The 140,724-nt window shown below is 40.2% G+C and overlaps 3 protein-coding genes and 1 pseudogene across 4 annotated transcripts; 1 reads left to right on the top strand and 3 right to left on the bottom strand.

The window, feature by feature from the left end:
- The first annotated feature begins 11,013 nt into the window (after window positions 1-11,013).
- Window positions 11,014-11,327, top strand: LOC308516211 (enhancer of rudimentary homolog; annotated as a pseudogene). Its single transcript has one exon. The product of its transcript is annotated as an enhancer of rudimentary homolog (transcript).
- An 11,596-nt stretch (window positions 11,328-22,923) lies between these two features.
- LOC308516688 (proline-rich protein 14-like) lies at window positions 22,924-29,423 on the bottom strand (the record flags this gene model as incomplete). Its single annotated transcript, XM_081087742.1, has 2 exons — window positions 22,924-23,758; window positions 29,304-29,423. The coding sequence occupies 2 exons, from the start codon at window positions 29,421-29,423 to the stop codon at window positions 23,048-23,050; spliced, it is 831 nt and encodes a 276-aa protein (XP_080943868.1). The 3' UTR covers window positions 22,924-23,047.
- A 1,339-nt stretch (window positions 29,424-30,762) lies between these two features.
- On the bottom strand, window positions 30,763-39,666 carry VCPKMT (valosin containing protein lysine methyltransferase). Its single transcript, XM_081094892.1, has 7 exons — window positions 39,392-39,666; window positions 39,187-39,297; window positions 38,945-39,017; window positions 37,992-38,111; window positions 35,963-36,067; window positions 32,008-32,262; window positions 30,763-31,767 (listed from the first exon to the last, which is right to left on the bottom strand). The coding sequence occupies exons 1-6, from the start codon at window positions 39,655-39,657 to the stop codon at window positions 32,248-32,250; spliced, it is 690 nt and encodes a 229-aa protein (XP_080951018.1). The 5' UTR covers window positions 39,658-39,666; the 3' UTR covers window positions 30,763-31,767; window positions 32,008-32,247.
- Window positions 39,667-40,304: 638 nt separating this feature from the next.
- Window positions 40,305-139,851, bottom strand: SOS2 (SOS Ras/Rho guanine nucleotide exchange factor 2). Its single transcript, XM_081094880.1, has 23 exons — window positions 139,646-139,851; window positions 110,212-110,337; window positions 106,956-107,087; window positions 105,777-105,941; window positions 101,365-101,568; window positions 95,630-95,773; window positions 92,664-92,774; window positions 87,052-87,150; window positions 75,729-75,856; window positions 74,585-75,240; window positions 74,131-74,212; window positions 71,997-72,119; window positions 66,956-67,059; window positions 64,921-65,143; window positions 60,565-60,684; window positions 60,256-60,418; window positions 56,115-56,232; window positions 54,948-55,120; window positions 50,424-50,540; window positions 47,735-47,996; window positions 47,168-47,209; window positions 43,129-43,238; window positions 40,305-42,005 (listed from the first exon to the last, which is right to left on the bottom strand). Exons 1-23 carry the CDS (start codon window positions 139,730-139,732, stop codon window positions 41,496-41,498), a joined length of 3,999 nt encoding a protein of 1,332 aa, XP_080951006.1. The 5' UTR covers window positions 139,733-139,851; the 3' UTR covers window positions 40,305-41,495.
- Window positions 139,852-140,724: the final 873 nt, after the last annotated feature.

Below are 140,724 nucleotides of genomic sequence, written 5' to 3'. Positions count from 1 at the left end.
TTATGGAGGCTGTTCTGCGTGGCCAGGATTTCTCAGCTGAGAGCCTTGAGCTTGACCTCACCAATGTCAGGGGCTCCAGGAGGGAGCCTCACGATCATCCTCCCCCAATACTGCATCTTCCAGGTGAGGAAACTGAACCCCAAAGAAAGTAACCACTTCTATTTGCTCTGGGAGTAGATGGCCTCCTTAGAATCCAGATTCTGTCTTCTTCACTCACTCCTAGGCCCTCACCCAGGCCTGGCTGCAAGTGTTGGGCCTCTAGCTCCCTCCCTCCCGGCTTCTCCTGGTCTGGCTGCCAGGGAGGGAGAAGGGCCTTTAAGCCACTGGCTTTGGATTTGATTGCATATTAAAAGCATCTGAGGAGTTTGAAAAACTGACACTCAGCTTCTGCTTTAATATGTATGAGTTGCAGCCTAGCTGTGGGGTCTTCAGAAACTCCCCAGGCAATCCTAATGGGCAGCCCTGTGTGAGGACCGGGGCACTGAGCTCTCGCTGTTTTCATGTGTGGGGGTGTGCAGAACTAGCTTCTGAGAAAGGAACGCCCGTGTCAAAATACGATGCTGCTGCTGAGCAGCTCTGTGCCACAAGCTGACAAAGGGAGTGTTGACAGTGAAGGGAGACTATGGTCCTAAGGACGGATGGGCCTGGGAACCGCCAAGTGACCCAGCGGACTGCCAGGCCCTCTTGCCAAGACTCCTCAACTTGAACGGTGTGTTAATTTCCTAGGGCTGCCCTAACAAATTACAGCAAACTTAATAACTTGAAACAACAAAAAGTGGCTCCTTAGGGAGGACAGAAGTCCCAAATCAAGGCTCTTGACAGGGCTGGCTCCTCTGGACGTTGAGGGAGAATCTGTCCCAGGCTTCTCTCCGGGCTTCTAGGGGCTGCTGGCAACCCTTGGCGTTCCTCAGCTTGTCTTCACACGGCGCCCACCTGCCTGTCTTCACAGGGCCTCCCCTCTGTGCCTGCAAGTCCCTATCCTTTCTCTACAAGGACATCAGTTATTGGACTCTGAGCCCACCCTAAACCCAGGAAGGTCTCATCTAAAGACCCTTCACTTAATCACATCTGCCAAGATTCTGTTTCCAAATAGGGTCACGTCCGCAGGTCCTTGGAATTAGGACTTGGCCTGTTTCAGGGGGAGCCACAATTCAAGCCACTACAGATGGGAAACAGGGTTCACTTTCTTACTGCTGCCCTCCCGAATGCTGCTCCTGAGCCGAGGAAACAGCTGACATAAATCCGTTCCCTAAGGACAAAGGGGATGGGCCTGGAACACAGCACTGAGCTCACCGTCAGAGTTCCATGTTAAACACGGTGCTCTCACGGCTCACTTAAACTCTGCCAGGAAACTGGTAGTTCTAGCTACTGCTCAAAGGGGGAAACTGAGGTGCAGGAGGCTACAGGACTGCCAAGCTCATAGAACTAGCAAGGGAGAGACCTCCCGCTCTAACCATGCTGCCCTTCTGCTGGGATCAGCTACTGTAAGGAGCCATGACTCAACCCCACTCTCTCCAAGGAAGTGGGCAGCTGGGAGACCCTTACCTGAGACCAGGGGTCTAATCAAGATCCAGCATCATGCCTGGCCAGCGTGGCTCCTGGTTGAATGTCGACCTATGATCCAGGAGGTCATGGTTTGATTCCTGGTCAGGACACATGCCTGGGTTGTGGGCTCAATCCCAGAGTGGGGTGTGCAGGAGGCAGCTGATCAGTGATTCTTTCTCATCATTTCTATCTCTCCCTCTCCCTTCTTTTCTGAAATCCATAAAAATATGTATTTTTTTAAAAAGATCCAGCATCATGCCAGCCAGTTTCTCACCAGTAGCTCACGGGCATGCTCTGGTCACTTCTTCCTCAGGTTCCTGTGACTTCCTTCAATGCCTGTTCTACAAACACCGAGCCCTTGTGTGTGCCAGGCACCTTGGCCTCTGGGAGGAACTCAGTCATTGTGAAGAGGTGACTTTGTGTTTGGTTGTTTCTGGCCTAGCTCAGCAGGAAGCCTGTTTGATAATACAAGGTTGGAGAAAATACATCTATTTCCCGGGCTTAACAATCCAGGGGACCCACAGACACACGTTGATGCACAATGAAAACAGAAGCAGTGGGTTCTGACACCAGCCTCCATGCTCTTGTCGACTCAGAATGAATGGAAACCTGAAACCTGAGCAGCCAGGGGTTGGTGCTGGTGCCGTTACCTTCAGGCGGGGGCCCAGCTTTCCAGGGGTCCTGTGGTCTGGCCAGTGACGCCCGGTCAGCTTCATCTTTAGAGTCTTTATGATTAAGCCCAAAGGCCTCAGCTCTGCTTGTCCACCTTACCCATGGCCTCTGCTCCGTTTCTAGGAATGAAGAGACACCTGTGGCGTGAACACCCCCAGTGTCCCTGCTGAGGACTCCTGCCCCCGGGCCCCTGTCGCCATCTCTCAGCCCTTGGGTATCAGCCACCATTACCATCACTTCAAATTCCAAATTTAAAAATCAACCCTATCTTCCCTTTCTGACTAGCCCCCTTTCTAACCTTTCCCATCTGTTTAATGTCACCACCTAGAACATACTAGTAGATGTCATTGTTTGGCCCTCTCCCCCTCTTTCCTCCTTGTGGCACAACACAGGAGGTGCGGTACAGAGAAGAGTAGATGAGGAAGGGAACACACGTTGCTGAGCACCCCCAGGAAGAGGCAGCCCTGTGCTGTATGCTAAATCGCTGACCTCAGTAATCCAGGAGCGGGGGGGACAGTAATACTGTCCGAATTTTGCAGGTGAAAAACAGAGGCTCCGAACGACTCAGGGTCTTGAGGCCAGGCAGCTATGGGTAGAGATAGATCAGAATCCACCCTGTGCTCCCTGTTCCCCACCGTCGTATTCAGCCTGACTTGTTTTCTCTGGGGACTCCCACATGTGCTGCTTTTCTCCTGCCTTTGCTAGCACTGCCCAGCTCAGGCCTTCGCCATCTGCTTCCTGAAGTGCTGTAACAGCGTCCCAGTTATTCTTTGCATCTACTCTCTAAAAAATATGTTCTTATTGGTTTTAGAGAGAGAAGGAGGGAGAGAAACACCAATGTGAGAAACATCGATATGAGAAACACTGATTGGTTGCCGCCTCGACTAGAGATTGAACCCCCAACCTGAGTATGTGCCCTGACTGGGAATCAAACCGGCCACCCTTCGGTGCATGAGTCAAAGCTCAACCAGCTGAGCCACACCAGCCGGGCTGCCTCTACTTCATTCTGCTCCAATTGCCGGTGTCCAGCTGCTGTATAATTCTCCTGTAGTGCCCGGCCGAGGACCCTGAAACACGCCCGTCCCCAACATTACCACCACACGCCTACACGCACAGATGTGGTGAGATAACAACAACATCTCCCCCTTATTGAGTGCTAAGCGTCCTGCTCTATATGCACATTGCACTGAATGCTCGCAATAACACTGAGGTGTATTAATTTTTTCAGATCCCCAGAGAGGCCAAAGCGAAGGCTGAAGTGGGAGTGTGGATTCTTCTCTGTGAAAAAAGCCTGGACTGGATTACCAAGGGCCCTTCCGGCTGTGTGCCATCTTGTGAGTCGAGAGCCACTGTATTTATTCTCAAGCCGCCCAAGTCAGCCACAGGGCTGGGCCCGGCACCAGGCGATTCCTGTGGGATTCTTCCTGACATACAAGATTGGAAATGGCACCATCATCCTTGGATTTCTACTTTCCAAATGTGTTGTTTTAACCATGCTGGCCTATGCAGCACCCCAAGTTCTCCTAGAGCCCTTGTGGGGCTCCAGGCAGATAGAGATCCTGTTCCCTTCCTCCTCAAAGCTCAGACCCCTCCCCGTTTCCCTGGGAGAGAATCAGATGAATTCTCTCCTCTGGGCTTGCAGCCCGGCAGGCCCCGGGGCGAGGCTGAACTGGAGCCCAGAATGACGTGACCTCACTCTCAGTGTTTGATTTCAAAGCACAAGGCTCAGATTCTATCATAGCTGCACATTTCTGAGCCTTTATCTTCCATCCCTGCCTTAAGCATTTCAGTCCACCTAGCCAATCTCTCTCCCCCACTGCACCCCCGCCCCTCATTCTTTGTCTTTTTTGGGAAGATATTTCGCAGTTGAAAAGAAACACATAAAAATTAAGACCGTTCCTTGTGATAAGAAAGCATGTACAAAATAAGTAAAATCCTGAATACTTTTTTTAAAAATATGTGGGTTTTTTTGTGCCTGTTTAAAAAAAATACATTTTTATTGATTTTTAGAGAAAGAGGGGTAGGGAGAGAGAGATAGAAACATAGATGAGAGAGAAATATCGATGGACTACCCTGACTAGGATTTGAACCGGTGACCTCCTGGTGCATGGGATGACACCCAACCACTGAGCCACACACCTGGGCTGGCCTGAGTTCCTTAAAACCTGTCATTGAGGAATGAGTGTTTCTGGAACCATCCTTTTCACAGGGCTGAGAGCTGCAACGGATAGAACCCATCAGAGACTCAGATACACTCAGAATAAGAAACGCACACGTTTGTTATGAGCAGCTGCATGTGGCTGAGTGCCCGGAGGGATGTGGGAGAAAAGTGGCAGTCATTCACTGCTCGGCAAAGGGCTGGTGCCAACAGCACCCAAGGAAGCAGGTCCCAGTGCCATGGTGGCGCCTACCAGGTCAGCATCCATACAGGCAGGGCCGTGTGGGAGGACTTCCTGAGCAACTCTCCCCAAACCCTCCAAGGAGACAGTCCAAGGGCCCTCCGTCTGCGGCCTGCCTGCCGGGTGGGGGAGGGGCAGGGCCCAGCTGGTCAGCTTGCAGCCCCCAGGGATGAAAATCCTGCCATCCACAAAAGAAGGCCACCCTTCACTTCCAGTTGGGCCTTCCCTCTGGATGGTGTTTAGCCAATAGGAATATAGAACGCCCCGTTAAATTTGAATTTAACATAATGTTTCAGTACAAGTACTTTCTGAAGATCGCATGGGGCATACTTACATTAAAACACTTTTTATTCACTATCAGAAACTCAAATATAACTGGTGTCCTGTATGTTATCTGGCTCCCACACCCCCTTGCAGTCTTCCCTTCTGACAGGCCTTCCAGGGAGTATTTATTCTCACCGTGTGCTCTCAAGTAGAAAGCTGTGTACTTCTGATTCTCCTGGGATTCCTGGTAAAAAGGCAAAGACTTCAGGCCACACCTACTGAATAAAATCTCCAGGGTTGGGACCCAGAAATAAGCATTTTTTTTTTTTTTAGTAAAATATATTTTATTGATTTTTTTTACAGAGAGAAAGGGAGAAGGATAGAGAGTTAGAAATATCGATGAGCGAGAAACATCGATGAGCTGCCTCCTGCACATCCCCTACTGGGTACATGCCCGCAGCCAAGGTACATGCCCTTGACTGGAATCGAACCTGGGACCCTTGAGCCCACAGGCCGACGCTCCATCCACTGAGCCAAACCAGTTAGGGCCAGAAATAAGCATTTTTATCAAGTTGTTGTCTAGGTGATTCTGATACATATTTGCATTGGTTATCTCTTGCTTCTGAACAAATAAACACAGACCGAAAGCAGCCATCTCTTATGTCACAGTTTGTAAGGAACTTGAGAAGGACTTAGCTTTGTGACACCGGCTCAGGGTCTCGAGATGCTGCACCAGGTGTGGGAACAAGCAGCAGCAGCTCATGGCTCTGCTGGTGCTAGAGAATCCGCCTCCCAGGTCACTCATGTGGCCTTTCCAGGCTTCAAGTCTGTGCTGGCTACCCGCTGGAAACACCAGTTCCTCACCACATGGCTACTGGCTTTCCCCAGAGCCAGGGATGGGGTGTGGGGGTGGATGGGGAGGGAGACTTCCCAAGACAAATCCAAAGGAAGGGAATTACACTCAAAGGAAGAGAATTACACAAGATCATGAATACGAAGAGGTAGGAGTCGTTGAGGCTGCCTTGCAGGCTGCCTACCACAATGTTCATGTTTGAGAATGACTCCTACAGATCAGTCCTCAGCACACTACAACCAAGACCACATTTTAAAAATGGGAGCCAGTTTCTTTTATTAATTTTTTTTCTTCTATTTCCATTCCATCCATTACCCTTTGTGGATTTGAGACAACAACAAGGAAGAAGAAAAACAATCAAAATGATAATCTTAGGAGAATAGCAAAAAGTTAAAATTTTAAATGTCTACCAATATTTTTTGAGTAGAAGGAAATTATTGGCAAATGCTATACATATATAACTGTGCACTCCTAAAAAGTTTTAGCCCTCAATGTGGCTCTTGAAGAAACTCCTATGAGGACTTCTGGAAACATAAGTAGGGTGACCGATTGTCTCAACTTGCCCAGGACTCTCCCACGTCCTGGAAAAGCCTCCAGTACAAGCAAAATGAAATGACTGGTCAGCTTCTTAACAAGAAGCCAGTGAGAAACCACATCAGCTACTCTGCCCCCATCTATAGACTGAGCGGGTCCATCTCGTGACGAAGTGGAGAGAGCGAGAAGCCCGGCAGTGTGTGCCCTCAGCCGTGGCCTGAAGCTCTCTCATCTGGAAGACAAGGACCATAACTCACCATAACTCTGCTTCAATGAAGTTTTAAAATAATGATGCACGAGAGGTGCCGTTTAGATGCCCAGCTGCTAATTTGAAGAGCCAGACCCAGCACGAAAGGCGGGATTAAAAGGATCACTCCTTTACACCAAGCATGTCAAACTCAAAGGCTAACACAGGCCAAATACACAAGGTTTACGTTTATGTGGGCCGCAAAAAAACAAAAGCTTCAATTTTCATAGAAACGTAGGTTTATTTCGATAGAGACATGCTGAATACAAAGGGCTGAAGTAAATGAGTAATCGTTAACATAAAATAATAGAACATTTTAATAAAAATTAATATTTTTTCTTGAACATTAACCAAACACTGAATAACTGCACAAATTAATAAGTGTAACGCAAATAAACCTATTTTTATTGTTTTCCAAAAGCGAAATATTTCCTGTTGCGCACACCAAACAAGTCAGTCCAAGATTAATGACATGGCCATTGGCTGCTAAAATATTCGCTGCTAATATTAGTGGAGAGAAATGGTGCACCTGTGCATTAAGGTGTGCAAGGGAAATTAATGCAACAAGATTATAGTCATCACTCATTAGCGAACATTGTAGTTTGTTATTAATAATTATGTATAACAGGGATATGGTAAAAATTAAGTTACGAAATTTTTTTTTAAAATATATTTTATTGATTTTTTACAGAGAGGAAGGGAGAGAGATAGAGAGTTAGAAACATCAATGAGAGAGAAACATCGATCAGCTGCCTCCTGCACATCTCCTACTGGGGATATGCCCGCAACCCAGGTACATGCCCTTGACCGGAATCGAACCTGGGACCTTTCAGTCCGCAGGCCGACGCTCTATCCACTGAGCCAAACCGGTTTCAGCAGTTACGAAATTTTTATTAAAACGTTTCTTATATACCGTTATATTGGCTGGGCCACAAAAATATTTGTTATGGCCTGAGGGCTGCGAGTTTGACATGCTTGCCTTTACACATTTGCAACCAAATCTGACATTTTCTCCCTCAACTAGGCTGGCTGTGCTGACCGCCTATCAAGGTGAACACAGCCCACAAAAGCAACATACACACATTTAGTTTTCATTTTAATTTTCCATTTAATCTCCAAATTACACTCTTCCCTCCAGAAAATGCTAAGCTACCAAAAAGGACAGTCATCTCAATTGTATCCTCAATGACAAGCTTCCCAGAAAGCCTGTGGGAAGATATGATAGAAAAGACATGATTCATTTTTCACAGCCATGATGGTGTGACTCCCATCTCCCAGGGACAGAACCTGTCACCAGCATCGCTCCTTCCCTCACCCTCCTCCACGTCCATTCCTCAAGATTTGGGACTTTTCTTGTTGGCAAGAAAGGCAGTGATCTGTAAATTGTGTTAAAGTGCTCATCCCCTCTCTGTTTTTCTTCTGCTTGCATCAGTTCTGAGCAGGCCTGGGCATTTATATGATGTAAACTCTCTAATTCAAAATAGACAATGATGCCCTGGCGAGGTGGCTCAGTTGGTTGAAGCGTCATCCAGTGCACCAAAAGGTTTCGGGTTTGATCCCCAGAATTTGAAAGATGGATGCTTCTCTTTCACATCAATGTCTTTCTCTCTCTCCCTCTTTCTAAAAATCAATAAAAACATATCTTTGGGTGAGGATTTAAAAAAATAGACAATGCCATGTATGCATGGCCCTGACCCTAACCCAGGGGTGGGCAAACTTTTTGACTCAAGGGCCACAATGGGTTCTTAAACTGGACGGGAGTGGGGGGGGGGGGCCGGAACAAAAGCATGGATGGAGTGTTTGTGTGAACTAATATAAATTCAAAGTAAACATCATTACATAAAAGGGTACGGTCTTTTTTTTTTTTTTTTTTTTAGTTTTATTCATTTCAAACAGGCCGGATCCGGCCTGCGGGCCATAGTTTGCCCACGGCTGCCCTAACCCCTGCTTCCCAGGGGACTGTTCCCTGCCACTTTGCAGCCTAGTAACCTAGAACCTCTCTGAGTTCCAATGAGAAGAATGATTCCTGGTCTACCGGCAGCAGGGAGTGTTTTGTGGAGATCAAATCAAATAAGATGAATGTAAATGAAAGATCTTTTAAAACCTTAGTGTGTCATAAATATAAGGTGTTTCATTTTCATTAGAGTCCTTCCTCTGACATATTTCAGATATCTGGCAGCTGAGTATTCTCATAGTATTATTATTTGCATTATTTACTAGGTGAGAATTTCTAACTACCAACCTTAGCAAGCTTACCTAATAATTATAGCAATCTTGAGGCTGCCCACAAAGCTGTTGCCTTATGATTTCTGTTTTATAATTTTAACTCTTAAGAGGCTGATTTTTGCCCCTGCAATTTAGACCCATCTCCAAGGTGTGTCCTTTCCCTGACTTTCAAGAAGGTGATATTTCAGTTTATGCAGAATGTAGCTTTTAGTTTTCTACCATTTCTACAGAATTACAGAGTGTTTTAAAGATCTATTTTTGAAGTTAGAAGTTCTATCTCAATAAAATTGATTTTTGAAAATGAGCAATGTTTAGCAAATCTTAAGTCCAGGGCAAGAACGCTGGATGCAGGCTCTTCCCCAGTCTGTGCAGGAGGCAACCAATTGATGTGTTTCTCTCACATCGATGTTTCTCTCTGTCTTTTCCTCTCTCTTTCACTCTCCCTAAAAATCAATGAAAAATATCCTCAGGTGAGGATTAACGAAATAAAGAACAGTATAAACAAACAAACCAGAAACAAAATCATAGACACAGAACAGATTGACAGTTGTCAGAGGAGTTGGGGGTTGGGGCACTGGGTTATTCAGTGAAGGGTTTGAGAAAAAGGTGAAGGGATTGAGAAGTACTAGTACAGATTGGTTGTTGCAGAATAGTCACAGGAAGGTAAAGCGCAGCCTAGGAAATACAATCAATAATCTATAATGATAAAACTGTAATATGCTAATTAGATCAAATGTCCTTCCAGATGACCTTCCAGACGAAGCTGGGGCTGTGAGGGAAGCCTGGGTCCCGGGTGCCAGAGGGAAGCCGGTGCTGGCAGCCAGGGGAAGGAAGGCCTACTCTTGCACGAATTTCATGCATCGGACCTCTAGTATTGTAATAACTATGTACAGTACCAGTTGGGTACTGGAAATATCAGGGGGACCACTCTGTAAAGTATATGGCTATCTAACCACTATGTTGTTCACCTGAAACTAATAAAAATAATGTTAAGTATAAACTGAATTGGGGGGGGGGATATAATAAGTGCCAGATGACTGAATAAGACAAAAACAGAAGATTAATGATGATGATGATGATGATGATAATAATAGAGACCTGACCAGTGTGGCTCATTTGGTTAGAGCATCATCCTGTGCACCAAAAGGTCATGGGTTCGATTCCTGATCAGGGCACACATCCAGGTTTCGGGTTTGATCCCCGGTTGGGTTGCATATGGGAGACAATTGATTAATGTTTCTCTCTCCCTCTGTCTCTCTGAAATCAATTTTAAAAGAAAAAGAGGGTCAGAGTAACTGAAGGGGGGTTTGCATGACCACTCCCCTAATCCTGGTCGATACTTGGCATTGGTTATTTGGAAAGATGGTAACAAAATGCCCTGGGACTCCTGGATGAGTTAGTCATGAGGACTCTCCTGCTGCAGAAGAGTTTCTGGAGAGAGTCACAGGCTGCAGCCATTCCTCCTCCTCTCAACCCGGGAGGCTGCTCAGGCGCTCTCCCTGCAGACTCCCACGCCCCTTGCCATAGCCCCATGGAAGGACAGCAAACAATGCCATTCTTTTTATTGCAAAATAATGGACACATTTTCCAAGGCTATCTGACAAGTTATGCCTGTGCTCATGAGACATTGCTAAGAAAAACAAAGCCAAAGAATTTCTCCAGCCTTTTATCAATTAATTTCAAACCTACTTACAGCATTTGCACTTCCTTACACACACACACACACACACACACACACACACACACACCCCATACTCTGCTCACGTTTCCCAGGTCTGGGCAGAGATCTTTAAGTGCAAAGCTCTGAATTGTTAAGTGTCATTATTAGCTTGTGTCATATGTTAGCCCTAATCACATTTAAACATTTAAGCAAGATCACATAAGGCAGCACTTCTATCCATTTTGACAGTCCTAAGCCCATCTATATGCAATTACAACATTTAATCTGGTTTCCTATTGGTTGGTAATTTAATTCTCCTACAACTGCAGCCAATCATCTGTCAATCATGAAAGCTGCCTTTAAAATCAACCTACACTCTATTGTGGGGAAATGTTTTTCATAAATGAGCCCTGCGAGAGTAAGGGATCATCATGGAAACTTTTGAAATTCATGGTCTTATTTTTTCTGCTCAGTTTGGTTTCAGGATGCTGTATCATCACAAAGTAAAGACCTTAGGCATCCCATATAAGAAATCACATTTTAAAACTACCTTACCGGGTTAAGCTCGCGTGTGGCGGTGTGGCGTCGGCGGCTGCAGGGAGAGTTTGGTGCGATGTCTCACACCATTTTGCTGGTACAGCCTACCAAGAGACCAGAGGCAGAACTTACGCTGACTGTGAATCAGTGAATGAATGCAGGGAAGGTGTTTGTAAAATGTAGGAAGAGCATCTGAAGAGAATGAATCCCAACAGCCCCTCTATCACATAGGATATCAGCCAGTTGTTTGATTTTATTGGTGATCTGGCAGACCTCAGCTGTCTTGTTTACCAAGCTGATACCCAGACACACCAGCCTTACAACAAAGATTGGCTTAAAGAGAAGATCTAGGTGCTCCTTCGTCGACAGGCCCAACAGGCCAGGAAGTAGTTGTGTTGGAAGCATTTGGGGGTCGTGGGTGGGCTTGGAACACAGTGTGTACAGCTATCTGTAGTGGAAGTTTTGTATTAGAGTAATCCTGTTTCCATTTTCATACACTCTAGCCAGGATTGAATGTGTTAGATGATATGTGAAGATCTTGTTCAATCTGAACTCCCGTCACCCCTTTCTCTCTCTCTCTCTCTCTCTTCCTCCTTCTCTCTCTCTCTCTCTCTCTCTCTCTCTCTCTCTCTTCCTCCTTCTCTCTCTCTCTCTCTCTCTCTCTCTCTCTCTCTCTCTTCCTCCTTCTCTCTCTCTCTCTCTCTCTCTCTCTCTCTCTCTCTTTTACTTAAACATTGTTATGATGACTCAGAAGGAAGTTTTTCTTTGTCAGTTAATGTTGATTCCAATCCTTCATATCTGCTTTATAACATTCACTGTACTAACCCTTCTTCAAGTTGAGGTGAGGGTAGTGACACAGTTTAATTATGGGCTAAGATAAAGTCTTAGTGAAAAACAAATACATGTTGTTTAGTTACATTTAAAAAAAGAAGAAAAAACTACCTTACCAATTTATTTGGAATAACATGGTGTGAGTATCAGTTGTATTGAGTTTCAAATCTGGTGATATAAAAGAAAATTAGGCTCACTTCAATCTTTTCAAATAACTCATCTGCTCTGGACTATTACATCTAAAGTCAAGGAAAAGTGTGTATTGTGTCTGTAATATCTTTACCCCAAGGGTCAGTCAGCTCTGTCCCCCAAGGTCCCCTCTGGTCTATCTTGGGGAAAGGGAGGTTTGATGTTGCACCTCCCTGAGGGCCCCGCCCAGTGTGGGTGCTCTCCCTGGCTCTTCCACTCTGCACAGTCCATCTGGTGAGCTCTGCCCTGTCCCTCCCCGTGCAGAGGGCACTGCTCCCTTCCAGTGGGCACCCAGAGGGCGAATGTGGATAAGTATGTTTCTTACTCTGGCCTCTTCACGTCCTGTCACCACAGGTAGGCTATTCCCTGGTGTCAGGCTTTTCTGAAAGCTGCATAACTGAAGGGAATTACAAGAAAAGAGGTAAAAAAATGAAAACTCCACACTAAATGGAGGCTTTTCCTGTAACTCAAGAGGAAGCAGCAAGGAAGTTTAACCTTCCTTAGGTGACACCTTCCATTCGGAATGTGCTCTCTGGGCTGCAGGCCCAGGAAGTTATAGTTCTGCCTCCAGTTTCCAGGCACCCCGCTAAACATCGGGGTTGTTACAATAAGCTCATAGTTGGAAACGAGAATTGCAAGATGTATGAAGGAGAGTGCACAGAGGTGAGCTGTGAAAGGACAGAACTCTGGAGAATTGTGAGGTAGGCAACAGAAGGAAAAGGAATTAGGCACCTAATCACTGGGAGAGGGGAACGTTGAGCCTACTTAAGTCTAACAGGAGGAAAGTTATATTCCCAAAGAGAAAAATGAATTAGACCTCCATGTTCAACATGAATTTCCAGTGTTGGTTCTGTGTCTTTCATTTCATATTCTCCTTGTTCCTTTTCACAAGTGAACTCACAAACAAAATCCAATGAGCAGCCACCGAGGCTAAAGATTTATGGTTTTCTTAGCACTAATTATTTCCACCATGGTCTAAGTTGTATTAGTTTGAGACCCGAGCTTCTTATCATTAGTAGTAGCATATTCTTTTTTGGGTCTTCTCTCATTTCTCTAGAATAAGGATCAAGTATTAAAATAACAGTCCAAGCACCACTGTTCTACAAACAACTGAGCTATTGTTGACTGGCAGGCAGTATCACTATGTTGATTTAGGGACAGCTGCACAAAATATGAACTTGGCACAGGAAAGGCAAGTTGGAGGAGTCGCTGTATGAAGTACACTGATGGGAGTTGTGTGACTATCAACATATTTAAATTGAGGACTGCTTGTCCTTGAAGCCAAGGAAGAAGACATTTTCAAGATTTCTTTTATTGTTTCATTTGTTTCCAAATATTCCTCTAAGCTTAGTATTTCCCAGGGTCTTATCTTGGATGTCTTTTTTCAATCTATACATTCAGGGCAATCTCTAAGACCTCATTATTCACTATCAATCCTATCATCTGTCCCTGAGCCTATATATTTAGCTGCCTATTACATTATATCTAACCAGGGTGTTGAGGCTGACAAGAATTCCATTGAAAAGGGACAAGATTCACATTGTAGATATTTTTTTTGGAAGTTAAAGCAAAAAGTTAAAAGTATAGCCATTGATCCCAGAGTTGTAAAATTTGTATACGTGACAATTTTCTAGTAGGTGGCAATGAAATATCTAGTTCTAATACAATTAGCATATTAAAACACTTTTCCAACAGAACATATTAAAAAAAAGAAGGAACCTTTTCTGATGTGCACAAGGGCACAATAAGGACTGTGCAGGCCCTGGCTCCATTGGGCTCCACTGCACGGACACTATTTCTCGTTCAGTGAGGTCCACAATAGCTCTCAACTCCTCCCCTTCCTTTCCATTTTCACTGCTACTTCCTGCATTCAGACCCTCCCACCCCAATACCTCTTGCCTGGGCCATTGTTATCGATGCCTCTCTGATCTCTTTGCCTCATGTTTTGCTCCCTCCAGTCCACCATCCAGACCATCAGAGTCTTTCTAATGTGATTTGAGCAAGTGACTTTGCTGTTTAATATCTTCTCATTGCCTACAGAATCCAACTTACACTCCTGGATAAGGTATGGACTCTCCATGTCCTTCCCCTCCCTTCCTACCTACCAGTCATTTCCTACATACACCCCAATATTCCAACAAGCACCACATTTGATACAGTTACAGGTATTTGTCTAGAACAGCTGACAGGTTGCCCAATGAATTCCAATTCATTCTTTGAAAATCAGCTCAATTGTCCTCCCATAAAATCTCCCCTGATCATAGGGCCTAGGCAGAGTTAACCATTACTCTCCTTCATACTGCTGCTATGGCTTATTTATACCTTTATTATTGTACTTCTTTAAGAGTTGCAATTATGTTTGCATATGTATTTCACATTATGGATGAGTGAGCAGCTTAAGGTTATGGATTGCATTTTATAGATTTGTTTGCCCCTAATACCCAAGAGAGTAGAGTGGAACCTCGGTTCTCAAACTTTGAGCTCAGTTTGTTCCAGAAGGCTGTCGAGAAGTGATTTGTTCGAAAACCGAATCATTTTTCCCATTAAAAAAAATGTAAATGGAATTAATCCATTCCAGACCTCCAAAAGATTGTGTTAACCTTTCTTGTATATAGTATATGTCTAAAGTACTGTTTATAAATAAACACTTTTAAAGCAAAAAGGACAGAGGAAGGATGGACATTGGTGTTGGGGAAGACTATAACTACCGTCTTTGCCAAAACCTCAGATGTGTGGCCTTCTGGCCAAGAGTCTGAGATTTCATATTGTTGGAGCCATCGTTGTATCCCTGGGGGTTGCAGCTGCCTCTAAGTTTGGTGTCGCTGAACCAAGAAAGAAGGCAAATGCATATTTCTACAGAAATTATGATTCCATGAAAGATCCAGGAGATGAGCAAGGCTGGTATCTTTCAGAGTACAAAGTGATCTTGGAATGTAAAGAATTTCTTTTGAGTTGAATTCCATGGAAGTTTGTCACTGACCTGTGTTCCGAACTATGAAACATGAATATTTGAGCTAGGAATAGTTTCTCTTGATAAATGAAATACTGTGGACAGTAAAAATATAAAAATAAAAAATAAAGGACATAAAATGTAAATGAAAAATAACAAAAAGGAAATGAAATGTACATTAAAAGTGAAATTTTACGCACACACTAGAACTTTAATGTTGAGAGCTACTGATGAGTGGCTATGGAGAGGAGGGATGGAGGGATGTTATTGCTTGGAAAGGTCAGGTAGCTGTTCTGGGGTTCTTTCTCTCTCGTCTCTTTGCTCCACTAGAACTTGCTTCCGGCTCACTGGGCCTCTCACTAAAAACCTACCCAATGATGTTTGTTTTTGCTTGTGTTCTAACACTTGCCTGACGAGAAACACTGCAGCATTGTCATTGAACAAGTTTATTGTTCGATTTGCTACTTCTTTATCTTCGTGATATTTCTCAACAAAACGTTGCATTTCTCCCCATTTCCCAAGCATTTCTTTTCTTTTTTTTTTTCTTGTTTGTTTGTTAATCCTCATCCGAGGATATTTTTCCATTAATTTTTAGGGAGAGTAGAAGAGAGAGGGAAAGACAGAAATATCGAAACAAATCGATTGGTTGCCTCTTGCTTGAGTCCTGACCAGGGCTTCGGCCAGAGAAGAGCTTGAAACCAAGTATTTGCCCTTGACCAGAATTGAACCCAGGACCCTTTGGTCTACAGGCTGAAGCTCTATCCACTAACTGGCTAGGACTCGAGCATTTCCTTGATTAGTGAAGTAGGAATATCCTCCCTACCCTCCTCCACTTCTGAAAAGCGCTCCTCTGCTACTGTCTGTTGCTGCTCCCTCTGAAGGTCTTGGAGTTCCTGGGCAGACAGCTCAGTGTTGTGGTCCTCCACCAACTCCTCCACATCATCATCATTCACTTCCAACTCACAGACTTGCCCAGAGGCACAGTATCCTCCACAGCCATCACAGGCTTGTCCTCAAAGCCTTCAAAGTCTCTTTCAGCAACGGACTCAGGCCACAATGTCTTCCAGGCTGATTGCATGGTCTGGAAGACACTTCCCTCCAGGCTTTGTCTATGAGCCTCAAGCAAGTGAAGATATTAAAATGTTCCTACCAGAATTCCCTGAGGGTTAAATTAGTTTCAGAGGTCACCTCAAAACTTCTCTGAAACTTTGTGTCAAGTTTCTTAAAATTAGAAATGACCTGCTGGCTGAGAGGAGTTGTTAGGTGGTAAGAACCTGACAGTAATGAAGCTGTACTCCTCCACCAACTGGCCGCCAAGCCTGGAGGTGGGCAGGAGCACTGTCTATTACAGGAAGTGCCCTGAGTGCCCATTGTCTCCCCCCCCCCCCCCCACCCAGGTATTCCTTCACACTTGGGGCAAACACTTCATGAATCCCTTCAGGAAAAAATTGCCTGGTTACCCAAGCTTTGCTATTAGCCACGTCACATTCAACTTGTTTTTCATGCGATTATTTTTCTTGAAAACTTGTGGGTTTTCAGAAAGGTAGACGAGTAGAGGCTTCAATTTAGAGTCCTCACTCACATTCCCACACAACAATAATGTGAGTCTGTTCCTCAGTGGCAATGATTTCCTCTGTGTGATGTAGGTCCTCTTTGGCATTTTCTTCCAGAAGAGGCCTGTCTCATCACAACCGAACCTGTGCTGGGGAACAGATCTGTTGGCCTCTGTGTGTTCTTGAAATCCTGTCATAACATTATCAGCAGCTACTTTGTTGGAACTGACAGCCTCCCCGTGCCTCACTATACTATGAATGCTGTTTTTCTAAAATGTATCAAACCACCCTTATCACTCTCAGCTCTTGTTCCAGGGGTGTCTTTTAGGAGGTCAGCATGCAGCATCTTCACTTTCTCACATATCATTGCCTCCCAAATGCTGTCACTGGCTAACTGCTTTTCATATCCAAGTCAACAATTGCCTGTGATGGTTGTTTCGTGAGCACTTTCACACCCTTAGCAACATCAGCACTCTTGATGGCCTCTTTATGTTTTAAAATTGTGCTAACATAGATTTCACCATGACTTACTCGGTTGCCAGGTCAGACATGCAAACACCTCTATCATACTTTGCAATTATTTTTTTTAAGCTCTATTGTTGTCCTCACAACTCTCCTTTTCACTTTGCTGCTATCACTAACCTTCCTAGGACCATGGGGACTTACTGTATGTATTTAATAAGCAGCATCAAAAGCAAAAAACTCCCCCACAAATATATTTACAACACAATTTCTTGACATGCTAACAATGTGAGAGTTAGTGGAAAACTGACTCATGCTTACGCATTCTCTCCTTTGCCGCCTGAGAGACGCCAGTGATCATACGGGTACCAGCATGAAAGGGTTGTCAGATGGAGAACCGGTTTTGTTAGACAACAGAGACATTTTTCCACAAACAACTTGGTTTTGAGAACTGAATTTTTCAAGATGGGAGATGTTTGAGAACTGAGGGTTTGACTCTATTAATGTGCATCCCAGACATCCAGGATAGTATCTATTGTCTGAATTGAAAGTGAATCAACACGTCGAATGTTTCAGAGAGGTCATGGACAGTGGATTAGATAAAGGCCGAAGGGTAGAAGGGAAGGTAAATGTGGGAAAATGTCAACAGCAACAAGCCACATTTCATTTGCTGGGCTTTGAGGAGTCTCCAGGAACTTCTCTGCTAGGTTCTGTGGCCTCCTCTAGTCTGCTGTATTGGGGGCTATTTCTCTGTTTCATTTGTTTTGCTTTGGTATTACATTCTGCTGGGAAGTACCAAATCAGTAATGCCTTTTTTCTTATTAACACTTTACAGGATCTTTTTGGCAACAGCAATCTCTAAAGAGGAGGTAAAGAAGTCATGGTGGGACATAACAGTAAATGACAGGTGCTGCTGAGCTTGGAATCCTTTTTGACAAGGAGGCTTTTGTTTTCCCTGGACCACATAATGTGTTGTTTATTAAAGAAGACTTTGCACCTCTCTTATTTGTATGAGTTTACCTTTCTGAATTCTCAGAGGCTTATGCTGGGGAGATGCCTTCTTCCCTACCCTCATCCCCATGTTATCTAGTTTAACCATCACTACAGTGCTATCAGTAGATGGTGCTCTCATTTTACACAAAAGGACACTAACCTTCAAGGTTTAACTTGCCTAAAACTTACAGCTAGATTAGATAGTAATCAAGTGAGCCATTTCTCAAGACAGAAACAGAATGTTCCAGCCTGGATGCATAAAGGTGATAGGATTTAGAACTGAACTAGGGCTGTCTTCCAGAGCAAATTGGGAATTTGGTTTCTACCGGCCACACTAAGCTTCTGATAGTCTCTCCTCGCCTTTGGACTCTCAGGTTAACAACCAGAAACTCAACTAGACATAGAGTAACAGACTGAATGTGGGTGTCAAAATCCATGCTATAGAGTGAGAGTTCTGAACAACAGAATTAAAAAAAAAAATCCCCGTGACAAGGTTTAGAAATAGCTATTTTAAAAGCACATTATTGTACCTACAATCATAAATGGCACTGAGATCCAAAGACATTTTCTGGTTAAACATTTGTTATTTATGGGAGTGTGAAACTTGTTTTTCCTGTTTTTAGGTTTCAAGAAATCAGGCCTATGCTCCATGTGAATGATATGCCAGGAGATTATTTTTTACACTCATTCTGAATGTAAATGTAATGCTTCCCATCTAAGTTTTGGATAAAACATGCTATTTATCCTTGGAACACCCCAATATGCAGCTGTACTGTACACACGATACAAACGGGCTTTCAGGACACATTCTTAAAAGAACAAGGTCATTTATTGAATGTAGACACATGAGATTGTTTGTATTATATACACATAACTCGGACAGTGATTTATCAAAGCCATAATGAGCCAACATGAAGACCCAGAACTCAGACTGTTAATGCCTGGGCTCAGTAGGTTAACAAATGGGAATAAAAGTTAACCTTTAAAAATTTACACCCGGAGTGCTTTAAAGCACTGAGCCATTAGAATTCTAACAGACTGCCAATGGGACTTTATTAGCGCTGATAACATGAAGGAAATGTGCTAAATACTGAAACATTCAAGCCTCTAAGAACTGCATCTAGAGTAGCTTTTTCAAAAACCTTTATTTTGTTTTGCAAGGAAGCAATAGCAGTTTTCAACCATGTGAACATTAAAATGAACTTACTCTTCATCAAAATGTTACTGTATTATAGGTAAGTAATAAATGTTTCTAAAAATTAAGACTGACTATTTAGTGTTCATGACAATCTTTTCCATCAATTGAAAAAAAAAAGATCTTGAAAGTTTTATATGTAGTTAAGCATGTGCCACTTTATACTGACTGGTGGAGAAGCAGATACAATTCAAGGCTCTGACTTTCATTCTTGTCTGTTGGTACACAGTTTAAAGGATTAGTTAAGCTAAGTTACTGTATCCCACACATAGTCTTACCACATGGTAAAAGATTGTTGATCCAGAAGGCAACTGCTACAGAGCATTTTAGGGTCATCTTGCTCTTTTTTTTTTTTTTTAAATTTTATTGAGTTTTTACAGAGAGGAAAGGAGAGCGACAGAGAGCCAGAAACATCGATGAGAGAGAAACATCGACCAGCCGCCTCCCGCACACTCCCCACCGAGGACGCGCCCGCAACCCAGGCACATGCCCCTGACCGGAATCGAACCCGGGACCCTTCAGTCCGCAGGCCGACGCCCCATCCGCTGAGCCAAACCGGCTTCGGCTCATCTTGCTCTTTTAAGAGTTAATACATCTAACCTCTGAAAATGGTTATGCAGATACATCAAGTCTCAGACTTCAAAAATAATGACCTGCTGCTGTACCCTACCTGCTACCTAACTGGTCTCAGTTTAACAGACATAAGAGCCAAAGAAGGAAGAACTGGCTAAGAATCCAGGGCAATGGAATGTTAAGCTTGGAGCTCCAACCAGAAAGCCCAGGCTCCCGTGTTTAGAAATGAGGATTGTTTTCTGTCCCCCCACTTTTCAAATGATTTTTAGATAGAGAGGAAGGGAAAGGGAGAGGGAGAAACATCGATGTGAGAGGGAAATATCAATTGGCTGACTCCTGCACATCTCCTCCCAGGAAATGAGCCCACAAACCCAGGCATGTGTCCTGACCAGAGAATTAAACCAACAATCTTTCAGTGTATGGGTCGATACTCAACCAAGTCACACCGGTCAGGGCTCTGAATGCTTAAGGAACTTGCTTTAGAACCATAAAAATGAACACCAAAGAGTTTTCTTCCACCATAATTTCTTCTTTCTTTCTAAAATTGTTCACTTGTGAGAGAAACCAAGATGGCGGCATAGGTAAACACAGGCTTTTGCATATGAATGCCCTGGCCCTTTGCAATCTGAAAATTACCTAACAAACTACAGCTGGGCCAGACAGACCCAGAACTTCCAAGAGAAGGCCCAAGGCCCCAAAGCAGCTTGCATTGCTTCACAACTAGCCTCATTTGGGCACCTCCAAACCCCAAACAAGGAAGGGGAATCTGCAGATCTCTCTGTAGCTCCTGCTGGGTAACAGCAGGCAGAGGCTAAATTAGCACCTCCTTAGATCCAAAAGCCAGTGTACTCAGTGGTCAGAGTGGGACCATCCAGATTACAACTCCTCAGATCCATAAGGGACACACTCAGGGGGCAGACTCAGTGAGCACCAAAGCCCCACTGAAGCAAGTCTTGCCCCATAAGGGTGTCTTCAGCACAGAAGTTCTCCCACCGTAGACACAGCTGATTCTCACAGCCAATTGGCCTGGAGGTCAAATCCTCCCAGTGATACCTACAACAATCAAGGCTTAACTACAACAAGACTGTGCACACAGCCCACAAAGGGGTGCACCAAGAGTGTCCACCTCGGTAATTGGGGAGGCTGAGCCACTGGGCCCTATAGGACACCTAGCACACAAAGCCACTCTACCAACACAGGGAAGCATAAAAAATGTGGAGACAAAGAAACAGGACACAAATGACAGAAATGGAGGAAAGCAAACTACTGGATATAGAGTTCAAAACCACACTTTTAAGATTTTTCAAGAACTTTCTAGAAACCGCAGATAAATTTAGTAAGACCCTCAAAAAGTCTGGTGAGACCGTCGATAAATGTAGTGAGACCCTCAAGAAATCTAGTGAGACCCTCGAGGTTATGAAAAAGGACCAACTAGAAATTAAGCATACACTGACGGAAATAAAGGATATTATGCTGAGTTCCAACAGCAGACTAGAGGATTGCAAGAATCAAGTCAAAGATTTGAAATACGAAGAAGCAAAAAACACCCAACCAGAAAAGTAAAATGAAAAAAGAATCCAAAAATACGAAGATAGCATAAGGAGGCTCTGGGACAGCTTTAAGCGCACCAACATCCAAATTATAGGGGTGCCAGAAGAAGAGAGAGAGCAAGATATTGAAAACCTATTTGAAGAAATAATGACAGAAAACTTCCCCCACCTGGTGAAAGAAATAGACTTACAAGTCCAGGAAGCGCAGAGAACCCCAAACAAAAGGAATCCAAAGAGGACCACACCAAGACACATCATAATTAAAATGCCAAGAGCAAAAGACAAAGAGAGAATCTTAAAAGTAGCAAGAGAAAGACAGTCAGTTACCTACAAGGGAGTACCCATACGACTGTCAGCTGATTTCTCAACAGAAACTTTGCAGGCCAGAAGGGAGTGGCAAGAAATATTCAAAGTGATGAATAGCAAGAACCTACAACCAAGATTACTTTATCCAGCAAAGCTATCATTCAGAATTGAAGGTCAGATAAAGAGCTTCAAAGATAAGGAAAAGCTAAAGGAGTTCATCACCACCAAACCAGTATTATATGAAATGCTGAAAGGTATCCTTTCAGAAGAGGAAGAAGAAAAAGGTAAAGATACAAATTATGAACAACAAATACACATCTATCAACAAGTGAATCTAAAAATCAAGTGAATAAATAATCTGATGAACAGAATAAACTGGTGATTATAATAGAATCAGGGGCATAGAAAGGGAATGGACCAACTATTCTTGGGGCAGGGGGGGAAAGGGTGAGGGGGATGCGGAAGAGACTGGACAATAATCGTGCACCTATGGATGAGGACAGTGGGGAGTGGGGGGAGGGACGAGGGGGGGTGGGAACCGGGTAGAGGGGAGCTATGGCGGGGAAAAAGAGGAACTGTAATAATCTGAACAATAAAGATTTAATTTTAAAAAATAAATAAATAAAATTGTTCACTTGTTCAAATAACAGGACTGTGCAAGTGTTCTCTACCTCCTCTTACCATGATGGAGGAGTGATGTTTACATGGGTACTATACTGTCAAAACGATGCCCACATTTTGCACTGCATCACAGATAGAAATTAATTTGCATTATTCACATTTCCCAGTCCCCACATGTAAAATAATTCCACCCCAACTATAATCACAACATTTATAGAACACTTACTATGTGTATGGTACCTACATGTATTGCATGTATTATACTGATTTAATCCCTAGGGCAGTGATGGCGAACCTATGACACGCGTGTCAGAGGTGACACACAAACTCATATTTTTGGTTGATTTTTCTTTGTTAAGTGGCATTTAAATATATAAAATAAATATCAAAAATATAAATCTTTGTTTTACTATGGTTGCAAATATCAAAAAATTTCTATATGTGACATGGCACCAGAGTTAAGTTAGGGTTTTTCAAAATGCTGACATGCTGAGCTCAAAGGTTCGCCATCACTGCTCTAGGGCAAACTATGAGGTAGATAGTATTATGATTGTCACCTTACATGTGAGGAAACTGAGGCACACAGAGTTTAAGTAACTTCCTCAAGGTCACACAGCTATTATGGCAGAACTGGGATTCAAACCCAGATAATCAGTCCCAGAGCCTGCGCTCTGACAACACTGTTTGCAGGATGCACATAAACATCATCAAGAGGATTTGCTCTAACGTTTTTTTTGTTTGTTTGTTTGTTTGTTTTCAGAAACATACCAAAAACGTTACTAGAAATACAGAGGAGAAAAAATAAAATGGTCTCAGAGGCTTCCCTTCCCTCCAGGATGGATGTACAGATAAACAGATGGAGCTCCTAGGTCAGATGGGGCGGCTCCCTAATCCACTTCCTCCTCTTCCAGGAGCAAGGCATCCAGCTCCTCCAGCCGCTGCTGCAGCAGGGGTCCCACATCTGGGCCGGGGGCCAAGTTGGGAGTAAGGGTCCTGCCAGCAGCAGCTCGGACCCCACGAGATGGCCGCCGGGATCGAGGAAGGCTGCTGTCCCGAAACCCCATAGCCCGCCACAGCTTCCTCGAGCTGGTCAATATCAGAGTCCCATTGCGCACCCGGGGTTCCTCAAAGATGGTCTCAAATGTCCTCCTGGTTGTAGGTGACTGATAATTCTTGTTGGTGTAAATTTCTTCCAAGCTGAACTCCTTCTTGTTCAACCTGATCGGTCGAGGCAGCCCCATTGGTGTAAGGTTTAGTTGAGGACGGGCCAGTGTCCTGCGTATTCTAAATCGAGAAACCTTTCCCATGGTCTTGGTCTTGGGGTCGGAAAGCACTTGGTCCTCTGAGGCCCGTGGCTCCTTGCCCTTGGTCGAGCCCAACCTGGGTTCTGCAGGTTCAGAGGAGGAAGTGGATGCAGAGGACGAACAAGATGTGCCGAGGGGAGGAGAGCCTCCCACTCCAAGAGGGAAGATCTCTTTCCGGAGACAGGGTCGAGGGGGTGGCGGGGCTCCAGCCATCTCCCCACCACCCACAGTGTGCCGTCGAGGCCGTGGCCGGCTTGGGTGGTGTGGAGCAGGGGGCCATAACGTTTTTAAAGTCTACTATTTTCAAAACTATCTTGTTAATAATATATATATATATATATATATATATATATATATATACACACACACACACACACACACACACACACACACACACACACATATATATCTAATATGCTAAGTGTCTGACTGTTCGACTGTTCGACTGGTAGCTATGATGCCCACTGACCAGAGGCAAGCAGATGCTCAACACACAGGCATGGAAACATGGAACAGACTGATGAATCTCAGAGGGAAAGGGGGAGGGAGGAGGGTGGGAAGAGATTAACCAAAGATCTTATATGCATACTAGAGGCCTGCTCAGCCTGGCCTACGCCCTCTCGTAATCTGGGACTCCTTGGGGGATGTCGGACTGCCGGTTTCAGCCTGATCCCCGCAGGCCAGGCTGAGGGACTCCACTGGTGCATGAACCTGTGCACTGGGCCTCTAGTGAATTACATAAAATGAATTACATAAATTGAATTATATAAAATGCATCTCACAATCAATGGACACACTAGATCTTCACAGAACTCTACCAACACATAAGACCTAAGACAATGTCTTAAATGACCTCAAATACTAACAGTTTTAACTTAACTGGTGAAAATGATTTGAGAATTTCCCACCCAAAATAAAAATGTTGCTTTTCCATTACTTGATTTTCAGTAAAATTTTGTTGCCCATTTTTTCTCCTGTAGTTGTATTAGCCTGAAGGTCTCTATGATATAAAAACTGGATAGTCTACGTTTACAATGCTTTTCTATCTATATATATAAAAGGCTAAGCGACTGACTGTCCATCTGTCTGTCCAGCCAGTACATATGATGTGCACTGGCAATTTAAAAATAAATGTTGACGAAACCGGTTTGGCTCAGTGGATAGAGCGTTGGCCTGCGGACTGAAAGGTCCCAGGTTCGATTCCGGTCAAGGGCATGTACCTGGGTTGCGGGAACATCCCCAGTAGGAGATGTGCAGGAGGCAGCTGATCGATGTTTCTCTCTCCCTTACTCTCTGTAAAAAATCAATAAAAATATATTTAAAAAAATAAAAATAAATAAAAATAAATGTTGACTCACGCATGCGTGATACATATAAAGCTCTCACTGGCACCAATCACACGTGTGTGTTTCAATCTATCATTGCCAATTGTGAATTTGGTTGTTTTTGTTGACATTCTGAAGCTGAAAGCAAGCGGTGGCATCGTAAAAATATATCTAAACATGCGATTCTTTGTCCTAAAAATGAGCACATTCATAAATTAAATGAAGAAATTTTGGATATACTCAATGGAGATTTTCACACCTATTTGAGTGATGATTCCATTGATTCAATGGATGATGCCGAAAAGGAAAATTTTCCCATAGAATTTCTTAATAGTATTACTCCTTCGGGAATACCGTGTCATAAATGAAAATTGAAGTGGGCGCAATCCTCATGCTACTGAGAAATCTTAATAGTAAATTGGGTCTTTGTAATGGTACTAGATTTATTATCAAAAGATTGCAACCTAACATAATCGAAGCTGAAATATTAACAGGATCTGCGGAAGGAGAGGTTGTTCTGATTCCAAGAATTGACTTGTCCCCGTCTAACACTGGCCTTTCATTTAAATTAATTCAAAGACAGTTTCCCGTGATGCCAGCATTTGTGATGACTATTTTATTTATTTATTTATTTATTTATTGATTGATTGATTGATTGATTTTTTACAGAGAGGAAGGGAGAGAGATAGAGAGTTAGAAACATCGATGAGAGAGAAACATCGATCAGCTGCCTCCAGCACATCTCCTACTGGGGCTGTGCCCGCAACCCAGGTACATGCCCTTGACCGGAATCGAACCTGGGACCCTTCAGTCCATAGGCCGACGCTCTATCCACTGAGCCAAACCGGTTTTGGCTGTGATGACTATTAATAAGTCACAAGGACAAACTCTAGACAGAGTAGAAAAATTCCTACCTGAACCTGTTTTTGGACATGGTCAGTTATACTAGTATGTTGCTTTCTCTTGAGTTCAAAGAGCGTGTGACGTTAAAGTTGTAAATACTTCATCACAAGGGAAATTAGTCAAGCACTCTGAAAGTGTTTTTACTCTTAATGTGGCATACAGAGAGATATTAGAATATGTTTAATCAATTTATCAGTCATTGTTTTTATCAATGTTGTTTTTATATCATGTTTTTGTTTTTATTTCATGTCTTTGTTATATCACATTGTTATTGTTTATTAATCGATTTATATATTATTTTCATATACATTTTACTAATTTTCTTTCATCTCTGACACTTCTATTATAGAGAAAGGGCGAATAGCGATATTAAAATATTTCTTCTAATTAATTTCCTTTCAGTGTGCACGAATCTGTGCACCAGGCCACTAGTTATCAATGAATCAAAAAATTTCAAATTCTGATGTCCCTTGAAGAAAACTGAAAGTCAAAGAGCTGGCTGAAGCTCACAGGAACATCAGTGTTTGATGTAACAGCTACCTACAATTCTATTGAGGAAGATACACTGGTTTGAAAAACTAATTAAAATTAATTAGTAGTTTTGCCCTAGCTGGTTTGGCTCAGTGGATAGAGCATCAGCCTGTGGACTGAAGGGTCCTGAGTTCGACTCCAGTCAAGGGCACATGCCTGGGTTTCGGGCTCAATCCCCAGTGGGGGGTGGGCAGGAGGCAGCCAATCAATGATACTCTCTCATCATTGATGTTTCCATCTCTCTCTCCCTCTCCCTTCCTCTCTGAAATCAATAAAAATATATCCTATATAATAAAAGGGTAATATGCAAATAGACCAAACAGCAGAACCACCAAACAACCGAAGTGTAATCTCACCTAATAAAAGACAAACATGTAAATCGACCATACCTTCGCTACACAAACTAGCCAATCAGGAGAGTATGCAAATTAACCCAACAAAGATTGTGGTTAATTTGCATACGCAGGCTCCAAGGGGCGGAGCATAGCCTGACAGCCCGGGGGCCAGAGCGAAGGCCTTGGTCCGGGTGCCAGAGGCAAACCGGTGCCAGCAGCCAAGGGAAGGGAAGGCCTATTGCACGAATCTCTTCGTGCAACAGGCCTGTAGTATGCTAATGATATGCTAAGGCTGCTCAACTGATCTCTATGATATGCACTGACCACCAGGGGGCAGTCAACTGTTCAACCAGTCACTGTGATGTGCAGTGACCATCAGGGGGAAGGTGCACAGACCAGTAGGATAGCTTGCTGCTGGGCATTGAGTGAAATGGGCTGGACACACCCTGGAGCCCTCCCCTGGTCCCTCCCCAACCCGATCGTGCACCAGTGCAGTCCCTCAGCCTGGCCTGCACCCTCTTGTAATCCGAGACCCCTTGGGGGATGTCAGAGAGCCAGTTTCAGCCTGATCCCACAGGCCACTCCCCTTGGGACGGTGCCAGATGCAGGGCTCATGGCTGGCAAGCGCTGCTGCGGCAGCACGAGCCTCTCCCGATCGGGACTGATTGGGCGCAAGCCTGCAGCAAGCACATGCAGGCGGCACTGGACTGCGGGTTTCGGCCCGATCCCTGCAGGCCACCCAGAGGTACCCCACCTGTGCATGAATTCGTGCACTGGGCCTCTAGTTCAAAAATAAAATAAAATTAATTAGTAGTTTCAAGTAACTCAGATATAAAATTATATAAAAGGTGAATTTAATTTTTAGAACTTGAATTTAGCCTCTTAAATATCTGTCTCTCATAGAAGATTGCAGAGAAATGGCTTATGAATTGCAATTTATATAGCTTTATGAGACATTCAAAAATTCAAAAGGCATATCAGAATGCAATGGAAGGAAGATAAATCAAATACAATTTCATAAGAAAAAAATTATACTGTTTCATTTATATGGTTGTTATGATCTGAATGATTGTGTCCTCCCCCAAATTCATATGTTGTAACTTATCCCCCCAATGGGATGGTATGTGGAGGTTGGGCTTTTGGCGGTGAGCAGGAAGCTTTCAAAATGGGATTAGTACTCTAATAACAGTGGCTGGTGTTGCTAAATGGTTAGAGTGTCAGCCTGAGCACCAAAGGGTTGAGGGTTTGATTCCTGGTCAAGGGAACATACCTGGGTTGCAGGAACATCAATGTGTCTCTCTCATATTGATGTTTCTCTCTCTGCCCCCCTCCCTTCCACTCTCTCTAAAAAAAAATCAATGAAAAAAATATCCTTGGATGAGAATTTACAAAAAAACGAGGAGGGGGTTCTCAGGGAGATCACTTGCCCCTTCTGCTATGTGAGGTTACAGTGAGAACAGATGTTCATAGGAAACAGGCAACTTGATCTTGGACTACCCAGCTTCCAGAATTGTAATAAATAAATTCCTGTTGTTAATAAGCCATCCAATTTATGGTAATTTGTTATAGCAGCCCAAACAGACTAAGATAATCATGTTATAGTGTGAAAGCAACTCATAACAGATAGGTAGGATTATTCTTTAAAATCCAATTTGATTCATCTTTTAAATGCAAGTGTGATTCCATTTGAAAATATTCTATTTTAACAACTTCCTTTCTATAAATTATTTAAAGACAAAGTCAAGCATTGCCACCTACAGGGAACCTTTAGAAAAACAACAGTCATGTTTCTATGACCCTCGTTTCTCAAATGAAACATCTGTAATCTGAGTTTAATATTGTATTTGGCATCATATATCAAGGAAATTTTCAAGGAAAAGGGTAAGAAAAATTTGAAAGATATACTGTGTAAAAAATCCCATTACCAATCATTCTGGATTATTAATACTTCCTGAAATAATTAACAACCTAAGCACTCCCAAATTCACCAAACATATGATCTGTGGACCCTTCTTTGGTTATGAACTATAGCAGGTTAAGACGCAAAGCTATGCAGCCTCGAAGATCCTTAGTTGTAACTGGTATAGAAAGGATACTCAAATCATTGGTGACTATACTTGTTAATGATTTTCTTTTTCCAGCTATTGAATTCCCCTTTCCACTTTAGTATCACCTTTACTTTCTTGGCCAGATTCTATAAATTTTGAGCTATTTAGTCAGTTTCTAAAGCTCAGTCCTGTTTATTTTAAAATCTATTTCATAGGAGACTCCACATCAGATTCAAAGCTCTTTTCCTCTCTATGCAGCATAGGTCCACTCTAATCACGAATAGTTTGTTTTTGTATTTCTCCTCCCTTGGCTCTCTTCTTTTTGGGAAGCAGATGCTAGGTTTCCTTATAGCAGTAGCCCTCAATGTAGCCTATACACTAAAACCATCTGGGGCCCTTTAACAAAAATACCATGCCTCTGATATAATTGGACTCAGATGGGGCCTGGACATGGCTTTTAATTTTTGAGGTGATCCCATGTGTAGATTAGTTTGAGAAGCTGTCTTATTATGGAGGCTCCCTAATTGGCTATAACCGTATTCTGGTAAGTGCCCTAGGGATTTCATGGTGCACAGTGCAACCCCCACTAGTGTGAAGGGCCAGAGGCTCACTCCTGAGCAGCTCCATCCAGCCCTGGCTGTCCTTTGAGATTTGAGAGTTGGCTATATTCAGCCAACTGGCATCACATCTTACTCACCTGTTGCACCTGCCTTTTAACCTCCTCTAATTGCTGCACAAGTTCTCCAGCCCCCAATTCACGTATCACTCTCAGGCTGGCAGGATCCACATCTGCTAACTCTCTGCCTGACAGTCCCATTACCTCTCCAATTCCATTCCTGGGCTCTGGATAAAACAACAAATGTGCAGACCTGCTGGGTAGACACATTCAACCAGATGGAAAAAATGCTGGTCTGCCCTTCTTGGAGGCATCCCAAATCTTGAATTATTCTCTCAGGCCTTCCTCCCATGGTTTCTAAGTGCAGATGCACCATTTCCTCCCTCAGGACAGAGCCCAAAGGACTAAATCCCATTCCTCTACAATGCTCTTCTCCAAAAGAACCCCAGGCTCCCTGGCCATGTGGGGGATGATGGTTAGTGAGGGCATGTTATATGAACTGGCACCTCTCAGTAAGCCCTGCAGTGCTCACTGGTCCTAACCACCGGTAGTTCTCTGATCTTAGAACATGGGGACCTGGTAACTTTTAACTTTCACTTTGGCCTTATTCCAGCATAGGGAAAAACACCACCTGACTTTCTGTTACAAATTACTCTAATAATACAGTTAGACACTTAGGTCAGTTCCCCAGAAACAGTGATGAACGTATGCAAACGACTTAAGATGTTAAGTCAAGTAAAGGACTGAGAATAGGATGGGAAGGGGAGGAGGAACACACAAGTGTGATTCTGGCCAAGTTGAATAGTGGTCAACTTCAGCCTGACTCCTCCAGGAAGTTCTGAAGTATAAGGTACACCTGTCCTCCCGCCGCGGCCACCACCGCTGCGGTGGGAGGTGGGACCCAGAAACCTGCCCGAGCCTCCGGTCAAGTCCTCCAGAGTCAAGTCCCAGCCCACCCGCGTGTGCCTCGCTGGCACAGAGCCCTGCCCACCCCGTGCACACAGCCTCCTGCTGATCATGCGTTTTGGTGTGACAACCACAGGCTTTTTATATAATAGATGTCGAGGGGCACTTTAGGCCAAAGACCCACAAGTAGACTGTATATCCTGAGTATAATGAAAAGGAGAGGACGGTGACAAAGGATCTGAGGAATCCGGGTGCCCTATTACAGGTGGTTAATATCAAACTTAGTTTCACAAGTTCCATGTTATGGACAAGCTAGAAAGTGATCATTGTCCTCAGACTTCACTAATAACTGGTGCTCTCTGCAACATAACTGCTTAATAAAATGCTAAGGGCAGGATGAACAAAGTATTCGAAAAAGAACAGTAAGACAAACAAGACTAAAGTAAGTCTGAAGGAAAAACTGTCCTGGTGATATTAATCCTTAATTTCTCTACAGGGGGCTGCTTTTGTCTTTCTGGAAAGCAGTTATCTGCTTTAGATGATTATTTTCTTCAAAGCAATTTCTGAAGCCTTAAAAAAAAAAATCACAGGATCTCAAAAAGAATAATTATTTATTTTATCTTTATTATTTTTTAAATCCTCAACTGAGGATATTTTTTCCATTGATTTCAAAGAGAGTGGAAGGGAGGTAGGATGAGGAGAGAAAAACATTGACATGAGAGAGATACATTGATTGGTTGTCTCCTATTGGGGCTGGGGAAGTATGTGTCCTTGACTGGGAATTGAACCCACAACCTTTCAGTCTGCGGACCGACACTCAAACCACTGAACAAATCGGCCAGGGCAAGAACATTTATTTTAACACATAAAATGTGCCACCTAGCACCAATGCCTGTAAGTACCAGAATTCTATAGTTTATTATTACTCTTTAGAACTGTTGAGATTTAAGTTCTTGACAGATCAGTTTGTGAGCAGATGATTATCATAACATAGACTACACAGAATCAAAACCATTTGCTAAATGTATATAGGATTACATTTGCAGTTATTTAAAAATGTCTCTGTTTTGTAAACAAGTAAACATCAGTGATTTTTAGCCACTTTTTCCTGGAAGATATATATGAGAAAAGTGAACGAGCCTGAAAATGGGCTTTTTATTTTCACTCCAACCCCCCTCATTCTAATCTCATGATTTCTTAACTTTCATTCTAACTCACTACAGTATAATTTACTAACTCATGTAGACATGTATGGTGGAGGAAAAGAATAAAACTTTGGCCAATGTAACTATACAAAATATGTTGGGACTTTTTTTAACGTAAAAGAACATTTACTAGTAAGTAGTAAAGCTATCTTAAAAGCAACAAAGTGGAAGATACATGATAAAAACCACTGCATAATTATGTTAAAATGAAAACCTTTTAAATTTACCTATCTTGAAGACAAACTAAAACTTACTGATTTGAATTTAAACTTTATTATATAGCAATATATATTTCTCTTTAGAAACTGGATCAATTTATCTAATTCCAGAAAATAAGCTAAGTCAACCATGAAGCTTCACTGTTTATTTTTGGCAGACTTTAGGCTAACCTTAATACCTATTTTTATTTGAGGAGTGACTAATACACAATGTTTCTTTTATTTTTTATTTTTATTTTTTTAATATATTTTATTGATTTTTTACAGAGAGGAAGGGAGAGAGATAGAGAGTTAGAAACATTGATGAGAGAGAAACATCGATCAGCCACCTCCTGCACATCTCCTACTGGGGATATGCCCGCAACCCAGGTACATGCCCTTGACCGGAATCGAACCTGGGACCTTTCAGTCCGCAGGCCGACGCTCTATCCACTGAGCCAAACCGGTTTCGGCCACAATGTTTCTTTTAAGCAGAACTTGATACTGAGCTAAAAGTAAACTAAGTTGGATTTCAGGCCCATTAGCTGGCAGACCGGCAGTCATTTTCTGTTTTGCAGGCGGCCCATGATGGATATTGTCTATCATCAGATCTCTAAAGACATGCTGGAAAAATCTGTGAACACAATCTTCCCATGCTCCATTCACATCTTTAGCTTACCCAGGTTGCTGGAGGCTTGGGTAAGATGACTAAAGATTTCACGATGGAAATTTCTATAAGAAAAAACAAAACAGAAACTTTACAGAATGAATTATTACAAATGAAGTGCTTACTGGGTACTTAATACTAGGTAATATGCCTAGTAATGGCTAAATGCTATTCAAATGAACAACTATGGATAATGTTTAGAGATGATTCTTTGCTGATACCTAGAGCACAAGTAACCAAAGAAAAAAGATATATTCAACATCATCAAAATTAAAAACCTTTGTGTTTAAGGACATACTATCAAAAAATGAAAAGACAACTTAAAGAATGGGAGGAAGTATCTGGAAGTTATATATCCATTAAGAGTCTAATATTTAGAATATATAAAAAACTTTTACAACTATAATTTCTTCATACCTACTAAAATGGCTATAAAAAAAAAGATGGGCCAAAACCAGTTTGGCTCAGTGGATAGAGCGTCAGCCTGCGGACTGAAAGGTCCCAGGTTCGATTCCGGTCAAGGGCATGTACCTGGGTTGCGGGCACATCCCCAGTGGGGAGTGTGCAGGAGGCAGCTGATCGATGTTTCTCTCTCATCGATGTTTCTGGCTCTCTATCTCTCTCCCTTCCTCTCTGTAAAAAATCAATAAAATATATTAAAAAAAAAAAAAAGATGGACAACAAGTATTGGTGAGGATGTGGAGAACTGGGACCCTCACACACTGCTGGTAGAAACATAAACCATTTTAATAGCTTTGGAATAGTTTGGCACTTCCAAAAAGTTAAACAGAATTCCCATAAGACCTGACAATTCTATTTGAGGAACATACCCTAGAGATTTGAAAACATATGTAATACAGAAATGTTTACATGCACATTCATAGCAACATTATTCATTGGAGCCAAAAAGTGAAAGATACTAAAAGGCCTTTTAACTGGTGAACAGATGGATGAGGTATTGTATGTCCATAGAAAGAAATATTATTCAACTATAAAAAGGGCGCTAAGTGCTGATGTGTGCTACAACATAGCTGAACCTTAAAAACACTGTCCTGAGTGAAAGAAGTCAGACCCAGGAAGCCACATAGGGTGTGATTCCATTTACTAGTGTCCCCTGCACATTCCTATGAAACCTTGGAATGAGCTGAAATGGCATAAAATGAAAAGTATCCTTGCTTTTGCATTATGCCACTTCATTTTTGTTTGTTTTTTAAAATATATTTTATTGAGTTTTTACAGAGAGGAAAGGAGAGAGATAGAGAGTTAGAAACATTGATCAGCTGCCTTCTGCACACTCCTCCTCACTGGGGATGTGCCCGCAACTAAGGTACATGCCCTTGACCAGAATCGAACCTGGGACCTTTCAGTCTGCAGGCCAACGCTCTATCCACTGAGCCAAACCGGTTTCGGCTATGCCACTTCATATTTACAAAAGACTATGTTAGTACCCATTTTCACTAAGCAAAAGATATCCAAAGAGAAGCCATTACCATATGAATGTAGGTCTTTTGTAGAAGCCACTATGCTTTTATAGAACCATTACCATATGAATGTAGGTCTTTTGTAAAAACAAAATGGCATAAAGTGAACTTTCCGAAAGCAAGAGATACCTATATATGAAATGGTCAGAATATGCAAATCCACAGAGACAGAGAGTAGATTGGTAACCACAAATTAGTTGCTGGGGATGGCAGAAACAGGAAGTGACCACTAACGAATACGGGGTTTCTTTTTGGGGTAATAAAAATGTTTAAAATTAGAAAGTGGTGTCCGGCTTGCATGGCTCAGTGGTTGAGCATGGACCTGTGAAATCAGGAGGTCATGGGTTTGATTCCCAGTTAGGGCATGTGCCCTGGCTGTGTGGGCTTGGTCCCCAGTAGGGAGCATGTAGGAGGCAGCTGATCAATGATTCTCTCTCATCATTGATGTTTCTCTCTCTCCCTCTCCCTTCCTCTCTGAAATCAATAAAAATATATTTAAAAAAATTAGAGCCGAAACCGGTTTGGCTCAGTGGATAGAGCATCGGTCTGCGGACTGAAGGGTCCCAGGTTCGATTCCGGTCGGGGGCATGTACCTGGGTTGCGGGCATATCTCCAGTAGGAGATGTGTAGGAGGCGGCTGATCGATGTTTCTCTCTCATCGATGTTTCTAACTCTCTATCTCTCTCCCTTCCTCTCTGTAAAAAATCAATAAAATATATTTAAAAAAAAATTAGAAAGTGGTGATGGTTGTGCAACTCAGTGAACATACTAAAAACCACTTTATTTATTTATTATTTTTTTTCTTTTTCTCTCTTTTACTTTTTTATTTTCTTTCTTTTTTTTTCTTTCTAAAAACCACTTTAAAAGGGTAATTTTTATGGTACATGAATTATATCAATTTTTAAAAAGGAAATTATTCTTTGCCAAAATAAAGCCTTTATATTCTGAAAACAAAATCATTATGCCTCAAAAAAAAATTCTACTTTTAAAACTACACTACAACTTCAACTAAAACGGACTCTTCTTAAGGCATAAACCATTTTTTTTTTTTTTTACCTTTGTATCTCCAGCATCATGCCAGGTAAGTTTGTTGATTTGAATTACTAATCCCACCAATCTTCTTACCTTATAGTCCTAACATCTAATATTGATCTCAAAAATTACAAGTTATTTGCTTTTGACTAGAATTTACATAATCAGAAAACTTCATCATGAACAAATTCAAGGCAAAGATAACAGAAAAAATGTGTTATTAAATTTAACAACCTTAATTAATAAAATTAACCATGTCCCTGCCTTATACCAACCAGTCACACACAAAAGGTGCTGGGATAAAAATGGACACAATTCTTCCTTTCTACAGACTCAAACTCTAGACATTGCAGAGGCAATCTGCATAAAATGTAATTGTTATAAGAAGTAAAGGAAGCAGCAAAAGGGGAAAATACATAAAACAGTGCATTTCTCATTATTGGACAGATCTGTCTTGTTATATTTTACTTAAAAATTTTTTTTCTTTATTAAAGTGTAGATGACATAAGAATTATATATTATATATGTATATATTTAAATTATATTTCTTTATTGATTTCATAGAGAAAGGGAGGAGAGAGAGATAGAAACATCAATGATGAGAGAGAACCATTGACCGGCTGCCTCCTACACACCCCCCAATGGGGACTGAGCCCGCAACCCAGGCATGTGCCCTTGGCCGGAATTGAACCTGGGACCCTTCAGTCCGCAGGCCGACGCTTTATCCAGAGCCAAGCCGGCTAGGGCCACAAGTATTATATTAGTTTCAGGTGTACAACATAGTGATTCAACATATAACTTTCCTGACCAGGAATTAAACCTGAGCTGCAGTGGTGACAGTACCAAATCCTAGCTACTAAACCACCAGGGAAGGGTTGTTATGTTTTACTTTGACTATTAAAAAATTCTGAATGGTTGGATAAAGTTCACAAAGGTCAGAGCTGGCTGGCATTTTAAAATCTCTAATAAAAGATACTAGAAACTCATAAATAGCTAAGTTACCTATCTGAGGTAATGCCCGATTTTAAAGCTATATAATTTACAGCTGGGCAGGAAGAAGCAGCCTACCTTATTTTAGAGGAAGAACAGGAGGCCAGGTAAAGTGATCTTAATATTGAGTTAGTGCCTGAGTCCAGTAAATCATCATACTATTTCCCCACATCAAAATCAACATCTACACCACCTATAAGCTGAGAGACAGCGTCCAGCTAAAAAACCTCCTCAGAGGATAAAGAGCCAGGAATGTATTTACCGATTTTTTCTTTCTGAAGTATAAAATATGAATATCTTCACTTCGATATTCTTCATCATGTTGTTCCAAGGGAATTTTTTCAAAGTCAAAGTCTAGTTGAAGAAGCTATAAATTTAAAAGAGATATACTTCAAATTCAATAATATGAACTGTCCTGTGGTGAGAGAAGTCAGAATGGTGGAGTACTGACTGGGAAGGGGCACATGGGAGCCTTTTGAGGCTGTGAAAATGCTCCAAGTCCTTATCCTGGGCAGTGGTTAGTTGGGTGTATGCACATGAAAAATTGAGTTGAGCACTTGGGCTGAACCTTAAAAACACTATCCTCAGTGACAGAAGCCAGACCCAGAGAGCCACATAGTGTAATTCCATTTACAAAAGCATTTTACATATTTTAACTCAATTGGAACTGTTTAACAATACAAAACTTTCAATGATAAAGTTTCAAGAGTTCATTAACATTCCTCACATTTAAGAAAAAAATAGCCCAGCCAGGCAGTGGCTCAGTGTTTGAATGTCGACCTATGAACCAGGAGGTCAGGGTTCAATTCCCCATCAGGATGATTCTCTCTCAACATTGATGTTTCTATCTATCTCTCCCTCTCCCTTTCTCTCTGAAATAAAAAAAAAAATCTTAAAAAACCCCACAAAAAAATAAAAACATTTCAACATATATCTGAAGCAGTCATATATTTGTTTTCTCATTTAATCAAAGTAGTCCTTTCAGTGGATAAAACTGCAGGGCTGTATATACAGGGGTGGGCAAAGGTAGGGTTACAACTGTGATTATGCAAAAACAGTTTATTCTTTTTTTATAGATTTTTAAAAAATTGATTTTCAGAGAGAGATGGAGGGAGAGGGAGAGAAACATCGTTCAGCTGCCTCCTATATACCGCCTACCAGGGATAGAGCCGGAAACCCAGGCTGTGTCCTGACTGGAAATTGAACCAGCAATCTTCCAGTGCACGGGACACTGCCTAACCACCTGAGCCACACCAGCCAAGGCCAGAGTTCATTCTTCTATTATTATTTATTCATTATTGTATTAGTTTCCATATGAACAACTATAAACCCACTTTTGTCCATCCCTGTATGAACCAAGAGAAGTCACTTGTAATGTGATGGATTTTTGCCCATAAAAAGGGACTGGGCCCTGCTGAGTGGCTCAATTGGTTAGAGTGTCGTCCTATACACCAAAAAGGGTGAAGGTTTGATTCCTGGTCAGGGCACATACCTAAGTTGTGGGTTTGATTCATGGTCAGGGCATGTATGGGTGGTAACCAACCAATGTTTCTCTCTCATAGATGTTTCCCTCCCACACCTTCTAAATTCAATGAACATATCCATGGATGAGGATTAAGAAGTAAATAATTAAATAAATGTTTGGGTGAGACACATCGATTGGCTGCCTCCTGCACCCACCCTGACCAGGCTGGGCATCCGAGCCTGCAACTGAGGTATGCGCCCTTGACTGGAATTGAACCTGCAACTCTTCAGTTCACGGGCCGATGCTCTAACCACTGAGCAAATTGGCCAAAGCTGTGAGTTTTTGTTAAAAAAATGAAACAAAATCAAACCCTGAAAACGTAAGATTATCTTGGTTAAAGCTTTCACAAAAATGTAGAGGTAAACACAGAAGTAAAAACATACCATGTTTCCATGATGTATTCATATATATATATATATATACATATATATATATATGTATATATGGTAAATATGTTCCCCAAAAGCCAGCATGTTTAATAAGGGAAACATTACAAACTTTCTCAGAAAAGACAAGGGCATCACTATTATTATTTTACGTTGTTCTTTATATATTAGATCAATTAGAAAATAAAAAGAAATAAAGGATCAAAAGATGAAAAAAGGGGAGGGGGCTTAGTAGAATGATGGGCTGTCAAGAATCCTCTTTGGGTTCATACAACCAGAATGTTTTCTGACTCAAAATTACCATAATATACTTACACACAGTCATACACAGGCTCTCTGAAGTGTAATCACTACAAAGATAGATATAGTAGAGTACCCACCTCAAAATATTTTTTCTCGATTTCTGGATTTTTTCCCATTGTTCGCTGTTCGTAACAACATATAATACAAGTCTCAGATCCACTGAGATCTTTTAGAGTTTTCAACAGCGGCTCCAAAGACTGTTCAAAAAGGAAAGTTTTTGTTTATAAAAATTTTTATATTTTTACTGTGAAAGGGGGGGTAAGGAAGGTGGAGGGGTAATTATCTCTCCCCTACAATTTACCCATCTTTGAATCAATCCAACAAAGTACAAGTAGTTAAGACTCTAACTAATGATTAGTAAACTCTTTTTTTTTTTTAGTAAACTCCTCTTAACCACTTTATTGACTTCAGTTTCCAAAAGGATTCAAGTAATTGCATTTTCAAGATCCCATGGGAAAACAAATGGAACTGACTTCTCTTAAAAATTTAATTATTTAACTTGGGATTTAAATAATCAACAATTTACCACAAAAGCAAGTCTGACCTAACCTGAACGTAAGTTGGCTAAATGTTCATTATTTTTAAAAAATGATGTCTATAATTTCCACACAAATTGATAATTTTTAGAAATCATTCTATGAGTCTAATAAATCTTGCCACAGAACAATGAATTCCTTACAATGCAATTTAATTCTCAGTGTCTTGCTTAACATGTTCACTAGGAACAGCTAAGTAAAAAAAATAATAATAAAGAATCTTTGATTCAAATGGCAAAATCCTTTTAAAACTTTACAGAAGCCTCTAGTAAAATGTGCGCAGCACTTTTCTCAACATGATTCACAGGTCCATATGATAATCAGGCCTATATGATAATCAGTATTCCCTGGTGACCTTAATTTCCCTTTACTGTGTCATTAACTATAGGACAAATATCCTGAATTCTATATCCTAAAATGTGAAGAGATGTGTGCTCTAGAATTTAGGAAATATGGTACATCTTCTAAACAGACTTCTCTCATTGAATATTTACCTCTTCGTAGTATATGCAGTCGGCCATCAGTATGTAGTCTGGCGGAGAAGGAAAGTCTTCTATTTCTTCCCCCCTTAAAAATGCCAACCAAATATTTTAACTGTTGCTTTAATAATTAAAAATATTCTTGTTTGAAAAACAAGACCCGGAAGATCCCCTTTCTATTAGCCATGTTTTTAGCAAAACGCAATTTAAAGCAAACTACAAATCGTTATTAAAACAAGCCGAAAGGCCATACAAACCATTTCAGTACCTTGGCTTGAACAGAACCAGTGACAAGATGCTTGTTCATATTAATATTCATCTTCAGCAAGTCTTGCAATTCCTCAAGATCGGTGACTACAACATCTGCCCTATAAAATAACGTCGACTGAGACGTAGGCTCACGGATGCGAAGCCAGTCATCAGTTTCCCAAATCAAGCGGCGCCCCTCCCGCCAGCGCTTACCCGAGGGTCGCGGCCATGAGCCCCACGGCCCCGGTGCCGGCGCCCAGCTCCAGCACCGACCGCCGGCGCAGCGCGTGGGCCCCGTCGCCGGCGAACCCGGGCGTCTCCAGGTATTTAGAAAGAACAATGGCAGCGTCCCACACCACGCAGCCCACGCCGCCGGAGCCATACTGCTGCAGTCGTAACGCTGTGCCATCTCTCTTCTCCAAAACTCGCACAAAGTTTCCCAACGGGTCCTCTGCTGAGGACTCCAGAGCAGCCTCCATGGCTGCCCGGCAACAGAATGCGGCGCACGAACTGACGTCACGCCCACGCGCATCCCCCTGAGGCCCCGCCTCCCGAGGGGCTCCGCGCCTCCTAGTGGTGGAGTTGGAGCCTCGATTTACCAGCAAAGGCACAAAGCCCGGAAGACAGCGTTACCTGGGCGTGGCCCAGCGCTGGGCCGTCAGCTTCCCCCGCATCCTGGACGGCCTCACTCCCCTAAATTACAAGTCTGGTTTAATGAACAGGCAGCTTAAATCACTTTTCCAGACAGAAAGAGTAATATAATCGGCTCTTTAAAAAACAAAGTCAACCTCAGAATGTTTTTACCTGATTGGAGATTAACTCACACCATAGTTACTGGCCTTAAATCCATCCCACCAAGGATGGCTATAATCCTGCTTAATAAGAATTGCCAACATGCTCCTAATTTTTCATCTGAATTCATAAAAATTACTAGAAGCTTGCTGATTACGTTTAGCAGTAAAGACAATTACCCTCTAAAATTTACATCACTTAAATGCTTTGGGATTATGTAACTGAAGCTATCCATAACCCTTTGAAAATAATGTGCATATAAATATTTCTACAAAACTGAACAATCTCCCCCCTTGTTCCTTATACTGAAAACAAATATTTTAAAAGTCTTTTAAAAAATTAAGACTGGGGTGATTTATTAATCTTGTTAAGCACTCTGATACAAAGCATATAAAAGGCCACAGACCAGTAAATAAACAATGTGGCTTTGGCTACCTTACAACTGATGCTACACCACTATCAGCAAAACACACTTTTTCATCACTTTTAAGGAAGGAGTCCAAATAGCAAATAAAAGTTTTACTCACTTCTCTGATTAAAAAGTTTAATAAAGCTTTAAGTATTTGCTGGTTTAAATATTACCAATCTAAAAAAAATATTTAAAAAATTTTAGTTAACACAAGATTTATAGAGAAAGTTACTAGGTTTTGAAGGCAAGGCAGTTGGTTCCTATGCCATAAGAAACTTTTCCTTTGAATTTATCAATTAGTAAAGTAGCAGATTGTATTATACACCTCAAGTCACTTAAATTTATATAGGTTATTAGCATCTTTAAATATACAATATAAACAAAACTGTACATACATGGCATATTAACTTTGCTTTCCAAAATAATAGGCAATTCATTAGCTAAAGACACCATAGTTTGCAAAAACAAAAGGCACATCTGAAAAAATACATGCCCTTTTCTCCTCTATGATGGGGTTAGGTAGTCTTTTTGTTTACATTTTGGCTAAATAATAGACACAGTGCATTCTATTCTTTTCATTCTATTTTTCATTTTTGTCTTTAGCAGCAAATTCTGGCATTTAAGACATGGCATTAACAAGTTTAAGAACAATGGGTGTTATTCACAATTCTCCAAAATGTAAAAACTAGAAGATGGTCAAACAAGTTCAACAATCAGTAACACCATACACCTCCTATATTTGTGTAAATTTATTGCCTTAAAAAGGCAGCTATTATTCAAATCTGAAAAGTTCCACAAATGCACTATCCCTTTTCAGTGCAATCAGTCACTTTAAACCATATTTTACAGAGACTACAGTGCAAATATAAATTCTTTATACTGGCCTTTTGGCAGCACTGAGGATCCAAGACAAGGCAATGCTACTGATCACCTGAGGATAATGACGAAGGACTTTTGTATTTTTATTTTTCCGATTTTAAAAGCTTATTTGATCAGTAGCATTTTTAAGAGCATTATTTGTAAAAAGTACTAAAATACTATGCCTTTTTTTTAATAAATTAAAAAAAACACCTTTACAAATATCATTCCAGTGTCAATGACTACATATGCCTAAGGTCATTGAGGAGTTTCTGCATTTTCTAGCAAAGGCAGTCTATACAATGGGGGGTGTGAAAGCTCCCGTTTGTAAGTCTTTGGTGGCAGTTTTGGTAGGTGAGGGCTTGAATTCTGCCTTGGTGGAACAGGGGGAGCTTGAGGATGAGCAAGATTATTGTGACTAGAACTGAGCACGTGGCATCGACGTGGTACCCTTGGAGAGGGTGTGCTAGGAGGAGTGTTTGGTGAATTTGGACACGTGCTAACGTCTCTGAACCAGTCTGGATCTCTGTGAAGATGTCCCAGTGGAGGTGGCTGAAGATTAAATGGACAGTTTATAAAGTGTTCTGGAGGCCGAAGAGGAACTGGTGGAGGAGTATCAGGAAGAGGATCTCTCGGCGGTGGTGGAGGTGGACTATGCAGAGGCCCATCAAATGCACCAGTAGGAGCAGGAACTCTGGGTTTTACCTTTGGAGGAGGAGGTTGTCTTGGTGGAATAGCAGGGGGGTCATCATCAGATTTCATATTTCCCTTTAAAAAAAGTAATTAAATTATATTTCTGTTCTCCTGAAAAATCTGGAAGAAAAAGTTATTAAAAGAATTGCCCTGGTTGGTGTGTTCAGTTGTTAGAGCATCAGCCAGCATGCCAAAGGGTCGAGGGTTCGATTCCTTGTCAAGGGCACGTACCTGGGCTGCAGGTTCAATCCTGGCCCTGATCAGGGCAGGTTCGGGAGGCAATCAATCAATGTGTCTCTGTCACATCAATGTTTCTCACTCTCCCCTCCCTCCCTCCCATCTTCCTAAAAAAATCAATGGAAAAAATATCCTCTAGTGAGGATTAACAATAACTGAATGAATGAATGAATGAATGAATGAATGAATGAATGAAAGAAAATTCCTGTGTCAAGTTAAATCCAGGAGTTCAAAATAGGTTAATTTGATTCAGATTTATGACTAAATTACTCCCAGTTTTTCAGGGCCCCAGTTTAATATTTTTATATATGAGATGTTTTAATTGAAATCTTAGAACATAATGCCATAGGTTATCTTGCTTTATATACACATTTCATAAACTTATGCATTTTTATAATAATAGACAAGTGATTGAAAAGTATATATAGTTTTGCAGATATGAAAGAACATGATGTTAAGAGGACTTAATATCCAGCTGCTGCTTTCTGGCCACCTACTTCTACTTTTCCCAGTAAGGCTTAGAGTCATGGTTTGAAAAGTATGATCCAGGGACCAGCAGTAACAGCAACAGTGGGGAACTTGTTAGAAATGCAAATTATTGAGCCCCACCCCAGATCTACAGAATCAGAAACTCTGGCAATCTGGTTTTTAACAAGCCTTCCAAGAGATTCTGATGCACCCTAAAGTTTAAAGAATGCTTTGAATATTGAAGTTATGTCCACCTCTACTAGTACAGGAGCAAAAATGTACTTCTGAGTATTTGTGAATCTGCCCAGTCTCTTTTTTAGAAAAAGTATTATGAGTAATTATTTAAAGTATTTTTCAAATAAAACAACCCAGATGTTTAAAAACCATAAAGGGTACCCAAATTTTAACTGACAGACTCTTTAGAAGAACAAACACTGTTTTAAGGATTTACAACTTTGAATGAGATGAGGCAAACCTAAGTCCTGTTGAGTACCTTGGAATTTGAAGCATCATGATCAAATTTTTTTCGAGGAGGAAGAGGAGGAGGAATCAGTGGCTCTTCACTTAGTTTATGTAAACTACCACACGAACTGAAGAAAGACTCTGTGGGTTAAAAAGATTAGTTTAACCACAATTCACAGTACATTCATTACATAAATTTAATTTCAATTTGTGATAACCTCTGCTATGGCATCAGACTGTATGGTAGCTGACAATTGGTTTATCTAACCTCTCCATTAAACTGTAAGCTTTCTGAGGGCAGTGTGTATTTATTTTTGTATCCCTAGCACTTAGCACAATGGTACTACCTGGCACGTAGCAGGTACTATCTATATACATAAAAGCCTAAGCAACTGTCACGATGGAACAACTGGAACAACCGGTTGACCAGTCGTTATGATGCACACTGACCACCAGGGAGCAGATGCTTAATGCAGGAGATGCCTCCTGGTGGTCAGTGCGCTCCCACAGGGGGAGCACCGCTCAGCCAGAAGCCAGGCTCATGGCTGGCAAGCACAGCTGTGGTGGCGGAAGCCTCTCTCAACTCCACAGCAGCACTACTGAGCAGTGGCAGCAGGCACAGTGGGCCGGGATGAGCGTGAGCGGCACAGCACCTGGCCCTGGTTCCGGCTCCTCCCTGGCCGCCTGCCACTTGGTGCACTGCTATATCCCACTAGCAATCTGGGACCCCTCGGGGGCCTAAACCGGCAGTCGGGGTCCCGGATTGCAAGAGGGTGCAGGCTGGGCTGAGGGACAATCCCTCCAGTGTATGACTTTCGTGCAATGGGCCTCTAGTAGCTAAATAAAAGCATACAATTTCATTAAGATTAAATAGAGATGTCGAATAGGTTACTGAATATCTGAGTTTAAAGGTCAAGAGAGAGATTCTGGGTAGAGAAAAAAATTGGGGAATTATCATCATATAGATGTCGAATAGGTCACTGAATATCTGAGTCTAAAGGTCAAGAGAGAGATTCTGGGTAGATGATATAAGGCTGAATGAGACAATCAAGTGAGAGAGAAGAAAAGAGGGCCAAGGACTGAATCTCAGGGCTTTCCCATGTTAATAGGTTAGGAAAATGAAGAGAAATCAGTGAGAGAGATTAAGGAGCTAAAAGTAGAAAAACCAAGAGAGTGGATGAACAATGTCATCTTCATGTATATTACTGCTTTCCCAAAGAGATGATATTTTTGTATAAACGAAGGCTGAGACTTTGTCTTTCTTCTTCTTCTTTTTTTAAATATTTTATTGATTTTTTACAGAGAGGAAGGGAGAGAGATAGAGAGTTAGAAACATCGATGAGAGAGAAACATCGATCAGCTGCCTCCTGCACATCTCCCACTGGGGATGTGCCCGCAACCCAGGTACATGCCCTTGACCGGAATCTAACCTGGGACCTTTCAGTCCGCAGGCCGACGCTCTATCCACTGAGCCAAACCGGTTCCGGCAAGAGATTTTGTCTTTCTTATTTGCCACGGAATCCATTGTACTTAGCAGAGTGACTGGTACAAAATGAGTACTCGATTTTCTGTTGAATGAGTAAGACCAAAGGGAGTGAACATTTTTATGATTTGATATGTTTTCAGATTTCTTTCCAGAAGGGTCAAATTAATATACCAACCTATAAGGGTAATGTATGAAAGAACCTTTTAACATAGGCTTGCTCATATTTTGATCTGGATGGTTTATTCATGTCCATTGTTAATGGATTCTTTTTTTTTTTAATATATTTTATTGATTTTTTACAGAGAGGAAGGGAGAGAGACAGAGAGTCAGAAACATCGATAAGAGAGACACATCGATCAGCTGCCTCCTGCACATCTCCCACTGGGGATATGCCCGCAACCCAGGCACATGCCCCCGACCGGAATCGAACCTGGGACCCTTCAGTCCGCAGGCCCACGCTCTATCCACTGAGCCAAACCGGCTTCGGCTGTTAATGGATTCTTGCTGTGTTTCTCATTGTGTGTGAGCACTTTTCACACTTATTATTTTATTTATTTCAAGGTTTATTTTAGGATATTCACAATTTTAGGAAGTTATTCTCAGTATTTTTAAATTAAATTTCAAACAATTTTCTTTATCATGTGAAAAATATATTTTACTACCATCCAAAATAAAGTTGTTAGCCCTAGCTGGTTTGGCTCAGTGGATAGAACATTGGCCTCCAGAATGAAGGGTCCCCAGGTTCCATTCCAGTTAAGGGCATATGCCCGGGTTGTAGGCTCAATCCCCAGTAGGGGGCGTGCAAGAGGCAGCCAGTCAATGATTCTCTCTCATCACTGATGTTTCTATCTCTCCCTCCCTCTCCCTTCCTTTCTGAAATCAATAAAAATTAAAAAATAAAAAAGCAAATATTATAAAATGACATAGTGTTATAGACTGAATTGTATTCCCTCCCAAAATATGTGTTGAACTCTAACCCCAGTGTCTATAAATGTTGACTTTATTTTAAAATACGGTCTTTACATATATAATCAAGTTAGTATGAAAGCAGGCCCTAATCCAGTGTGACTGTGTCTTTTATAAGAAGAAGAGAAGAGACAAAGAGACACATGGAGAAGATGCCATGACAACAGAGACAGAGACTGAAGCAATACATCTACCAACCAAAGGATGCCAAGGACTGCCAGCAAATGCCAGAAGCTAGAAGAGGCCAGGAAAATTCTCCCCTACAGGTTTCTGAGGGAGCATGGCCCTGCCAACACCTTGAGTTTTGGTTTTCTAGCCTCTAGAACTGTGCTCTTTTAAGCCACTCGGTTGTGGTATTTTATTACAGCAGCAATAGAAACTAATATACATAATAAAACATTTCTGCCACAGAACAAGGAAATTAATAAAATACAGAAACTTCAAGTAAACCAGGAAACATCTGAATCCTGAAGCATCAATGCATGAAGGTGGACTACAACGTATATGAAGGAGACAAATGATAAGATGAAACCCATATGTCTATAGTCATTGGTATTGAGAAAAAAACAGCAAATATGCCCCAAAGAACCAAGGGATCAGGAGTTAAAGGCATTTGGTACAATGGACTGCATGGGCATGAAAACAGAAGACTTGATTAAGTCTTTATAAGGGGCAATTAGAACTCCAATCCCATTCTCCACTTTGTGAGGCCAAGCAACTACCTCATACCACCACTGGGACTTTTATTTTTCTGGAGGATCTAAAATTCAGACATGAGACACTAGTTTATGATAGGGAACGGCTGTTAATTTCAAGTGTTTTAGCATTATTTGCTTTTTAAAAAATTAAAGTTTGGAATTAAACATTTAAAAGAATAAACTTACTTTTCTCAGAAGACAAAGGGCTCTCTTGCTACTATCTAAATCATATACATTTTACTATGATAGAAGCACAAGTCCTCCAGGATGGAAGATTTATTCCCAAAGATGCTATGTCCTTCCTGAGTTATTGTTTTAAATAAATGACCATAGAAAGAAAGGTGACATTTACATCATAAATTATGAAATAATTAGGAATAGCAGAATAGTGATTTACTCAAAATACTGCTTTAATAAGATCATGTGAAGAAATAAGTGATCATGGGCTAGCCTGAGAACCTAATAAACATTTAGTATATTATGCTTATGGGAAAGTGAATTGGAATGTTTTACTTCCTTGTGTTAATCACTGTTTTCACATTTCACTGTCACTTTCTATGCTAATAGAGTTTGAAAGTGATGGGGAAGAGAAGAGGTAACTGATATGAAATTATTTTTCATTCCATGCCCCGTTATGCTCTACATAAGTTATATCATTTGATCCTTAACAAGCTTACAGATGCTACGTAATTTGTTCAATGGTCACACAGCTCCTAAAACATAGACTGCAAATTATGAAAACAAACTATAGTAAAGTTTAAATAGTACCCATTGTAAGCAAATATCCAATTTATTATAAGAATTTCACTCAAATATCAAAATTTTAAAATGCTGTTAAAGCCCAAATACTCATATACAAATTTAATCAACTTAATTATTATCTTTATAATCATTTTATTAGAATCAACTAAAATTCTTACTTGAATGTGGCAAGAGAACTGGAGCAAAGATGCTATTGCTGCCTATGAGAATGAGAAAAATTAATTTGAAAAGAAAGATATGTATGATTTTTATTTTTTAATATGTCTGCACAAAGTAACATGCAATAATACACACAGAGTACAGAATTTTATCATCATCTTTGCCATCTAAGTATTTTAAAGAAATGAACCCAAGACCCTGTACTTGGAATGCAGTTTTTTCTTTATCGGCATGTTTCCTCTCTATCACAGTCTTTTTTTAAATTTCCTTCACAGAACTTATCTGCCTGTTTTCTTATTCATTGTCTATTGCTCTCTTTAGAGTAGTGGTGCTCAAAAGGTACTATATAAATGTTGAATGAATAAATTAGAAAATAATGTGCATAAACAATGCAGGAATGATGTTTTACTTCCTTGTGTTAGTCACTGTTTTCACATTTCACTGTCACTTTCTATGCTAATAGAGTTTGAAAAGGATTCTATAGTTCTCTAATTAAAATGATGAGAATTACCTTAAACACAAGATTCCTTTTTTTTTTTACCAAATAGTTTACATCAAATACATACCACAGGAACTGTTCAGATCCACATCTAAAAACACACTAAGGTCTGAAGAAGCAGATACTGGTGGAGTAGATGGTGTATTTGGAGAGGTTGGTGCTGACACTGTTGACTCAAGCTCAGTTTCAGCAATCCGACTAAAGCTTATTTTACATGGTTCTCTTTCTAATGGTGTTGGATGACCTCGTAAAGTGCCTGAGGTAGAGCCATGTCGGCCTGTATTAGGCCTTATTCCAGGAGATTTTAAAGAGAAAGTTGATTTCCTGGGCTAGGAAAAGCAAACATAATTATCATTACTAATTTGCATGTATTTTTATTTTTACAAGTTAGTGCTACTTTATTAATTCTTAGCATCCTATATAATAAAGAGGTAATATGCAAATTGACTGTCATGCCCTCACACAAGATGGCTGCCACCCTGTGGGCACAAGATGGACAGCAGGGGAGGTCAGTTGGGGGCAACTGGGCCGGTAGGGGAGGGCAGTTGGGGGCGACCAGGTCGGCAGGGGAGGGCAGTTAGGGGTGACCGGGCCAGCAGGGTAGGGTAGTTGGGGGCGATCGGGCTGGCAGGGGAGTGGTTAGGGGGTGATCAGACAGGCAGGCAGGTGAGTGGTTGGGAGCCAGCAGTCCTGGATTGTGAGAGGGATGTCCAACTGCCAGTTTAGGCCCAATCCCTGTATAGTTATAAGGGTACAATAACGTCCCAACATTCAAGTAAAATACTTTGGATATATGACACGTAGACACAGACAACAGTGTGGTGATAGCCAGAGGGAAAGATGGTTGGAGGGAGGTGAAAGTGGGCAAAGGGGAAAAATGGGGACAGAAAGACACTTTATTTTGGGTAATGGGTTCATAATACAGTACAGTATGTAGATAATGTTTTATTGAGTTGTACGCTTGAAACCTGTAAAGTTTTATTAACCAACTAGAGGCCCAGTGCACAAATTCATGCACGGGTAAGGTCCCTAGGCCTGGCCGGCGATCAGGGCCAACTGTGGGGCCCCTGCTGGCACCTGCCTTGCCAGCCTGGCGCCGCCCACTCGCCGGCCCCACTGCCACTGCTGCCGGTTGCCAACCTCTGTGGGCAACCAGCGGGGTGATCGGGGGCGGGGGCCCATTGGCACCTGCCTTGGCTGGCCTGGGGCCTGTGGGCTGGGGGCAATGCCTGTGTTGAGCATCCGCCCCCTGGTGGTCAGTGCACGTCATAGCCCCAGTCATTACGCTGGTCATTCAGCCATTTGGTCGATTTGCGTATTAGGCTTTTATTATATAGGATGTCATCCCAATAAATTCAATTTTTTAAAAAGAATACTTTGGGGTTTGATTGGCTTAATTTTAAGATGGACTTGAATATAAGTAAACCTCTTTTCATACTGCAGAAATAAAATTCTTAAAAATCTGTGTGAATAACACTTCAGCCTTCAAGTCATTGATATCAATTTTACAAATATTTACTGTGGATATAATATATGCCACATGTTATGATAAGTGCTTCCGAAAAAAAGAAAAAAAGAGACCTTGCTTTTTTCTTCCTAATAGTAAATGACCAACTTCTACAATGCCACTCTAAAGTCTTTAGAGAAACTGCTATCATTGTCCCACCACCTCAACCTGCTCTCTTTAAAAAATTCTCATAGTGAAATAAAAACACATGAAATTCAGATTCAGATAACTTGAATTAAAATCTCAACTATGTCAATATCTTAGCTATGCAGCTCTAAAAAAGTTATTTAAATTCCTTTGAGCCTCAGTTTTTATGTTGGTAAAGCTAGAGTAAGATGCATATCGGCTGTAGAAATGAGGTAATATGAAACTACAAGCGTACTGCTTGGCGCAAGTGTTTTTATTTCCTTTCACATCTTGCTTCACTTCTAGCTACTAAGAATTGGTCTTCCACTATTTTGATTGCCACTGTAAACCCAAGGAATAACTAGGAACTGTAGCAGCAAATTTTAACAAAAGAGGTGGGTTCTAGTGACAACCATGGTGCTCTAATGGCAGGAGTCATGGTCGAGCCAGAAGAACCATGATACACCTGCTTACTTCTCAGGTCTTTCCATTTCCTGTTTCATCCAGCTACCTGTCATTTTAGGTTCTCACTTTCTCACAGCTTTCCCCTTTACATTAGGATGGATAAAAAGTGAACAGATAAGTAAGTGGTACTAAGATAAATGATAAACTAGATTTTATCAAAAGGTTAACATTTCCCCCCACAATATATGTAATTTTAGAAATAGTATACTACTGTAAGACAAAACATTAAAACTAGCTCTTCAAGCCCTGGCTTGGTGGCTCAGTCAGTTGGAACATTGTCCCATACCCCAAAAGGTTGTATGCTCCATCCCCAGTTGGGGTATGTAGGAGGGCAACCAATCAATGTTTCTTCCTTCCTTCCTTCCTCCCTCCCTCCCTTCCTTCCTTCCTTCTTCCCTTCCTCCCTCCCTTCTCTCTCTCTCTTTCTCTCTCTCTTCTCCCTCTCCCTTCCTTTCTCTCCCCTTCTCCCTCCTTTTCTCTCCCCCTTTCCCCTTCTGTCACTCTAAAATCAATGAAAAAACAACAACATATCCTCAGGTAAGGATTAAAAGAGACCTAGCTATTCAAGTAAATTACAATTTTAATGGAAATAGGTTGTTAAACATTGAAGATAATATTGTATTAAAAACAATTTTTTTCAAAATTGTAATGAACTTACAAATCGAGGTGGCTGTTTGCAGTTTCGGGGTTCAATTTCTAGTGATTTGTTGAACAAATAATCTGTAAACTCTTTTTCAGAAGCACTTCCCATGGGGTTAAGGTTTTCAAAGAACCGCTGGAATTAAATATCCATAAGTATATGTTTTAGATCTTGTTAAGACATTTATTTTATCAACAAATTAAGAGATCATAATGTCTGAAAATCCACAAAGATTTCTGATTCCAATCTTTCTGCTTTCGAATAAAATTGTATAGAAGTTATATATTCTAGTCTTAAAGTTCTTTTAAGATGAACAGATTTTCACTTATTACCACATAATGGCTTTATCCCTTTGTTAATATGATCCCTACTCATTTTAACAATAAAATTATCATCACCAGTAAATTGTCAAAAGTGTTTACAACAGAATTATAGTTTTAATCAACAATGAAACTTTGAAAATCAGAAAAAAGGAGAGCTAAATTGGACAAAAGTTTATTCAAAAGAAATTTAGAGAACAATAATAAACAAACTTATCGAGTAAAATAACCTTTTTCTTTATGAGATAATATTTTATAAGCTTAAGTTTCAGTTTTAGGTAGAAAATTTAAATGATTTAGTAAAGTGAAAAAAGACAAATAAACAGTAATCTCATTAACCAGAGATTTCAGTGTTTCACTATTAAAATATCCTTGTTTCAACTGTGTGTGAATGTTTATGGATACCTAGATTACATTTGTTATGAAAAATTGGGATCACACCACAGTTATTTTTAAACTTTTAAAATTTTATATTCAATTATTTTTCCCCTGTGGTTTACTTCTTTTATAAAATACAAATATTAACTCTATATATAACTCTATATTTATAAAATCTGTTCATCTATAGTATGTCATCAGATGGATGTTCCAAAAAATATTTCACCAATCTCCATATAGGTAGTTATCTATATAGGTGCTTTCTAATTCTTTCTATTACAATAATAATTATTGTTATTATTAACTCCTTGTGCATAAATTTTTCTGTACATTTCTGATTTCCTTAGAAACATTTCTTTGAAATAAATTACTGGATTTAGCTTTATTTGATTTTAAAGTGGTTTAGTTAGAATCGTATATAAAAACAAGTATTGGGTTTTAGCTTTAGCAGTACACAAAATTAACTATAGAATTTCTAGTATGAAATTCTTCTATTTTTCAGGCATCCTGTCAATTTCAAGAAAATAATATTGCATTGAAACAATTTAGGATAACTATGTTAAATCATATGAACCAATAGAAATTTAACGACTTTTATAAAGTTACTAGAGGCCCAATGCTCCCCCTCCCTTCCCCCTCACCATGGCTTTGTCCAGAAGGATGTCTGGTCTAATTAGCATATTATGCTTTTATTATTACAGACTAGAGGCCAGGTGCACAAAAATTTGTGCACTCGGGGGGAGAGGGGGGGTCCCTCAGCCCGGCCTGTGCCCTCTCGCAGTCTGGGACCCCTCGGGAGATAACGCCCTACTGGCTTAGGCCTGCTCCTGGGTGGCAGAGGGCAGGCCCAATCCCTAGGTGCAGCCCCTGGTCGGGCTCAGAGCAGGGCCGACTGGGGAGTTGGGGCGCTGCCCCCTGTCATGCACAGAGCAGGGCAGATTGGGAGGTTGCGATGTCACCCTCAGTCACACTCAGGGTAGGGCCGATTGGGGGATTGGGGCACCGCCCCATCACACTCAAGGCAGGGTCGATGGGGAGGTTGTGGCGCCACCCCCTGTCACACACAGAGCAGGGCCCATCAGGGGGGTTGAGGCTCCATACCTTGTCATGCACAGAGCGGGGTCAATCAGGGGGTTGGGGAGCTCCCCCCTGTCATGCACAGAGCAGGGCCGATCAGGGGGTTGAGGAGCTCCCCTGTCACTCACAGAGTAGGACCGATAGGGGAGTTGGGGCACCGCCCCCTGTCACACTCAGGGCAGGGCGGATCAGGGGGTTGGGGCGCCACCCTCTATCACCCACAGAGCAGGGCCGATCAGGGGGTTGGGGCACCGCCATTCTCACACTTAGGGCAGGGCCAATGGGGAGGTTATGGCTCTACCCCGTCACACACACAGCAGGGCCCGTGGGGGGTGGGGGGGGTTGGGGCACCGCACCCTCTCACACACAGAGCAGGGCCGATCAGGGGGTTGAGGCGCCGCACCCTGTCACACACAGAGCCGCAGGGCGATCAGGGGGTTGGGGAGCTCCCCCCTATCAGGCACAGAGCAGGGCTGATCAGGGGGTTGGGGCGCCTTCCCCTGTCACAAACAGAGCAGTGCGGATAGGGAGGTTGTGGCGCGCCCCCTGTCACACACAGAGCCGCAGGGCGATCAGGGAGTTTGGGTGCTGCCCCGTCACGCTGATCCCAGTGCCGGGAGGCCTCTCGGCTCCGCTGATCCCGGTGCTGGGAGGCATACTACGCTTTTACTATATAGGATAGAGGCCTCGTGCATGGGTGGGGCTGGCTGGTTTGCCCTGAAGGGTGTCCTGGATCAGGGTGGGGGTCCCCACTGGGGTGCCTGGCCAGCCTGGGTGAGGGATGATGGCTGTTTGCAGCTGATCACACATCCTTCAGGGTGGGGGTCCCCACTGGGGTGCCTGGCCAGTCTGGGTGAGGGGTTGAGGGCTGTTTTCAGGCCGACTGAAGCTCCCAACTGCTTCTTTTTTCTTTTTCTTTTTTTTTATTGTGGGCCAGCTTTAGCTCTGGCTCCAGCTCTGAGGCCTCTGCTGCTGAAAGAAGGTATCTGGTTTGTTTGGGTTCTATAATCAAAACAATGTATAACTCCAGCTCTGAGATCCCGGGCTCGCTGAAAGCAGGTTTCTGGGGTTTTGTTTAGCTTCTATATTTGTTACAATGTTTCTTAAACTGCAAGCTCAGAGGCCAGCAAGGCAGGCGGGGAACGTTGGAGTCCTCCGTCACTGAAGCAAGCAAGCCTCATGTTAGTTTCAAGCTGCCTGGCTACCGGCCGCCATCTTTGCTGGCAGTTAATTTGCATATCTCGCTGATTAGCCAATGGGAAGGGTAGCGGTTGTACGCTAATTACCATGTTTCTCTTTTATTAGATAGGATAGCAGCAGTGTTCTTGTTTTTCTCACTGTTTACTTTTTAATATAATTTAGCTTGGTTAATTATGGTTTGAAAAGTAAATAGCTACTTGATCTACATTTGAAACTTACTTTGGCTCAATCATAAAGAAAGCATTCTCTGCACACCACACAACCTCATCTCCAAAAGAATGCTTTAACAGATGGTAGGAAGTGTATACAGGATCATATATGAATGCTAAAAGTACTATTTCAAGTATAACCAAACTACAATTATTTCTGTGGGGGAAATATATTGTCAACTCTAATCTGGGTTTCAAGAACATATTTCCTTAGCCCTGAGAAGCTCCACATCAAAGATGGTTGGCCCAATGGTGAGAGAATGGGATGAAATAGTAGCTTATCACCATTTTCTTTAGAGTAGGTATCTGTTTACATTTTCATAATGGTGTATTTTAGACTTTAGGTCATTCTTTCTTAGGATTTTAGGGTACTTTGTTTTGAACTGGGAACAAAGAACAGTTACCATCTTATAATTTAGGAGGGAAGAATGGTGGCCATTTTCATTCAATATGCCCAATCTGCAGACTACATCTGAAAGTTTAGCATAATTTTTAATGTGAGGTGAACTTATTTGGATGTTATTTTATGTTCTGATTTTCAAATAAGTATAAAACAATAAAATTCATTTCATAAATATAATAAAATAATTTAATTTAGAAGGTATTCCACGTCTTACAGTACCACAGAATCAATATTAGGAATTACTGCTGAAAATAAAACATCATTTGATACAGCGGTTCTCAACCTGTGGGTCGCGATCCCTTTGGCGGTCAAACGACCCTTCCTTAGGGGACGCCTAAGACCATCCTGCATATCAGATATTTACATTACGATTCATAACAGTAGCAACATTAGTTATGAAGTAGCAATGAAAATAATTTTATGATTGGGTCACAACATGAGGAACTGTATAAAGGGCCAGAAGGTTGAGAACCACTGATTTGATAGAATGTTTAAAAAAATAGTTTTTTGCTATGCGTATATACATACTATTCTACGAGCACCTTTCTATTTAAACCCAGTGTTCTTAGGAAGGTATTAATTAAAGTTTTATTGGTATGTAAAATACCTAAAATAGATACCAATCAGTGATAGTACTAGTAGTGGATTTTCTTTTTACTGCATGAACATCAGAAAGGTTCTTTCATTCCATTTCTCATATATTTTTTGCAAGTGTTACTTGAACCAGTTATACAAAAAAGCAATATTTTCAAGAGAAAATACCTAATAACAATTAACTTTAGATTGTTAATACAGAATATGTAATATTTGCCATTTCTATTTATTCATTAATTATTAACAAAATTATCTTATTTTCATAGAAAAATATATAGCAAATGTATGGTTATGATATTTTTAAGAGATGACAGGATTTAACATGTTCTCTTTTAAAGATAAGCCAAAAAAATATATTTACCCTCATTTCTGGTTCAATCCGTAAGCAATAAGGTTGATTTTGATACTGCTGAATTTCTCCAGTAATTTCAGCCACTTTCCTCCTCTTACTGAAATTGATTAAATCTTTCCCTTTCTTTTTTAAAAAATCATTATTCCCTTCTTCAGTCTTCAGAATATTTGTTAAATATATTCCTAGTAAAAAAATGTATTTGAAGAAAAATTATAAAACTGGTTATTTAACCATTTGGGAAAAACAACCTATTTAGAAAAGTTGAAAGATATCCTAAAATCCAGCAATTCTATTCCTAAATGTTGATAAGTCTGACAGACCTAATAATTAACTCTACATTAAGAATTTAACAAGGAAATAATTTAAAATAAAAATATTAGGGTTTTGAAAAAGCTTAATTTGTCACTTCTTAGACTAGTAGCCTAAAATAAAAGGGATTCGTTCACAAAGTCTAAATTGTAGTGCTAAATCTATTCTAACCATTTTAATATTTGGTTATAATATCTAATGCCAATGATCTTAAATGATTACTGATAAATAAATTTTAAGCTAATTCTAATTAATAAGACTAGAGATTTATAAACTAATTTTGTTCCCCAAAGCCCATAATTTAAACAGAAAAAGAATTATTCCTCATTCTGGGACAGTAAGAAAATTTTAGTTCCTTTTTCATGCATAATTATTGATTTATTTAAATCAGTAGCTCTCATCTGGGGGCAATTTTGTTCCCTAAGGGATATTTGGGAATGTCTGGAGACATTTTTGGTTGTCACAACCAGTTGTGTGAGCAAGTGTGGGTGTGTACACTCATACATGCTATGGTATGAATGCTCAAAAGTCATGTTGAAATCCTAATGCCCAATATGATGGTTTTAGGAGGTGGGGCCTTTCAGAGGTGCCTAAGTCATGAGGGTGGAGCCGTCATGAATGAGATATGTTCTCTTATAAAAGAGACCCCAGAGAGCTCCTTACAACAGCTCTATGAGGTACTATCAGTCTTCATTTTACAGGTAAAGAAATAGAGAGCTTAAGTTTTATTTATTAATATAGATAGCTAATAAAAGTAGATGCTCTCAGGTATCAAATAAGGACAATCTGCCTCTCAAGGATGGTTTCTTTTGTATATAATACTAGTACACTTTCCCCCAAAATATAAGTACATACCTAGTAACTTACCAAAAAAAGGCACACAAGGTGGATTGATTGACTTAAGTTTTACTAAGTATTTTTTAAAGTGATCTTGACTTAATTCCACAGCTTCATCCAAAATTTTCCTTTTTCTTTCCTGCAAGGCCTTTCAAATATATAATTAAGTATAACTTGTTTTTACAGTTCAATCATATTTTATGAATGCAGAGCTTTTAACTTTATACATTTTTATAAATATTTGAAAAAACAATTTTTTAAATTAAGAGATAAGTATTCCTTTCTGCACTTGCCTGAAATTTATCTTCTGATATCTATAAATATAAAACTTTAAAACCTAGTTTTTTTTTCTAATATAAATTAGAGGATTAAACAACAAAAAAAATTCTTCCTCTGGACCTCATTATTTATAATTCTGATTAACGCAGAGTTTTAAGTTATAGCTTTAGGAGAGAAATATAATTTCCTAGTGTTCAAATATTCTCCCACTGAAAGATATTTTGAGGCTATGGCAAGGTTTTGAGAAGGGGAAGGCTGTGAGAAGACAAGAACTAAATAAAAATTTACTAAGTCAAGTAAGCAGAGTCATTTATTTTATACTTCATTATTCTATTTGCTTATTAAAATTAATTACATTATTTTAACCTGATAGTATATACACACACCCCCCCACAGCAAATATTATACCTGATGGAGAACCATTCAATGCATTTCCTTTAACTTATTACAAATCTAACCAAAGAGATGTGAAATTTCCATCAAGAAAACCATGAACCTTATTAAACTAACTAACTAACTAACTAACTAACTAACTAACTGAAACATATGCTATGTTCATGTCATGGATGGGAAGACACTGTAAAAATGTCAGCTCTTCACTAATTGATTTACAAAAACCATGCAATTCCTATCAAAATCCAAACTTTTTAAAAAAATGAAACTTAAGCTGATTCTTAAATGTATATAGAAGAACAAAGGGGTCAGGAGTAGTCACTCTTGAAAAAGAATGATTGGTGGGAACTTACAGAAGGCAAACAATTGATGTTTCTCTCTTTCTCCTTTCCTCCCTCTAAGCATGTCCTCAGGTGAGGACTAAAAAAAAAAAAAAAAAAGAAAAGAAAAGGAAAGGAGAAAGGGAATAAGCATGAAATTCAGAATCAAAAGGGTAGCTGGCTCTGAAGGGATAAGAAAAGAAATTGAATTTGTAGAAGTTCTTAAATTAGATGCCATGTATAGAGGTGTTCTTTATATTTTTATTCTTTATACCTAATACACATTTTCAGAAATATTGTTCTGTACACAATATTATAAGAAACTAAACCTGAACTTCTTAAACTAAATACACTATTTAAGAGTATTTCAGAATCAGAATTGAAATTAATTTATTAAAAGATTAATATTTGGCACTATTTGACTGTTAATATCTTTAATACATAAAAAGTTCATACAGCCCTAACCGGTTTGGCTCAGTGGATAGAGCGTTGGCCTGCGGACTCAAGGGTCCCAGGTTCGATTCCGGTCAAGGGCATGTACCTTGGTTGAGGGCACATCCCCAGTGGGGAGTGTGCAGGAGGCAGCTGATCGATGTTTCTCTCTCATCGATGTTTCTAACTCTCCTTTCCCTCTCCCTTCTTCTCTGTAAAAAATCAATTAAAAAAAAAAAAGTTCATACAAATCAACAAAATGAAAACACCCAAATAGAAAAAAACATACATGAAAGCCATTTATCCTCCACTCCCCTCTAATCACAACCCTCTGAAAGAACCAATGTTAAGAAAAATGTATGTATCCTTCCACACTATTCTCAATGCTCATACAACTTCACTTACATGTTTAATGTTTGTTGTTTGTTACATCAAAATGAAATCATATTATACTCATTATTCTGATGTTTTTTAAATGACTTTCCCCCAAAATATCACAAATACTCTTCCAAGACATATATATAGATCCTTATTCACTTTTTTTTTTCTATAGCTGAACAATATTCTACATTATAGGAGTAGGACAACGTATTCAATCATTCTCTTATTGATGAACATCCAGGTTATTTCTAGTTTTCTGTTGCCACAGTTAATGCTACAGAAATTACATCTTTGTACATTAACTTTATAGTCTGGCTCTTTTATTTCTGGATCTAAGACTATGCACATTCTAACATTTATTTCCAGATCACTTTCCAGAAAGACTGTAAAAATTCACATTGCCAAAGGCAATATATTTGCATTGCTGTGCCTCTAACATATTATCCTTCACTTAGACCAGTGGTTCTCAACCTTCCTAATGCCGCAACCCTTTAATACAGTTCCTCATGTTGTGGTGACACCCAACCATAAAATTATTTTCGTTGCTACTTCATAACTGTAATTTTGCTAGTTATGAATTGTAATGTAAATATCTGATATTCAGGATGTATTTAGGTGATCCCTGTGAAAGGGTTGTTCGACCCGCAAAGGGGTCGCGACCCACAGGTTGAGAACCGTTGACTTAGACAATAAAAAAGATTTTCTGGGTACAAAAATAAAGGAAGAATTCATAAATGAAGGATTGATACGTTTAACTAAATAAAAATGTTAAAACTTCATATATAAATGCCAAACCGGTTTGGCTCAGTGGATAGAGCGTCGGCCTGCGGACTGAAAGGTCCGAGGTTCGATTCCGGTCAAGGGCATGTACCTTGGTTGCGGGCATATCCCCAGTGGGAGGTGTGCAGGAGGCAGCTGGTCGATGTTTCTCTCTCATCGATGTTTCTAACTCTCTATCCCTCTCCCTTCCTCCCTGTAAAAAATCAATAAAATATATATATTAAAAAAAAAAAACAACAAAAAAAAAACAAAAAAAACTTCATATATAAAAACATTATACAAATTTTTAAAAAAGCAGTTAAAGACAAATAGAAACTGAAGAATACCTGGGCAATATTTGACTAGGTATTAATATCTTTAATATATAAAAGATGATAAAAATTAATAAGATGCAAACATCCAAATACCAGTAAGAGTATATAAATTACAAAGAAGAAAGTAAAATGGCCCATAAATACATTTAAAGACATTCAACCTTACTACTTATTTTTTTTTTTGAATATCTAAAAAGAAGGTTTTTCTCTGGGCTATGAAATCTGTAAATAAGTTTTTAACAAGGTAATAGCCAGAGGGATTTATCATATCTTGCTAGAAAGTACCTTGATGATATTATCAAAAGTCTTAAAAGGTACAAATACTCTGAGCCAGCTATTCCATCTCTAGAAATTTATTCTAGGGAAATAATCAAATTCTTACGAAGATTTCTGTAAATGGATGTTCCATGTTAAATTACTTACCACAGCAAAAAAAATCAGAAGTAGCTTAACTGTCCCACAATAGTGTGTAAAATAAATTATGGTTTATATCACTGGATAGAAAATAACTCAGTCATTAAAAATTTGTTTTTGAAGATAAGCTAATAAAACAAGAAAATATGCCCTAACCGGTTTGGCTCAGTGGATAGAGCATCGGCCTGCGGACTAAAGAGTCCCAGGTTCGATTCCGGTCAAGGGCATGTACTTGTGGGCACATCCCCAGTAGGGGGTGTGCAGGAGGCAGATGATTGATGTTTCTAACTAACTCTCTATACCTCTCCCTTCCTCGCTATAAAAAAATCAATAAAATATATTTTTAAAAAATACACCAAGAAAATATTTATGATAAAAAGGTACAGGCCATAAAAATCTATGTACAATATGATCTAAATTTTATTAAAAACATGTGAAATATCCTTCTATACTTTCTATATCTTCTGAATTTTCTATAATAAACACTAAACATATACTACTTTATGATTTGAAAAAACATATAAATTTAGGTTTTAGAAAGGGTACTCTCCATGTTATTATTTCTCTATCTACCAAAGATGATTAAAGTAATTTGTATACTTATATCTGAAATCCTTTGTCATTATTTAAAACTATCAATCAATGTGCTGTTGAAAAAAAATCCATTTGGAACTTCATTAAACAAAGTCCCAAGTCCCAGATTCTTTCATGAACCCTAAGCTTACTTAGTATATGTTGATGTAAAATCATTGCATTTAAGGGAATAAGATAGATTTACAACAAAAGATAGGTGGTAGAAGGAATCTCTTTAATTTTACCTTCCCTCAAAATAATGAAATATTTAAGCCTAAAACTTACCTCAAAGGTATGATCTAGTCTGTATACTGACACTGAGTTTACTGCACTGACTATTTCCAATACACCATTGAAATTATTCAAATCTTGAAAAACTTGCAGAATTTCTATAATTCTACTTAGTACTGCCACCCGTTCCTCAAAATTTTCTGCTTCCACAATGCACCTAACAAAAAAAGAAAAAGAAAAAACTTCATGGTTTAGAAACCAATTTCTTCAACTCATGTAGAAAATATATTTTCAGCAAGGATTTTGGCTTATATATTAGTTAATATTATGATTAAGAATGAGACACAGTAAGTAAAAACTTACTTTTCAAACCAGAGAGTAAGATTTGTAGTATGGCGAATCATTTTTAATAAATTCGGAGAATTTATTTCTTTATCTTCTTTGGTCCATACACTCCCTACAAGTTCAGAAGGTTGAACTTTCCTGTGGAACCAAAAATCAATGCAACTTAACCTACAAAGGATCATCAAAATTATTTAAAATTCTAATACTTAATAACAAAAACACAATTAACCTAAAAGATAAGTGGCCAAATATAAGAAGAGGTAATTCACAGAGAAATAGACCCACTAGCCACAAATATAAATAAATACTTTCTCTTACTCAGGGAAAAGAGCATTAAACCATAATGAAATCTCATTTTACTTCAGTTAGACTGATAAAAGTCTGACACCAAATGGGCAAAAATGTGAAAGAACAAGAAATTTCCAATACTGGTGTGAAGTAAAAATTGATATGGTCACTTTATAAAGCAATTTGTCAATGTCTCATAATACTGAAGATATACATACTAGATCACCCAGCAATTCTATACCTGTACTCTAGGTATATACTCTAGGTACAACAGGTTATAAGAAAACATTTATGGGAATGTTCAGTGAAGCATTGTCTGTGAGAGTGAAAAGTCCCAAACAACCTAGAGGCTCATCATCAAGAGACTGTATAAAATATGGAGTACTCTTACAACGGAATGCCATACAGCAATTAAAATAAGCAAACTAGCCCAGGAGGTGTTGCTCAGTGGTTGAGCATCGAACCATGAACCAGGAGATCATGGTTAGATTCCCAGTCAGGGCACATACCTGGGTAACGGGCTCAATTCCAGTAGGGGGCATACAGGAGGCAGCCAATCAATGATTCTCTCTCATCATTGATACTTCTATCTCTCTCTCCCTCTCCCTTCCTCTCTCTGAAATCAATAAAAACATTTTAAAAAAAACAAAAACAGAAAAACCAGAGCTATATTTCTTAACTTGAACAAGAGCCAGAAACAATTTAAGTAAAAAACAAGTTGCAGAATGATACATAAAGTTTTAAAATGTGAAACAAAGCTATCTGGTTTTTTTTTTATTTTTTTTAAAAAATATATTTTATTGATTTTTTACGGAGAGGAAAGGAGAGGGATAGAGAGCCAGAAACATCAATGAGAGAGAAACAGATCAGCTGCCTCCTGCACACTCCCCACTGGGGATGCGCCCGCAACCAAGGTACATGCCCTTGACCGGAATCGAACCCAGGACCCTTGAGTCCGCAGGCCAATGCTCTATCCGCTGAGCCAAACTGGTTAGGGCAAAGCTATCTATTGTTAATGAATGTTTATATTGATATTAATTATAAAAATATAAACAGGAATAGTAAACACTAAATATAAGGTAGTGATATTACTTGGGAGAAAGAGGAGGAATGGGGTTAGAGAGAATTACACAAAGGACTTCAACTTTATTCATAATTCTTTTGTTGTTCATGAGTGCTTATTATATTATTTTCTACATTTTGTAGAATACCTGAAATATTTAATAAAAATGTCAAACAAAAGAGTTGATTAAATAATTGTACATAGAGAGTTAGGGTTACATAATTTAAAAAACTGACCAGCACCCTGGCTGGTTGTGGCTCAGTTGGTGGAGCGTTGTCCCATTCACTGGTTCGATTCATGGTCAGGGCATATCAGGGTTGCAGGCTCAATCCCCAGCAGGGGGCATGCAGGAGCAGCTGATAGATGTTTCTCTCTCCCCCTCTCCCTTCCTCTCTCTAAAATCAATAAAAACATTTTTTAAAGTAAGTTTTCTTAAAGTGGTTCTATTATTTCACCAGAAATTTAGTTTAGTGTTAATGTTTTATGTAGTTACCCATCTTCCATAATACACATATGATTTAACAAAGGTATTCCTATGTTCTGAAAGCAAGTCCACATAGAGCTAAGTGCTTTTTTCTTTCTGATGTCTATTCGTGTAACAGTCACCACATGAAGAAAAACTTGATTCAGTACTATCTGCTTTGTTAACTCAAGTAACAAGTCCTTCCATTCCTACTTATCACAAATCCCACCTTATAAACAAAAACAACCTGAACTCCAAATTATGTAAAATATAACATGACACTCTGAGTCAGATGCTGACAACCTCCAACCTGTGTGCTAAATTCTGAATAACACAGCCAAGGCAAAGCACAGGCCCAATTCCAAAGTAGATAGAGTTTTTTGTCTAGTGCTAATGGAAAATATCCCTTCCTACATTCCCTATTAGCACTAAACTTTATATAATCTTACTTTTCTATGTAATCCCTGTAAAAAAACAAAACAAAACGCTGCTAATCAGGATAACTTATTTTTACATACAGTGTGTCCCAAAAAAATGTATACACACACTTTAAATAATTATAAAGGCAATGTTTATTAAAATACACTAGAGGCCCGATGCACAAAATTCGTGCATGGGGGCAGGGGTTCCTTCAGCCCGGCCTGCACCCTCTCCAATCTGGGATCCCTCTCGCAATCCGGAACCATTGGCTCCTAACCGCACACCTGCCTGCCTGCCTGATGGCCCTAACTGCTCTCCCCTCCTGGCCTGATTCCCCTAACTGCCTATCTGCTCTCCCCTCCTGGCCTGATCCCCCTAACTGCCTATCTGCTCTCCCCTCCTGGCCTGATCCCCCTAACTGCCTATCTGCTCTCCCCTCCTGGCCTGATCCCCCTAACTGCCTATCTGCTATCCCTTTCTCTCTACGTCCTTCAGACCCTGGCACAGGCGTGCTGAGAGCTCTCCGCCGCGGCTCCGCCCCCATCCTGATTGGTCATTACATGACGGCGTCCAGGTCAATTTGCACATTCCTCTATTATTAGTATAGATTTCATCTTCAAAATTGAGCTATCAGCTGTTAAAGTGTGTATACATTTTTTTGGGACACCCTGTATATGTATATTTTTAGTCCTCACCCCAGGACATGCTTACAGGGAGGAAAGGGGAGAGAGGGAGAGAGGGAGAGAGGGAGGGAGGGAGGGGGAGAGGGAGAGAGAGGGGGGGGAGAGAGAGAGAGAGAGAGAGAGAGAGAGAGAGAGAGAGAGAGAGAGAGAGAGATTGAGATTATTTGGACCAGCAACATTTTGGTGCATAGGACAAAGCTCTACAACTGAGCCACTCCAGATATAGGGTGATGGCAAGAACACTATATGTAAAGAAAGGTGACGGAATACAGATTAAAATAAATATAGCCAAGCACATTTCTAGTGATCCTTAGAAATGAAAGAAAATGGTTTGGAAGGATTTTTTGTTTTTTAATTTGTTTTTTTAAATAGTTTCATTGATTTCAGAGACAAAGGAAGAGGGAGAGTTAGAAATATCAATGATGAGAATCACTGATTAGCTGCCCCCTGCACACCCCCTACTGGGGATCGAGCCTGCAACCCAGGCATGTGCCCTGATCATGACCTCTTGGTTCATAGGTCAATGCTCAACCAATGAGCCATGTTGGCCAGGCTGGAAGTTTTACCTATGGCTCATCATCACACTACTTCAGAAATAATTTCTCTTTAAAGTTAATATTGACTTCAAAGAGCTAATGTTATCTGAGATGCCTTAAAAGAAATTAAGAAATCTTTATTTCTCTAACAATTTTGTTATTCATTTGCCTGACAAACCTAACCCTGCCAAGCTCCCAAGAAAAATTCTGATTATGTAGAATCTGAAAAAAAGAAAAGCAAAAAGAATAAAGCTTGTCTCACTCAATATTCTATGTACTTAGCTGCCAAGAGCCTAGTATCTATACTGACTGATTTAGCTGAAACAACTCAATAAAGCAATCTGAGAGAGGTAGTATTAGGAGTAGGAGCTCAGTGACTACTTTGAAAGTGGCTGTTGTTCTATTGCATTAGTATTCTCTCTGCCACTGCTCTTGTGAAGGATTGCTAAATACCAAATCTGGGCCTATACAGCAATACATTTTAAGACTTTTGCCAGCTGAGCAGACTGAAGTTAAAAACTGTACTATAGCTGTAGCCAGTTTGGCTCAGTGCACAGAGCGTCAGCCTGTGGACCAAAGGGTCCCAGGTTCGATTCCATACCTCAGTTGCAGTCTCCTCCCCAGCCCGGGCCCTGGTCAGGGTGCATGCAGGAGGCAACCAATTGATGTGTTTTCTCTCACTTCCATGTTTCTCTCTGTCTTCCCCTCTCTCTTTCACTCTCTCTGAAAATCAATGGAAAAATATCCTCAGGTGAGACTAAAACAAACAAAAAAACAACTGTGCTATAAACTTTCCATCATGCCCATAAGAATACATGAAGGTATTTTTAAGCACTCATGAATAATTTACTAAATGTTCTGAAAACAGAGGTAGGTTCAAGGTTCTTGAAAACAGAGCAGCATATTATTGATAATGTCTACCTGTAGAGATCAGATTCCAAAAGTGTCAGCTGACGTGCAATTTCTATTGGATGAAGTGTCATGAGATCAAATGTTTCAAACTGTCCTGGTCTGCTGATATGCCATTCAATTGGCGGAGGTGGATTTTCAAAGGTAATATTATGGCTTATTCCATTTGCCTGAGCTTGTTTCTTCCTCTTGATGATCTTAGCAATTGACTCTACCCATTTCTTCATGGCTTTCCCTAGATAAAGATACAAAACAAAAATGCCTTTTATTTGAAAGATAACATAAACCTTTACATAATGTTAAACATTTATCTAGCTTCAACAAGGACCAACTCAATGGTGTCTTTTTGTTTCATCTAACCCCAATCATGCCCTCCCTTCTATCCCTGTTATTTAAAAACAAATATAATACTTAAGTAATATTTATTTAAAAGTTAAAGATTTAAAAAATAACAATACCATGATCACATATAAAAAATGACAATAACTTGTTAATATCATCAAATAGTGTTCAGTCTGGCTGGCATGGCTATGGTTGAGCATTGACCTATGAACTAGGAGGTTGGGGTTTGATTCCCGGTCAGGGTACATGCCAGGTTATGGGCTCAACTCCCAGTGGGGGGTGTGCAGGAGGCAGCCAATCAATGATTCTTTCTCATCATTGATGTTTCTATCTTCCTTTCCCTCTCCCTTCCTTTCTGAAATCAATAAAAATATATTAAAAAAAAATTAGTGTTCCAATTTCTCTGATTATCTCATGTTTTCTTATAGTTGGTTTGAAATAGGATTTGAATGAGATCTACACATTGCACTGAGTTAGTGTGTCTCAAGTCTCCTTTAATCTCTCATTTTGCTTGTAATTTATTTTTACTCTGTGTTTCCCCAAGTCTGAATTCTGCCAATTCCATCCCTGTGGTATCACTGCCATGTTTTGCTGTCCCTGTATTTTCTGGAAATCAGATACATAGAGACTTGATCTGATTCAGGGTCAATTTTTGACACGAATACTTGCCAGTATATTTTTAACAGGAGACATAGAATGTCCAGTTACTTTACTTTTTGTGATGTTACTAGGAATTGAGAAATGGTAATCTAATTCTATCATCCTTCTCACTTACTAGTTATAATACTTCTAAAAAAGAAACTTTCACAAATCAACTATTTGGTTATCCTGAGGTATGTGTATAGACAAGGCCTTTAGATATTAACTATAGACATTAATATAAAATTTACTTGTTTTATTCTAATACGTGTGTGTATTATAAAAGCTTCTTAGATTACATACATTTTAGTGTCTCCATTGCAATGTTGTTTAAATTAATTCAGTACTATAAATAATTTTAAAGTACACCTGAAAATTTTACCTTGAACATCTCAAAATTTAAAGAAATCATATTCTCTATTTTAAGTAAAATTTCCCTTAAAAAACAAGTACATGAAATAAGTTAGGCTTAGTTATAGTATTCTTAATTAACACATTATACTATCAGATAAAATATAAATGTTCTTGATTCAATAACATACGTTTAATGACACATACATCTGTTTAAATGTTCATGGCCTAGACTTTCATTTCATGGGCTGTGTTCTGCTATTTCAGGTAGGAAGCTCCTACCTTTCAGATGCCAAAATATATTAAAGACTTTTCCAGGGGGAAGTAAACATTATTTAAAAAGTTATTAACTTTTCAAAACTAAAGAATAAGATTAAAGAGACTAAGGAAATATTTGTAATTATACAAATATATAATTAGTTGAAGGAATGACAATCTTGACATGAGATAAAAATAAATGGCTTAAATTTATTAAAGAGGACTTCTGACTTCTTTAAAAGAAAGATTCTACTAAAAAACTTGAAAGGTAAGGTTCTAAGACTTCAGGTGGTTCTAAATATATACAAGTTCCTTGGAGTCTTTAAATATTATTCCAAATCTTATTTCAGTTTTTTTAACATGAAAACTAGTTTCACTTTTAAATTAAAAGTCACACAAATTTAAAAAATAAACTCATGTGTGACATAAGATTCAATCAAACCTTTAAATAATATACCTCTTACACTTGAAATGAAGGATTCTAGTCTTTCGAGCAACTCCAAATCTCTTTCAAAGTCATAAAAATGGTGTTCAACCCAGTGCCGAAATACATTTAAGATCCTGATAAAATGGGGAAACAAACAAACAAAAACATTTTAATGAAACCTAAGCATTCAATTACACTTCTTTTACCTCTCTTAATGCCATGGTGATAACTTTACATACAAAGGCCATAACACTGACAGAGCCTGCAATTTGTACTTAATTAATATCTTAAGTGCTTCAACAATATGAAGACAGATCTCAGACTGTTTATTATTTTAAAATTATACTTTTTAAATATTTTATAAGCATAATAAAAAATGGTTCCTGTAATTGTTCCTTCAGCAAAAGTACCTTTTCTTTATTCAGACGTGCAAAATTCATTCTCTATATTATACAAAGCTATTTTAAATGCTTATGTTAGAAAGTATTTTTATGATCTAAATTTTTATATATTTTCCATATAAGATGGAAAATCAACTAAGGTTTAATATATTTGGTTCAAATTTCTATGTAATTTACTGACATATCCACATTCTTTTTTTTTTTCAAAAGAAAAAATATTTCTGACAGAGCTATTTTGTTTTGCAGTATCACAAAATATTACTTATGACTGTCCAAATAGAGATTTAATCAATCTATACAAATATAACATTCTACTCTTATACTTAGAGATACAGTAAATTAATTAGATTAGCATTTTTCCTTCATTATTTCAGTGGGTGACTATTTCTATATTTTTATTCAATTAATTAGACTGACATTGGTTAATAAAATTATATAGGTTTTAGGTGTACAATTTTATAATATATCACCTGTTATTGTATTGTGTGTTCACCACCCCAAGTCAAGTCTCCTTCCATCACCATTTATCCTTCCGTTGCGCTCTTTTACCTTCCCCACCCCATTTTCCCTCTGGTAATCACCATACTGTTGTCAGTTTATGAGGATGGGTTTTGTTGTTTTTTTCTTAATCCCTTCACCTTTTTCATCCAACCCACCTATCCCCTCCCCTCTGACAGCTGAGTCTGTTTCTATTTTGTTAGTTTATTTTGTTCTTTAGATTCCACATATAAATGAAATCATATGGTATCTGTCTTGCTCTGACTGGCTTATTTCACTTAGCATAATACTCTCCAGGTTCATCCATGCTGTTGCAAAGGCTAAGATTTGCTTCTTTTTTTACAGTAAAGCAGTATATTCCATTGTATAAATGTACCACAAATTTTTTATCCACTCATCTACTAATGGACACTCGGGCTACTTCCAAATGCTGGTTACTATAGTGCTTGCTTCGGCAGCACATATACCAAATGCTGGTTACTATAAATAGCACTGCAGCAAACACAGGGGTGCATATATTCTTTCAAATTAATGTTTCGGGTTTCTTTGGATATATTCCCAGAAGTGGAATCACTGGGTCATAAGACAGTTCCATTTTTAATTTTGTGAGGAAACTCCACACTGCTTTTCACAGTGGCTGCACCAATCTGCATTCCCCCACGAGGGTTCCCTTTTCTCCACATCCTTCCCAACACTTGTTCGTTTCTAGGTTAGCTTTCTTCTTTTCTAACTGACAGACAATAGTTTTTCTCCCAGGCTAAGAAAATTCTTTAAATTCCTAATCTCTGTCATGCTATCTGAACAAAACCACCATAGTCATTGTGTGCCTGGTTAGGTCTGTGGCTTAGAAAATACTTCAAGATATCACAAAACTGTTAGCTTCTACTTTGCACAGGGTTAATTCAAATAACTACTTCCATTTCCTCTCCTTCCTAGTTTCTACAGTAGCCAATGTAATTTCAAAATTATATAAGAGAAAAAATCTCATAATTAGATTTCATCAAAATGAAAAACTCATCAAAATATATTATTAAGAAAAGTAATAGGCAAGCCACAGATTGAGAGAAGATATTTATAAAACATTTATTTGACAAAAGACTGGAATCTAATCTTACTCAGTAACTGTAACAACTCAATAGTAAAAAAATAAACAACTCAAAAAATAGGCAGAAGATTTGAATAGATTCTTCACAAAATAAGTATGAATAGCCAGTAAGAGACAATGTAAAGTTCTCAAACATCATTAGTCATCAAATTAAAACCACAGAGAAATACCACTACACCCCCTCAGTGTATATAAGGTATAAAGGTAGTCATCATTAAATGTTAATGAGGATTTGAAGCAACTGGAACTCTAATACATTGCTAGTGAGAGTGTAATCTACACTAATAAAAGAGAAACATGCAAATTGGTCATCACTCCACTACGCCCACCAGCCAATCAGGGCGAGTATGCAAATTAAGCCAACAAAGATGGCGGTGGCCATGGAGCTGGAGTGAGCAGGGGGCTTGCGTTGTCCCCAGCAATGGAGGAAGCCAAGTTTCCCGCCTGCCCTGGCCACCGCTGAAGGAGTGGCTGGGGACCTGGGTCACCAGGGGCAACCCAGGCTTCCAGTCGGCCCTGGCTGGCCTCTGCTCAAGGAGGGGCTGGGGGGCCTGGGTCGCTGGGGGCTACCCAGGCTTCCAGCTGGCCCTGGCCTCCGCTCAAGGAGGGGCTAGAAAAAAATAAAAGAAGTGGCTGCCCTCCACTCAAGGCGGGGTTGGAAAAAAAAGAGGAGGGGCTGGGAGCATGGGTTGCAGTGAGGCATGGCCAGCCTGAAAACGGCCCTCAGTCCCTTACCCAGGCTGGCCACACCCCCATGGAGTAAAGATCCCTGCTGGGCGGCCTGGCAAGCCTGCAAACAGCCCTCAGCCCCGCACCCAGGCTGGCCAGGCACCCCAGTGGGAACCCCCACACTGAAGGGGCTGTGGCCAGCCTGAAAACGGCCCTCAGTCCTTTACCCAGGCTGGCCACACCCCATGGAGTAAGAGTCCCTGCTGGGGGGTGTGGCCAGCCTGCAAACAGCCATCATCCCTTCACCCAAGCTGGCCAGGCACCCCAGTGGGGACCCCTAACCTGAAAGGGGTGTGGCCAGCTTGAAAACAGCCCTCAGCCCCTCCCCCAGGCTGGCCATGCCCCCCCAGCGGGGACCCTCACCCCATGGGGGTGTGGCCGGCCTGCAAACCACCGCAGGCCCCTTGCCTAGGCTGTCCCACACCCCAAGGGAACCCTCATCCTGATCCGGGACACCCTTCAGGGCAAACCAGCCAGCCCCCACACGTGCACCAGGCCTCTATACTAATAAAAGGGTAATATGCTAACTAGACTGGGAGACCTTCCAGGAGACCCTCTGGACATTCTTCTGGACAAAGCCATGGTGGCGGGGCTGAGGTAGAGGTGGTTAGAGGCCAAGAGAGGAGGGCAGTTGTGGGTGATCAGGCCAGGATGGGATGGTAGTGGTGGGTGATCAGGCTGGTGCGGGGGGCCATTGGGGGTGATCAGGCCGGTGGTGGGGGAGGCAGTCGGGGGTGAGCAGACCAGCAGGGGGGCCAGTTGGGGGCAAGCAGGCCATCAGTTGGGGGTGATCAGGACTGTGGGGGGCAGTTTGGAGTGAGCAGGCCAGCAGGGTGGCATGGCAGTTGGGGGCAAGCAGGCCAGTGGGGGAGGGAAGATGGGGGCGAGCAGGCCAGCAGGGGGGAGCAGCTGGGGGTGAGCATACTGGCACGGGGGGCAGTTGGGGGTGATCAGGCTGGCGGGGGGGGGCATTTGGGGGCAAGCAGGCCGGCGGCGAGGGCGGGGCAGTTGGGGGTGAGCAGGCCAGCAGGCAGAGTGGTTAGGGGCAATCAGGCAGGCAGGCAGGTGAGCAGTTAGGAGCCAGCAGTCCCGGATTGCGAGAAAGATGTCCGACTGCCGGTTTAGGCCCGATCCCTGTAAACTGGCAGTAGGCCATCCTTTGAGGGGTCCCAGATTGGAGAAGGTGCAGGCCGGGCTGAGGGACACACACACACACACATCCTCCCCCCTCCCCCTGCACGAATTTTGTGCATGTGCCACTAGTACAGTATAATCATTTTGGGAAAGATTTGGCAGTTTCTTTTAAAATTAAACATACACCTACCCTACGACTCTGCCATTCCACTCTGAGTTATTAACCCAAGATACTATGTGAAAAAGTATATTCACAAAAAACTTGAAAAATAAAAGTTCATTGAAGCTTTTTTCATAATAATGAAAACTGAAAGGAACCCAGGTGTCCTTCAGTGGGAAAATTAATAAACAAACTGTGGTATATTCATGTAATAGAATACCACCTCAGCAATAAAATAGAACAAACTATTGATACAAGCAACAACATGCTCAAAAACATGTGCAGTGAAAGAAGTTAGACACAAAAGAGTGTACAATATAAGAATCCATTTATATAAAATTCTAAAATAGGTAAAATTAATCTATGTAGTAAGATAAATACTGCTTTGGGCAATCAGAACAGAAACTGATTAAAATGGGCATAAGGGGACTTTCTGGGGTGATGATAACATTTTATATCTTGAAAGGAATTTGGATTATAGAAATGTATATTATCTGTCAACCAAAGAATATTGTATACACAGTTTAGAAAAAAAGAATAAACAAATACCATTAATGATATACAAGTTGAAGTATTTAAAGAAAAGTGTACTTTGAATTACAACTCCCAAATGGATGATTAATGGACCAATAGAAGAATGGTAAGTGAATAAATGTACGATAAAATCAAGATAGCAAAACATTAAGCCCAAGGTTATTAGATATTCATAATGAGACATGAAGAAAAAAAGGTGTGTGTGTGTGTGTGTGTGTGTGTGTGTGAGGGAGGAGTTGACAGTAGGCAAACTCATATGCAATTTTATAAGTTTTACTTAAAGGTACCCTGTTCTGTAAGAATATCACATGCCAGATATCTGATGCAAATAACATCTATTTTAATAATTAAAATTCTTCAGGGTATTTAAGAGTAACTTCACAAAGAAAGAACTTAACTGCTATGAGGTTAACAATAATACCTATACCCGAATTAAGAGGTAAAAACTTTTGTGCTAACTATACACTGAAAATAGAATGGCACATTAAAAATATAATATACACGCCAAACCTAAGTTGCACTGGTTGGACGTATTCCTTGCGAAACCTTTTAAGGTCTACACTAATTGGTTGTTCGCCTTTCTCTGCTGCCAATTTATCTGCTTCAGTAGGTTCTGGCTCTGGAATTTCAAATCTAAGAAGAAAAGCAAAATGAGAGAAATTTTTCAATGTTTATACATAAATGAAAAGGATTTCAAACACAGCAGTAAAAATATTTTAACTAAGCAACCTTCTTTTCTACTATTTATGTGAAAAGTACAATTACTGATAAATTTTCCTTAAAGCATTACATACTACAAAAAATTGCCCTTTGGCTATACAGTACTAAGGTTTTACAGTCTTACTTCTATAAAAAAGTTTAGTAACTAGTATTTATCAACATAGAAAAGATCAATGGAAAAGATTCAAGAAAATAATCTGTAAGAAGTATAACCTCTTTAATATCCATAATATTTATTTTTTTAAATGCAAGTAGATATACCTTTCCTTAAATAAATGAATATAAATCCTAAGAGAGGGTCCAAACTGAATTTTAAACTGTAAAGAACATACCTAAGTGAATAATGTAAAAAGCAAAGTTAAAAAAAATAAAAACTGCCCACAAGAAATACAGCTAAAATATGTCTAACATGTATGCTTTCTTAATTTTGGACATGGAAATACAACCAAGTACATCCTCACAGCTCATTACAGTGACTCAGTCTGGTAAACTTTGTTTCATAGAAAAACAATGATAAAGGTCAAGATAATATTCTGGCATTAAGTTTTTTTTTTTTTTTAATTTATTATTTTTTTTAAATATATTTTTTTATTGATTTTTTACAGAGAGAAAGGGAGAGGGATAGAGAGTTAGAAACATCGATGAGAGAGAAACATCGACCAGCCGCCTCCTCCTGCACACCTCCTACTGGGGATGTGTCCACAACCAAGGTACATGCCCCCGACCGGAATCGAACCTGGGACCCCTCAGTCCGCAGGCCGACGCTCTATTCACTGAGCCAAACCGGTTTGGCTGGCATTAAGTTTTTAAATGTGAAACAGAAATTATTTTAGAGTCCAGATGCTACATTTAACCTTTAAAGCATTTAAAAGGCCACTAATTGTACTCAGTAAAAGATAAAAAGTCAATCTAAAACTTACTTTAAAAAATTAATTGCAGTAAGAAAATGTTAATTTTTAGGTCTAATAATGATATTTTGATTATGTTTTTAATAAGAGTACTTATCTTTTAGAAATACAACTGGAAATATTTACAGGTGAAATACACTGTCTAGAATTTACTGCAAAAGACAGTTGTCCCTTGGGACCCCAGAGGATTGGTTCCAAGACCCCAGCAGATACAAAATCCACTGTTGCTAAAGTCCCTTAGCCCTCCATATTCTCAGATATGGAGGCAGATAAGGATAATGAACCCATGGAAACAGAGGCTGACTGTAATCCTGGAATCAGGATGTTGAAACGGTAGGAAAATAGGGGACACATGAGTTGATAATTATTGCAGTTGGATGACTGATACATGAGGTTATTTTATTTTCCTATTTACTCTTGTACACATTTTGAAATATTTCATATTAAAAAGTTTGTTTTGAAAGTAAAAAAGTCTCTTTTAAGGAAACATTGTTTTATTGTACAGAAAACAATTTAATTAAGATACAGTTTTATCCTCTAAAATGGGTCTTTCTGATTACCACTATAAACATTGCTAAGCTTTGAAAAGACCTCTATAATAAACAGGCATTTCAGTTTAAGCACACTGTTTAAAGTGAACAGAAATACTGCTAATTTTATGCCAAATAAATTATATTAAAAAACTACTTGAGAAGATACTAGGTACCCAGAATTTTACAAGATAAAAAACAGTTTAGTTTTTTTTTTTTTTTTAATATATTTTATTGATTTTTTACAGAGAGGAAGGGGGAGAGATAGAGAGTTAGAAACATCGATGAGAGAGAAACATCAATCAGCTGCCTCCTGCACACCTCCTACTGGGGATATGCCCGCAACCAAGGTACATGCCCTTGACCAGAATCGAACCTGGGACCCTTGAGTCCGCAGGCCAACGCTCTATCCACTGAGCCAAACCGGTTTTGGCCAGTTTAGTTTTTACAAAATGTAAATATAAGTGAAATAAAAATTTTTCTTACCGTTCAATCAGTAAGCTTAGCAATTCCTGTGGTTTACAAAATGAACGATATGTAGTAAGAAAAGTACGAACAAAATTGGGATCTGAAAAAATAGAGCATAAAACAGGTTGCATGTTCAATTTATTCAGCATATTTTGGAGGTCTTATTTCCTTTTTCCTTTTATCCTGGCTTTTCCCACTGTGGCTCTTTCTGCCAATCACAGTATTTCTTGTGAGACGAGGATTGTTTTCAAATTCAAGATTTATGGATATACAATTTTTATGAATATTTAATTATCAGTGAAGTTAATACTATATTTTAGAGACATTTAATTAGTTACTTATTCCTTTTGATTCTGCAGTATTCTTTTCATATTTTAGAGGCATTTTTTTCAGGCCTCAAGCCTTTTGAACATTTTTGAAAAGCTTTTAGCTCCTTTGGCCTAGATAATCACCTGTAATGAGTTTCACATACCTGCATACATATGATATGTTAACCTTTCAATTAACTTCACCACTGTTCCTCCTTTAATAATGGGGATTCCACTTCTACTTTGCAAGTTGTCTTCAAAAACAATGTTTTCCTCAGAGTCTTTTACCACAAAACGATAAACTTCAGGACTTGGTAATCTCAGTGGTTGCTCATTTTCTTCTTTCAATAATACTGAATCTAGCATTCGATCTAGAGTACTACGATAATGAAGAGAAATAAGTGCTGCCATCCAATTATTTTTCTCTTCAGCAGACTTAGCAGCAAATATTATGCTGTTTTCCTCTTTGGATACTAATTCAAAAGCATGTTTGTACTCACAAGTATCTTCTTTATCACATATTTGTATTTTTCTCATGACAAATTTTTCTTTTAATCTATATTCTGCACTACTGTAACCTGGAAGGCGTGACTGGCTGTGATTGGGTTTGCAGCTAATCATTAAGCCATCAAAAAGAAAAATATGCCGTTCGTGTTTAGCACCAATTCTTGTCAATGGACCTTCCATAATGAATTCATTACAACACTGTCCAATATCTTTTCCTTCCCATCCATCTATGTTTTTCTGAATTTCATTCATTTTTTTAATAGCCAGGTGCTTGCTTCTTAATTGACGATTATAAAAAGGGCAAACAGGATCCCTAAAAAAAAAATACCAAGACAAAGTTAGCTTATTCAATGACTAAGCAACCATAATTGCTTTAAGTATAAACTACCTCAAATCAAGTGACAAAAATGCTAAATAACCAAACACTAGATTTTGCACACAGCATTTATTTTCTTCTACTAATTTTGCCACTACAAGTCTCAATTTCATTATTGTGAAAGAGAAGTACCAGAGGCTCTATATTTCATTCCTACTGCCCATATGAATTAAAATTAAATAATCCTATTTCTTATATAAATTATACAAAATTTATCAACTATGTCCTTTAAATTTTTTACACATATCTTAACAATATTAGAATGCCAATTTAAAAAGACTACAAGACCAAAATAAAAATGTAAAACCAAAGTATAATTTTCAAGAATGCAACTATCACTATAAATAACACTTCTTGAGAAAAACAGGCAACAGATGTAAGTGAAGTATGCAGAAGCATTCATATTTTCAACAGTTTGGAATTACCCAGGTCGGCGTCGAGGTGAATACTGCTTGTAAATTCGGTCCATACTACCTTGGAGATTCATGAGAGCAGTAATCGCTTGGTTCAAACATTCTCTATCTTCTTGTTCTTCACTACAAGCTTTCAATTGCTAGGAAGACCCAAAAAGAAAAATTAAACCTACATTGTTCAATAATTTTCCTTTCTCATAATTAGAGGAAGCAGCAATATTATAACTCTAAATGAAGTTTAAATGCACTTAATAAAAACCGCTATGATTTTATATAATTATGTATACTTCTGATCCCTCAAATCAGTCCTCTTTCTACATATGTGTATATAATACAAATATATAAAGTCCTATTACCAAAGCAATCAGGAAAAAAAATAAACTGTGATAACCATTTGGACATTTTCTAGATTTATAAAAATAGCTTGAAACATGAAGCTTAAAAGTGAATTTTCTTTGTTAATAATTATGAATAGAGAAAATAAGAAACACAAATTATTTCATATCTATCTACTTATATAAAAACCCTGGGTGGTGTTCATCATGACCAGAACCGCCATGACCAAGTGGAAGGAAGTCAGTCCTGCAGGGGATGTCTTGGAAACAGCTGCGCCCTCCCCCAAGCTGTTTCCCCGAGCTGTTTCCTGTAAGGGCAGGGTTTGAGGCAGGAACCCACCCAGGGAGCGTGGAGGCATATCTTTCTAAAGTGTGCTGCGCCAGCACGGGGTGAACCTGAGTGGGGCGGCTGAAAGGCTTAGAAAAGAAAGACAAGAGAATGAAAGCCGGGTCTCGGTGAGACAGCGCCCACGCCCAGAGCAATGCCTTTATTTTATAGCAGATGCTACGGGGCAAAGGGCATGACCAAGATGTTTACAAAATTCTCCTGGGTTTCAATCCTACTCAACTACATGCACCTGAACTCTATCAAGCCTACATCACGCAGGCACGTGGGGCCACGTGTTCGGACCATAGGTTCAAGCTTACAACTACAGCTGTTGGCTATAATTGTGCTGGGAGGACCCTGCCCTCCAAGCTGGGACTTGCACATGGCAATGAGAGGACTGTGCCCTCTCATCAGTCCAAGGCTTGAACATGTCCAAAACACTGTAGCGGCTCCCCACAATAAAGTTTTCATTCTGTTTCTTTGTTACTAATGTTGTGGCCCCACCCCATAACAAAGAAACAATTTCCAGAGGATGAGGCCCAGGAATCAGGATTTAAAAAAAATTCCCAGGTGATTCTAATGTGCAGCCAAGGTTGAGAACCACTGCTATAGATAATATTAAAAATATATCTAAACGTGCAATCCTTTGTCCAAAAAATGACCATGTTCAAAAATTAAATGAAGAAAATTTGGATATACTCGGAGATTTTCACACATATTTGAGTGATGATTTCATTGATTCCACAGATGATGCTGAAAAGGAAAATTTTCCCATTGAATTCTTAATAGTATTACTCCTTCAGGAATGCCTTGTCATAAATTAAAATTGAAAGTGGGTACAATCATCATGCTATTGAGAAATCTCAATAGTAAATGTGGGCTCTATAATGGTACCAGATTTATTATCAAAAGATTACGACCTAACATTATCGAAGCTGAAGTATTAACAGGATCTGCAGAGGGAGAGGTTGTTCTGATTCCAAGAATTAATTTGTCCCCATCTGACACTGGCCTCCCATTTAAATTCATTCGACGACGGTTTCCTGTGATGCCAGCATTTGTGATGACTATTAATAAATCACAAGGACAAACTCTAGACAAAGTAGGCATATTCTTAACTGAACCCGTGTTTGCACATGGTCAGTTGTATGTTGCTTTCTCTCAAGTTTGAAGAGTATGTGATGTTACAGTTAAAGTTCTAAGTACTTCATCACAAGGGAAATTAGTCAAGCACTCTGAAAGTGTTTTCACTCTTAATGTGGTGTACAGGGTGATATTAGAATAAGTTTAATCACTTTATTGGTCATTGTTTGCATCACTATTGTTTTTATATCATGTTTTTGTTGTTTTCATATCATGTTTTTGTCGTTTTTATATCATGCCTCTGCTGTTGTTATATCCTTTTGTTACTGTTTATTTATTAATAAATTTATATATAATTTCATATACATTTTACTAATTTCCTCTCATCTCTCACACTTCAATTATACAGAAAGGGCAAATAGTAATATTAAAATGTCTCCGCTAATTAATTCCCTTTTTTTAAAAAAATATTTTATTGATTTTTTACAGAGAGGAAGGGAGAAGGATAGAGAGTTACAAACATCGATGAGAGAGAAACACCGATCAGCTGCCTCCTGCACACTCCCCACTGAGGATGTGCCCGCAACCAAGGTACATGCCCTTGACCGGAATTGAACCTGGGAACCTTGAGTCTGCATGCCAAGGCTCTATCCACTGAGCCAAACTGGTTAGGGCAATTAATTCCCTTTTAATGTGCACAAATTTCGTGCACTGGGCTACTAGTCCTATATAATAAAGAGCTAATATGCTAATTAGACCAAACAGCAGAACGACCGTCTGGATGACCTTCCAGATGAAGCTGGGGGTGCAAGGGCTGGCCGAGGCAGCTGGGCTGTGAGGGCTGAGCCCCTTGCATGAATTTCGTGCATCAGGCCTCTATCTTATATAATAAAAGCCTAAGCGACCATTACGTCGGAACAACCAGAAAGACTGGTCACTATGATGCGCACTGACCACCAGAAGGCAGACATTCAATGCAGGAGCTGCCCCCTGGTGGTCAGTACGTTTCCACAGGGGGAGCGCCTCTTAGCCAGCTGGTGGCAGCACTAAGGAGCAGTGAGTCGAGCAGTAAGGAGCAGCAAGCAGGCGGGTGGTAAGGAGTGAGGGGTCCCAGACTGCGAGAGGGATGTCCGCCTGCCAGCTTAGGAATCGGGCCTAAGCCAGCAGGTGTACATACCCCAAGGGGTGCTGGACTGCAATAGGGCACAGGCCAGGCTGAGGGACACCCCCGCCCCCACACCCCCCCCCCACACACAGTGCACAAATTTCATGAAATGGGCCTCTAGTCTTTATACATAAAAAACCTAAGCGACTGTTTGACTGGTAGCTATGATGCACACTGACCACCAGGGGGCAGACGCTCAACACACAGGCATGGAAACATGGAACAGATTGATGAATCTCAGAGGGGAAGGAGGAGGGCAGGAAGAAATTAACCAAAGATCTTATATGCATACTAGAGGCCCGGTGCATGGATTTGTGCACCGGTGGGGTCCCTTGGCCTGGCCTGTGGGGATCAGGCCAAAACTGGCAGTATGACATTCCCCGAGGGGTCCCAGATTGCGAGAGGGTGCAGGCCAGGCCAAGAGACTCCACCAGTGCATGGGCCTCTAGTTTGTGATAATATCCTTTCAGTTCCTTGCTGAGGAAAAGGAACCATTGCTGAATGGTTCTGAGATTGTTTTTGGAATATGCGGAACATTCAAATGTATCAACAATTACTCTCAAATAGTATCATTCCTTTTTATTCCTTTAGTATTTCAGTGGTATGTCTTAAAACAAAAATATTCTGTCACAATATAATGACCAACTTCTGGAAATTTAACACTGGTAAAGGTCTATTATCTAATACCCACCACATGTCCAGTTTTGTCAATGTCCTAATCCTGTACGTTAGGGTAATTTCCCCCCAATATAGGACCTAGTTAGTGCTGCACTTAGCTGTCATGTTGCTACTGTCTTTTTTAATCTGCAACAGTTCCTCGGCATTTGTCTTTCATGGCCTCCCCGAATAAAACACACACACACACACACACACACACACACACCTATAAAAGCCCTATATATCCAACACCCATATTAATTTTTTTTCTAACTTCCCTAGATAGAGTTAGTTACTCCTGCTTCAGTGGTCCCATAGTACTACTTACATTAGGTACTTATATTGTAACTAGAGGCCTGGTGCACAACATCCATGCACTGGGGGGGGGGGGGGGGGCTCCTTCAGCCCGGCCTGCACCTTCTTGCAGTCTGAGACCCCTCAGTCCTAACCGCCCACCTGCAGCGGAGGTGGGAGAGGCTCCTGCCACCGCTGCTGTGCTCGCCTGCCGCTTCTGGCTGAGCGGTGCTCCCCCTGTGGGAGCACACTAACCACCAGGGGGCAGCTCCCGCATTGAGCATCTGCCCCCTGGTGGTCAGTGCATGTCATAGCAACTGGTCATTCCGTCATTCGATCTATTTGCATATTAGGGTTTTATTATATAGGATTCTTTGTTTGATAGTCATCTTCTTCACTAAACCATGACATCCTTAAACATGGGGATATGTTTTGCTCATTTTTTGTAGTATCTGCAAATGGTAGGTACCCAATAAGGTAATTAGAATGAATGACTATTGTATAAATACTTATAATTTTAAATGTTTAGACAAATGACAACCATGAACATTTACTGAGCTCTTATTCTATGCATGTTCTTTTATGCATTAGCTTATTTAATCTTTGTCACAACTCTGTAAGGTAGGTATTATTATTATTATACACGTTACAAATGATGAAACTGAGGCATAGAGCAGTTATGTAATTCACTCAAGACGAGTAGGAGAGTCTGTATTCAAACCTGGGAACAAAATTCAGGGCCCATTTCTGCCATTACTACACTGCTTCTCTACAATGACACCAGATACAATTATGCAAAGTACTGGTCTATGCCGAAGCCTGGTGACCAGGAGTTGAAAGGGATTCCTTCCATGTTAAAAACAAATTGGATAATTAATAGTTTAAGAAATAAAATGAAGTTAAGTGTGCTTTGGAAAAGAGGTCAAAGAGATTAATGCCCCTGCAATATGTGCTTAAATTAAGTAATACAGTGGAAGTGAACTTTTATTAATTTGTAATATCTTATGAACTTGGCTGAAGAATATAGTTCTTGTTTAACTTGACAATCATTATTCTCCTTAGTTATCTATAAGTATATCTTGTCCAAGATTTTGCATTTCATGTAAGTTTTTTCTTAACTCTATAAGACTTCACTTAAATACTTAGCATGGTTCTCTTGAATTCTCAAAAAATGTTATATCTACTATAGATATCTGTGTGCCTAAAGCAAGGTAAGTTTTAATAAGTTATAATTTTTCTGTAATTCATTGTGGATATATATGTGATCAATTCTTTGTTTTGTAACAATAAATTTCTCTATAGGTTTTCATAAAAATAGAATTTAAGTAATTTGGTGGGAAATTCAACTCATTTGTATATTACTTTTTTTTGTGTTTTAAAAAATACATTATCTTTCTTCAGATGTCTCTGAGTGATGTGTCAGTACTGAAAAAGTAAATATTATGTAGTAAAATAATCTTCATAATCTTTTTCAAGAGCCAGAACATTTCCTTTAATAACATTATCTCAAGCTCTTGATTTTATGAATACACTTACTCAAATATACATACACAGGAACACAAAGACAGTGACAAAGCAAATATTACCTGTTAACAAGTAAATCTAGGTGAAAGGAGCTCACACTATACTATTTTTGTAACTTTTCTCTATGTTTTTCAAAGAAAAAGGTAAAAGAGTACTACCTAAAAATTCAATTATCTCATATTTGAAATACTGGCTTATCTTTCCCAATGAATCTCATTGATGTTATTAGTATTAGGTTTTCCTGTTAAGCTTTAAACTAAAGTAGGATAGATTAAGTTCTCTTGAGAGGAGAATTTTTATTCTTTCCATTACTAAATTTCCAAAGAATGACCAGAGAGTTAGAGAGCAAAAGAATGTTATTTGTCTTCGGAATAAATCAATTCTGAAATGAGAGAGTAGATGTGTTCTTAATAACAGAAGGATAAACATAAATGTTTCCTCAGAATATAAGAAGTATATTATAAAGTTACTTATAAATCAAGAAACAGTTTTTTTTTTCTTTTTCCTCTTACATAAAAATGTATATGTTAAGAAAAAAATCTAAAATTTATCTGAGAAAAAATAGAAAATGAAAGTAGTTCATGATTAACCCAAGATGTTCAAATGAAAAGAACAAAAAGAATATATTATCTATAAATACAGTTATTGATTTAATAAGAATAATCCAATAATGTACTCTAAAATAATTTCAGGCAATCTATAAATGATGTCCTATCAGTTTTCATTATAGTTGTTTTTCTATTTTCTTATCATAAATTCTGATTCTGGGAAGTAAAGCTTGAATAATATTTAAATGCTATGTCAACACATAAATCTTCCTTGCTATGTGTCTGAAGCAGATATTTCAAATTAAAACTGCTCCAGATTGTATTTACTGTTCCCAAAGAAATGTGAAAGCCTTAAGTCACACTGGTCCAGCCTTTTTTTTATGGTTGTCATCCAAATTGAGCATAACATGAAATGAAATTTCTTTTGGATGAGAACTTGAGCCCAAACAATATCACAAAAAGGCAAACTACAGAACAGGAGAAAATATTTAGAAATGATATATCTGATAAGGTATTAATATCTAAAATATGTAAAGAACTCCTAAAAGAAAATAAAAATATAAACAACCCATTAAAAAGTGAGCAAAGGACTTGAAATAAACATTTCTCCAAAGAAGATATACAAATAACCAATAAGCACATAAAAATATGCTCACTATCACTAATATTTAGAGAAATGCAAATCAAAACTACAATAAAATACCACTCCATACACATTACGATGGCTACTATCAGAAAATAAAATCACAGAAAATAACCAAGTGTTGGCAGGGATGTAGAGAAATTCGCACCCTGTACATTGTTGGTGGAGATGTAAAATGGTATAGCTGATATGGAATATGGTACAATGTTTCCTCAAAAAATTAAAAACTGTAATTACCAAATGATTTAGCAATTTCACTTCTGGGTATATATCCAAAAGAATTGAAAGCAAAGTCTTGAGGAAATATGTTTATATCCATATTCATAGCAGCGTTATTTACAACAGCCAAGCAGTAGAAGCAACCCAAGTATAAAATGACACTGGTTGCATAACAAAAAATAAACACCACTGAACTGAACACTTAAAAGAGGTAAAATAGTAAGTTTCATGTTATGTAGTTTTATCACAATTAAAAATAAATAAAATGCTATATAAAACCAAAAGTATCATAGTCAGAACAGATATAAAAATAAAGTAACTTTTCATCTGTTCATGTGATAATTCACTTAGCCTGTGTCTAGAACAGTGATGGCAAACCTATGACACGCGTGTCAGAGGTGACACGCGAACTCACTTTTTTGGTTGATTTTTCTTTGTTAAGTGGCATTTAAATATATAAAATAAATATCAAAAATATAAGTATTTGTTTTACTATGGTTGCAAATATCAAAAAATTTCTATATATGACACAGCACCAGAGTTAAGTTAGGGTTTTTCAAAATGCTGACACGCCGAGCTCAAAAGGTTCGCCATCACTGGTCTAGAATTAGTCCTTATTTCAGTGTTTTTCAAACTGCATGTTATAGTCCATTAATGCATCACAATAATTTTTTTTAAATGGAAGAGAATATGTCAGAGTACACTGCATAAAACTTTGTGTGTGTGTGTATGTGTGTGTATACAGTCATAATGTTAAATGTAGTTCTTACTATGGATCATTCCCACTGTATAACATACAGGGTGATTCCCACAGGACAATAAATGCCAGAAATAAGTGGGCCACTTTCTAGAATATCTAGGCCCTCTGGATCCCACTAATTAAGTATATGCTTACTAAGAATTAGTAAATGTTCCCAAATATGTTGATGCCAGTTGTGCTTATGTTATAATTATGTAATTTGATTACACATTTTATAAGTCAAAGAAGTATATATACATATATATATATATATATATATATATATATGTATATATGATATTTATGTGAAACTCAGTCAAATAATTTTAAAGGCAAGTCCCTTTTAAAAGGTATAGGGACAACGAATGTAAAAGATTTGGAAGAATTATAAAAACAGATTTCTGCACTAAGATTGCTTTACAAGCACCTTCAAATTCATGTTTCATCTAAAAGAAAAGGGAAATAGCAATCATAAAAGATAATTTTTGTGACTCAGAAAAATTCATATTCAAAGAAAATATTTTAACCTAAGTCAACAGATTAAGCATATCCTTCCTATATAATAAAAGCCTAATATGCAAATTGTCCCCTCAACCAAGAGTTCGATTGGGAGTTCGACCGGGAGTTCAACCAGGGGGCGGAGCTGGCCGGCCAACCTCCTGCGGCTCCTCCCTCCAGCAGGCCCTGCCCAAACAGCCCCAATTGGGTAGGCTGGCCGGACCCCACCCATGCATGAATTCATGTACCAGGCCTCTAGTAAATACATAAGTATATATAAGATTTCATTTTATGATTCTTTGCTTTATTTTAACTAACTAACCAATTATTAGTCCCAATCACAATAGCTAAGAACACTTGGAGTCCAGTGATTAATTGGCGGTAAATGTATTTATAGCTTCAGGATGAGTAAGGCCATCATAGTTAATATCCTGACCTTAGGTGCAGATCTCAGAGACTTTAAAAACTAAACATCCAGATGAGAAAAAAAACAAAAAAAACCCACCTTCAATTACTTCAATTATAGAGTCAAACCAGCATTTTTAAATGTTGGCCAATATTAGAAGGCAATTATAACACTAATGATAGGATTTCCAATTAGACATGAGCATTACCTAAAATGTTTTAGGACTCCAAATACACATCTGGAGCTGCCAATGTATTATTCATATGAAGCCTGTAATCTTTCTTTTATGAGTTCTTTATGGATCCATTAGTCTCCATGGAGATATACACAATCAAGTGGCTCATCTATTTGTGCACAAAAGCTAGTGAGCTCCACCATCACACATTATGGGTTATAAGATTCCATAAAAAAGAATTCTTGAGGTAGGCATTCATTAGAAATCATAAAATGAATACCTTGCCTAGATGCTTATAAAATATAGAGTTATTCTGGTTTTTATTTTAATATTATTACTAATGAGTTAGATAAAGTCTGAACAGGGTCTTTTAAGCCAACAACCTGGTATCATAAGGGAGAGGTACAAAATGCTGAAGCAGAAAGATTCCTTACTTACAAAAGAGCAATAAAAAATGTCGGGAAGAAAATTTTACTAAGCAAGATATGTTGAAATTACAATTGAAAAGGGAAATAATCTCAAAGTAGGCAAAAGTCCTTAGATGTTAACTGTAGTTAATAAAGATCAGTAGCTAGTACGTAGAGAAATGAAAATGGAGAGTCTAAAAAAAATCTCCATCTCTCCATATGTCCTTTTGGTGTCTTAAAAACCAAGAGAAAGTGCAAATGGAACCTAGAGTGGAAAAAAAGAGCACTCAAATTCTGATGCCTGTCCAAAGGCAGCAGATACTCTTTTATAACTAGGCAGTAGTGCTTTAAGGCTCAAAGAATGAATAATAGAGGGAAATCACCCATCACTCATCAGTGAAACTATAACCCTTAGATTAAATATAGAATACATTCAGGTTAATTAATGCATAGCAACAAGAACAAATAGAAACGTGGAATACAAAGACAAACCACATAAGATACTCAAAATGGCGAAAGACTTAACTCCACAAAAGGTTATCCAAGAGACCAATAAACATACTATACATACATTCACTAATAATCAAAGAAATACAGATTAAAACCATCAGAGGCTATTATAAATACAGCAGATGACAGAAATTTTAAAGTATGAATATATGCATAAAGAAAGATACCTCATGCATTCTGGAAGGAGTGTAAACTGTACAACCCACTTTGGAAAGCTGCTTGGCATTATCTATTAAATCTGAAAACATGCACACCCTAAAACCAAGCAATTCCATTCCTAAGTAAATACTCTAGAGAAATAAAATGCATGCACACGTGTACCAAAAGATACATAAGAGAATGTCCATAGCAAGTGTTATCAGTAATAGCAAAACAACCAGAAAAGAATAAACAAATCATGGTTTATTCAAACTGGAAGAAAACTAAACTATAACAACATATAAGAACATCAATAAATATAACTTTGAGAGGAGATATAACATAGAAAATAATATATTGATCTAATAACAATCTGATCTAGTTTACATAAAATTCAGAAATAGGCTATATATATATATATATATATATATATATATATATAGCATTAGTGATATATACATAGGTGTTTAAACTGGAATCAAAAGCAAGGAAGTAATTGCCATTAAAGTTAGGGTAGAGGTTTAGCTTTGGGGTGTTTACACATTATATTTATTATGTAACACACTTATGTTTATGTTTTATTACATACTTTTCTGAGAAGTATGCAATGTACCATAATAAAGTTTATATTGCTTATTAGAACCTTTAAGAATACAATATATTTTTATGTTTACTGATCTTTGAAAAGAGTTCAAGTTTTACCATAATTCTTTTTTAAATGTTGCTTGGGTTCTAGCTAAGAAAGGAAGAATGCTACACTGCATGAAAAAATGTCAACTTCAGAAGTATTTTTCTTAATAAGTTAAAGCAAGATGAAAATTTAGAACAGTGTTATGTATAAAAGTTATTATTTATTTAAAACAAAAGTTAAATCCATCCGGTGTGGCTCAGCAGTTGAGCGTGGACCTATAAACCAGGAGGTCACAGTTCGATTCCCAACCAGGGAATATGCCCAGGAAGCAGGCTCAATCCCCAGTAGGGGGGTGTGCAGGAGGCAACCAATCAATAATGTTTCTCTCATCATTAATGTTTCTATCTCTCTCTCCTTCTCCCTTCCTCTCTGAATTCAATAAAAATATATTATAAAAAATATTAAATATAAGTTAAACCATTGTTGCTGTCTGCCTCCAAAAATTAATTTTAAAAAGTAAACTCTTGCCCAGCCAGTGTAGCTCAGTTGGTTGAGTGTTGACCCATGAACCAAGATGTCACTGGTTCGATTTCCAGTCAGGGCACATGCCCGGGTTTTAGGCTTGGTTCCCAGTAGAGGGTATGCAGGAGGCAACCAATCAATAATGTTTCTCTCATCAATGATGTTTCTATCTTTCTCTCCCTTGCCCTTTTTCTCTCTCTAAAAAAAAATCAATAAAAACATTAACTTAAAAAAAAAAGTAAACTTTTTTTATAACATTAGTACTTTGAGAGTCTATATTATGAAATGACAGATGAAAATACATTTTCCTATCTCTATCCACATGGAAATGACATGAAGATAAGTAAGAAATACAAGCTTTTCTTCATGTTCTGTAATAAGAAGTAAACATTTAAGATAATTTATTTTTATGAATAAAAAGTATTTTTAAATAATCTGATCAGATTAAAAAAACAACTAGTTTTTAAGCCTCATAAATGCCAGTACTTTTGGTTCAGAAAGCTTTCATCTTACCTTTAATAATTCAAAATAGTGCCAACAGTGATACACAGGCACTAGCATAAGACGTGGAAGGACATAACGAACTGCCTCTCTAAAACCATCAGCAATGGACTGAAAAGCAAAAAGATATAATATTATACCGCTGATATCAAGGATATATAACAGCAGTGCCGAACAGAAATAGCTTTTGAAATTACAAGAAACAGACTTAATAAAACTATAATGAAAAACATGTTCTTTATTAAAATTGAAGAGCTGTCGATTAAGTTTTTTTCTCCTTTTTACTTCTTAAAGTTATTAAATACTTAAATTTCTTCATCTCTTACATGGCTAAAATAACTTTCACTATAGTCCTCTCAGCTTTTCTTTAAAAAAATGGGGCTCCACATACTCTACAGGAATTTTGACAAGTGATGAACTTTTTCTCACATTTTTATGTCACCATTTGAAATGCTTTAAATTTAAGTAGTTACAAAGGATATTTCGGGGTGTGTGTGTGTGTGTGTTATATATATTGTAAATATGCTTTAAATACATTTCACCAAACAATGATTTAAAAAATTTCAGATTTAGCTCATTTAATTTATTAAAAAGTCTGTCGTATCACTTAATTGACAGAGACAATCTTCACTGTCAAAAAAAAACCAGTCAGATCAGACTCTTTTTCTGCAAAAACTCTGACTTCATTCTTAAATTCAAATACACATGTTAATGTCACAGTCTTAAGTATGGGGGAAGCATCTAGAAGAACCGAACACCCAGGTATGGGAACTTTAACTTTATAAAAGTCTCCATCTTCTTTCTCCCACTGTCCAATGAATGGTGAAGTAAAATAAAAGTTAAACCACTGTTGCTGTCTGCCTCCAAAAATTAACTTTAAAAAGTACACTCTTGCCCACCCAGTGTAGCTCAGTTGGTTTTTTAAAAAGTTAATATTCACCCTGTTACATCCATCTCACTTCTTAATTCTTAGATATATATGACAAGACATAGGTAGACATGACAAGCCATTTCAACTATCAAGAGTTTTAACAATCGCCGAAACTGGTTTGGCTCAGTGGATAGAGCGTCGGCCTGCGGACTGAAAGGTCCCAGGTTCGATTCCGGTCAAGGCCATGTACCTGGGTTGCGGGCACATCCCCAGCAGGAGATGTGCAGGAGGCGGCTGATCGATGTTTCTCTCCCATCGATGTTTCTAACTCTCTATCTCTCTCCCTTCCTCTCTGTAAAAAAAAGAGTTTTAACAATCAAAAAAGTTCTCTTGGAATCTTTGCTTTGCACTCAATGAACTTGTGACATTGTGATTTATAAGATATCTCATCTACATCACAGTTCCAGGCTCCCCAAACCCTAGGAATTTTCGAAGTTTAGAGAGTGAAAAAAAGTGCAAAAAGGTGCCTTTTGTTATATTAGTGACTTTTAGACTAGGGCTGGTTGCCAGGAGAACCAACCAACCCTGTGATTAGAGGTCTGGAATTTTCAGCCCCACTCCCAGGCCTGATTTAGGGGAGGGAAGAGGGGCTAGAGATTGAGTTCAATTTCCAGTGGCCACTAACATTGTCAATCTAGACTACCTAATGAAGCCTCCATATAAACCCAGGAAGGGAGTTCATTGGTCTTTTTGGAGAACTTACATGTTGGGGAACCAGAATGTTTCCATGTGCCACTATGCTGAGGCCCCAAGCTCCATGGGGACAAGCTTTTTTGTTGGGAACCTCACCCCATGTTGTCTGTTCATCTGGCTGATGCCACATACCCCTTAATATCATTTTCCTTAGATATACTTTCATAATAAACCAGTAATCTAGTAAGTAAAATGTTTCTCTGAGACAATTTAGCAAATTGAACCTAAGGAGGGAGTCATTGGAACCCCAATATAGCCAGTTGGTCAGATAAAGCAAGAGCCAAGGCTTACTGCTGGCATCTGAAGAATGTGTGTGTGTGTATGTAGCTGGAGAGACCAATATTGCATGATTGAAGCCTTAATCTGTGGAATCTGGTCCTATTTCCAATAGTGTCAGAACTGATTTGAATTCTTGCTGGTGTCTGAGAAATTGTTTGTTGGTGGGGGTGAACTACCCCTTACTTCGGAATTGGGTCCAGGAACTCCATTCAGACTTATATATCAGGATAAATACATTTTTTCCTGACTGGTGCCCTGTAAGTTTTTACACCTTGGATCAATGCATAATGGGAAATTCAATATGGTTATAGGTAATGGGTAAGAGAAACTGGAAAATAGAATGCAAAAACACAAACAAGGTGGCAGGCCGACTAGAAACTGATTCCCTTAAAGTTATCTGTGCTCGTATATCGCCTGAAATATCTTAGTGTATAGCTAGGGTTACATATATCTCAGTTTTAAAAACTAATAGTCTGGCCTGGCTGGTGTGGCTCAGTGGCTGAGCATCTATCTATGAACCAGGAGGTCACCGTTCGATTCCTGGTTGGGGTACATGCCTGGGTTGCGGGCTCAATCCCCAGTGTGGGGTTTGCAGGAGGCAGCCAATCAATGATTCTCTCTCATCACTGATGTTTCTATCTTTCTCTCCCTCCCCCTTCCTCTCTGAAATCAATAAAAACATGTATTTTTTAAAAGAAAACTAATAGTCTGTAGAATACATGATTTTCTAAAATATATAAGGGATTTAAAAGTCAGTCATGTTGGTTTTAAATATCATTATGCATGATTTATTTAAATTGGTATTTCTCTTCAGATAAATACAGACAGTAATATATTATATGAAGAAAGAATCTCATATGTTGCCTTTAAAAGATATCCTCATAAACACTCCCATAATTCTCACATATTAATTGAAATTAAATTGTAATTTGTTCAATAGACTTGGCAACTATTAGTTGGGCCAAAGCTCATATTTTTAAGGTGTGCTATACAAATTCTAAAAATTTATTTATTTATATTCTTTATTATTGAAATTATTATATATGTCCCCTTTTTCCCTGTTGTCCTCTCCCAGCCTGTCCCCACACCCCACTCCCGTCTGTGTCCATTGGTTATGCTTATATGCATACAAATTCTTTGGTTGATCCCTTCTTCCCCCCCAACTCCTCCCCCCACCTAAAAATTTTTTTATAATTTTTTTAAATGAAGCATTACTTTAGCTTTTTAAAGTTTATACAGTACAAGTGAGTTTGGCCTGCAAAGGGGTTTTATCTAACTCTTTCAACTTCACTGAATATCTGAAGCAATAGTTTAAATAAATTGCACCCTAGACGTCAAATCACACAGTAAGAACTACTAATAATGTAGGGATAAAACAAGAAATATGAGTGCTTTAAATGAATATGCAAATACCTTATTGGCAGATTGTCCAATTTAACAAATGTTTACTTTATGGTTTATATCTACATATAAGATTAACTTTAAAAAATGATTCCTTCATTGAAATAAATTTTGAGAATTATAGATATAATTTTTATTCCACATTGACAAGCTTTTGAATAGACATAGAATATGGTAATGGGAATGCACAGTAAACAAGGCAGGGAAAAGATGGTAAATGAATATTTACATTTTTGAAGTGCCCATGGGATGTCTAAGTGAATTAAGGCAGCTGATTATATAAAGTGTACAAACACTGCTCAAAATAGAAGTATGGCTTAAAAATACAAATATGAAGTCACCAATAAAAGGAACTGTAACCCTTTGCAACAGCATGGATTGACCTGGAGATTATTATGCTAAATGAAATATGCCAGTCAAAGACAAATAGCATATGATCTCACTTGTATGTAGAATCTAATGAACAAAATAAACTGATGAACAAAATAGAAACAGAGGCATGGACACAGGAACAGACTGACAGCTGTCAGAGGGGAAGCGGGTTGGGGGCTGGATGAAAGAAAGTTAAAGGATTAAACAAAGAAAAAATATATATATATACATACACACACACACACACACACACACACAATCTATATATATAAAAGCCCAAGTGACTGAACGACCGGTCGCTATGATGCACATTGACCACCAGAAGGAAGATGCTCAACACAGAAGCTGCCCCCTGGTGGTCAGTGCGCTCCCACAGTGGGAGCACTGCTTAGCTGACCAAGAGGTGCCAGATGCCAGGCTCACAGCTGGCAAGCACAGCTGCGGTGGTGCAAGCCTCTCCTGCCTCCAAGGCAGCACTACTGAGTGGTGGTGGGGGGCAGGTGCTGTGGGGCAGGATAAGCGGGAGCGGCGAGGCACCTGGCCCGAGTTCAGGCTCCTCCCCAGCCACCTGCTGCTTCACGCACTACTACCTCCCTCGGGGGATGTCAGACTGCAGGTTTTGGCGCGATGCGGGGATCCCTGAGAGGTCCTGGGTTGCGAGAGGGCACAGGCCAGGCTGAGGGACCCCACTGGTGCATGAATCCGCGCTCCGGACCTCTAGTATGTATGTATATACATGTGTGTGTATGTATCACATAGACACAAACAACAGTGTAGTGATAGCCAGAGAGAAAAGGAGGTGGGGAGTGGATTGATGTGGGCAAAGGGGGAGAAATAAGAATGGAAAGGGAGTGATAGGCACAGGATGCAGTATGCAGATAATATTTTATTGAGTTGTACACTTGAAACCTGTATGGTTTTATGAACCAATGTTACCCCAATAAATTCAATGAAAAAAACAAATATGAAGTCACGAGCATATAGGCAGTAGCTAAAGCAAAGGGTATAAATAAAGTCACTAAAGAAGAGCATTAGAGGGACAGAAAATCAGAGGTTGACCATGGAGCCTGCAATTAAGGAGACTGAGAAGAAGAAATCAGAGAAGATGAAAATTAGGAGAAAGTATCATGGGAGCCAAAAGGATAAGAGGAGGACTCACAAATATTACAGACATAAATATGAAATAAAAATATCCACTTGGTTTCATGGTTAAGTTCATTGTCAAGGCAGTTTTTATTGTTATACCCTGATTAAGACACAAGTGGTAGAAGTTTAATGAAAAATGGTAAAAAGTAATATGAAGATAATTGGCTACAAAGGGGGGAAAAAAAAAGAACATGACAAGGTTTATTGCTTGTTTTAAGAGAATAAAGATTTGACCATATTAATATGCTAAGGGAGAAGAGCCTGTCAAGATCAGGAAGTTTCTACAGCAATAAGTAGTCAAGGATCATCAATGCCAACATAACCTTCGTTTAGTGTTAAAAAGTAAAAATATAAATTTTGTCTCCACTTACTTTCACTTTATCTAACTGTATTACTGAACCAATTAACTTGTATACTTCGCATTAATATATTTATCTCCTTAAATTATAGGCCTGATAGAGAAATCGGTATGAGTACACATAAGGATATTCTCCACTCCTGATGATTTCAGTTCTATCTTATTGAAAATAAGAACCTGAAATAGCTCTCCATAATCATCTCTATATCCCAGATCTAGAATTTGCCAGATCAGTATGTGTGATGGCATTCTTTAAAAGATTTCTATATTAAAAACAGATTAGTTTTTTCAATCTAAAATAGGGTTTAAATGAACAGATTTTGAAAGATTGGTGACAATTTTCCTCAGTTGCTTTGTGAAAGATCCTAGAATTACAAATATTTAGAATGAATTGGTAAAATAGTTCTTTAGTTGCTTTACTTTAAAAAATGACTTTAAATTTACCTGAAAGTGTAGAGCCACTGCAGGTCTGGCCATCAACTTACTGAAATGTTCATTAAATTTTGGTGAAAGAATGTCCTGTGATAATGTTTCATAAGGATCAAATGCTTGCTCCTATTTTTTAAAAAAGAAAATGTGTTAGGTTTAAAAGATCATCTTTTCTATTAATATGGCACAGATTATTTAATGGCAATTTTTTTTAGAACTCTTTGCCATCTACTTTGGAGGGACAAACAGTAACTATGGCTGTAACTGCGAATTTTTTTAAAATGTAAACAATGACCTTGAGATCTTGAGCTATTGATCACAGGAAGCTACTAGTCTTAAAATAGGTCACTGATTTTGTGTTCACAAGTATCAAACTATTAAAATGCTTATGCACATTACCCCAATAAGTAAAAATTGTATCTATTAGTAAAAGAAGGCTGAGATTTGAAATTTCAGTTAGTCTTGCCTACGTTGAAATAAGTTTATACTTAGGATACTTTCAAAGTAAGCAAAAAGTGATACCGCTCTTTGATGGTACTGTTCTTTTGGATAAAGATTAGAAAAAGAAAGCAAAGACTAATATACAGTAAAATAACAAGACAGAAACTACACATATTTTGTCCAATGTTTATATTTAAATTCCTACTATTTGATAATAATATCTCCAATGTTTAGTTAAAACTAAGAGGTTTGTTTCACTTCTGTATTTTAAAAAATATAGCATGTTTTTCAGAAATAACAAGTATTGGCAAGAATGTAGAGAAATTGAAACCCTCATCTATTGCCAGTGGTAATGTAAAATGGTATAGCCCCTATAGAAAATATTTTTGGCAGTTCCTCAGAGAGCTAAACAAAGAATTACCATATGACCCAGCAATTCTACTCCTAGGTATGTACCCCAATGAACTGAAAACAGGGACTCAAACAGATACTTGTGTAACAATGTAATTGCAGCATTATTCACAATAGCCAAAAGGCAGAAAAAAAAACACAAGTGTTTCATCAATAAATAACTGGATAAACAAAACATGATATATACATACAATGCTCAACCATAGAAAGAAATGGAGTTCTGATACACGCAATGACATGGATGAACCTTGTAAAATAAGGCAGTAAGTAAAATAAGTAAACCAAGTAAAATAAGCAGACACAAAGAACAAATATTGTATGATTCTAGTTATATCAAATATCTAGAATCAGCAAATTCACAGAGACAGAAAGTAGATTAAAATTACCCATGGTTGGAGGGTGGGAAAAAGAGGGAGTTGTTGCTTAATGAGTAGAGTTTCTGTTTGGGGTGGTAAAAAAGTTCTGGAAATAGATAATGGTAATGGTTGTGTAATATTGTGCATTTAATTAACGACACTGAATTGTATACTTAAAAGTGGTTAAAATGGCAAATTTTTAAATATATATATTTTACAACAAAACAAAAATGCCTGGCTGGTGTGGCTAAGTGGTTGAGTGTCAACCTGTGAACCAGGAGGTCACGGTTCGATTCCAGGTCAGGGCACATACCCAGGTTGCGGGCTCATCCCGTGTGGGGCTGCATGAGGCAGCCAATCAATGATTCCCTCTCATCACTGATGTTTCTAATCTCGCTCTCTCTCCCTCTCCCTTCCTCTCTAAAATCAATAAAAAAATATTTTTGTAAAAATTAGAAAATTGTTTTTGAACCATAATATCTTTAAGAGTATAGCAGGCAAGCAAACTACAAATTAATATGCCAAGTTATCACAATATAAAAACTTTCTAATAAAAAGCAAACCTGAATATTTTGGTTAGGCATCAGTAACTGAATATTTTCAATACTATATTTCATTGTATATAAAACAGATGTAATAAAAGCTACCTATATTTTCAGAAAAATTTAAATAAAATTTACATGAACTCTAAAGATGTACTTTGAAAATCCTGTTTTCCAAAAGAAATTAAAAAGAAATGGCCAATGAGTATGACAAGATGTTCAACATCATTAGTTAAAAAAACACACAACAACAGTGAGATGCTGGAGTTTTCTTTTACCACTAGACTGGCAAAAATGGCATAATCTCAGAGTTAGTGGAAGTGTGGGGAAAAAAGCCTGCATATACGTACTAGAATTTATTTGGAAATAAATTTGGCAAAATGTTTCAAAGTTCTAAAAACATACCAAGTCTTAGTACTACAATTCCTCGTCAACGAATATATTCTAAAACAATTATTAGACTATGAAGTCACAGTATGAATATGTTTGTTGCAGTATTATTTACAATAACAAAAATGGAAACAACATACATGCCTAATGATAATAGACAGTTAAAATGTTATGGTGTCTCCATAACAACGTGGTACTATTCGGACTTTAAAAATTGGGCTGAAGTACTTTTATTAACCTGGAAAACAATTGTGATATATTCATTGAAAAAAATAAAGCAGGTAATAAAAGAGTAAGATCCTATTTTTGTAAGTACGCATATGTATATGTGTGTAGAAAATACTGTATGTTATAAGGATAACTTCTGCGTGTTGGAAAACAGAGTGATTTTTATTTTATTTATATTTACCTCTTTGTGATTATTTTTACAGTGAATTACATTACTTTTATAATAATTTAGGACAACAAAATGATTTTCACTTTGGAAACAAAATTAAAATGCAAACTTCCTTTTCAAATTTTGGAAATTAAGACTCAAATTCACAAAAGCTAAACAGCTCTGGTCAATAAAGTTTCTTTTACTTAAAATGCATTTGCCATTAAAAAAACTTAAAACTTACTATTCTATCAACTTTCACTATAAGTATTATCATACACACACTATAAAGTGTCATTATAAATAGAGTGTAACTGTACGTTGCTACTGGTTAAATCTTAAGTATTTTTTATAATAGCCGGTAGTGTCTTTTAACTTTCACCAAAAAAATCTTAAAATCTTACTAAATTTCTTAATAACAGCATTTAAGATTTAAATGAGAATAAAGTAGTTTTATAAACTTACTTCTGCCAAATCTTCAAAACAGCTGCCAGCCAAGGGGTGAGGACTGCTCTCATCAGTCATTTCAACTGTGTCTTCAATCAAACCTAAAAGTTTTATTGTCAACTCATGTATATCTGATATGTTACTGAAAATCTTTTCAATGTCCTGAAAAAATAAAAAAGGTCAAGATGTGAGGTTGAGAATTTTGTTTAAAAGTTGTTAAAGTAATATAAATATTAAGGTCGTAGCTTACCCAATCACTTATTAATATATTCCAAGACATATAATATATTCTAAAACATAGCAAAAGTCAATAACAAATAAGAAAGGAAAATTAAAAGCCTTTTGGATTACACATAATAGGTTTATTGGAAAATATAGATTCTGGAATAGTTTTTATAAAATTTATTTTTCAATTGCAGTTGACATAAAATGTTATATTAGTTTCAGGTATACAATTATGTGATCAAACATTTCTATACCTTATAAAGTGTATATAAGTCTAGCACCAGTAAGTCTAGTACCAATCTGACATCATACATAGTTATTATAATATTATCAACTATATTCCTTATGCTGAACTTTGTATCTCCATGACTATTTTTTTTTAAATATATTTTATTGATTTTCCACAGAGAGGAAGGGAGAGAGATAGTCAGAAACATCGATGAGAGAGAATCATCGATCAGCTGCCTCCTGCACATCTCCTACTGGGGATATGCCCGCAACCCAGGTACATGCCCTTGACCGGAATCGAACCTGGGACCTCTCAGTCCGCAGGCCAACGCTCTATCCACTGAGCCAAACCGGTTTCGGCTACCAATTGTTATATCTATACGTTGTTTCTGTTTCTGTGTTTCAAATTCCACAAGTGAAATCATATATATCTTTCTCTGTCTGACTTATTTCACTTAGCATAATACCTTCTAGGTCCATCTATGTTTTTGCAAATAGTAAGATTTCATTTTTCATGGGTGAGTAATATTCCATTGTACACATGTACATCTTTATGCAGTCATCCACTGAAGGATACTTTGGTTGTTTCCATATCTTGGCTACCATAAATAATGCTGCAATGAACACCTGGATATAAATACCTTTACAAATAAATATTTCAAAATTTGGGGGTAGGCTTCTAGAAGAGAATCCAGATTGCTGCGTCATACGTAGTTCTATTCTTAATTTTTTGAGAACCCTCCATATTATTTTCCATAGTGACTGTACCAATTTACATTCCCACCAGCAGTGTATGAGGGTTCCTTTTTCTCCATATCCTCTCCAACACTTATTTCTTATCTTATTGATAATAGCCATTGAGGTACCATTTCACTGTGGTTTTGATTTGCATTTCTCTTATAGCTAGTGAAGTTGAGCATCTGTTCATTTATCTGTTGGCCATTTTTATATCTTCTTGGGAAAAAGTTCTGTTCAGGTCTTCTGACCAGTTTTTTATTTTTATTTTTTTATTATCATTATTTTTTAAATATATTTTTTAAAACTGATTTCAGAGAAGAAGGGAGAGGGGGAGAGAGAGAGAGAAACATCAATGATGAGAGAGAATCATTGATTGGCTGCCTCCTGCACGACCCCTACCAGGGATCGAGCCCACAATCCGGGCATGTGCCCTTGACCGGAACTGAAGCTGGGATCCTTCAGTCCACAGACCGACATTCTATCCCCTGAGCCAAACCAGCCAGGGCCAGTTTTTTATTTTTTATTTATTTCTTTAAACAGATCAGGTATTTAATTAGATTCGTCATGTGATATTTAGAACACCAATTTGTGAGAATAAGTCCCATTTGTGAGAGCAAAGACAGAGTGAAGGTAGCCCTGGAGCTGAGAAACAGCTTTGAATTTTGGCAGAATTTGCAAGTCCACGGTTTTCTGATTAAACTTGCACTGTTTTATAATCTCATATTTCCCTCTCTCTCTGTCAAAGAGCTCACCATCCTGGTGTCTAGGCTTGTGCAGCCTCTTCTTTTAAAAATAAATTATTTTAAAATCTTTATTGACTTTTTGAGAGAGAAACATTGATGTGAGACAGAAACACACATGCCCCTACTGTGGATCAAACCCACAACCCTGACCATGAATTGAACCTGCAACCCGGGTATGTGCCCTGACTGGGAAACGAACCTGCCACCTTTTGGTGTGGTAGACAACACTCCAACCAAATGAGCCACACTGGCTAGCTGCTTCTTGAGGTAAGCATCAATGAGATGTTTGGGGATTTTCACACCACTGATACCAATTTTAGTGGAGGTGGCGATGACAAATTTCTGGTGTGTTCTATGCCTTTGTAGAGGAACGCAATTTAAGGACAGAGGTCCAGTCATAAGTAGCAAGCCATTGTTCAGATGCTTCAGGAAAACCACCCTCTTGTCTCTGGTGCCCAGTGAGGATAATCAGAATGGTCACTGGGGAATGATGCTGGCCCAGTTTTCTTACAGGTTAACTGAAGTGTTTCTGGTTGTGGTTCAACAGCTTTTGATGTGCACCATCAGTAGAATAAGATCTAGGCATTTTGCTAAGTTTAACCACTTGGGTACCATCATTCTTCTTGCCACCAAATGGTTTTTTGATGGTACCAAGAACTTTCTCCTTTCACTTTTTAATCCTTGCTTTAGCTGCTGAATACTTCCTCTTGCAAATGGCCTTTCAGGAATACATAGCCCACTGGGAATATATACCAATTTCTCTCACTAGCACAGGGTTTAGCTGCAGTGGGGCTTCCCCTTCTTAGGTGTGTTGGCCTTGAGTTACCCTTCTTAACCTTGCTATCAGCATCAGTTTTCTTGGCTTCAGGTTTTTCTCCTTAGTATCCAGCTTCTCATCTTTTTCAATCACCATCTAGCAAGTTGGGAATGAGGCTCTGCCCATTTTTTAAAATAAATTGTGTTTTTATTGTTGTTAAAGTTGTATGGGTTGTTTGTATATTTTGAATAATAGTCCGTTTTCTGAAGTATTGTTTACAAACATTTTCTTCCATATGGTTGGTTGCCTTTTTGTTTTGTTTATGGTTACTTTTACTGTGTAGAAACTTTTCATTTTTATGTACTCCCGTTCATTTATTTTTGCTTTTGCTTCTTTTGCCTTTGGGGACAAGTTCACAAAAGTCTCTCTGAGATCAAGGTCCCTAAGTTTAGGACCTATGTTTTCTTCTATGTATTTTTATTGTTTCAGGTCTTATACTGTCTTTAATCCATTAAATTTTTGCATTTGGTGTCCAATAGCAGTCTAGTCCTGGCCGGTGGCTCAGTTGGTTGAGCATGGTCCTGTGTACCAAAAGGTCACCAGTTCGGCCAAAACCGGTTTGGCTCAGTGGATAGAGCGTCGGCCTGCGGGCTGAAAGGTCCCAGGTTCGATTCCAGTCAAGGGCATGTACCTGGGTTGCGGGCATATCCCCAGTAGGAGATGTGCAGGAGGCAACTGATCGATGTTCTCTCTCATCGACGTTTCTAACTCTCTATCTCTCTCCCTTCCTCTCTGTAAAAAATCAATAAAATATATTTAAAAAAAAAAAAAAGGTCACCAGTTCAATTCTCAGGGCACAATGCCAGGTTGTGGGTTTGGTCCCCAGTCCCAGTGTGTACTGGAGGCAACTCATCAGTGTTTCTCACAGCAATGTCTCCCTCTCTCCTTCCATCTAACATCAATAAAAACCTATTTTTAAAAAATAGCAGTCTAGCTTCATTCTTTTGTATGTGGTTTTCTAATTTTCCCAGTACCATTTATTAAGCAGGCAGTGGTTTTGACTCACTACTATACTGTTTTGATTATTGTAGCTTTGTAGTATAATTTGAAGTCAGGGAGTATACCACCTCTGATTTGTTGTTTCTTGTTTTTTTTTTTCAGGATGGCTTTGACTATTCAGGGTCCTTTGTGGTCCCATACAAATTTGATGGGTTTTTTTGTTCTATTTCTTTGAAAAATGTCATAAGGATTTTGATGGGGATTGCATAAAGTCTTTATATTGCTTTAGGTAATATGGCCATTTTAGCTATGTTGATTCTTCCAATCCATGAACATAGAATATCTTTCCATTTCTTTGTGTCTTCTCAATTTCTTACAACCTGTGCCTTATAGTTTTTGGTATATAGGTTCTTCACTTCTTTTAAGTTTATTCCCAGGTATTTTATCCTTTTTGTTGCTATTGCAGACGAAATTCGTTTTCTTCATTTTTTTTGATATTACATGGTTAGTATATAGGGAAAATATTTTTTTAAAAAAGAGTATTTGCTTATCTGAATTCTTTAGAGTTGACTTTCAAAGCTACAGATATAAAAAGATGAACAAAACTTCCTGGATCCCCATCCTACTCTCACCTCTCATGCCCTGTCTTTTAACAGAGCAGCTCTGCCTTTGTTAATGTGATATTTTGCATACTTTTATCCTTAAAAAGTTCCACTGTTAAAACTTTAAAGTACTGCCTTAAAGTACCTACCAAAAGACAGGAGAGCCCTAGCTGGTCTGGCTCAGTGGATAGAGCATCAGCGCAGGGACTAAAGGGTCCCAGTTCTGATTTCAGTCAAGGAATCGCAGGCTCAATCCCCAACCCATGGATGTGTGTGGGAGGCAACCAATCAATGTTTCTCTCTCTGTGTCTCTCCCCCACCTTCCACTCTCTCTAAAATCAATGGAAAAATATGCTTGGGTGAGGATTAACAAAAAACAAACACACAAAAAGACAGGAGAAAGCATGTCTTTTCTAGACCATACATCTTTTTCACCATCTTCAAATGAACGACAATAAATCTTAGATGCTGCATGGCAGAAAGAGATTTCATTTCAGTATAATTCCCCTTTCTCATTTTGCATCAAATTCTCATTATCATCAAACTTATTACATCTATACTAATAAAAGGGTAATATGCTAATTAGACTGGACATCTTCTGGATAAAGCCATAGTGGCAGGGGCCTAGGCAGAGGCGGTTAGGGGGCGATCAGGCCAGCAGGGGGGAGCAGTTAGGGGGTGATCAGGCCGGCAGGAGGAAGCAGTTAGGGGGTGATCAGACTGGCAGGGGGAAGCAGTTAGGGGGCGATCAGGCTGGCAGGGGGGAGCAGTTAGGGGGTGATCAGGCCGGCAGGGGGAGCAGTTAAGGGGTGATCAGACTGACAGGTGGAAGCAGTTAGGGGGGAGCAGTTAGGGGACGATCAGGCTGGCAGGGGAGGGCACTTAGGGGGCGATCAGGATGGCAGGGGAGGGCAGTTAGGGGCAAGCAGGCCAGCAGGGGAGGGCAGTTAGGGGCGAGCAGGCTGGCAGGGGAGGGCAGTTAGAAGGAATCAGGCTGGCAGGGGAGGGCAGTTAGGGGCAATCAGGTCAGTAGGGGAGGGCAGTTAGGGGCTATTGAGCTGGCAGGGGAGCAGTTAGGGGGCGATCATGCTGGCTGGGGAGAAGTTAGAGGCATCAGGCCAGCAGGCAGAGGTGGTTAGGGGCGATAAGGCAGGCAGGCAGGTGAGCAGTTAGGAGCCAGCTGTCCTGGATTGCGAGAGGGATGTCTGACCGGCAGTCGAACATCCTCCAAGGGTTCCCGGATTGGAGAGGGTGCAGGCCGGGCTGAGAAACCCCCCTACCCGTGCATGAATTTCGTTCACCAGGCCTCTAGTTAGTATAATAATTTACATATTTTAAAAACCCAGAAGTACTACATGAAAGAATGTTTGTTTTATATACTCCTAAAGTTACTATTTATGATTTTAAGCTGCTACCTGACCTTTAGGGTAGACAGAATTTCAAACCGAAAAAGTTACTTACAGAAGGTTTAAACAGCTTTTTGTCAGAAAGAAAGGCTTCTCGAAACACTTTTATGATCATATTTAGTTCCCGCAGATACTGTCTTTCTTCTGCAATTTCAGTTCTGACAAGGTCATAGTAGTTTAATTCACCTGAAGAACTAGGTTCATCTTCACAGAGGGAAACCAAACCTATGTCATCCTGATCAAACATGTCCATCAAAACCTGAGAAATAAATCAATAGTGCATAACTTATTTTCCTTACTTTTATAAAACCATCTCAAAGTACTTGCAATTAAAACATTATACTAAACAATGAGAGCTGTCTATATTACAGGTCAATATATGAAAAAATTCCAAATAAGAGAAATATGAAAAGTTGAAGGGAGAAAATAAATATTTCCGGAAATAAGATAAATCTAATAGTAAAATATGTGTGTGTGTGCAAACAACAACTCAGTCAAAATCCTAGTTCAACTACTCATTCACCTGTGATTACAGATGATTATTCTTTTAAAGGTAGACTCCTTATCCTATATAACAAAAGCATAATATGCAAATTAACCGAATAGGGGAACAATCGGTGTGTGTGGGGGGGCCTGCGAGCAGGTGGCTCCAGGCCAGTCAAGGTGCATGCCAGTGGGCAGAGGGAGGGGACGATGATGGGGAGGCGGCAGCAGCGACCAGCAGCGGGGTGATGGGGGCCGGCACCATCCCGATTGCCCACCCAGTCGCCTCCCACAGAGGGAGGCCACCAGCGATGGTGAGGCGATTCAGGGTGGGGCTGGCCTCTCGCTGTCCCCAGATCAGCTCGCTGGGGATGCCTCCTGCAGAAGGAGGCCACCTGCAACTGGGGTGGGGTAATTCAGGGTGGGGACAGCCGCTTGCCATCCCCAGATTGGCCCGTCGAGGTTGCCTCCCACAGAGGGAGGCCAGACTGCAGCTTAGGCCCGGTCCCCATGGAAGCTGAATATCCCCTGAGGGCTCCCAGACTGTGAGGGGACACAGGCCGGGCTGAGGGACACCCCACCTCCCGAATGCACAAATTTTCATGCACTGGACCTCTAGTATATAAAATGAAACTGATGAGAGAATTCAATGAGGTAATGTATATAAAATGCATACTACTATGTCTAGCAAATAGACATTCAAAGTAATAGTTCCTTGCCCTACTTTAAGGATGGTTATATGCACTTAGATGTGTTCAAAGGAGAAAAAAAATGAAATGATACAATTGTAGAGGCACATGATAGATGAAAAGTGTGATGCTTTTCTGAAGGATAACATTAACAACTACTATTAAATTCATTTGTTAAAACCAAGCACCCCACAGAAGCGTAAGTTGTTATAGCAACAATTTCCCCTTTCAGAAAATAGTAAAAATTGCTACATAAGTCAACCAACAGGCAAGAACTGGTTGTAAATTAGAAGCAGTAAGAAAAAGGTGACCATACTTTTCACAATTAAAAATAGTTAATAGCCTGGCCATCGTGGCTCAGTGGTTGAGCGTCAACCTATGAACCAGGAGGTCACCTTTTGATTCCCAGTCAGGGCATATGTCTGGGTTGTGGGCTCGATCTCCAGTGTGGGGCATGCAGGAGGCAGCCAATCAATGATTCTCTTTCATCATTGATGTTTCTATCTCTCCCTCTCTCTGAAATCAATAAAAATATATTTTAAAAAATCTCTTACCTCCCTTCCAATTATCACATTTATTTAAAAAATATATTTTTTATTGATTTCAGAAAAGAAGGGAGAGGGAGGGAGGGAAGGAAAGAGAAAGAGAGAAAGAGAGAAAGAGAGAGAGAGAGAGAGAGAGAGAGAGAGAGAGAGAGAGAGAGAATATATCATTGATTAGCTGCCTCTTGCATGCCCCACACTGGGGATCGAGCCCACAACCTGGCATGTGCCCTTGACTGGAATCAAACCCAGGACCCTTCAGTCTGCAGGCTGATGCTCTATACCCTGAGCCAAACCAGCTAGGGCTATAAAAATATATATTTTAAAAATAGTTAATAAAGAAAAATTGGACCTACTTAATTATATATTCTGAAAACTACTTTCTTAAGAGTTCAGGGGGAAAAAAGGCATAATCTCAAACAGGAAACTCCAAAACATAAAACAACTTCAAAGAGATGAGAGAAAATTCTGATAATACACTATGAGATAATCATTCATTCATTCATTCATTCATTCATTCATTCTTAAACTTCTGATTAACTAATCACCAGTCACTGTGCTAGATATTGGTAAAATATAGCAATGAACAAAATAAACACTGCCCTCCTGATCTTGTTGACTCTAACTCAGAAATATTTCTTAAATGTGGTCAGTTGCATCTGCTATACTTTCTCCTATGTGAACTCATCTTCTTAGATGATTACCAATGACTACGTAGATGATGATTCCTTAAATGTTTATCTCTAGCTTCAGCATCTCTCTGGACTCTAGGTAAGTGTTATGTAAGACTTGCTAGTTATCTCCCTTTCTGACCAAACCTATATAGGTATACTCCACCTCAGCATCACTAATAGCAACATTATGTACTTGATCATCATTAACTAGAAAACTTGTCATTACCTTAGATTTACCACTTCTCCAACTTCTATATTAAATCTGTCCCCATATCCTGTTAACTGTAATTCAGAAACATCTCTTAAATCTGGTCAGTTCCTTGTATTCTCCTCAGTCTAGAATGTCTTCTCTGACCTTCCTTACAACTATCACATTTATTTATCTGACAAATACATAGCCATTTTAATCACTTAGCTCGAATATAATTTTCTCTGTATAGCTTATCCTACTCTCCCTGGTTTCCCTTTCAAAATCTTTTCCACTGGCTTCAGTCCTCTAGTAGCAATCTTCTTTCTTTCCTACGTAAACTCCTATATTGAAATTTCTAAGAGACCAGAACAATGACACTCAAATAGCAATAAGCTCATCTAGCATCCAGATCTTGGTTTTTAAATACCATAGGCCACAAAACAGAACCAGGATATTTTAGGAAACAACCAATTCCAGGCTTGAGCAGTAGGTAAAGAACAAGTTGAACCTAGAACATCTTATGTCAAAAGAGAGTGTTCAAAGATGATAGGGACAAAGAAGCCAACTTGAAGGAGCCCCACTGGCCAAATCTGGGACAATTTAATGAAGTAGTGGATTAGGGCCCATTGAGTAAAATAAGAATCCACGAGTCCACATTAAAATAAATAAATAAATAAATTTAAACTGTGCTTATGTTTTTGTTTGTAGGACACTAAACTGTGTGGGAAACTTACTCTCAAGTGGTTCAGGGAACAGGCAAATTCTACTGAAAGTCTGAGATAAAAACAAGTTTTAAAAAGCCATGCAATCATAATTTTCAAAGTAAAAATAGAAATAAGAATTTCTACTATGAAATTTAAGTAAAAAATCATTTTTGAGACTATGGTATAGTATAGTGGCTCTCAATCATAATTGCTTATCAGAATCACTTGGGATACTTTCAAAAAAATTTGAAAATACTCAGGCTTGGAGGCCCAACCCAGGCTCAGTAAATTAGAATCTTTGCAGGTGAGATGCATCAGTATTCTTTAAAAGCTTTCTGGTAATTTTGATGTACAAAGTAGAGAACTACCGGCATATGCCAGGTCCTGGGGGTCACTCACCCTTAGAGGTCTAGTTTAGGCAGCCTCTTTGTGAAGTGTTCCTGGTCTCCCTTATACCTTTAACTTATTCATTTAATATCTTTAATTACATTGTGCTGCAATTATTTGTTTATAATATTTTTATTTCCTATTAAAATAAATTCCTTTTAACATAGTTTGCTGACTTTTTCAGTGCTGTATCTTCAATTCTCAGAACAGTGACTGGTCCATGACAGGTACTCAAAAATATTGACTTAAAGGGTAAGAAAAAAAGGACAAGTAGAAAGGGGAAGAAAAGGAGGAGAGAGAAAAAATAGACTCAATTTCTTTCCTCAGTAGCTTACAGCCAGGAAGGAAGAAGTATAACAAATTATCAAAAGGAAGTAAGTTTGGCATTGCAAAGTCTTTTTCTCTCTACCTGTGCCCCACTAAACTATTCTATGAAAACAAATTATGTTTTTCAAAATTACTTGTGCTGAATACTCTATACACTATTTGTTCCTAAAAATATAAAACTCAAAAAAACAACAACTGTAAAACTCACACTACCTTTCTTAAATTAGTTTGAGGTTCTGCATGCTTTTTTCCTACAGATAAAAGATTCTTGTTGGGGGAAAAAGAGATTCCTATCTTGTCACATGATGAAAAATCCTAAAATATCCTGGTTAGTCTGTAAAGCCAGCATTTTTCTGCCTTCCAAAACCGGGAGTTATAAAAATAACTAATATAATAATAAAAAAGTGGGAGGTAGAAGTAATATATAGTCTCTATTATTCAAGTTTAATTTAAATTCCTTCTAAAACTTACCTTATCTGCACACATTGACACTTTAATGTCCTGCTGAGATATTTCATAATGTCGAATATTAAAAACATAATTACCAGCCAATTTCAAAATATCAGCTGAGATATACTCTAGTACAGCCACAATATATAAGGACACATGGTAGTCCACTTTGTACCCTAAAACTTCCTGTGGAAAAAAATAAACAATTTAATTCTAAAAAATGACACTATCAAGTACTAGTCAGACACTTAAAAATTTCACTTAACATTATCACTTATAAAGGATTTTCTATAAACCCAAAGTCTAAACTTACAGATACCATAAGATATAAAATGAATTATTGGTCCCAGTACCAGGGGCTTTTTTAAGAAAGAGACATCTAAAAAAAAGAAAGAGACATCTGCCCTGGCCAGTTTGGCTCAGTGTAAGAGCGTTGGCCTGCATACCAAAGGGTCTCAGGTTCAATTCCTGGTCAAGGGTACCAAAAAAAAAAAAAAAAAAGAGAGAGAGAGACACCTAATGTAACAAATTTGTCTTTAGTATCAAACTAAAAGAGACAGTTCATTTTAATATATAAATCTTCGTTTGGACTTAACTGAAAACTTCTTAATACATTACCCAAAACCTATTTGACAAGTATCTGCTATCTTCAAGGACCTTGCTTTAACCAATATTCCCAAAATACAATGGTTTCTATATATATATAGAAAGGGAGGGTCTTAGAATTGTTACCAAGGGGTATTCAAATCCATGTATACCAAGTATTTCCTGTAGATTAAATAATATTCCCTAGTCTACTTTCCAATGTATATAAAAATATCTGTGATAAATACAGATTAATTTAAAAACAGTTTTGAACTCACAGTTTTTGGCATTATGCATCTTCTTAAGAAAAGGTTGAAAATAAGTCAGGGGTAGTAGTAATCAGAAGATGCCACAAAGATGAATTATTGCTTATCACTAACTTTTAATATTATTTGAAACAATTTGATTTTTATCAAAGTATACTTATTTTTATTTTGTACACATATTAAGAAATATATATGTATGTGTAAGTACAAATACACATGCAAGTGCACATATACAATAACATAGACTGTGCTATTTAAATACTGTATGTGTGTCTATATATGTACATAGCAATGCTATCTCAGTATTTTTATTATGAAGAACTTCCCCAATGTTTAATTTTTTTATTACCTTCAGTGACGGATGGATTTTGTCCACAGGCAGTAAGAGGGGATTTCTTCGTTTTCGTTTCTCTATGGCAGATTGTGCATCAGCAATAGCCCATTTATCAATTGGATGAGGAAAGGTCTTTTGAACTCGTTCCTATTTAGATGATAGCAGTACTATTATTAACAGAAGTGCTCATAAGTAGAAAATTCATACAACTTTATTACCATTCTTAATGGAAGTAACAATGTTTTGATTCTTGTAATAAGTAAAAATATTTTTTTTAAAATCAACAGAACTATTAAGATTCTTCCAAATAATCCCCATGGGTAAATAAAAAGGTGAAATTTAAATAGAAAGCTTTAAGTGTAAGCATAATTAAAATGGAACTGAAAAATAAAGAAAAAGTAATAATATTAGGAGAGATTAAAGCTAACATAAAATCAGTGATTGTACAGTAAGGTTTCCTAGCAAAAATTAACTCATTATTAATAATTATTATGCACTCACTCTCCTTTTGCTAATCTTAGACCTTTAGAAATAGAGAAGAATTTTAAAAAGAAGAGCGATCATGTACCTCTTGGAGGATCAAGAGGGTGGCGGAAGTTAGAGAATGACTTAAGGAAATGCATCTCTTAGCAAAAAAAATCCAAGCCTTTTAGGTTACTATTATGGTTCATCTAACCTTAATGTGAACCAGTGATTGGTATGAATAATGAAAAGTAATGACAACTGAATCAATTTAGCAGAATTTCTAATTTTTTAAATTATATTAAGCTTTTAGCATATTTAGCTATTGAAAAGTATGCTTTTATTATATTTATTTAATGAACAATTCTTACAGCAGAGATTAGGGAAACAAATGCTTTAATGCCAGAGTCCCTGAAACTCTTAATAGCGCGATAACTCCAAAGAAAGATTTTCCTTCATACTGGGAGCTGCTGTCTTATTATGGAAACAACTAGAGGCCCAGTGCACGAATTTGTGCACAAGTGGGGTCCCTCAGCCTGGCCAGTGATCAGGGCCGATTGGGGCTGATCGGGGCCAACCAGCAAAGGGAGAGACCACGGGAGATTGGCAGGCCGAGGAGTTTGGCTGTGGGAGTGCATTGACCACCAGAAGGCAGCTCCTGAGTTGAGTGTCTGCCCCCTGGTGGTCAGTGCATCATGATAGCAACTGGTTGATGGGTCATTTGGTGGACCGGTCATAATGGTCACTTAGGCTTTTATATATATAGATATATAGATATTCAAAGGAAAGGTGATATAAACAGTATAGTGCAAAAGACAGACTCATAGATAGAGGGCAGGCCGGCAGCTGTCAGGGAGGAAGTGCTGGCTGCAGGGGTGCAGATACTGAGCAAAAAAGAAAAAAAGAGAAAAAACTCATGGACCATGGACAACAGCGGTGATTGCCAGGAGGGAGAAGGGGGTTTGGAGGAGGTGAGGAGGGTACAGGGGAATAGTGACGGATGGCGCCTTACTTATTTTAATCCTCACCCAAGGATATGTTTATTGATTTTAGAGCAGCGGTTCTCAACCTGTGGGTCGTTTGACTCCCAAAGGGGGTCGCCTAAGACCATTGGAAAACACATATATAATTACATATTGTTTACAGTAGCAAAATTACAGTTATGAAGTAGCAATGAAAATAATTTTATGGTTGGGGGTCACCACAACATGAGGAACTGTATTAAAGGGTCGTGGTATTAGGAAGTTTTGAGAACCACTGCTCTAGAGAGAAGAAGGCAGGGAGAGCAAAGCAGAGTGACATCGACTGGCTGCCTCTTACACATACTCAACCCGGGATTCTCACTGGCAACCTAGTCATGTGCCCTGGCTGGGAATCAAGCACTCGATGTTTTGGTGTACAGGATGATGCTCCAACCAACTGAGCCACACCAGCCAGGGCAATATATTATTCTTTTAATATAATGACAATATTTATATGCAGTAAAATGTACAGATCTGAAGTGTACAATTCAAAGAATTTTGAAAAATGCTTTCCTAATCAAGATACACAACATTTCTATCATCTCAATCTCCACCCCTCAAAGGCAGCCACCCATGATCCTGATTTCTATCAACATTCATTTTAGCTGTTTCTGAACTTGATCTAAATGGTATCATTATAATATGTATTCTCTGATATATTATATTCTCTGGTATATGATGGCATATTATAATATGTCTGTGAATTGTAGCTATGTTACTGCATATATCAATAATTCGTTCTATTATTTTATTACTGAGTAGTATTCCATTTTATAAATCTGCCACAATTTGTTTACCTATTTTCTTGTTGATAGAAATTTGAATTATTTCCAAATTTTGGCTATTATGAATAAAACCGTTTGGACATTCATGTGTAAGTCTTTTTGTAAACATATATTTTCATTTATCTAGGGTTAAATACCTAGGAGTAAACTTGCTGGGTCATAGGCCATATATATATATATACATATATATATATATGTATTTAACTTTATAAGCAATTGCCAACAATTTTCCAAAGTGGTGATACAATTTTTCACTCTCGCCAATGTAAACAGTTCTCTTTGCTCTACATCTCATCAACACTTGATGTTATCAGTCTTTAATTTATCCCTTTCAGTGGGTGTGAAATGGTATCTCATTGTGGTTTTCATTTCTATTTCCTTGATGGCTTGTGAGCTTGCGAGCCTTTTCATATGTTTAGTGGCCATTAGTAGATCTTCTTTTATGAAATATCTGTTCAAGACTTTTGCCCATTTGGAGTAAAAGTAAGGTGGTCTTTTTATTTGTAGAAGTTCTTAACATATTCTGGATACAAATTCTTTGCAAGGAATACATACTCCAAAACATTTTCTCCTAGTCTGTGACACTTTTTTATCCTCATTAATTTTATTCTTTAATACTCACTGTATTTGAGTCCTCTGTAAAAAATACTTGCTTAACCTCAGGTTATGAAGATATTCTCCTGCAGTTTCTTCTAGAAACTTTATTGTTTCAGCTTTTATGTTTAAGATCATGATCCATCATGAATTAACTTTTGTGTGAAATTAAGTTTCAAGGGTTTTTTTGCCCCATAAACGAATACAGTTGTCTAGCACTTTTTTTTTTGGCTGAAAATTTTTCCTTTCCCCATTGAATTGCCTTGATATATTTGCCGAAAATGAACTGACCATCTAACCCACATAATGGCATTAGTTTCCACAATTTAGAACGAAATATATTTGGATTCAAAAATTTATTTGTACAATGGCTCAGTAAGTTTTTTAAATAACAAAATAGTTTTTTACCTCTACATCTTGAACAGTCCTTGGTTGGGCCATGCATAATTTATTAAGCAGCTGAAAAATCAGCTCTTCAATGTAATAGAGAGATTCTTCATTAGCTGAGAGATTGGGATGTACTTGCTCCTGAACCTTTAAAAACAAAGTTCTCAGTTAATATACAGGCAAAAGAATATTTATTAAATAAAAGTCAGAGTCTTATCTACAATAATAAAAGGGTAATATGCTAATTAAACCAAACATCCTTCCAGGTGTCATTCTGGACGTCCTTCCGGACAAAGCCGGGGCCAGAGCGAAGCCCAGGTCCTGGGTGCCTGGCGGCAGCAGCCAGAGGAAAGCAGCCTGGGTCTTGGATGCCTGCCAGTAGTGGCTGGAGTGAAGCCAGGTCCTGAGTGCTGGAGGGAAGCCTGTGCCGGTAGCCGGGGGAAGGAAGGCCTACTCTTGCATGAATTTTCATGCATCGGGCCTCTAGTATATAATAACATGCTAGTATAGTTACTCATATACAGACATGAAACACATACACACAAATATCTTTATTTGTTGATCTCTGTAAACTTTTCTTAATCCACAGAGCAGTGGTTCTTAAACTTTTTGAGATCCTATGACAATCTATTGACCCTTCTCTTCCTTACCACCAAAAAATTATATACACATAAAATATTCTACATAATTTCAGAGGAATCACAGATATCCTGAAGTTAACTAATATATCTACTAAAAGTCCCTGAATACTAGGTCAGAAATCCCAGCAACAGAGGTCTCTCTAAATAACCATAATATTTTACAAATTATAGAGCTGCTCTAAGATGTTAGTCCACTTTCTTTTACACTCCTTCCTTAATGTCGCCAGGTAGTTGGGCTGATCCTTTTTTGTTGTTAAATTTTTTTGTGTGTCCTCTAATAATTTTTTATTTTTCAATTGACATATAGTATTATATCAGTTTTAGGTATATAATCCTGTAATTAGACATTTATATAACTTACTAGAGGTCCCTTGGCCTGGCCTGCAGGGATCGGGCCAAAACCAGCTCTCCAACATCCCTCAAGGAGTTCCGGATTGCAAGAGGGCACTTCCACGAGGGACATCCTCAAAGGGTGAACTCATTGCTGAAGTGTGTCTTGCTCCACAGGGTTGGCCCTGCATAGCAGCTCCTTTGCTGTAGTCATGGTCAGGCCTTGCAGCCAATTGGCCTGGGGGTAAATCCCTCTCACTGACATGCCAACAGCAATCAAGGCTTAACTACAGCAGGAGGGTGCATACAGTTCCCCACCTTGGGTGACCCCGGAGGCAGCCCCACTGGGCCCTACAGGACACCTACTACATAAGGCTACTCTAGCAAGACTGGGAGATGTAGCAGCTCTACCTAATACATAGAAACAAACACAGGATAGCAGCCAAAATGAGACAGAGAAACATGTCCCAAATGAAAGAACAGAACAAAACTCTAGGAAAAGAACTAAATAAAATAGAGACAAGCAATCTAATAGATGTAGAATTCAAAACACTGTTATTACTACTCTATGCACCCCTATGTTCATAGCAGCACAATTTACAACAGCTAAGATTTGGAAACAGCCTAAGTGCCCATCAGCAGGTGAGTGGATTAAAAAACTGTGGCACATCTACACAATGGAATACTATGCTACCGTAAAAAAGAAGGAACTTTTACCATTTGCAACAGCGTAGATGGAACTGGAGAGCATTATGCTAAGGGAAATAAGCCAGTCGGAGAAAGATAAATATCACATGGTCTCACTCATATGTGGGATATAATGATCAATGTAATTTGATGAACAAGAATAGATTCAGAGACAAATGGTAGTAGGTGGGGTAGAGAACAACCAAAGGACTTGTATGCATGCATATTAGCATAACCAACGGACACAGACACTGGGACGGTGGGGGCTTGCCCAGGGTGGGAATGGCTGGGGGTAGGGAAGTTGTCAATTGGGGGAAAGGAGACATATGTAAAACTTTAGACAATAAGATGAATAAACAAACAAACAAACAAACACTGTTAGAAGGATGCTCAATAAACTTAAGGGAAGATTAGCCCTGGCTAGTTTGCTTAGTTGTTAGAGCATTGGCCCATGGTCCAAAGGGTCTTGGGTTTGATTCCCAGTCAGGAGTATGTGCCTGGGTGTGATCAGGAAGCAATCAATTGGGTGCCCTAATTGTTTCTCTCTCCCTCCTTCCTTTCCTCCACTATATCTAAAAAGAAAAAATCAGTGGAAAATATATTCTCAGGTGAGGATTAAAAAAATAATAACTTAGGGGAAGAGTAGGTGAATATAGTGAGAACTTTAGCAAAAAGATAGGAAACATAAAAATGGAGGTAGAAAACATAAAAAAGAATCAGAAATGCAGAATATAATATCGAAATGAAGAATACAATACGGAATCAACAGTAGAAAAAACACAGGGTCAGATCAGCAATTTGGAAGATGCTATAGATTATACACTGAGTGTCCAGATTATTATGACCACCTGACGTTTGTAGGCAAATTAGCTATAATTTCACACTTAAGTTGCTAGAGGGCGAGACCATTATAAATAGGGAAGCAGGTTGTTTACCACGACAGAAGTGATTTTTTTCTGAAGATATGGGTAAACAACGCAATTTAACAGCCTTTGAACGTGGGATATATTTGAATGTGAGTGGCCAGATTATTATGACCACCCCATCAGTACTTGGTTGGGCCACCTTTTGCCTTCAATATGCAGCTATTCTTGGCATTGACTCCACAAGATGTTGAAAGGTGATGTGAGGAATCTGACACCATGTCTGATGAATAGCACTGTCCAGTTCTGTGAGATTTGATGGTTGTGGAACCAGCTGCCTGACGGCTCTTTTAACTTCATCCCACAAATGCTCAATTGGATTGAGATCTGGTGATTGTGGGGGCCACCTAAGCAAGGTAAAGTCTCCCTCGTGTTCTTGAAACCACTCCTGCACAATACAAGCACTGTGGCATGGCGCACTGTCTTGTTGGAAGAAGCCATCTCCATTGGGATATGCCATCAACATGGTAGGATGAACCTGATCTGCAACGATACTTAGGTCTGTTGTGCTATTCAGACGTGGCTCCACATGAAATAAAGGGCCCAAATCATGCCAGGAAAACATGCCCCAAATCATAACACTGCCCCCACCAGCTTGAAGGGTTGTACTCACGCATGTGGGGTGCATGCTTTCATGCTGTTTCCGCCAAATTCTCACTTGCCGTCTGCATGATGCAACTAGAAATGTGATTCATTGGAACACGTGACTTTTTTCCAATGCTCGACTGTCCAATCCTTGTGTTCCTGTGCGAATTGAGGACGTTTTATCTTGGTAACTGCAGACAGCAAAGGTGTTCGAACAGGCCTTTGGCTTCCATATCCCATACGATGCAGAGTATGGCTAATTTGCCTACATACGTCAGGTGGTCATAATAATCTGGCCACTCACGTTCAAATATATCCCACGTTCAAAAGCTGTTAAATCGTGTTTACCCATATCTTCAGAAAAAGATCACTTCTACCGTCGTGGTAAACAACCTGTTTCCCTATTTATAATGGTCTGGCCCTCTAGCAACTTCAGTGTGAAATTATAGCTAATTTGCCTACAAACGTCAGGTGGTCATAATAATCTGGACACTCAGTGTGTATTTTCTCTAAGAACTACTCTGTAGAAAACAACAACACAAACAACAACAACAACAAAAACCCAGATTTTTGACATGGAATATTTTTGTAGCTACACATTTCAAAATAGCATCTAATTTCCACTATGGTTTCTTCTTTGATCTTTAAGATTTATAAGTATTTTTCTTTCTACACATATGGGAATTTTTATTTTATTTTTTAAAATAGCTCCAACCTTTATTCTGAAACAATATGCTTGTATATACAAAGAATTCATGGACAGATATGGAAGACAACAAAAAAAATTTCTTCAGGGAGAAGGATCAAGGACTTAGTTCGTGAAAGACACATTTACTGACTCTCTGCAGTGTTTGAATATTTTTAAAAAATCAGTGTATATATTACCTTTTAAGTTAAAAATAAAAAATAAATTGCTAAAGAGATCTCAAAAGCAGCTTTTTCTTGAAAAACTTACTAACATAGTAGATATAGCAGCATCATAAAGACTATTTTTTAAAAATATATTTTTATTGATTTCAGAGAGGAAGGGAGAGGGAGAGAGAGATGGAAACATCAATGGCCGGGACCCTGGTTGGGGCTCATGCAGGAGGCAACCAATCGATGTGTTTCTCTTACATTGATGTTTCTCTCTGTCTTTCCCTTTCTCTTTTACTTTCTCTAAAAGTCAATGGAAAAATATCCTCAGGTAAGGATTAACAAAAAAAACAAAGTTTTTTACGCCAAACTTCTTAAAGTAGTTGCAAATATGAAAAATCATAAAAACAAATGTATAATGTTAAAAACCATGAATACTAATAGGACATCAAGATGACAATAAAAGATAATCATACTTTACACTTCGACCAGTATTTACTATCTTAGGACCCTACGACACAGTAAACATAAAACTACCACATTAGAACAAAGTCACCTATCATTTTTTTCTGAAGGACTAGTCAGAAAAAGAGCAATTAAAATAATTTTCAGTCTTTAATAGTACATTAACAAGTCAGACCTGTATTTTAGTTACATCACATTTTCAAATTGCCAAAAGGTATTTCCTTACACATACACAGTAAACAAAAATCATAATACTATAGAGATCCAAGCACAGACACTATAAAAGCATTAAACTTTAAATTATTTTTTACCCTAATACACACTAGATTTGACAAATTTCAGAATGTTGTTTCCTAATTTATATTTTTAAGTTCTCAATATTCACATAAATAAAAATTCTTGCCAGTATATTTGTTCAATCAACTAATATTTGAGTTTCTGGTATAATCCTATATAATAAAAGCCTAATATGCAAACTATTCCCATGACCGGAATTCAACTGGAAGTTCAACCAGGGGGTGGGGCTGGCTTGCCAACTGCCCATGGCCCCTCCCCCCAGCCAGCCTGGCCCAATCAGCCCCAATTGGGGCAGGCTGGCTGGACCCCACCTGTACACGAATTTGTGCACTGGGCCTCTAGTCTATCCTATCTAATAAAAGAGAAACATGGTAATTGGCGTACGACCGCTACCCTTCCCATTGGCTAATCAGGGCGATATGAAAGTAACTGCCAGCCAAGATGGCGGCCAGCAGCCAGCCAGCTTGAAACTAACATGAGGCTTGCTTGCTTCAGTGACGGAGGAAACCAACGTTCCTGCCTGCCGCTGCAGGCCTCTGAGCTGCAACTCTAAGCAACTATGTAACAAATATAGAAGCTAAACAAAACCCCAGAAACCTGCTTTAGTCCGCCGGGCTTCAGCCAGCAGGATCGCAACATTGTAAGCAAAGGCCAGAAACCTACTTTCAGCAGCGGAGGCCTAAGAGCTGGAGCCAAGCCTCAAAGCTAAAGCTGGCCCAGAATAAAAAAAAAAAAAAGAAAAAAGGAGCGGTTGGGAGCTTCAGTCACCCACAGCCTGAAAACAGCTCTCAGCCCCTTACCCAGACTGGCCAGGCACCCCAGTGGGGACCCCCACCCTGAACGGTGTGTGACCAGCTGCAAACAGCCATCATCCCCTCACCCAGGCTGGCCAGGCACCCCAGTGGGGACCCCCACCCTGATCCAGGACACCCTTCAGGGCAAACCAGCTGGCCCCCACCCGTGTACCAGGCCTCTACCCTATATAGTAAAAGGGTAACATGCCTCCCAGCACCGGGATCAGCGGAGCCGAGAGGCCTCCCGGCACTGGGATCAGCGTGACAGGGGGCAGCGCCCAAACCCCCTGATCGCCCTGTGGCTCTGTGTGACAGGGCTCGGGGCCACAACCTCCCTATCCACCCTGCTCTGTTTGTGACAGGGGAAGGCACCCTAACCTCCTGATCAGCCCTGCTCTGTGTCTGATAGGGGGGAGCTCCCAACCCCCTGATCGCCCTGCGGCTCAGTGTGTGACAGGGTGCAGCGCCCCCCGCCCCCCACGGGCCCTGCTCTGTGTGTGACGGGGTAGAGCCATAACCTCCCCATCAGCCCTGCCCTGAGTGTGAGAGTGGCGGTGCCCCAACCCCCTGATGGGCCCTGCTCTGTGCGTGACAGGGGGCAGCGCCGCAACCCCGATTGGCCCTGGCCTGTGCGTGATAGGGTACAGAGCCCCAACCCCCCTGATGGGCCCTGCTCTGTGAGTGACAGGGGGCAGTGCCCCAACCCCCTGATCGGCTCTGCTCTGTGGGTGATAGAGGGCGGCGCCCCAACCCCCTGATGGGCCCTGCTCTGTGCGTGACAGGGGGCAGCGCCCCAACCCCCTGCTTGGCCCTGCTCTGTGCGTGACGGGGTACAGAGCCCCAACCCCCCTGATGGGCCCTGCTCTGTGAGTGACAGGGGGCAGTGCCCCAACCCCGACTGGCCCTGCTCTGTGCATGACAGGGGGTGGCACCGCAACCTCCCCATCGACCCTGCCTTGAGTGTGACAGGGGACGGTGCCCCAACCCCCCATCAGCCCTACCCTGAGCGTGACTGAGGGTGGCATCACAACCTCCCGATCGCCCTGCTCTGTGCATGACAGGGGGCGGCGCCCCAACTCCCCAATCGGCCCTGCTCTGAGCCCGACCAGGGGCTGCACCTAGGGATTGGGCCTGCCCTCTGCCACCCGGGAGCAGGCCTAAGCCAGCAGGTCATTATCTCCCAAGGGGTCCCAGACTGCGAGAGGGCACAGGCCGGGCAGAGGGACCCCCCGCATTTTTGTGCACCGGGCCTCTAGTATATATATAAAAGCCTAATTGACCGTTCGACCGGTTGACCAGTCACTATGACGCTCACTGACCACCAGGAGGCATACACTCAATGCAGGAGCTGCCCCCTGGTGGTCAGTGGGCTCCCAGAGCGGGAGTGCCACTCAGTTGACTGGATGAGCAAGGTCGGGATGAGCAGGAGCGGCTCCTCCCCGGGCACCTGCCACTTCACGCACTACTACATCCCTGTGGGATGCTGGATGCCAGTTTCAGCCTGATCCCAGCAGAACCCCACCAGTGCACAAATCCGTGCAGCAGGACTCTAGTGTAGAAATAAAGCCCTTTGGCTACACAGTGTGACATTTATTTATGTTAAATTCTTCATTCCATTGCTAAGATTTCTACAAGCCTGCAAACGTTAAGAATACTGAAAGTTTTGTTTGTCATGAAAGTTAAAATTCAATTTAAAAGGCAAAAACAAGGTTTTTAAAATACAAATTGGCAGGCTGATTCTAAAATTTGTAGAGAAATACAAAGAACCTATAAGCCAAACCAATCTTTAGAAAGGAAAAAAAGAAAAAAAACAACAACAAATTTCATTCTAAAGATACACATTAACCACTACAAAATATTGCTGATAGAAAATTTTTAAAAACCTAAGTAAATTAAAAGATATAGTTTAAGGGTTAGAAGACTCAATATTGTTAAGATGTTACTAGGTGTACCAGTTAATAATGCAGATTTTTTTCAATAGACGGAATACACATGTTGATATATATGTGATTGATATGTATGCTATTTTGTTGTATTGACAGCAAGCTTCAAAACTTCGTATGTCAAATTTGCTGAAGGTGTTAACATCATAGATATTTTTACACTTAAAAATGTCGAATTTTGTGCCAAAAAAAGAGCATTTGCGGGAAGTTTTAATTCATTATTTTGAAGAAAAAGTTATTGTATACTGTAGGAAGCTTATGGTGAACACGCTCCATTTCAAGATACTAGTGAATGCTGGTTTAAATACCTTAAAAGTGATGATTTCGATGTGAAAGACAAAGAACGTCCAGGTCAACCAAAAAAGGTAGAAGACCAACAATTACAAGCATTAGTGGATGAAGATGCATGTCAAACTCAAAAACAACTTGCAGAAAGATTAAACATTGCTCAGCAAACAATTTCCTATCGTTTTCAAACAATGGGAAAGATTTTAAAGGAAGGAAAATGGGTGCCACATCAACTGAACGAAAGACAAATGGAAAACCGAAAAGTCATCAGTAAAATGTTGCTTCAATGGCACGGAAGTCTTTTTTGCATGAATTGTGACTGGAGATGAAAAGTGGATTTTGAGAATCGCAGATGCACAAAATCATGGGTTGATCCAGGTCAACCATCAACATCGACTGGAAGGCCAAATCGCTTCGGAAAGAAGACAATGCTCTGCGTTCGGTGGGATCAGGAAGGTGTGGTGTATTATGAGCTTCTAAAACCAGGTGAAACCATTAATACTGATTGCTACTGACAACAAATTTGATATTTCTCTTGAAATTATCGTGTTCTCTTTTATTACAAAATCCGCCATTATTAACCACTACACCTAGTAATTCCTCTCAAATGACCTATAAATCAAAATTTCAGCAGCATTTTTTATAGAAATTGATATGCAGTTTTAGAAATTCTTATGGAAATACAAAGGTCCTAGAATAAACAAAACAACTCTGAAAGTTGTTAGGCTAAAGTTGGAAAGCTAAAATTATCTGATTTCAAGGACTTTTATAAAGCTACCATAATCAAAATATTGTGGTACTGATGTAAAGCTAGGCAGAAAGATCAATGGAACAGAAGAGACTCCAGAAATAACACCACCCACCCCACCCCACCCCCCCCACACACACATGCACACACACAGACAAACTAGTGGCCCGGTGCACGAAATTCATGCACATTAAAAGGGGATTAGAGGAAATATTTTAATATTGCTATTTCCCCTTTCTCTATAATAGAAGCATCAGAGATGAAAGAAAAATAGTAAACTGTATATGAAAATCTTCCTCCTGTCAGAGTCTGGGGTGCACCACGGGACCAAGAGTCAAGTCCCGATCCACGTGTGCCTCAAAATCGCATGAGAGCCCTGACTGGTTTGGCTCAGGGGATGGAGCATCGGCCTACGGACTGAAGGGTCCCAGGTTCGATTCCAGTCAAGGGCATGTACCATGGTTGCGGGCACATCCCCAGTAGGGGTTGTGCGGGAGGCAGCTGATTGATGTTTCTCTATCATCGATGTTTCTAACTCTCTATCCCTCTCCCTTCCTCTCTGTAAAAAATCAATAAAATATATTTTAAAAAAATCGTGTGAGACCCAAACCCGGCCTGCCCCACCCCCATTGGGCTAGATCCAGACCCGGCTGGTCCCACCTTTGTCAAGCCCCGCCAGGTGGGGGGTGCGGGCTCAGGTTCCCTGTCAAGCCCCACTGGGTGGAGGGGCACAGCCTGAGGTCCCCCAGCCCAGCACCGGGTCAGGGGGCGCACCTTGAGGTCCTCTGTCAATCCCCGCTGGGCAGGAGGCATGGCCTGAGGTCCCCTATCAAGCCTGGCCAGGCGGGGGGTGAGGCCTCAGGTCCCCTGGCCCGACGCTGGGGTGGGGTTGCAGCCTCAGGTCCCCTGGCCCGGTGCTGGGGCGAGGGGCATGGCCTGAGGTCCCCCATCAAGCCCTGCTGGACAGGGGGGCGCGGCCTGAGATCCCCGTCAAGCCCTACCTGGCGGGGGTGCACCTTGAGGTCCTGTCAAGCCCTGCCAGGTGGGGGAGCACGGCCTGAGGTCCCCCAGCCTGGTACCAGGGCAGGGGGAGCGGCCTGAGGTCCCCTGACAAGTCCCACAGGGGGGTGTTGGGGGGGCACAGCCTCAAATCCCTGCTGATTGCTTGTTAAGGCTTGTTACGGGAACTCAGCCTCTGCTGTGGGTGCAGCCATCTTGTGTTATGGAAACCCTGTCTCCACTGTAGGCGCAGCCATCTTGTGTTACGGGAACAACCCCCCCCCCCCAGCCCCCGCTGTGGGCGATGCCATCTTTGTGGCAGAGTGATGGTCAATTTGCATATTCCCTCTTTATTATATAGGATAATTTTGATAAAAGTGCAAAGGCTTTTAGCAAAGGAGAAAGGATAGCCTTTTTAATAAATGGTGGTAGAGCTTTGCACAGTAGCCAATGAGGTTTATTTTAGGCACAATTATTGCTAATTAGAATAAATAAATAAATAGTGATAGAACAACCAGATATCCATATGCAAAAACATAAACGTAACATATATAAAATTCTCATCATATATAAGAATTAACTAAAATTGATCATAAATCACAATGTAAAACCTAGAACTATAAAACTTCTAGAAGAAAAAAAAAAAGGAGAGAATGTTTGTAACCCTGGGTTAACTAAAGATGTCTTAGATGGCACTAAAGGCATGGCCTCTTCAGAAGCAAATGGATACATTTCATTAAAATGTAAAACTTTTGCTCTTCAAAAATAATATTCTATATCAATGGTCGTCAACCTTTTGGACCACACAGACCACCAGTGGTCCGCAAATCACTGGTTGGTTACTGCTGCTCCAAAGGTTTCCTTAAACCAGCGTCGCCAACCTTTTGGACCTCACGAACCATCAGTGGTCCACAGACCACTGGTTGTCAACCACTGTCCTATATAATAAAAGGCTAATATGCAAATTGTCCCCTTGACTGGGAGTTCGACCAGGGAGTGGGACTGGCCGGCCAACTGCCCGTGGCCTCTCCCCCCAGCCGCCCCGCCCCTAATCGGCCACACCCCATCCCGAATTTTGTGCACTGGGCCTCTAGTTCTCCCAATAAAGTTGTTAAAATAATAAAATATATAATCTAAGGTAAACAGTCTTCTGATCAAGGTATATAATCAAGAAGTGAAACCACACCCATCAGTGTGGCTTTGTGGTTGAGCGTCCACCCATGCACCAAGAGGTCACAGATTAGATTTCCAGTGAGAGTACATGCCCAGGTTTCATACTAGATCCCCAGTAGGGGGCTGTAGGAGGCAGCCAATCAATCTTTTATCAGTGTTTCTATTTCTCTCTCCCTCTCCCTTCCTCTCTACATCAATTTTTTGAAGTGGGGAAAAAAAGTAAAAGAATTGAAACCACAGTTGTATGCTATAAATTCACTAAGGTCAGGAACCATTTCTATGTTTTTGGTTTCTTCCTATTTCCCCACTTTTTTATTCCTAACACACAGGTAACCTAGTATCTACCATGCCATGGTAAAGAAAGCACTCAGTAAATACTTGCTAAATAAATAAATTTACAGTAGCAAACAGATTTCTTGGCCTGACTGAAAACTAGAGACTGGGGAAAATTAAGTACTCCATAATATTTGTTTTTATTTCACTAGATATGTACCTGGAGACTTAGTTAGCTCATAAAACATTATAAATGAGGAGATTCCCACTCTATGTTCCCCCATTCCCACTGTCTATTAATACTGACTTCTCACTTTCTTTCTTTTTTTAATATATTTTATTAATTTTTTAAAGAGAAGATGGGAGAGGGACAGAGAGTTAGAAACATCAATGAGAGAGAAACATCGATCAGCTGCTTCCTGCACATCCCCTACTGGGGATGTGCTCTCAACCAAGGTACATGCCCTTGACCAGAATCGAACCTGGGACCCTTCAGTCCGCAGGCCGACGCTCTATCCACTGAGCCAAACTGGTCAGGGCTCACTTCTTACTTTCATTCAGTGCTCTTACTTAGGTGCTTTCTTGACAGGTTTTCAATGTAATTTTATTTAAAACTAGTGGCCCGGTGCATGATATTTATGCAGACTGAAAGGGAATTAATTAGAGGAATGTAATTTGGACTCACTATCTAATACCAATAATATGTGAGTGTGAGGCAGTCTGCATTTCTGAAATTCAATGACATGAATTTTAGCTATTACTTTGCCAAATAAATAGAATTTACAGATATCATTTAAAAGAGCATTCAGGCCCTGACCGGTTTGGCTCAGTGGATAGAGCGTCGGCCTGCGGACTGAAAGGTCCCAGGTTTGATTCCAGTCAAGGGCATGTACCTTGGTTGCGGGCACATCCCCAGTGGGGGTTGTGCGGGAGGCAGCTGATCGATGTTTCTCTCTCATTGATGTTTCTAGCTCTCTATCCCTCTCCCTTCCTCTCTGTAAAAAAATCAATAAAATATCTACACTAATAAAAGAGAAAAATGGTAATTGGCGTACGGCGATACCGTTTTCATTGGCTAATCAGGGCTATATGCAAATTAACTGCCAACTAAGATTGGCAGTTAACTGCCAACTAAGATTGGCAGTTAACTGCCAACAAGATGGCGGCTAATTTGCATATGTAGGCACAATGCAGGAAGGCGAAAGGGAAAGCAGGAAGAAGCCCCCTGCCACTGACAGTGATCTGAAACCCAGGGGGGAGCTAAGAGCTGGGGGGCAGGGCAAAGGCGGCCCTAGGGCCGCCTTTGCCCTGCCCCCCAGCCATGATCGGAGAATCAGGCGCCTTTGCCGCCCTGGCCAGTGATAGCAGGAAGTAGGGGTGGAGCCAGCGATGGGAGCTGGGCACGGTCGAAGATGGCTGTCCCAGGAGCTAGGGGTCCCTTGCCTGGGCCTAAAGCGAAGCCCACGATCGCGGCGCCCCCCGCTGCCACTGCAGGTCCCCGCTGCCTGGGCCGGACGCCTAGGCCAGAGGCGTTAGGCCTGGGCAAGGGCGGAGCCTGCAACCGCGGGGAGCTGGGGGTCCCCTGCCCAGGCCTGACACCTCTGCCGGAGGCCTCAGGCCTGGTCAAGGGGCCGATCCGGTGATTGGTGATCGGAGGGTGATGAGGGTCAACTCCTCTGGCCGAGGCATCAGGCCTGGGCGGGGGGCTGAGCCGGGGATTGGGGGGATATGATGGTCCCCTTGCCCAGGCCTGAAGCCTGGGTCAGAGGCGTCAGGCTTGGGCGGGGGGTGGAGCAAGCAATCAGAGGGAGATGGGGGTCCCCTGCCCAGGCATGATTCCTGGGCCAGAGGCCTCAGGCCTGGGCGGGGGCCAGAGCCAGTGATCGGGGAGAGATGGGGGTCCCCTGTCCAAGCCTGACACCTCTGGCGGAGGCGTCAGGCCTGGGCAAGGGGCCGATCAGGCGATCGGAGGGTGATGGGGGTCAACACCTGAGGGCTCCCAGTATGTGAGAGGGGGCAGGCTGGGCTGAGGGACACTCTCCTCCGCCCGCCCCCCCCCCCACACCCAGTGCACGAATTTCGTGCACCGGGCCCCTAGTATATATATAAAAAATAAAAATGCTAAGTTCCAAAAAAAATAAAAGAGCAATCAGCTTAATATTAAAAACTCTGGCTACCAAGTCAGGTCTGTTTTCAACTTTTTGCCAGCATTGTAAATTGTTTGCAATATCTGCCCATTTGGGGTTGCATGTCATGGTTATGAATAAATTGGGCTTGCCATACTTCGTTACAATTGCCATAGCATCCTGATATCGCTGCTGTATATTTCTGGGACTACCCTCAAAAGATAATGGGAGTATTATCATTTTACCAATCAGCACATTGTCATTTTCAGATCTAGATTTGAGATAATCCATCAAACCACTATATTTTCCAACTCTCATCTTAGATTGGTTTATTTTGATGAAATTTATCTGATTGGCCTCCATTTCTGAATACGAACCCATGATAAACGGTTGAGTTAACTTTCCTGCATTTAAAATAGGATTGAACGTGTCCCGCACAGAGAGATGAAATCCATAATACTGCATTTGTGTGACTCGTGTCCTTACATTTTGTCTAGTATTATTGTAGATTACACTGTTGTCTCTGAGTCTTAATGCAATAGCTGTTACCCAGCCTTTTTCACCATGTGGAAAAAGAAGAGAATATGTCATTGCATCTAATGTAGGAAACAGGATATTAATTTGTTTCATTTTAGTGGCATTTGGATTATTGGGATCTGGTTTACAATGAATGAGCAACTCCCTTTCAAAAAGAGGTTCTCCATCTTTGTTTCTGATTATGACAGCAACCTCGGTTACACGGGGAGAATTATATCTACCTGGGTCACTGTTACGCTCATATTTAATCGCCATTGTTACTTCTGTGGGAGCAATACCTTTTGCTGCTGTTTCAGATTGGGCTTCCTTTTCTACCTCATGTAGCATCTTGTACGATTTTGTTAATTCATTTATTTCATGCATGAGGTTGTTGATGTTGATCATGAGTCTTTCTGTGCAGCCTTGGTTTTCTGGCATTGCTAATCTTTTACTTGTACCTTTGGCTGTATCCAAAATATAGAGTTGAGCAAACTTCCAAGAAACACCATCTGAAGGATGTAAAGTTCCAGTACGGTAATAAACTTGTCCGTGTATTCTAAAACAGTATGGCCCATATCCTAATGGCAATGCAATATTTGCACCCATGGAAGCAAAAGCAAAAGGACTATTTATGGAACAAATATTTTCCATGAATTTTTTACTGTCAGAATCTTCGTTTGTCATTAATCTTTTTAAATATGCCTTGTAATCTGGAAAATGTATATCATTTGGACAGACTTTCCCTTTGCTACAACATCGAGTAAATTTCCCATCAGATGGCTTTTCATCAGAGAAATTCAGTGATAGGCAAAATTCACATTGAACAGTCATTCCACCACAACTATGTTCGAGGATTGCATCGTCATATACTCCATTTTCGCTGAGAAGGCAGTTCCTACCAGTATTGGTAGTACTTGTTGATGACTGTTCTCTAGACATATTCTGTTGTCACCACTGCCTTCTTTCAACTTCAAAGGCACGTTGGTCTTTAGACATTTTCTGTCGATAACGCCTGGCATCAGAGTGACGTTTTTCCAGTAGCTGGTGTTCAGATACACTGTGTCGCAGGGGCCGCCTTTTTTCAAAATCAGACCCACACTGCTCTGCAGACATTTTCTGTGGATAGTGCTGGCATCTTCCGGGCTGCAGAGCTAAGTTGTATCAACAGTTGTTCTTTAGACATAGTCCCACCTCTCTACTGTCATAGTCTGAGACGGCAGATGAATGAGAGTCCTGGCTATCAGGCCGCTGAGAGCTGTCTGACCAATGGCTAATTCTGGCTGATTCTGTGGGGGTGGGACTTCCTCTTCCCTACTGTCAGTTTCCACAGCTGTGATGAGGAAGCTGGGGTGACAGAGGGAGCCACGCCCTCCAAGCCGCCCTCTCTCTTGCTCTGCTCTCTATCTAGCAGTTTCCTGCTCTGCCAAGTCCTCCAAACCTCCTGCTCTCCGCCCGCTCTCCTGCTCTGCTCTCCACCGGCTAGGTCCCAGGAGCCCACGGGTGTGACTAGGCGTGGCCGGCCTCACCTCCTACAGTGGGCAAAGGTCCCAGGAACCCACAGGCATGGCTTGGCATGGCAGGCCTCACCTCCCAGGGCCGGCAATGGTCCCAGATGCCCACTGCCACCGTCGCCTCCTGGGGCGCTTGACACCTGCATATACAAATTAACCCGCCATCTTTGTCAGGTTAATTTACACACTCACTCTGACTGGCTGGTGAGCGAAGCAGAGGGATGGTCAATTTACATGTTTCTCTTTTATTATATAGGATGAGGTAAGTTACAGGACAGGAAAATCATTCTATTTAGGTTAATATCAGGTAATGGCTTACCATAAAATAATCAAAACATGTAAAAGAGACTAGCTGAAGCTAATATTTTTGTCATTAAAATTTTCCTTGATTGGAATGAAATAGCATGTGATCTGTAAGTACCTTCCCATACAGGCAGGCCATTAGCCTGTAAGCCAAGAAGTACAGACTAGATCAGCTGTGGGCAAACTACGGCCCGCGGGCCAGATCCGGCCCGTTTGAAATGAATAAAACTAAAAAAAAAAAAAAAAGACCATACCCTTTTATGTAATGATGTTTACTTTGAATTTATATTAGTTCACACAAACACTCCATCCATGCTTTTGTTCCAGCCCTCAGGTCCAGTTTAAGAACCCATTGTGGCCCTCGAGTCAAAAAGTTTGCCCACCCCTGGACTAGATCAACGGTGCCCAACTTGTTCCAGTGGCAGAGAATTTGGAAGTCACAGTGCTCTTAGCAGAACATGAAATATTAAGATACTAGTAGCCCTGCACATGAATCCATGCACCAGTAGCTCACCAGTAGCTCACTGCTGCCCTCCAGTAGCTCTCCACCCGCTGCCCTGGCCTTCTGTAGCTCCCCCCGCTCTCCCCACATAGTTTGCTGCTCTGCCCCCTCCTGTAGCTCTCCGCCACCTGCTTGTAGCTCGCTGCCCCACCCTCCTGCTGATCCGTGATCCAGTCATTACGCAGTTGGTCGTTACGCTTCACGGCGTAACGGCCATTTGCATATTACATCTTTATTATATAGGATTTGTAGTTCATCAAACTATAAGCAGGGATAATGTTAGTATAAATGACTATAATATTTTAAACTATAGGCCCATGTATATAAGAGAAAACAAAAAGTACCATAAGCTGTTTTCCTTGTAAGGTACCACAGATTTAAGAAAAGCTTATGAGAAAAAAATAAAATTAAAAATAAAATTGGATTTTTTTCCTGTGAACTGAGAAAAGATCACAATTACTAAGTATGTTTTCTAATATACTTTTATTGATTTTGAAGAGGAAGGGAGAGGAAACATCAATGATGAGAATCATTGATCAGCTGCCTCCTGCATGCCCCCTACTGGGGATGAAGCCAAAGACCCAGGCATGTGCCCTGACGGGGAATCAATCCGTGACCTCCTGGTTCATAGGTCGATGATCAACCACTGAACACTGGCTGGGCACTAAATGTTTTATTCAGCTAAAGTTTAAGACTCCTTGGGCACATTACCAAACTACCATGTGTACTTTCTTAAAGAAGATCTGCCTGACAAGGTGCCTGCACTCAAAGAGTAATGCAGGTTCTCCTTTCCCACCTCTCCTTCACAAATGCCCTCTTCCCACTTTACTGAAAAAATGGAGGCCCTGGCCAGGTAGCTCAGTTGGTTAGAACTCGTCCTCATACACCAAGCTTGTAGGTTTGATCCCTGGTCAGGGCACATACAAGAATCAACCAATGCATGAATAAGTGAAACAACAAATTGATGTTTTTTTTCTCTCTTTCTTTTCATCTCTCTCAAAGTTAATAAATAAAAATTTTAAAAATAAAATAAAAGGCAGATCTTTTACTTATCCTGAATTCACTATTTTGGGTTACCCTTTGGTGCAATAAAGCAAAGAAGTTCTAGGACACTAAACAAAGAGAAATTATGAAGATTTTTCATTTAAGTACCTTGCTTCTTCCATCCCCTAGCCCAGAGATTTTTAAACAGTGCGCCACAAAAATTTTTTAAAACATGCGATACCTGACTAATTTAGTCAGGGGCACTGACCTATTCTCCCTTAGATTGTCAAATAAAAAAATGACAATAGCCAACACAACAATAACCGTCAAGTGTGAATGAATAAAAATTATACCTTTTTTTTTGTTTGTCAAATAGGCAACAAATATATTTTTTGGTGTCCTGCAGAATTTTAATAACTAATTTATATGTCCAGAGATGAAAAAGGTTGAAAATCGCTAGGCTAGCTTATTATCAAAACGTGCATTCTACAGATGAGAAAGCTCATGAAAACCAAAAAAAGAAAGCATCTTTTTTTTTTTTAAATATATTTTTTTATTGATTTTTTACAGAGAGGAAGGGAGAGAGAGAGTTAGAAACATCAACCAGCTGCCTTCTGCACATCTCCCACTGGGGATGTGCCCGCAACCCAGGTACATGCCCCTGACCAGAATCAAACCTGGGACCCTTCAGTCCGCAGGCCGACGCTCTATCCACTGAGCCAAACTGGTTTCGGCGAAAGCATCTTTTTTTAAAAAATATTTTGTTATTGATTTCAGAGAGAGAGGGAGAGGGAGAAACAGAAACATTAATGATGAGAGAGAATCACTGAATGGCTGCCTCCTGCACACCCCACGCTGGGGATCAAGCCTACAACCCAGGCACATGCCCTGACTGGGAATCAAACCATGACCTCCTGGTAACTGGTTGAAGTTCAACCCCTGAGCCATGCCAGCCAGTCAAGAAAGTATCTTTAAGAAATACTAAAGGCAACATTATCTTATTTCATTCAGGAGGAAAAATTCAAAGCAAGTTTTCATACCTTATCTCTCTTTCTATCTTACAATTAGAATTCAGAAGTGAGACGGTTGGTATGTGACTTATTAATACATTCATTTGAACTGAAAAATTAGACCAGACTTTGTCTGAAAGGAGAAAAATGTGATTAGGCTGGTTGGCCTGAGAATTAAAACTGCCCCTGACAACTAGGTCATGTGGTAGATATTTTCCATAAAATGAATGAGTATGGTAAACAGAATTCAAAGGTGGCTTCCAAGATTCCCATCCCGGGTATACATACATCTGTCCCGATGAGTGAGGGCAGCACCTGTGAATATAATAGAATATCACTTCTGTGATCAGGTTACCATATATTGCAAAGATGACTAAGGTTCCCAATCAGTTGAATTTGAGTTCATCAAAAGGGAGATTATCCTGAGTGGGTCTGACCTAAATCAAGTGAGTCCTTTACAAAGTGTCTAGAAGTGTGAGACAAGAAACAGCAGCAGATGCATTCCAGTTGGCCTGGAAGAAGCAAACTAACAGTAATAGGGAGAGTCATCTGGCAAGGAATGGTGGCAACATCTAGGAACTGCGGGCCTCAGACATGCAATGCAAGGAATTGAATTCTGCAAAAAACACAAAAGCTTGGAAGAGGACCCCAAGCCTCAGATGAGACTGCAGCCGCAGCAAAAACCTTTATTTTATACTTGTGTGACCCTAAGCAGAGAACCTAGCAAACCATGTCTGGACTTCCAACTTACAGAAACTGAGAAAGAATAAATGTGTTGTATTAAGCCACTAGGTTTTTGATAATTTGTTATGCAGCAACAGAAATTACAATAAACTAGATTTGCAGCTCCAAGGATTCAATGAAAATATATATAAAGAATGTAATGAGGTAAAACACATTTTATCAATAAATACTGCCATGGCCTTGGCCAGGTGGCTCAGTTGGTTGGAGTGTTGACCAGTATACCAAAAGGTTGCAGGTTCAGTTCTGGTCAGAGCACATACCTAAGTTGCAGGTTTGATTCCCTGTACTGGTAGGAGGCAACTGATGGATGTTTCTCTTCTTCTCCCTCCCTTCCTCTCTCCAAAAATCAATTTAAAAAATATATCCTCAGCCCTGGCCAGTGTGGCTTAATCGGCTGGGCATCGTCCCATGCACCAAAGGGTTGCTGGTTCGATTCCCAGTCAGGGTGTGGGTGGAAGGTAACCAATTGATGTTTCTCTCTATCTCTTTCTCTCCCTTCCTCTCTCTCTCAAAATCAATAAAGCATATTTTTTAAAAATACTACAAACGGGAGAAGAGGAGTGTAGTATTGGTTGAGGTGCCTATTATACATCTATGTAGACGTATTAAGAAAAAAGTTAAATATCCAAAAGCAAGGGTCTCGCCAAAAATATAAATTGGAAATACTGATTAAATGTGAAACAATGAGACTAGGTGGGATCCCCAAGAAATCGACTGTAAGTAGAAACAGAAGTCCAAAAACTAAGCTCTGGGAAGGTCAGGATGATGCAGTCGGGAGATGAGGAGAAATCAACAAACTAGAAGATCTAGAAGAAACAACCAGAAAGAGAGAAAATTAGCAGAATTTTGTGTTCTAGAAACCAAATAAGGAAAGGATTTCAAGAAGAAAGAGATCAACTTTCAAATGCTGCTAATGGGTCAATTAAGAAAGAATTACAAAGTGCTATGTAAGTAAGAGGTAATATTTGAATTTACAAAGTGATTTAATAAGAAAATTGAGATACTGAAAATTTTACTTGGAAGGGACAATAGTAGTGCTCACATCTAAATCTTGATGTTATTTTCATTGTGTTACTTTATCTCTACACATTAAAACGTGAAATGTGGAACCCTATATATTTCAAAACCTTTCTATTTAACCATCATGTTTTATATAAGAGAAGAATTTTAGGTTGTTAATTTTTAACGTGACTAGACTACATGAGATAATGCTAAATCCATTAGTTCCATTAAAATTCCTTCCTGATTCAAATATGCAGGCTAACAGAGGCTATAATCAAACTACTGTTCCCTTGAAAGAGAGGCCATGGTTAATATAAAAGACATACTTGATTTATGTTAAGTGGTAACACAGGTAATGCTTTGCATACTCAGCATAAAACACTTTAATGGAATAGTTTTGCTGCAAATATACCATACCAAACTTAAACTGAATTTAGAAGACTGCTAAATCATGCCCGAAAGGGAGCTAAATGCAGTAAGTTAAAATGCTTCCCCAGTGCTCATACAGTTCTGGCTTGAACCCCTTGGGTCATTTTGGGTCAATCCTTAGTTTGGCATAATTCCAAATGACTCCCTGAAGTTCTACTGTTATATTCAGTGGCTTTAGGAAATTCAGAACAGGCCACAAAAATCATAGGGTCTCCTATTAGTTTCTAGCTTTCAATTGGAGTGATATTTTCAAAAAGCAATTTTGATCAAGTTAATCTAATTACTTTGTTATATAAATAACCCTATAGGACTTCCTTAACCTGATCTTCCCAAGTCTCCCAACTAGCTTCATCTCCTTCCTTCTTTAAAACCCTTCTCTAGGTCACAAAACCTTTCTTGCCCCCTTTCCTTTGTTTTGTTAATTCCTGTTGATCTTTCAGATAATTATTTACTTCTTCAGTCCTCTCTGCCACAGCCATTTAGAATGAAAGTTTTATTAGTGCAGGGGTTGTGCTACAACCTCAGTATCAAGAATAGTGCCTGGACCAGCCGTGGGCAAACTACGGCCAGTGGGCCGTTTGAAATGAATAAAACTAAAAAAAAAAAAAAAAAAAAAAAAAAGACCGTACCCTTTTATGTAATGATGTTTACTTTGAATTTATATTAGTTCACACAAACACTCCATCCATGCTTTTGTTCCGGCCCTCCAGTCCAGTTTAAGAACCCATTGTGGCCCTCGAGTCAAAAAGTTTGCCCACCCCTGGCATGGACACTGGCCGATGTAGTTCAGTGATTAGAGTGTCGACCACCAGGGCACCAAAGGGTGGAGGGTTCCATTGTGGGTCAAGGGCAAGTACCTGGGTTGCAAGTTTGAACCCTGACCTTGGCCAGGGCAGTGAGGGAGGCAACCAATCCATCTGTCTCTTTGACATTGATGTCTCTCTCTCCCCCTCTCTCATTCTGTCTCTCCCTCTCCCCTCTCCCTCCCTTCCACTTTTTAAAAAAATCAATGGAAAAAAATATCCTCGGGTGAGGATTAACAACAACAAAAAAGAATAGTGCCTGGCACACAGGAGGCACTCAATATATATCTGAATATGTCCTCTAGAACTCGGCACAATGTTACTTCCTTGACCTTCTCATGTCAGTGACATCAATTTTATTCACTCAAAGCACCATACTTTTCTTCTAGGCCCCAGGAAAGAGCCAGTGCAATCTTCTAAAACAGTTCCAACAGACATTAGTGCAAAGGCAGAAGCATTAGAATCTTTCAGATTTCACAAAAACATTTCTGAAACAAAACTCCCCACCCTCTTTTTCCTTGCCTGCTATTAATTAACTCAGACATTTTCTCACACTTCTTAAATCTTAGACAGATATCTAAGAGCAAATTAATGATTAGGGTGGGGAGTCGATATTTAGCCTGAATCAAATTAGTCTTAGGAACAAAGTAATTCAATCAATTCTTTTTAGCTCTCTATGATATCTGTACTACGGACAGTAGGACAATAGATAATTTCTTCACCATAGCTAGCCTGCAGAGGAACACCTTACAGAAAAGACATGCACAAGGGAAATATCAAGGACTAAAAAAACCTGATAAAATGACATTAAGGCCTTGGCTATGTGGCTTGGTTGGTTGGAGCATCGTCCCATACACCAGAAGGTTGCAGTTTCGATTCCCAGTCAGGGCACATACCTAGGTTGCGGGTTCAATCCCCAGTCAGGGCGAGTACCAGAGGCAATGGATAAATATTTCTCCTTCATATCAATATTTCTTTCTCTCTCTCAATAAAAATATATCCTCGGGTGAGGATTATAAAAAAAAATGACATTAAGGCATGTTTCCCATATGTAAAATGCTTACACTAACATTTCTCAGCATACAATCAAACAGCACATGCACAAAGTACCAAAGGCATTTCTAAGACGCAGGTAAAAAACTGCATTTACAAATATATCCCACGCTCTCCACCCTCCCCCCCCAAGTAATACAATGGCTTCAATGTTCTTGGGGAGTAGTGGTGAAGGCATTTATGTTTCTGGCTCTTTTAGGTAAGATACATAATTTAGCAGTAATGTTAACAATGCATGTATTACCCATTAGTAGCGGCATTTTGCTCTGCTTTACCCTTTGTAGTTCTGTATTTATTTAAATGCTGAAAATGAAGTTCTGTTTTAAAAGTTAAAAAACAAAATAAAACAAAAAGTTAAAGAACACATTCCTATTTCAAACATTATTTTTCCATCAATGTTCATATTTCCACATAGTGAGATGAATATTTAATGTTGGTTTAAAAAAATCCCTTGCATTTTCAAAGTCAACAATGGTGACTTTGCCAAATATATATCTATATATATAAAAGGCTAATATGTTAAGTGTCCGACCATTTGACAGGTAGCTATAACATGCAGTAACCACCAGGGGGCAGACGCTCAACACACAGGCATGGAAACATGGAACAGGCTGATGAATCTCAGAGGGAAGGGAGGGCAAGAAGAGATTAACCAAAGATCTTATATGTATACTAGAGGCCTGCACACTCTCACAATCCAGGACCCTCAGGGGATATCAGAAAGCTGGTTTAGGCCCGATCCCTGCAGGACAGGCCGAGGGACCACACCGGCGCCAGTGGTGTCCCTTGGCATGGCCTGCGGGGATTGGGCCAAAACCAGCTCTCCGACATCCCCCAAGGGGTCCCAGATTGTGAGAGGCCACAGGCCAGGCTGAGGGACCCCACCAGTGCATGAATCCGTGCACCGGGCCTATAGTATACACACACACACACACACACACACACACACACTTTTTTCCCCCCACAAAATTTAGCCAAAATTTGAAAATAAGCAAAAGACATTCCTAGGTGTTTTTCAGTGCAGTGTTGTGCTAGAATCTTTGATTGCTCTCTATTGACTGGGCTATTACAAATCTATAAGATTAATTTAGAGCTTTGTATCTGTTACAGATGCAAGTTCTAATTTGTAGAAAAGATAACCCAAAAGTTACTGTTTATATACTTTTTTTAAAATATTTTTATTGATTTCAGAGAGGAAGGGTGATAGAGAGCTGGAAACATCAGTGATAAGAGAGAACCACTAATTAGCTGCCTCCTGCAGGCCCCCCCACTGGGCATCGAGCCTGCAACCTGGGTATGTGCCCTTTACCAGAATCGAACCTGGGACCCTTCAGTCCACAGGCCAACGCTCTATCCACTGAGCCAAACGGGCTAGGGATACTGTTTATATTTTTCTAGAACAAGCATGTCAAACTTGTGGTCCATTGGCTGCATGTGGCCCACAACAAATATTTTTGTGGCCCAGACAATATAACAGTATGTAAGAAACATTTTAATGAAAATTTAGTAACTTAATTTTTACAATATCCTGTTATACATAATTATTAATAATGAACTACAGCGTTCGCTAATGACTGATTACTATAATCGTGTTGCATTAATTTCCCTTACGCACCAGCACACTATTTCTCCCCACTAATATTAGCAGCGAATATTTTAGCAACCGATGGCCACGTCATTAGTCTTGGACTGACTTGTTTGGTGTGCACAACAGGAAATATTTCACTTTTGGAGAACAAGAAAAATAGGTTTATTTGCATTACACTTATTAATTTGTGCAGTTATTCAGTGTCTGGTTAATGTTCAAGAAAAAGTATTAATTTTTATTAAAATGTTCTATTATTTTATGTTAACGATTACTCATTTACTTCAGCCCTTTGTATTCAGCATGTCTCTATCGAAATAAACCTACATTTCTATGAAAATTAAGCTTTTGTTTTTTTGTGGCCCACATAAACTTAAACGTTATTTGGCCCACGTTAGCCTTTGAGTTTGACATGCCTGATGTAGGATATTAACTAATTTTGTATTTAAACCAACATTCTTGCCTTAACATTCCTTTATTAAATTGCCTATAAATTTTCATATTAAGTGGCTTTAACATCTTATGAGTTTCCTCATTAAGTCATGAGTTGAATCCAAATCATTGACATTTATGGGGGGGGGGGGGGCAAAGGTAGGCTTACAGTTGTTCGTATGAAAAATAATACTACAAACAACTGTAAACCTACTTTTGTCCCACTTTGTATTTGGTGTTACGATTTTATCTTTCTGAAAATTATACTTTAACAGTTTTAGAGCTTCCACCAAGATGCCCAGGTGGACTACCCTGATAGAGCCAATTAAAACTACACTGCTGGAGAAACAAAGATGACGGCATAGGTAAAAACCGGAAATTGCTGCCTCCCACAACAACTTCAAAAATACAACGAAGCCGAAACCGGTTTGGCTCAGTGGATAGAGCGTCGGCCTGCGGACTGAAGGGTCCCAGGTTCGATTCCGGTCAAGGGCATGTACCTGGGTTGCGGGCACATCCCCAGTGGGGAGTGTGCAGGAGGCAGCTGGTCGATGTTTCTCTCTCATCGATGTTTCTAACTCTCTGTCTCTCTCCTTTCCTCTCTGTAAAAACTCAATAAAATATATAAAAAAAAAAGAAAAATACAACGAAAAGACAAAACGGACATCATCCAGAACTACAGGAAGGCTGGCTGAGTGGAAATTCTACAACTAGAAGGAAAAAGAAAAGCACACGTAGACTCAGAGGAGGTGCGGAAGTAAAGTGCAGAGGTACGGAGGCTCGAGCGTGGGAAAGGGGCGGGCACCTGAGGACGTGGCTGTCTTTTTGAATCAGGAGGGAGTCACAAGCTCCCAACTGCTCTGAACTACGGTTCCAGGAAGTCTCTGGGGACCCAGGACTCATGCGGGGAGAAACTGGACTGTCTGGCAGCAGGCAGAACTCAGAACCTGAAGGCGGCTTTCCCTCAGAGGTGCTTGCAGCAATTACTGGGACACTGAGAAACGTGGCCCCTTAGAGCAGAGCTGAGGATCCGCCATAGCTGCTGGCTCCGCCCTTTGATTTCCTGAGACCCCGCCCCAGCCAGGCTGCAGCAGAGGCGTTTGCATATGAATGCCCTGGCCCTTTGCAACCTGAAAATTACCTAACAAATTGCAGCTGGGTCAGAGAGACCCAGACCTTCCAAGAGAAGGCCCAAGGCCCCACAGCAGCTTGCACTGCTTCACAGCTGGGCCTCATCTGGGCACCTCCAAACTCCAAAAAAGGAAGGGGAATCTGCAGTTCTCTTCTTAGCTCCTGCTGGGTAACCTCAGACAGAGGCTAAATTAGCACCTCCTTAGATCCAAGAGCCAGTGTACCCAGTGGTCAGAGTGGGACCATCCAGATTACAACTCCTCAGATCCATAAGGGACACACTCGGGGGGCAGACTCAGTGAGCACCAAAGCCCCACTGAAGCAAGTCTTGCCCCAGAAGGGTGTCTTCAGCACAGAAGTTCTCCCACTGCAGACACAGCTGATTCTCACTGCCAATTGCCTGGAGGTCAATTCCTCCCAGTGATCCTACAACAATCAAGGCATAACTACAACAAGACTGTGCACAAAGCCCACAAAGGGGTGCACCAAGAGTGTCCACCTCAGGTAACTGGGGAGGCTGAGCCACTGGGCCCTACAGGACACCTAGCATACAAAGCCACTCTACCAACACAGGGAAGCATAAAAAATGCGGAGACAAAGAAACAGATCACAAATGACAGAAATGGAGGAAAGCAAACGACTGGATATAGAGTTCAAGGCCACGTTTATAAGGTTTTTCAAGAATTTTATGGAAACCGCCGATAAATTTAGTGAGACCCTGCAGGATATGAAAAAAGACCAACTAGAAATTAAGCATACACTGACTGAAATAAAGAATAATATACAGAGATCCAGCAGCAGACAAGAGGATCCCAAGAATCAAGTCAAAGATTTGAAATACGAAGAAACAAAAAATACCCAACCGAAAAAGAAAAAAGAATACAAAAATATGAAGACAGTGTAAGGAGCCTCTGGGACAACTTCAAGCGTACCAACATCAGAATTATAGGGGTACCAGAAGAAGAGAGAGGGCAAGATATTGAAGACCTATTTGAAGAAATAATGACAGAAAACTTCCCTTACCTGGTGAAAGAAATAGACTTACAAGTCCAGGAAGCGCAGAGAACCCCAAACAAAAGGAATCCAAAGAGGACCACACCAAGACACATCATAATTAAAATGCCAAGAGCAAAAGACAAAGAGAGAATCTTAAAAGTAGCAAGAGAAAGACAGTCAGTTACCTACAAGGGAGTACCCATACGACTGTCAGCTGATTTCTCAACAGAAACCATGCAGGCCAGAAGAGAGTGGCAAGAAATATTCAAAGTGATGAATGCCAAGAACCTACAACCAAGATACTTTATCCAGCAAAGCTTTCAGAATTGAAGGTCAGATAAAGAGCTTCACAGATAAGAAAAAGCTAAAGGAGTTCATCACCACCAAACCAGCATTATATGAAATGCTGAAAGGTATTCTTTAAGAAGAGGAAGAAGAAAAAGGAACTCTTACCATTTACCACAGCATGGATGGAAATGGAGAGCATTATGCTAAGTGAAATAAGCCAGTCAGAGAAGGATAAACACCACATGATCTCACTCATTTTTGGAATATAATGAACAACATAAACTGATGAACAAGGACTGATCCAGAGACGGAGAGACATTGATTGTACTGTCAGGCCTTGGAGGGAAGGTAGGGGAGGGTGGGGGTAAGGGGGAAAGATCAACCAAAGGACTTATATGCAAGCATATAGGCCTAACCAATGGACACGGACAACAGGAGGGTGAGGGCATGAGTGGGGGGGGGGGGTAGGGGGTAACGTGGGGATAAGGACACATATGTAATATCTTAATCAATAAAATATATATATATATATATATATATATATATTACACTGCTTCTTTCATATGTATATACAGACATTCCTTACAGAACTCTGAGCTCCTAATTGCTCTCATTTATATAAACCAAAACCTCAAAGTTGAGAATTTCAGCCTAGACAGATGGTAAGCACTTTTTGAGCAGGGTTTTTCTTTTACTCATCTTTGCATTCTTAGAATCCAGTATGGTGCCAAGTACCTAAAATGTGTTCAACAAATATTAAACAAAGGTAGAGTACTCCACATGTTCAATAGCAACACCAACTGGAAGAGAAAAATCCTATTAATCTATTGCTGCTTCTACTAATAATGGTAGTAGTCTTTGTAACTATCTGTTCAGCTGGAGGAAGGAAGCCAAGTTCCAGATGCTTTGAATGTGAAGACAGAACTTCCCCAGAAATGGCAGGAATTCTCACTGTGCAAAGACATGGGTGGCAGGTACATACCAGAATTTAACACATCCTGGAAAGAAACCCTTAGCAGAATTATAAACTTACATGTTGCAATATCACAAATATCTAAATACCGCAAAACTAGGCATAATTCAAATTATTAATACCAAAAATTTTCTAAAAATATAAAAAAGGGTCTTCTGTGAAAATATACCCCAATTGTATAATAGGAAAATAATAAATTAAACAGAAATTGCTTTTTGAATTTATCTCAAAAGACCAAATTTTCTTAGATATATTTATTCCATAAGCAAAGGATATATAAGAACTGTGGAATAAGACAATACAGATCTACAAAGCACATGAGATCCAGGAAAAACAAACATACCATGTAAGTGCAAAGCAATAGTCTCAGAGCATAGTCTCAGAGCAATGGATGCTAGTCCTGGCTTTGCTTCCAGCATAACCTGAAGAAGTCAATTCGTATCTGTGCATGAAGGATTATCAGGGTCAAAACTACCTATTAAATAAGTTATGCAACACATACTCATGTACTATTTGCTAACAGAAAGTACTAGTAGATAGGTACCTGCATCACACTGCGAACCATACCGACTCCATCGCACTCGTGTGTGGCGGAAGGGTCAATTACTACCTCAACATTTTCCTTTGCTGGGAACTCAGGCCAGAGTTCATTATCACCACTCAGCACACCAGCACACGCTCCAGTTCTGTCCCTCTCCTTTTAGAATAGGGCTGCCCATAGAAGGGAGGTCAACGTGATATACTTTAACACCTCGTGTACCAGCAAAATAACTGTCTAGCTGCCTGCCCCTAGCCTAGTCACTTCCACAGTTCTTCAAAAAGACATGGCTTGGCCCAAGGAGGCACTATATCTCCTTGGAAGAATTAGGAAAAGAATGGAAAATGCGACACTCTGAATGCAGGAGGGCAATGTTTTTACCTTGAATATATACGACTTCCTTTCATTTACAGAAATTTAATGTATACTAGTAAAATTTTAGTTTTCAAGTGCAGTCTTTTAATGTTTACTCTCCTTATTATCTTATCATGTACAGTGGGGCCTTGACTTACGAGTTTAATTCGTTCCCGGACCGAGCTCCTAAGGAGCTCCTTAACTCAAATTACTCTGTCAACTCAATGCAAAAAATCGGCCAAGAGACAGCTGGTGTCTCAAAAAACTCGTTAGTCGGGACACTCGTAAGTCAAGGCCCCACTGTACTTCGTTATCTTGTACAAATGGCAGAAGGAACTGTTCGGTAGGCGTGATATCTTCTCACCTACAGTCTTTACGTTTGTCTTCACAAATCTGACCTGATTATAAACGTGACAGTGTGATTAACACCTGAATTCACAGAGGGAAGGCGGCAGGCAGCATCTGCAGGAGAGATGCACCCTAGCGATGCACCCAAACTCAAAAGGTTGATTTTGTTATTTTTTTTAAAAATGAGTTACATCTTTTTTTATCCTCTTAAAAGGATTCCAAGTTCTAAATGACCAAACCTGACCGGGGCAATCTCTCGTAAACAGGCACTTTCAGGAAGTGGGGGCACTTTAGAGTGATCTCTGGCCCATGGGAGCGCGCGGCCCCCTGACGCTCGCACATGTCAAACGCACCCACTGCCCCTCGGCGGGCGGACGCCCGGGGGAGCCCCGCCACGCACCGGCCTGAAGGGAATCCCGGGCCCGGGAAGGTGCTTTTGTCTGAGAAACCGTCTAACTACCGGCGGGACGGTCTCTCGCCGAATCCAGCCTGAGGACAACACATTGGTCAACGGCGGAAGTTGCCTGACGAAATGACCGCAACAGAAATCCAGTATTAAGATCATAACAAAACCTTCCTTCCGGGCCAAGCCAAAAACATAAAAACAAACAAAACAAAAAACCTTGAGAAAACGTCCTTCTGGATGCCGCAGGCCATCGGGAGCGCCCCCGTCGCCAGGCGGAGAGACACGGCTCAGCCCGCGGGCCGGGGACCCGGGGGGAGGACGTGGGCTCCCCGTTAGAAGCTCGCAGGGGCCGCGGCCCGCGCCCGCCCGCCGGCCGCCCCGCACTCCCTCAGCCCGCGGCCGCCCGGAACCGGCACTGACCTTCCGCAGGGCCGAGACCAACAGTCCCCGCCATTTCGGGCTGTTCTCTTCGCTGAAGAACTCGTAGGGCTGCGGCGCCTGCTGCATGGCCTCCGCATCGGGGGCTGCCCGCGGGCCAGGCCGGGCCACGCCGGGGGCCTGACAGGCAGGGCGCGGGCCGCCTCGCCTCGCCAGGCGCCGCCGCCTCCCGCCTGGGCCGCAGCTACGGCCGAGGCGGCTGGGAGGCGGCGCCGGCGGGCGGGGGCTCGGGGGCGGCTTCCTCGCCCGGGTGGCCCGGCCTCACGCAGCGTCCGCCGAGGAAGCGCGCAGGCCCGGGAGCCCCCGGCGGCGACCAAGGCGGCGGCCTCCTTCCCGGCGGCGCGGCCCGGCGTCGGGCGGGTCCTCCTCCTTTGTCTGGGTCCGCGGTCCGGCGGGGGTCCGCTGGCCTCGCCCCCACCCCGGCTCCGCTACAGCTGCGGCGGGCGGAGACGGGCGGCGGTGGCTCTCCTCCTCATCGCCTCGCCCCCGCCTCGCAGGGGCCCGCCCGCCCGAGTCACCTCCCGAGGCCCCGGGGACCGCCCGGCGTGTGCGTCGGAGGAGCGAGCCGCACTCGGGCGCACCCGGGACCGGCCGCCGCCGCCGCCTCAGCCGCCGCCACAGCGCCCCAGGGCCACCGACTCGGGCCCGCAGCCGCGGCGGCTCGGCCCGCCCCCTGGGCCCCGCGCTCACTACCCGGTCGCCGAGCGCAGCACGGAGCATGCGCGCCGCGGGGGCAGCGGCGCCGGCCGGGCGCGGGGGCGCGGGGCGGCCGCGGGAGGCTGCCTCTCCCCCGGGCCTGCGGCGGGCCTGGTGCAGACACACTCCCCAGCCTCCTGCGTTTCACACGGACTCTCCCGCCTCTAGACCTTCCCGGGACAACACCGACACGGCGCCTCCCAGGACTCGGACGTGGGAGGCAGCATGGGGGTGCGGAGGGAAGGCGTTCGGGCTGGACGCGGGAGTTAGCGTGTGTACGTGCACGGGTCTGTTCTCCAGGAGAGCGTATCGTGGACCGGTGCCTTGGAGACGAAGGAGGCGAGGCGTGCGAGACCTTCGCGTAC

Source organism: Myotis nattereri, assembly GCF_964212035.1.
Source record: "Myotis nattereri genome assembly, chromosome: 1".
Lineage (NCBI taxonomy): Eukaryota > Metazoa > Chordata > Mammalia > Chiroptera > Vespertilionidae > Myotis > Myotis nattereri.
Note: the sequence above shows the minus strand (reverse complement) of the source record. Positions and strands in the feature narration are given on the sequence as shown.

Coding starts and splice junctions, on each gene's coding strand:
- SOS2 (XM_081094880.1), bottom strand. CDS start 139,732: ATGCAGCAGGCGCCGCAGCCCTACGAGTTCTTCAGCGAAGAGAACAGC. Junction 92,775..95,629: donor GTTTTGAAGATTTGGCAGAA/GTAAGTTTATAA, acceptor TTTAAAAAATAG/GAGCAAGCATTTGATCCTTA. Junction 74,213..74,584: donor AACATATCATATGTATGCAG/GTATGTGAAACT, acceptor CTATTTTTTCAG/ATCCCAATTTTGTTCGTACT.
- VCPKMT (XM_081094892.1), bottom strand. CDS start 39,657: ATGGAGGCTGCTCTGGAGTCCTCAGCAGAGGACCCGTTGGGAAACTTT. Junction 39,018..39,186: donor CAAGCCAAGGTACTGAAATG/GTTTGTATGGCC, acceptor GGCATTTTTAAG/GGGGGAAGAAATAGAAGACT. Junction 36,068..37,991: donor TCGAGAAAAAATATTTTGAG/GTGGGTACTCTA, acceptor TTAAATTTATAG/CTTCTTCAACTAGACTTTGA.